This window comes from Mchenga conophoros, linkage group LG3 (assembly GCF_057382185.1).
Source record: "Mchenga conophoros isolate Kocher_MC1m ecotype Shallow Benthic linkage group LG3, M_conophoros_male_GT1.1, whole genome shotgun sequence".
NCBI classification, from domain to species: Eukaryota; Metazoa; Chordata; class Actinopteri; order Cichliformes; family Cichlidae; genus Mchenga; species Mchenga conophoros.
The window spans coordinates 30143757-30253891 of record NC_140528.1 but is presented as its reverse complement, the minus strand read 5'-3'; the positions used below and the strand labels follow the sequence as shown (position 1 = coordinate 30253891).

At 42.4% G+C, this 110135-nt stretch overlaps 3 protein-coding genes and 1 pseudogene across 8 annotated transcripts; 2 read left to right on the top strand and 2 right to left on the bottom strand.

The window, feature by feature from the left end:
• Nucleotides 1-15994: 15994 nt before the first annotated feature.
• Nucleotides 15995-18644, top strand: LOC146578097 (histone H1 pseudogene; annotated as a pseudogene).
• Nucleotides 18645-23406: 4762 nt separating this feature from the next.
• On the bottom strand, nt 23407-63468 carry LOC146578096 (protein NLRC3-like). 6 transcript variants are annotated; one of them, XM_085257187.1, is made up of 13 exons: nt 63276-63461; nt 56913-57061; nt 54887-55215; nt 54765-54806; nt 46767-48567; nt 46305-46478; nt 45928-46101; nt 45504-45677; nt 45076-45249; nt 32491-32664; nt 29198-29371; nt 24722-24768; nt 23407-24546 (listed from the first exon to the last, which is right to left on the bottom strand). In XM_085257187.1, exons 3-13 carry the CDS (start codon nt 55206-55208, stop codon nt 23987-23989), a joined length of 3816 nt encoding a protein of 1271 aa, XP_085113313.1. In that variant the 5' UTR covers nt 55209-55215; nt 56913-57061; nt 63276-63461; the 3' UTR covers nt 23407-23986. The 6 variants fall into 6 exon arrangements, with proteins under 6 accessions (XP_085113313.1, XP_085113353.1, XP_085113339.1 ...); XM_085257227.1 differs by having other exon boundaries at nt 46767-46917; nt 63276-63458; XM_085257213.1 differs by lacking the exon at nt 32491-32664 and having other exon boundaries at nt 63276-63463.
• Nucleotides 63469-66266: 2798 nt separating this feature from the next.
• Nucleotides 66267-90455, top strand: LOC146578095 (uncharacterized). The gene is made up of 10 exons (XM_085267755.1): nt 66267-66303; nt 74492-74848; nt 76618-76731; nt 77162-77506; nt 78075-78413; nt 86514-86855; nt 86928-87263; nt 87827-87911; nt 88273-88339; nt 88457-90455. The coding sequence occupies exons 1-9, from the start codon at nt 66267-66269 to the stop codon at nt 88313-88315; spliced, it is 1998 nt and encodes a 665-aa protein (XP_085123881.1). The 3' UTR covers nt 88316-88339; nt 88457-90455.
• LOC146578094 (uncharacterized) lies at nt 89444-96874 on the bottom strand. Its single transcript, XM_085257276.1, has 6 exons — nt 96761-96874; nt 94410-94451; nt 94063-94329; nt 92047-92286; nt 91497-91733; nt 89444-90764 (listed from the first exon to the last, which is right to left on the bottom strand). The coding sequence occupies exons 1-6, from the start codon at nt 96789-96791 to the stop codon at nt 90667-90669; spliced, it is 915 nt and encodes a 304-aa protein (XP_085113402.1). The 5' UTR covers nt 96792-96874; the 3' UTR covers nt 89444-90666.
• Nucleotides 96875-110135: the final 13261 nt, after the last annotated feature.

The window sequence follows — 110135 nt, the reverse complement described above, 5'->3', positions numbered from 1 at the left end:
ATTGTCATGACCATTGATCAAAGACCATTGATCAATGTGATGAAATGTTGCTCCCACTGAAAATGCTACCTCCAGATGAACAGAATCAACTTTTGGGTACATGGAGAAACCTTTTGAATACAAGCGCGCTCACGCACTTAAGCAATGCGGTTGAAAAATGTGGGTGCGCCTAACTTTTGTGCTGGTTTTCTTAGGCGCACCAGTGCAATCATGACAAAAAGTTAGTGTAGAGCCCTGTAGATGAGACCTAAACTAAACACAACTGTAGCGACTTCCACAGTCGCTAGAGGTCGGGGATGGAGTCTGCCTATTTGCCTGACGTGCTGTCAACTTTACGCAATAATGCGAGAGGTGGAATTGCTTGCTTGTTTATTAAAGTGCTTTGAGAGTTTACAGAGTAATGTGATCGGCTCCCGATTCAGACTCTTAAACATCACAGGCTCTGATGCAACAAGGGGAAACTCGTGGTGCAGCGGTCAACAAAAACTACAGCTCCAGCCCTCCTCTCAGAGAATGACAGACTGACAACGCCCTCTTAATTTCACCACTAGCACCCACGTGACTCCCGTTACACATCACCATAGCAACCAAACAAATGAAAACCCAGTGATCATCAAAATTCAACACATTTAGTTATGGCTGCTACAACAACAAAACCCTGACTAAATAACGGCACAAGAACTTAATATATTTCCAATATAACATAAGAAATCAGAAAATACAAAATAAACTCAAACAGCTGGGTCACACACCCAGCCCCTGACAAATTGTCTGATTAGAAACATCTGGAAAAACACAAGAAGACCCTCACTGTTGTTTAACTTCCACAGCTGAAAAGACTCTCAGCTGATCTGCATGTTTCATCATTTCCTCTTATTGTTTTTTACTAAATGTTTATTGCTTAGTGTTCAGTCCATCGTGTGAGTGAGGGGCACAGACCAGAGGGAGGAGAGCAGGTAATCATCATATCTGTGAGCTTTAGAGCAGACTGAAAATTACTACTTTAAATATTCATAGATTATTTTGAATAGGAAGAAGAAATCATCTGTGGTTCTCATGTCATGTTAAGAAAAAATAATATTACAATTGTGTATTAAACAAGTAGATTTTAATGTTTATTACAGTCACTAACTCATCATGTAAAATAAGCCACAGAAATTAGCACTGGTTACACCGCACAGTGCAAAAGTCTTGAGCCACCCATGACATCATTATATTTCCCTTCTAAGGATCCAGATGTTCTTCTAATTTCTTAATGCAACAAGTTTCCAGGTTTCTTTGAATATGGTGTAAATGTTTGTTTGTTTCTCTGCCTGCTACAAATCTATTGTAGGATTTGCCCAGCTCGCCTCTCCCGGACAACCTTCCGCTCTAAGCTTCACCTCCACCCGCGTCAAGTAAGACTGCTGCAATCTGCTGCATTGATGACCCCCCCCCCCCCCCTTCCCTTTGTGACTCTTAGCCCTCACCCTAGCACATGTGGGGACTCCTGGCACTATGGTGGCTCACTGAAATGTTTACTCATAGTACTGTTTCATAGTTTATAGCGTTTTTCTCACAGTACTGTTCATACCGGTTCCTTTAGTGCTTCGACAGCATCTCATAGCTTGTAGATCATTTCTAGTGATTCATTTTGTTTCATGCAAAGTGATGTGACTCCTTGTAAATTAAGAACATCCCTCAGAACTGGTTTTTAGGCTCTCGTCTTTAGTTTGTCTTTCACTAAAAGTCTTGTTTTCATTACTCTCTTTTGTCACACCTGACTTCCTGTAATAAACTTTGAGATCTGAGAGTTATTTATTTCACACTTGGTTCAACAGTTTCCCTTCATACACACACAAACTGTGATTTCCCTTAATATCACACTGCACCCCTGAGTGAACAGGAGCAGGAAGAAGAAAATATTCTTAGTAAACCGTGTCCCCTATCTGCACTCCAAATGATATTACAAGTGGGCACCATCAACCAAGGAACACATTAACGTTTGTCTACAGTTCGTAGCACAAAGCACACATCAAGAATATAACCAGCAATATACCCCACCGCATAATAGCAAGGAGACGAGAATGACCCCCAGTTAACTCACATTTCTTTCAAATTCATCATATTGATTTATCATTTTAAACATAGCACATTTTAAAACAGCGCATGTTTGTACAACTCTTACAATTATAATGAGCAGTTCCACAATCTTATAACCGTTGGACTCATTTGTGTAGTCCTGCTAACTGATGCTAAAAATGATATTTCCTTCTGTCCTCACCTCCTAAACAAATTGAAAATGATATTTGTAACTTGAGGGCTAATATATTATTTTTAGCCTTATTTTGTCTGTGTTACATCCCCCAGGAGGATGTCTCTTCTCCCTATTAACCCTTTGTTTTGTCCAGGCTCCACCTCCTCTGTCCTGATTGGATGTTGCGCAGAGTCCGGCTAATTGGTAATCAGCAGAGCACTATTTAAGGCCTGTGGAGCTGTGCTTCTGGGCCCTCTGGCCATTTTGGTTGCCATACTTGTGCAGGCTTGCATGCCTTTGTGTCTTGTGTGAGCATTGTTGTTTCTTTTTTTTTTTTTTTTTTTTTTTTTTAAATGACATCAGAAACAGCAGTATGCGACATTACGTGATGGCAGAGCTTCAGTTCATCCTTTGTCATTTTTTTTTTTTTTTTTTTTTTTTTTTTTTTTTTAATAAATAGGACAGGGGGAATGAATGAGAGAGAGAGGGGGAGAGAAAGAAAGAAAACCCAAGGGGAGAAGAGACGGTGAGAAGGGGGGGGAAGAGAGACAAAAAAAAAAAAAAAAAAAAAACTCCTGGGTCACCTGTATGGAGAGAAAAAACAAACAAACAAACAAACAAACAGAGGAGACAGCAAACAACAAAGAGCAACATAATAATAGAGAAAACAAAGCACCATCACAATAAACTAGCTAGTCATAGATATCAGTATTTACTAAGTAATAAACGATATTGTGCAGCACGCAAGATAGACAGCGCACAGTGTGCTTTGAGGCAGCAGCCAAGAAAGCTTTAGTCCGCGTCTGTGAATACCCATGTGTGCATACCTGTGTGGGTCAGCATGCTTGCATTCCAAAGGTTTCTCCATGTAATGATCTGCTAGGGAGTGTGGGGGGGCCACAGCCCCGTCCTCCAGGGTGTGAAGCGGGTATGGAGGAGATCAAAACTCCAGACATCCAGAGGCCCCCAGAACACAAGAGACCATGGAAGACCAACAGAGGGGCAGCCGCGCCAGCATTGTTGTTTCATGTTCGGACTGCTTGTAGGGGAGAGCTGCCTTTTGTTTTGACACCCTGTTTTCTCCTGTTTATGTGTTGTTAGGTAGGTTATGGTTATAGGTTGTATATTTTGTTTTCTTTGGAGTAAGGTAAGTTTCTTTTATTTCAACATCAGGGATGTTTTGTTTGTTATGTTGGCCTTGGCTCTCCCTGACGTTATACTAGGGGTGCAACGATATTCGTATCGATATTGAACCGTTCGATACAGTGCTTTCGGTTCGGTACGCATATGTATCGAACAATATAATTTTTTCAAATTTTTTTTTTTTTTTTTTTTTTTTTTGTGTCCCGTGTGGATCTATAGCCATCAGAATTGTTGTCTTGAGGCCAAGAAAGATGCCAAGAGGATTTATTTTAAGTGGATCATCATATTGGTCCATTTGATTGACCTTTATTATAATTATGAATTTATTTTATTTTCAGTTGCAAACGGGACAGACATGACTGTGGGATAGGACAGGGGGAAAGAATGAAAGAAAGAGGGGGAGAGAAAGAAAGAAAACCAAAGGGGAGAAGAAAAAAAGAACAATACAAAATTTGTAATTTATTTTATCAACTTTCCTTCTGACGATGCTGTCTGTGTTGAGCGCTCAGTGAATCTGCATTTGACTACTCCGCCTAGGCTCGAGAGTGCAGCCTAGGCGGAGTAGTCGAACGCAGATTCACTGAGCACTCAACACAGACAGCATGGTCAGAAGGAAGAGCGCAGGGCAAGCTAGCGAGACAGAAGTGGACCTCCCCACCCTCATTCAGATCTGGCGTTTGGAATTATTTTGGTTTTCATGTGACGTATGACCCTGAAGGTAAGCGAGTCATGGACTAAAGTAAAACAGTATGTTGGATGTGCCATGCAATGCTCAATTACATGGGTGGGAGCTAGTGTGTTAGCGCAGTTAGCTCGTTAATGTGTTGGCTGTCTAGCCCCTCTGTATAGGGTAGCTCGTTAACGGAGATTTGCCGTGTTGTGGCGTTAAGGTCATTTCAACGAGATTAACCTGAAAGCACTAGTGGGAACACAACGAATATGACTGCACATTTAGATATGACCTATATATTTTACAAAAAAACCCAAAAAACGTTTGCCGTACATACAAGTTAGAGTCGTAACACTTGTGTCTCTCTTTAAACGTTTACAGCTCAGTTTATGGTTCCCGTGTCTGCAGGAACACCTTATTTAACGTCAGCGTATCCTATCATATCCTGAACACATGCGGAGAGTTTACCACGTGGATCAAGTTTAAAGCGAAAATAACTGAATGTGACGATGTTATGAAACACACACTCGAAGTAACGGCGGGAGTCTGACCGCAAAACATCTTTAAAACTAAAGCGAAAACATACCTGAGCAGCGAAGCAGAGCCTCCGAGCTGAAGCTACTTTCATTCATAAAGAAACACTTCCTGTAGTTCCTCCTCAGCTGTGTAGGTCCTGCTGGTGTCCACACGATGGCGCCATTGTAGTAGCAGACAGATGACACAAACCACTTCTGTGGACTTTGAAAATGTTTTCAGTGAGAAACGGAAAACATTAAATGACTGAAATAGAAAGATCATTCTATAAATACACTAACAACAATAAATAGTGTGATATACACAAGGGCACAAATATAAAGAGTGAAAATGTGTAGTCAAAAGCTTCACACTGTCAGCTTTCACCAATACAAAGATCGAGCAGATGCAAAACGAGTACCAGCAAAATATCATTGCTCACTCACATCACTCAGTCGTTACACTGCACCGACAGTTTGCAGCTGCATGCCTGAATGTCTTCACATCACGAAGGATTTAATGTATAGATTTATTTTGACATGTTATTAATATACTGTACTACTTGTTGTAGTTAAAACAAGTCAAACTTGCATCAACACAACTAAATTTCTCTCCACCAGTCTAAACCAGTCCTACAAATATCTCCCAGTGTGGCAGCACAGATAACCACTGGTGTATAAGGTGCTTCTGAATTCACAATACTTTGATGAAGAACCTGCTGAGTAAACAATCAGCCTGTTATTATTGCTTCCTACATCTGCTTTTTGAAAACCTCCCAAAGGCCCGTTTAAGAGCCACGTCAGTGTATTTGTATCTGTTCTTGCTGCATCTTCATTGGTCTGTCTCTCTGTTGCTATCTGTCGTTTTGTCTCTTTAGCTCTTCATCTTTTTGTTTTTGTCAGTTTTTGTCAGTGAGCTGGTTAACTTTTGTGTGTCTGCTGCCTTTGTTTGTGTGTTCTCAACATGATGCGCCCCAAATTCAAGCCCTGCACATCTTGCCAGACTCCCAATCAGGAAGCAGAAAAACCTGCTGTCTCCGCTCTGGAAGTCTGTCCACCAAGAAAAGCTCTGACTTCTGCTAAATGGGCCAAACTGGGCAGAAAGTATACAAACACATCCTTATAGAATATGATGTAACACTATAATTCTGAAATATAGTGGGCCATGAAAGATACACCCAACTCATCCTGCAGCCTTCAATTGGAGCCTCCAAAGGATGCAGACCCTGGCTGTGTCCCAATTCAGGGTCTGCAGCCTTAAAGGCCACATTTTGAGGCCAATTGCATCACAGTGACGAAATGAAGGCTGTCCCAACTCAAAGGCTGCTCGAGATGCGGCCTTCATTTCCCTGACAACAACAGCAGACACGTGGTGTGTGTGCGGGTGTCTGCCTCTTATAACCACAGTGATTCTCCTGTGGTTTGAAATCTCACATGATCTTGTGACGTGATCACGAGTCCAAACACTAACAGGTCACCTCAACAAGAACAGATTCAATCCTAATGATTTAGTTACCATAGAAACATGAAATGGTTTGGTTGACAGCACATGTTAGACTGTTGTAAACGTCGCAGCCACACAGTCACACTTCCTGAGTGTTTCTAACATGATGGATGTGAAACACTGAGTGATGCTTCATCACATTCACACTCACAGCTCCTCTGTCAGTGTCTCAGCTATGCTGGCAGCCTGGAGTCACCTGTAACATGACTGTGGGCTGATGCTGAACTCTGACTCTTATATGTGTCTTATTAACCTCAGAGCTGCTCAAACTGAGGGAGGCGGGACTTACAGCACAGGAAGTGATGTCAGAATATAAAGGCTTTTAGTCCTGAGTGAGTGACAGGTTTGACGGTGACGTGGATCTCCTTCAGACCTGGATCACAGTCTTCACACTAAACCCTTTAAACATCTTTACTCTGTTGGTTTGATCAGTAAGAACAATAATGTCATAAAACCATGATGCTTCCTCTCCTGATGAATATAGATCCGTGTAGATGAACCACTCAAAGGCTCCACTCAAACAATACCTAACATTAAATATATGATTATAGTCAGAGGGGACTCCAAAATAAAAGCACCTTTAAACCAAGTTATTTCAGACTAAAAGGAGACAGGAAAGACAAACTGATCAGAACTTCCTGGTGAATCATGTCAAATAAAAGAAACACAAAACCTGTTTCGTAGTATAAGAGTTCATCCAACCTGCAGCAGTGATACTGAAGTCTGAACAACACAAAAACCAAATGAATCTGTCCATCAGTGATAATAAAGATCAGCCTGACATCAATCTGTAACATCAGCAGGACCAAGATCACTTCCGCCGTGTCCATTACTGGTAGGTTAAACTGGGAGAAAGTCTCTAACATGATGAAACCATAGTCTATGATCTAGAGCATCATAGTGGTGCATAGGTTCATCCAGGTCACAGTGCTCTACACTGAACAAGTCAAACACCTGGACTTCACCCAGTTGGTGTCTTTGTGTCTTCTTTCTTCAGCTCTACAGACTTACACAGAGAACTGTTTCTAATACATGGCTTATCAGTGCGTTTGAGTCCATCCACACAGCTCAATATGTTTCTACTAACACGTTCTACCAACATAGAGGTCAGAGTGAAATAGTGAGGTGTTAGACTGATGTTCTGCCTGACACCAAAGAGACACAGGAAGTGTTTGATTCAGTCAGAGGAGTTTGGACTTATTGAACCACCTTTGGTGTCTATGATGGTGTCGTCTGTGGAAGGATGTGTGGAGCAGAAACAAAACCAGCCAAGAACAACACCATGAAGCTCATTTAAGAGAAATGGAAAGCTCTGGTAAAATAAACACAGTTAATGATTTTGATCCCACCAGGTCCTGGACCCCTGCTCTCTGTCCAATCACAGACTGAACACATCAGCAGGACCACCAAAGTCCTCAGATTAGTCCAGGGTCTGTCCTCAGCCTTTGAGAGCTTCAGTTACTCACAGTTAGACACACTAACAAATATGTCATCATCCATCTTCTTCTACACTCTATCACTGATCACTAAAACTAGCTGATGTCTGTCCTGATGTCCAGACTGCAGTGAGTTTAATAAGCTGTGTTAGATTACACTTAGAGGGACAGCTTCATCTGTCAAACAGGATCTATGATGGTTTGATTACTGCACTTAACAGAGTTCATGGTTGAGCTGAAACAACAAGAAGACTCTGCAGGTGCACCTGGAGGTCTGTCATTAGATTTACTGCAGAAACTGGATCAAACTGGATCCAGGATGCAGCAGGTCTGTGCTGAGCAGAATGAATAAAGCCAATAAGATGTCTCTGTATGAGGAGGCGGGGTCACAGGAGGTTCACAGAAACTCTGCAGCAGCATCATCAGCTCACATGGAAACTTTGATGATTCACTTCTGTGGTGTTTTTACAGAAACACGTCACAAAATTAGCTCCACCTGTTTTGTGAGCTTTGAGTTTCTTGTCTTCATCCTGGATGCTTGTGTTGGTGTTTTGACACACAGCAGATATTTCCTGGTTTCTTCCTTGATGACCACATGAAGCTTTCTGAAGCTTGGATTGAAAGCGCTTCATTACTCAAAGCTTTCCAACACAGGCCTCTGTGCTGCCATCTGGTGGACAAACATATGAAGTGCAGCATGAAGCTACAAATTAAACTGCTTCAGCTACGTTTATATATAACATACTATAACCTATATAACTATATGTATAGTGTATTATGTAGGTTTTAGAGCTGGGGGTAGAATTGTTGATGGCCTGTTTTTTTATTTATGTTCCCCATGGTTCACCAGCTCTCACACAACATCAGCACCGATGATCCACGTCCTTATAAACCTCTGAATCAGGTCCTGAAGCAGTGACGTCTTGAGTGAAGACCTTACTGATCACATGACTCTGGTCACCTGGACTCAGTGTTTCTGAAGCAGTGTGCTGGGTTTTTACAAATCCGTGGCTGCTGCCTGATGTTGGGCCCACAGAGGAAGACGACTCACTCACTCGTCTTCACTTCCTCCTTAAACATGTGGAAGGAGAGCAAAGTGCTGCCAGACTCTTTTTTCTGACAGGAACAGAAGAAACCACAGCAAACTGTTCCAGTTCTTCATCTTCATCACAATCTGTTTATTTCTGATGATGTCTTCAGTCTGAGGGTTTGAAGTTTCCATGTCTGTGTGATGTGTGGTGTGAAGGCTGCTGGTTAAACTGGGACTCACTGTTGAAAGCACTGAGTGCTCATAGAGATGCTCCATGAGTCCCAGTACAGACTACAAACATGGTGGAAACTTAGCTTTGATATCCACACACTCTGCTCGTCTGTGAGTAACTGTGATGAAGATGTGCAGAGATCTGTGTCCAAACAGGAGAAAGACTGTAAAGACTCTGTGCTTCTAATAGCCTCTGTTAACATATGTGAGGCTGTTTGTTGTTGTTGCCATGGAGATTTTCACTGTTTGGGTCAGCAGGTCATGTGATCAGGTTTGTTCTGCTGGACGATGGTTCAGTGTCAGGGTTTGTTTGCATTCATCAATAAATATCTAAATAAATCAAAGACTCCATGTTTGTTCTTTCATCATGTGACCTCTGCTCATCCATCTCTGTGTGTATCAGGATACATTTAGTTCATAATACACGAGTCAGAGAAATCAAAGAAAAGACAGCGTGATGTCCTGTATGGACAGGTGGAAGGAACCAAGTCCTCAGCTGGAACACTCGTGTTTGTCCACAGACAGGAAACACAGCAGGAAACTTCCTCACAGAAGTGCAGCTCATGGATAACACACTTCCTGTCAGTCAGAATGAGGCTGCAGCCAAACACAGAAAGGTGTTTTTGTCCAGATGAGCCCAGAGAAGAAACACGAGTGTTCACAGACATCAGAAGCTCAGAGAGGTGAAACATGAGGTTGGAGTCCTCGTCAGCATCCAGAAGAGCTGCTGTGAAACCCTGAGTACTCATGACAGACTCTGATGGCACAAACACATCATGATTCAAACAGAAAGACAAACATGGAGCTCCTGATCCTCCTGCATGAGAACAAGCTGACATGAGCGCTGTGTCTGAGAGTGTCTCCCTGTCACAGTGACAATAACACAGCTGCTGCTCACAGTCATTAAACTGACCTGAGGTCAGCTGTGCTCCTTACATATGAACCATGTGACCTCACATCAGTGCTGTGGATGACTGTAGTCATAGAAGAGTAGAGCTGTAGCAGGTGGTGTGAGGAGGAGGAGGAGGTGGTGTATTCTAGTTAACGAAGTACTGAAACACTCCAGCAGAGGGCGCTGTTAAGTCCTTATTGTAACACAGTTAATGTGCATTCTGATGGATAAAGATCCAAACGGGACAAAAAAAAATAAAATAAAAAATAATAATAATAATAATAACAGGAAGCCAATGAAGGGAAGCCAAAACAGGAGAAATCTGCTCTCTCTTTCTAGTCCCTGTTAGGACTCTTGCTGCAGCATTTTGGATTAACTGAAGGCTAACCATTTCTAAGTCACTGTGGAAACACTGATCAAAGTTAAAGTCTTGATTTGAAACTCTGATTAACTACATGGGCTCACATGAAAAACTACAGGCTGACATTAACATTAAAGTACATGTAGAGCTTAATGCATTCCACTCAGTTTTCCTGAAGTGCACATCTTACAGTGCACTTTTTACAGCCTGGAACAAACATTTCAACAATATGACTTTAAATCTCACATTTCAAATACACTTGATTGATTTGAAATATTCTAATATTATAAGATGATGAGCGGAAAAAGGTTCATGTCCTAAAAATCAAAGTTCATATACATTGCAGTCAGATCAAATGCTTTAATACTTTATCTACATGTTGATATTTGTGTGCTCCCAATTGTTCATTTTTCCCTCTTTCACAATGAAAAACAGAGAGACTGAAAACATCTGGATCATTTGACTCAAATCAGATCTATTTTGTACAGTCACAAGTCCCAGCAGTGTTGTAGCTGGATAGTGTAGTGGTAAGACTATGCAACTTGGGAGTGAGAGGCGCAATTCCAGATTCCCACTTGGTAAGTCTTAGAATGGTGTGGCTATGTCTGCAGCTTTCACTACATCTTGTACCCTGTATGATTGTGTGCAAGCTTTGATTTAGCATTACTCCAGCTGCCTCCCTCTTCCCGCTCCACCACAACCACCCACACATGCAGGGCCTTGGAGTAGGGGTATGTCACCAGGGTGCAGAGGAGGCTACCCCCCCCCCCCCCCCCCCCCCCCGTCCCCTTCTGGCTGCCTCTGCCTCAATTTTATCCCACAACTTAGACATTCACATTACTCACACTCTCATTACACATACATATAGGATCTTGGGGGTGGGCACGATACACGGAATCCAAATTACCATCAGGGTGTACACCTCACCCCTGGCGTCGTTGCCCACCTCTCAATTTTAAATACACGTAGACATTGAGGGCTAGCAGGAGGGACTATGCGCTTACCTGCTGCTCTCTGGCAGGTAGCTCCATGCCCTCCTGGGTTTTAAATGCACCTTAGAACACACATGCATCAACACTACAATGAGCGGGTGGAGGGAGGTTTGGAGTCTTCTCTCACCCCCGTTCTCTGCGGCCTGCTGGAGCGGGGGGGGCTAGGAGGAGGAGTTGGCCGTCCGACTGGGGTCTGGAGTGTGGGGCCTCCCTGCTGCTGCGGAGTCGGGGTGGTCTGCCTCTCCCCACCGCAGGGAAAAGGGTAACACCACCTGGGTCTGGGTGCAGTTCCCCCCTCCAGGGGCAAGGGTACCTAGACCCGGTTCGTAGAGTACGCTTGGAGAGTGTGATCGTGTGTACAGCGTCTCTTTATGTCTGTCTCCACGTTGGTTGAGTGTGGAGTAAGTGCATATGAGAGCATGAGGGTGGGAATGGATGTTTGTATCTGTGTGTGCCTGTATGTCTGTGTCTATATGTCAGGTTGGGTATCAGACACCACCTCTCTGGGGACATCTCAGGCCCTCCAAGGTTTGGAGGCCTATCTCCACCCACCACCACTTCCCCTGCCAGTGGCGGACTCCCTCAGGTGTCGGTGCGTTGGTGGTTCTTTGTGTCTGGGGGTGGGCGTCCAGGTACACACCGGCTCACTCCTTGGCGGCCGCTTATCGGGGCCTGGAGCCTGGGGCTCGCTCGGGCCACTTCGGAGGTGGGGTGCCCCCGGCCTCTCGGCCTGGGGCTCGGTCACTCAGGCGCAGCTGGCTGCCGGCGGAGCTCACGGGCGCGTCACTGCAACCCCCCCCCCCCCCCGGCTTCTGCTCCACGGCTGCTGGGTGAGCCCTCATCTGGGACTCTCCTCAGCTCTTACTGGGACAGTGGCGCGGCTGCCCCTCTGTTGGTCTTCCTTGGTCTCTTGTGTTCTGGGGGCCTCTGGATGTCTGGAGTTTTGATCTCCTCCATACCTGCTTCATGCCCTGGAGGACGGGGCTGTGGCCCCCCCACACCCTCTAGCAGATCATTACATGAAGGAACCTTTTAAAAACAAGCGCGTCCATGCTCACAGGTGTACACACGGGTGATCACACCCACAAACTACACCCTTTTTGGCTCCTACCTCAAAGCACACTGTGTTCTGTTGATCTTATGTGCTGCACAATAATGTTTAATATTTAGTATTTACTGTCATATTCCCATATATCATTGTGATGTTGTTTATTCTATTACTCTTGTTTTCTTTTTTCTTTCTCAACAGGTGATCCAGGTGATCGATAGATGCATTTTCTTTTTCTGCCCATTCTGTTGGTTTTTGTTTTTTGCCCTTCTCCCCCGTCCCTCTTCTCAGCTGTTTCTCTTTCCCTCTTTCTTTCTCCCCTTCTTTCCCCCAGTCAAGTCTGTCCCGTATTCAGCAAGTGAAAATAAAATAAACAATAAAAGGTGAATCAAATGGACCATTATGGCAAGGCTGGGAAGGTCAATTTGGTAAAGTAAATCCGTTGGGCATCTTTCTTTGCCTTTAGACAATAATTCTGATGCAAAAGAGCCAAACGGGACAGGCCAAAAAAAAAAGAAAATAGAATGACCTCGCTAACTTTAGACCCATTTCCAAAAAAAAAAGCATTACTATATGATAAATGACTGTACAAACCAATGATTATATTTATATTTATTTATGTTATTATTTAAAGTGATATTTTAACATACTATTGTGCTGGAGCCGAGCTCACAGTTTGAGATGGACATGAATATATCATGTTAAAGCTACCACGGAGTATTAGGGCCACATTAAGATACAGAAATATTGCTGAACATTTGGAGAATACTGTGGAAATATGGAGATGAAAGTGAAAAATCTATCTGGAGATAAAAGTGGAATTGTGCAGATTGCAGTTGTTGTTTCAAGACTCTATAAAATGCCTTGTGTAGATGAGTTAGTGAAACAAACTGATCAGTCATCGAGTGATACAACATCCATCTTCTTTATTGCATGAGGGTGGAACCATCAATAACCTTGCATCTGTCCATGACCAGCCGTTTCATTTTCTACAAATCCACCCAACTTTTACAAGCCTGTGTCTTTTCTCCTGATTTTTCCTCTTCCTGAACCATCTTTTCAACGTGCTTATACTGATCACCGCATTGTGTTTATGAGCTCAAAGACAAATCATTGGACACTTTGGAGGCTTTCCTCCACATTTGGGCGATCAGCTGTTGCTCATAACTTCCTATGCTTGCTTGTGTCAGGCAGAAACCGGAGCTGCCGTTTCCCGACAAAAAATCGTCTGAGGAAGCGAGGAAGACGTGTGGGCAACCAAGTGAGAATACGGAAATACAGGAATATCCTTGATTTTGCGTCCTGCTCGGGGCTGCCGACGTTGGATGTTTTAGCTAAAACGGGCTTCGAGTTGAGTGCATGCCTTCCCCGCATGGTTTTCATCAGGACGCCGAGCTTTCCTAGAACATGTGAGTGACCATCTCATAGTCCCATGGCTTATGATAAAAGGTAAGAAGTCTCGGGGAGTGTGCAGGGCGAATGTGTGCCAAGTCCCTCAGGATTTAACCAGAGATGCTTCAGCCTCGCCGATTAAGATGACCCTATTAAGCTGCCATTTGATCTCAAATAAAGCATTTGCCCTCAATGAGCTTTTGATTAGGAATAACTTGGATTTTAAGTTCCTAACCAAAACTAAGTGGAATATGGTTTTTTTTTTTTTTTTTTTTTTCATTTTAATGAACTGTGCCAGGCAGACCGTCATTGTCTAACCACACTGCATCTTTCAGGAGATGGAGTTGGGTTGGCTGTTAATCCCCATGGATTAACATGGACATTACATGGCTCACTAAGTGATTCTCTGCATTTAACCCATTCACTCAGTAAAGCAGTGGGCAACCATTTTGCAATGTCTAAAATTTCTAGATAAAGTGGCTCGTCTTAAAATCAGGAAAGCCAAAACTGTCTAAAGAGCTTGGAAAAAAAAGCGTCTGGACTTCTTTAAGTTGTTTGAAGGTGTTTCACCTCTCATCTGAGAAGCTTCTTCAGTTTTAGGGTCAAATAGTGCAGAGTCCCAGATTAAAGCCCTGTGGGGGTGTCCCACCGAGAGGGGCAAAAGGGCCCCCTAATGATACTCTACCTAATCACAGGAGCCCAGGTGTGAAAGCCAACACTGTTAAATCCTGCCCTGGTTTACAGAAGCTATCCACAGCTTTAGGCAAGTTTGCCGTAAAACCTGTCTGTCTAAGGCTTCCTCAAATCATCTTCAAGCAGTCCAAAATGCCGCATCAAGGCTTTAACCTGCAGTCATAAATTCTCCCAAATCTCTCCTGTGTTAAAATCCTTGCACTGGCTTCCGGTTGGGTACAGATATCAGTTTAAAATTTTTACTTTTACATTTAAGCCCTTACAAGGTGAGGCCCCTGTTAGATTTGTATTGTTGATTGTCATTTATGCTTAGAAATATTTACTTATATATGCTTAGAGTTTTGTAATTAGTTGTAGATTGGTAGAGGTTTTGATCCTTGATAGTCTGCAAACTTTGTGTGTATTAGACAGCACTTTGGGAGCATGAGAGGTCATACCGTGTCTTATTATTTTATGGTAGGATTAACGTAGTTGCGTCTGTTCTAGTCTAAGTGCTCTTTGTTTAGATGAACTGCAGGACTTCCTCACCGTGTTATCTAGGATGAACCATCTAGGGTGAGGGGGAGGCTACCCTCTTCCTGACCAAGGATGTTTGACCCTTTGATCAGCAGTCCACACACACACACACACACACACACACACACACACACACACACACACACACACACACACACACAGTATTCTTTGTTCACATGTATACCTATGTAAAATGTTATATGTTAATGACCCTATGCATATTCATGTAACCACAATAAAAGGAGTGCTGTGGGGAAACCTGGCTGAGAGTCTGACAGTGGTCAAGTGGTGGAACGACACTTGGCTCCAGCCAGGTCTCCCTCATGCATGAGTAACCAGAGAACTTTGGTGCCTTGAGTCTTGCTTTTGCTGCGTAGCAGATTGTCCTTAACGTTCCAGCGAATAGGTTTATGTTACAAACCTATCATTAATTGGTCCTTCGAGAGCCGGATCCCTGGAGTCGACGTTCACCGAGGGGAAAAGAGACACACCGAAAGACTGACGTCAGCCAGGACTTATAGAGGTCCTGCAACAAAGTCCTGAGGCGTGAGAATTCGTCATCGGGCCGGTGGATTAGCCGTCTGTTTTTTTTCTCCTCGATGGATGGCGATTGATGGGATTCGGGACTGACGCTACACGCAATAAGCAACTCCAAGTAAGAAAAAAAAAAAAAAAAAAAAAAAAAGAGTTTATAGCTATAATTACGTCTTCACCGCTCAGTGGGGTGTTGTCCGTGGCCGCTCAGTGGGGCTAAAATTCGCCGTCTAAGTGGGGCGATGTACAAGGCCGCTCAGTGGGGTTTTTTGTACAGAAGCATTAAGTCGCAGAGTTGCGCAGTTCGAACTTTTTTTGGTTCGCCGTCTTAGTGGGGCGAAATACAGACCGCTGTGTGGGGTACTGTAGTGAGTTCTCCACCGCTCAGTGGGGTGTTGAGAAGTTCCGCGGGGTCCAGATTGTGCTGGACAGTAGGCCTATTTTGTGTTGTTGTCATTGTCATCGTCGTCGTTGTTGTTGTTGTTGTGTGTGCGGAGCAGAACATGTGGTCTGTGACACCGACTGTTGTTGTTATCACGGGTTTCTAAGCAACCAAGAGTGAGTCGGAGGGAGACAGACGTTTGTGCTGGACTTTGCTCCTGGCAGCACAAAGTATTTATGTAAAAAAAGAGAGAGAGCGACGGCTCCACAGCTGCGCGGGTTCACGCGAGCGCGGTCACGCGGACCTGAGCCGTGCGGTTAATCGCAGGCTTATAAATGGAAGAGATTCAAATGTTAGAAGTTTTCAGAAAACACACCAGCCTTGAAGAGCGTGTGGAGAAGGCCAGTCCACAGCACTTAAGATATGCTCTGGTGAATGGCTTTCCCCCCACCCCTTGCTGACACAATGTTTATTCTTTAGCTTGCCCTGATCGACAGCAGCCTGTGTGCCAGACCATAGATTTAATTGAGGTGGATAGTTGTTAAAAGTAATCTACATTAAGCTTGTGGTTGCTTAAATTCAGTACAATGACATGTGAGGTGAAGTGATATAGGTAAATATTTAAACTCATGAAGTGCATAGAGGCACTTGACCTGTGTGAAAGACTGTCGTCTTGTTATGAGCCATTGTTGAGATATAGAGCACATCTGTGAAAACAACTAATATGCTCAACCCTGTATGAAACATCTAAAAATACATGATGGAGAAGCTGTGTTGAATATGTAAGTGTAAGACTTTGCCACTGTGGGCAGAGCATGCAACTACTGTGTGATGTCGCGTTGCAGTTTTGTTTTTGTTTTTTGAGCTGATGAGCAAGCTACACATTATCAGATCAAGAGCTGTCTGAGAACTACTCAAAGAGAGGGAAACAGAGAGTGTGCAGCGTTTCCATGAGCAGTTTTTCTGCACCTTGACTCGTGTGTGTGTGTAGCATCAGCATCATGTTTTTGTTTATTTGTTTTGTTGGATTAAAAATAATTAAATAAACTGGTGATCATGCTTATGGATCACCATGGCACATATCTCCAGCCATATGATTTATTTATGCAGATGAAAAAGTGAGTGTGAATGTGTCTGACATCACAGTGTTTTTGTGCACTGTGCAAAAGTGATTGCCTCTGATTGTGAGTGAGAGCGGTGATTTTGCAGACCACCAGCTATTGTGAAGAAAAAAAAAAAGAGTGAAAAAGAGACAAATTACTACATTGTAGACGAAGAGAAATAATCATAGGAAAAAGGTTTTGTGTTGATCAGCCGAAAAACAACTACAATGTCATTTTCTGCTTTTAAGAAAGGATTGTTCACACAAACACAGACAGAGAGAGAGAGAGAGAGAGAGATGTGTGTTGATTAAGCAGTGATGATAATAATGAACATGTTTTAGTTTGTCACTTTCAGGTGAAAAGCAGACCTGAATCAATTTTCCACATGCAGCAGTCGGAAGAAAGTTATAGTTTAACATCATTGGAAACATGCAGGCCAAGTTTCTGGCTGACTTATTTACAGTGCCATGTGTTTCTCAACCTCACAAGCGAGCTCACTCCTCCCTGAAGATAAGGAATGCAGCTCCAAAGCAATAACATGATAAAGAGACAGCAGCAAGTCCTGAGCACAAAAAGTCCCAGCAAAGCAGCAGCAATGTGGATAAACAGCAGCAGAAGAAGAAAGCAAACCCATCTTCCTGTCTGATTGGTTGAATTTCACGGAGGGGCGAGCAAGATGGCAGCGTGAAGAGGAGTTTTTGTTTGAGTTCTCAGCACGAGACACTTATTTGATGTCTTTCTGGCCTTCGGGACTTTTTTGGAGATCAGCGCGCTAAACTTGCTGGATCTGAGGCCAGGGTCTGCGGCGGCAGCATGTTGAAATGCTCAAAGGACTGAGTGACTCGGGCAAGCCACATGCGGCTAGCGACATGAAAGAAATGGACCCTTCATGATGCGTTCAACGTGCCAGCGCTGTGGTGGGAAAGGCTCCATCATAAACACGCCCTGCGCCGAGGTTCAGGCCAAGAAGAAGAAGACGATGACTTCCAAGCCCAAGAAGGTCGGCCTCAGCGTGGGCGAGCTGATTGTGAAAGCCGTGGCCGCTTCCACGGAGCGCAACGGCCTGTCTGTGGCCGCTCTCAAGAAGGCTCTGGCTGCCGGAGGCTACGATGTGGACAAGAACAAGGCCCGTGTCAAGACCGCCATCAAGAGTCTGGTGGCGAAGGGCACTCTGGTGCAGACCAAGGGCACCAGGACCTCCGGATCCTTCAAGATGAACAAGGCTACTGAGAGCAAAGCCAAGAAGCCCGCCGCGGCCAAAGCCAAGAAACCGGCAGCAGCTGCTAAGAAGTCGCCCAAGAAGGCAGCAGCAGCACTTCAGCTACTAGACAGGACAAAGCTGAAGGAGAACTGCCGGGACTGTTGAAGTGGGAGAGGACAAAAGAGTGAGAGGACAACAGAGTGAGAAGACTAGGTGAGAACACATAGGAATTATTTAATGTGGGAAATCAAAATTTGGGTTAGCAAACCTGGGGAAAAGAAAACTGACTGCTTAAGTTGGAAAATTGAGACGGAGTCTGAAACATTGCGAAAATAGAAACATATACAAAATCACACACACACAAGCAGAACATGCATTAACCCTACTAACAATTCCAAACACAAAATGACTCATGAAGACTCATAGCACATTAGTTAAGAAATGATCAAATAGCAGAGAAGTGTGTAGGAAAGGCAGAGAACATGCTCTGCTGGAGATGCAGCTCCACAGACCTGCATTAAACCTGCCTAATAACACAAACACACATGCAATGAAAATTAGCTTGTTATCTTTCATCAGTGTTAAAATAGTGTCAATTTAGCAGACACTTGTTATTAAATACTGAATGTATCCAATGCAAAAAATTGACTCTCCAGGTTGCAGGACAACAGTTTAACTTTTGTGGGAAAAAAGATCCTGGTTTGACCAACCAGTGATCAGACAATAAATTTAGTTGTTAAAATGGTAAATTGGGAGAATCTTCCTGCTTGATTGAGGCAGCACATGTAATTTACTGTATGAGGGAAATTGTCTTTTGTGATACTATTTTGAACATGCTTTTCTGTCGTCCTGTCAACTTAGTGGGCTAATAGCTGATATGCAAATTAGTTGATCGGTTTTAGATTAATGAAAGGTGACTGAATTCTAGTATGAGTGAATGAGATGTGTTGGAGTTGTTGTGTGTTGAGTGGAGACTCTAAAACACTGAGTTTCCTGTTTTGATGTGCGAGTGAATCCTGTATTTAGATACACAACTCTGAATACATCAGAACAAACGTCTTTTGTGAAGTGCATGACAGCATGTCACATGTTTTATGATGAAGGGAAAAAGGAAAAATTGAATAAAATAGATCTGTGGCTTAAATGAGTGAAGAGCACAGACCGGGTGATTAAACTCATAGCTAATATGACATTAGGGTTATGTTGTGTGTTGTGCAGTTGATGGTTGGTTTGGAGTGAATCTAGCTGATGATTCTTCTCCTGTTGTGAAGATGATGAGGAGTTTGTGTCATGACTTAATAAGGCCTTTTTATTTTGATACTTTCACAGTGCACTGAGAGTTTGGTTTGATAATCTCTGTTATTTTTTATTTTTCATTTTTGAACAAGCACTGATTTTTGCTTGTGAATTTCTTTTCTTTGAGCAGATCTGCAAGTCGGGAATTAAAAGCGTTACACGTCGTCAAGAAAATTGTTGCAAGTGAGTTTCTCCACATTTAAAATGGGTTCAGGAGGAAGCCACTTATTTGGGACAATTAGGAAATGAGAGTCCCCCCCAAAAAGGATTCAACGAGGAAATCCAGTCTAAATTATTTTTCTTTTTGAAATAACGTCGTTTTGCTGAGCGTGGAAACGAATGCGATGATAATTTCCACAATTAGCAAAAGAAGGAACCACTGAGTGAATGAGTAAGAATTTTAAAATAACTGACTGACTGACTGAACATGATTGTGTGAAGCTAACCCCCACCTGACAAAGGTGCAGATGAACCCATGTGTTTCCTTTTACAGGAGCAGAAAGATGACAGCAACACTCGAGGTTGCGTGGTGATTTAACCTTTTAAATGCCATTTTCTGTGTCTGTGCATTTATCAGGTGTGTTATTCATAGGCTTGAGTTGCTCACAGAGATAACTGTGACAAAGTATGCATACGCCTGCGCAAGCGCTAATATTTGCATTTTCTTTTCTTACAGCATGCCAGTTCTTCATGTGAATTGATGATGCGATTTATACCAGGACAACTGGTTGATGTTTTTTCCTACTACAGGATTTCTGGGTTTATGTGTGAGGAAAACTGTGTTTACAGGTTGTGAGTGGTGATGCTGTTGCATTGTGTTGATGGGAAAATGTGAAGGTTACTTTGATAATGTGAATAACATGTGTGAAATTTCCTGTGTTGAGAACTGGTGTTACTTCTTTCCACAGCTAGGGTTGACTTTATGGTGTTTTTATGGCACCTCTGGAACCTGTTGACCTGTGTCTGACCTCTGTCTGACTGCAGTCAATGTGTTTTGCTAATGTTAATTTCTTTGAGAATGCTGTGGAAGATTCAGCTGAAACGGACAAGTGACATGAGTAAAACAAATAAGAGATACAGTGTTTCTGGGATAGTTTGATATGGGCTCATTAGCTGGCCACTTTTGAGCCCATAGTAATATATAAGTGGAGTGACTTTGCTTAAGAGCAGTCACCGATTACATTAATGTTGCCTGAGTACATGGGATGATCCATGTCTGAGGCGACTTATGGAAATAATTGTAGTTTACTGATTTGAGAAAACCTGCACATGACACTTGTCTTGCTGATGTTGAATGCTTCTTGTCCTTATGATATAATTGTTTACAGGTATGGAGTTTGATTTTACTTCCAGATTTTGTTTTCCAGGCCATGATGGTGTGTATGCAGGCTCCTGGGAGAGCCAGGTGTTAAGCAAACTTAATATGCAAAGCACACTAACATTTTCATTGCAGGATTATAGGTCCAGGGTGGTGCTGCTCCAGGGGAGGAGATGCCCTGATGTTGCCTGGGATATGATCTAGCTAATCTTTTTCTTTAAGACTGGAATCCAGGTTTGGTGAGTTGACGCATGGGTGTGTCCATGCGTCAAGAGGTGGAGTGCAAGGATTAACATTAAACAATGTTTACTATTATTGTTGCAGTGATTTGTGTGATTAGCCGTTTATTTACAAATATTAAACCTATGCAAGTGGTGCATCCATGTTCAGATGAGGCTTTGATGGCCTATAAGTGAAGTTCACTGAACTAAAGAATGTGGTTTGATGATTGTTGACATGCTCTCCAAATAGAAGTTTTTCTTCTTAGCAAGGAAATACAGGTGCAGCAGTAATCTCCTGAGAAATCTTCAGAGACCCAGTGAGAAGCGTGAACCATTCCAGGCATAGCTGACAGCCAGGCAGTGGTTGAGGTCAAAGGTCAAGCTGGTTGGGGCCCAGCATGAAATCAGACCTTGGAGCCACAGCAAGGACCATGAAACTGCCTGCAAAATAGAGGAGAGGATCGTCCACAAGATGGGAGAGAGGCTTCAGGAGGATCAGAGATCATCTTCAGCACAGCAGACATCACACAGAGAGCTGTGCTACTGAGCTTCCAGGAAATCAAGAGGAGACTTCCCACAGCAAGATTTTAAATAAAATGAAAGATTCAATATTGACGCTGAGGAAGACGACTAAGGTGTACGACGTGCTCTGCCTTAAACCTTCAGCAGCGTTGGAACATAAACACTCAGGGGATGAGGAGCGTGCCAAGCTCCATCGACAGCGTAGAAGGAGTTCGAGGATGACATCATGATTCTGTGAAAAGCACAGGAACCAGAAGCTATGGTGGTGATAACAGCAGTTTCCTATGAACATCACCTAACGCTGTGCCACTGTACTGTGCATACGATGACACTCTGAAGGCTGCTGGGATCATAATAGCAGTAAGACAACCCTGCACCCTTTCCACAGAGGTGTTTTCTGCAGAGTATGGACAATGAAGGACAATGAAGGAGTCATAAATATCCCCCTCAAAGGACGAAGGCCTGAAGTGAGGTAATGGGAGGCCATAAAACTAGAGTGCTGAGAGGTCTGCAGCTTTGGAAATAGCTGAGAACCATGTTGACAAACAACAAAACCAACTGGTATGTTTGAATGTCTATTCTACATACATTTGGACTCTGGTCCTATGGACAACGATGGAAACAACTGGAAGAGACATTCATGACGCCCTGCAGAACTTAAACCACTCTGCAGAGAGACATGTGATGTGCACACCTGGAGGAAGCATTACCAAGCTGAGATGTTTTTGAAAATGTTACTTTTTTATTTTCACTATTAAATTAACAATTTCTTTGTTTGCTCGTAAGATGCAGTTTGCCATGAGATGAGCTCAATGAATGGGATAACTGCTAATACATTTGTTGTACTGTGTACCTTTTCAGTAATTTAGGGTGATTTGACATATGCTGAGTATAAAAATGTTTGCATTGAAACTGTCAGACATGAGGTGATCATAACTGGGAACTTTTCAAGCATAAAGGTCAAAAAGGGGGGAAATGTTAGATTTGTATTGTTGATTGTCATTTATGCTTAGAAATATTTACTTATATATGCTTAGAGTTTTGTAATTAGTTGTAGATTGGTAGAGGTTTTGATCCTTGATAGTCTGCAAACTTTGTGTGTATTAGACAGCACTTTGGGAGCATGAGAGGTCATACCGTGTCTTATTATTTTATGGTAGGATTAACGTAGTTGCGTCTGTTCTAGTCTAAGTGCTCTTTGTTTAGATGAACTGCAGGACTTCCTCACCGTGTTATCTAGGATGAACCATCTAGGGTGAGGGGGAGGCTACCCTCTTCCTGACCAAGGATGTTTGACCCTTTGATCAGCAGTCCACACACACACACACACACACACACACACACACACACACACACACACACACACACACACAGTATTCTTTGTTCACATGTATACCTATGTAAAATGTTATATGTTAATGACCCTATGCATATTCATGTAACCACAATAAAAGGAGTGCTGTGGGGAAACCTGGCTGAGAGTCTGACAGTGGTCAAGTGGTGGAACGACACTTGGCTCCAGCCAGGTCTCCCTCATGCATGAGTAACCAGAGAACTTTGGTGCCTTGAGTCTTGCTTTTGCTGCGTAGCAGATTGTCCTTAACGTTCCAGCGAATAGGTTTATGTTACAAACCTATCAGCCCCCACTTATATCATTGTGATTCTTCAACCTTACTCTCTATACCGGATCCTTAAATCCATTAATAGTGGTCTTCTAACTATTCCAAAGACCCGTTTGAAAACAAAGGGGGATCGTGGTTTTCAAACCCAAGCTCCTACACTGTGGAACAGTTTATTCCCTGCCCCCTTCCCCCCACTATGCACCATTGACTCTGTGACTTAGACAGGCATTTGGTTAACTTGGGTTACTTACTACTTACTTGCCTCTGTGCTTCATGTTCTCTCTGTCTCCCCTGTCAGCCATGTCCCCTTATGAACTTTGCGTCTCTATGCCTGTCTCCCGCTTCCTGTTATCCTTTGAAAGTCTCGTGTCCTGTGTTCAGTGTTTTGAGTTTTGCTTTTCCTCTGTGTCATTACATCTGATTAGTCTGAACTGTGTTTCCACCTGTTCCCAATCCTCTTGTTATCCTGTGTTTAGTACCAAGACTTCACCGAGTTCTTTTGATTCCTCAGATGCATCCGATGGAAGACAAAACACTGCTCAGTAGACCATTTATCATTTTATTTATCTTTCATATTACTTTATGAAGGGAGATGCATCCTCCATGACACGTTGCAGCGGATCTCAAAATGGTGGTGTGCCCCTAACAGTTTTATTACAGAAGCTCTCTCATTCTAGTCTAAACAGTGTCTCAGTAACTTTCCACTAAAAAATGCTCCCCTGTTATCTACTTTTCCCCGGCAGGCATGAGCGAGAGTCTACAGCATTCCACTTCCCAAGGACACGTAGTCTAATGCCTTTATTTTTCAGGGCTGTGTCTACTTAATACTACACTATATGGTTATATGGCATTTTAGTTAATATAAAGCATAGAATTGAGGCACTTCAAATAATTTAATCCCAAAACCTGCCTGTGTATTTCAGTCCTTAGTCTTCCCCATTTGTTGTCATGTTGTGCACCCTTACTGCTGTGTGTTTCCCTCGTGCTCCTGTCTAAATCTGTAGTTTCCACCAATAAAGCTGATGTTCTCAGTTAACTTCGCCTGTTCCGGCGTTTGGGTCCTACATCCTACCTGCCACACAGCCAAACCTTGACAGTTCCTTTAACAGGAGGACACTCTTTACATTCAAGTCAGCACAGAGACACTGAGGAACCACTACGATGAGGCCAGAACCCAAACCCAGGATAAAGAGTTTGAGTGAATGTGGTGTTGAAGGTGTGGAGGTGGATCAGAGTGTCAGAGGAGACTCTGTAGAAGGACAGAGTGCCAGCAGGACAGTCCACATACACTGCTACTCTGTTAGAGACAGAGGAGGAGGAGGAGGCGGAGGAGGAGGAGGAGGAGTAGATGGATGTTTCTCTGTTATTGTGACAAACAGATTCAGGACCATCATGAGAGCAGATCAGGGACCAAGACTGATCATTCCCTCCAAACAAACAGTCCTTACAGCGTCCCTTTCTTCTGATTCTTTGGTAACTCACTGATATATCAACATTTCCTCTCCACTCAACCTCCCAGTAACAGCGACCAGTCAGACCATTTCTACACAGCAGCTGATAACAGTTTTCAAATCTGTCTGGATGATCAGGATATGACTGAATCTCCTCCACACATGTCACTTTCCTGTTGTTGTCAGAAATTCTGAGGTATTCGTTGGCTGTGTTTGTGTCGATTGTGAGTTGACAGGAATCTGATGGAGAGAACAAACACAATCCAGCTGCAGTTATTGATCCATCATCTGTTCATTGATTGACACTTTGATGATGACTCCTGACATCAGAGATGTGAATGAGTGATGTGACAGTTTGAAGATGGTTGAATGTGTGCTGCTTTGTTTTCATGAATCACATTAAAAACACACTTACACTTCCTCAGACCTGGTGTCAACCATCGTTCTCCAGCAGGCTCCACCCTGAAAGGAGGAGGGGGGTCAGACCAGCACAGTGTCGTTCAGCATGCACACATGGACATTACATGGCTCTCGTACACATACTGTTAGACACTGATAAAGGAACAGTCCAACATTTTCACAAATACACTTCAATCCATACGCGGATCAACCTGCTGATGATTTGGACTGATCCTGGATCTGTAAGTTCTTTGAAGTAATGGTTCGATCAATTGTCAATTGCTGCTGCTAACAAACTCAGTAAAAGGCCAGTAATGTCGTGGGGATGGAGCTGGACTATCTTAGGGTTCTTATGGAGAGGCAAATGTTATTCAGGATAAAGACAATGCTGGATAATTTCTCCAACCCACTCCATGACGTGCTGGCTAGCCACAGCAGCACGTTCAATGAGAGACTGAGACTACTAAAAAGCACCATTGAACAACAGGAAATCATTCCTACCTGTGGCCATCTCCCTGTACAACTCGTTCACCTAACACACTGTATACTGCTATAACTACACTCTTTTTGCACATGCTCAGATATTTATTAGAAAGTGACATAAATATATATATATATATATATATATATATATATATATATATATATATATATAGTGGCAAGGGAACAATAAGAGAACAGCACCACCAAGGCTGGAGACGGAGCAATACTGGAAGAGCATATGGGAGAAGGATGCAACCCATAACGGCAATGCTCAGTGGCTAGAGGATCTGAGGGCAGACCACAGCGACCTCCCTGAACAGGGTCCAGTAACCATCACAGTGGCAGATATCCAAGAAAGGGTTTCCAGTATGAAGAGTTGGACAGCACCAGGGCCCGACATGGTTCACGCCTACTGGCTGAAGAAGCTGACTGCACTCCATGAGCGTCTGGCAGCACAAATGAACCAGCTGCTAGTTAACGAGAGACACCCGGAATGGCTAACTGAAGGGCGGACGGTCCTGATCCCCAAGGACCCCAAGAAGGGACCGGTCCCCTCCAACTACCGACCAATAACCTGCCTCAGTACTACATGGAAGCTCCTGTCAGGCATCATATCGGCTAAGATGAACAGGCACATGGGTCAATACATGAGCGGGACACAGAAAGGAATTGGCAAGAATGCCAGAGGTGCAAAACACCAGCTACTGGTAGACAGAACAATCAGCCGAGACTGCAAGACCAGACTGACCAACCTGTGCACTGCCTGGATTGATTACAAGAAGGCCTATGACTCAATGCCCCACAGCTGGATACTGGAATGCCTAGAATTGTACAAGATCAATGGGACCCTAAGAGCCTTCATCAGGAACTCAATGGGGATGTGGCGTACAACACTAGAGGCCAACTCCAAGCCCATAGCACAAGTTACCATCAAGTGCGGGATCTACCAAGGAGATGCTCTGTCCCCACTGCTGTTCTGCATAGGCCTGAACCCCCTCAGTGAGATCATTAACAAGACTGGCTACGGATACCGACTACGGAACGGAGCAGTTGTCAGCCACCTCCTGTACATGGATGACATCAAGCTGTATGCCAAGAGTGAACGAGACATCGATTCACTGATCCACACTACCAGGCTATACAGCAATGACATTGGAATGTCGTTCGGACTGGAGAAGTGTAGTCGGATGGTAACAAAGAGAGGGAAGGTAGTCAGAACTGAGGGGATTGAACTACCAGAAGGCAACATTGCAGACATAGAGGACAGTTACAAGTACCTGGGGATCCCGCAGGCAAATGGGAACCATGAAGAGGCCGCTAGAAAGGCTGCAACCACCAAGTACCTGCAGAGGGTCAGGCAAGTCCTGAGGAGTCAGCTGAATGGTAAGAACAAGATCCGGGCCATCAACACATACGCCCTGCCCGTGATCAGGTACCCTGCTGGGGTAATAAGCTGGCCAAAGGAGGAGATAGAAACCACTGACATAAAGACAAGAAAGCTCCTGACCATGCATGGAGGGTTTCACCCCAAGTCCAGCACCCTGAGGCTGTACGCTAAGCGGAAGGAAGGGGGCCGGGGACTGGTGAGTGTCAGCACCACAGTCCAGAATGAGACAAGGAACATCCAAGAATACATTGGGAAGATGGCCCCAACTGACCGAGTGCTCAGTGAATACCTCAGGCAGCAGAAACCCAAGAAAGAGGAGGGAGACGAGGAACCATCATGGAAGGACAGGCCCCTGCACGGTATGTACCACCGGCAGATAGAGGAGGTGGCTGATATCCAGAAATCCTACCAGTGGCTGGACAAAGCTGGACTGAAAGACAGCACAGAGGCACTAATCATGGCAGCACAAGAACAAGCTCTGAGTACAAGATCCATAGAGGCTGGGGTCTATCACACCAGGCAAGACCCCAGGTGCAGGCTGTGTAAAGATGCCCCAGAGACAATCCAGCACATAACAGCAGGGTGCAAGATGCTAGCAGGCAAGGCATACATGGAACGCCATAACCAAGTGGCCGGCATAGTGTACAGGAACATCTGTGCCGAGTATAACCTAGAAGTCCCGAGGTCAAAATGGGAGATGCCCCCAAGGGTGGTGGAGAATGACCGAGCTAAGATCCTGTGGGACTTCCAGATACAGACGGACAAAATGGTGGTGGCTAACCAACCGGACATAGTGGTGGTAGACAAACAGAAGAAGACAGCCGTAGTGATCGATGTAGCGGTTCCAAATGACAGCAATATCAGGAAGAAGGAACACGAGAAGCTGGAGAAATACCAAGGGCTCAGAGAAGAGCTCGAGAGGATGTGGAGGGTGAAGGTAACGGTGGTCCCCGTGGTAATCGGAGCACTAGGTGCGGTGACTCCCAAGCTAGGCGAGTGGCTCCAGCAGATCCCGGGAATAACATCGGAGATCTCTGTCCAGAAGAGCGCAGTCCTGGGAACAGCTAAGATACTGCGCAGGACCCTCAAGCTCCCAGGCCTCTGGTAGAGGACCCGAGCTTGAAGGATAAACCGCCCGCAGGGGCGTGCTGGGTGTTTTTTATATATATATATATATATATATATATATATATTGCATATATTGTTCTATTTCTTACTTCTTGTAGTGTCTGTTTTTGTTACTGTTTTTACTGGAGCACTGTAACCAACACAATTCCCTCTAGTGATAAATAAAGTATTCTGATTCTGACGATTCTGAATTGTCACAGCAAGAAATCCAAGTCAGTTATGACTGAGGATGCTACTATTATCTCCAAACACATACTGAGAGGATGTAGTGTTTGATGGAGACCTCAATCTATAGTCCCTTTTCAATCAGTACCTTCTTGGATCGTCTCACTATAGTTCATCAAGGTTTTCAGGGTTTTCCATTAGGTACCTGGTACCAGGTGCTTTTTTAGTACCCATTCCACCAGGGTTCTGAGCGATCCAAGCAGGTACTAAAATGTAACATTATGAGACTGCATACAATTAGCTTTTCAATAGTGATACTCGATGAGCCACTTGTGAAACCCTGCAATGAGGGAAATGGCTACAAAAACATTGCCGTATTCCCCGGGTCTCTCTACTGGTTTAGGCAGAATTTAATCAGTCATAGTTTAGTCTGTCACCTATATTCAGTGTTCAACACTGTAGCTATCTGATAACTAATACATTCCAATTAGAAGCAGAGAGCATGTCCAGCCTGCCATGCTTTTTCAGTGGTACCGTGTATCTGTGCTTAATAGGAATCAACTGTAACTCTTATCATCATTTGTAATCTGGTTTCTCTTTGATGGATTTTCTGATCATCAAAAACCTGCATCAAACTTACTTGTAGATTCTGTTATACTTGGGTTTCTTATATTTCTGTTTTTCTCAGTTTCTCGTGTTTCACAGCATTAAAATAAATCATGATACATCAATGTAATGTTGCTTCCCCTATTAAACATAACTGTGTTCAGCATTCCACACATTCAGATAATGTAATGATTGCGTAGAAGTAACAAAAGAAAAATTCAATATTGATAAATGGTAGATGAGGCAAACAGTTTCTGATTAGCTCATAAGTGAAAAAGGTAAGAAACATATCTACAAGAATAATTTCTTCTAAATAGAACGCAACATAACAGTGTGTATGTGTTAGTCCCCGCAGGGAAATCTCTGCTCTGCATTTAACCCATTCACCCAATGAAGCAGTGGGCAGCCACCAATGCAGCGCTCAGTGTTCAGTGGAGTCGAAACTCCAAGCTTCTGATCATGGGGCCACCACTCTACCTACAGAGCTATCCCGCCCCTGAACTGAGCTACCCCCCACACCCACACCCCTGCCTAATTTGGCAGTTTCAAGACAGATTTCCCTCTATCATTTATGAATTTATCATCCAAGTAGACTAGTATTTCTTTTCTGAGTAAAGAAAAACCTACTGTGTGTGGTTGCTCAGATCATGTCTGTGGGACCTGAGTGAAGGACACATAAAATGTTTCCTCTTCTTCCTCCTCTATCAGACATTCTCTCCATACCTGAGGGTGTCCAGTCTCCAGCCTGGATCCTTCAGTCCAGCTGACAGCAGCTTCATTCCTGAGGCTCCTGGATGATTGTAGCTCAGGTCCAGCTCTCTCAGACGGGAGGGGTTGGAGCTCAGAGCTGAGGCCAGAGAGGTACAGCCTTCCTCTGTGATTAGACAGCCTGAGAGACTGCAGACACACAAAACAATACATCTGTGAATAATTAACCAGAACTTTAATACTTAATGTTCAGGAGCATTTCTAAACTCAAAAATATCCTGTCATCTAAAGGCCAGGAAACTGTTATCCATGCTTTCATATAATCACGTCTTGACTATTGTAACTCTCTCTATCTAGGCATCTGTCACTCAAGCCTGTCCCGCCTGCACTCGAACTCTGCGCTCCTCCAGTCAGATGCTTTTATTAGTTCCACGCTCCCAGTTCAAATCTGAAGGTGACAGGCTTTCTCCATTGCCGCCTCGAAACTCTGGAACAGTCTTCCCCCTTTCATAAAATCCTCTTCGTCCCTGGAAGTCTTCAGATCAAATCTGAAGACCTACCTATTTTCCAAGGCTTTCGGATCTCTCTGACACCCCTTTTATTCTGTTTCAGCTACCCTGGTCTTTTATCTCATTGGATGATGTTTGCATGTGTAGACACGTATACATGTATTTTATGTTCACGTATGTGCTTGTGTGTGAATGTGTACATTTTTGCATACGTATGTGCATATTTGCATGTACACTTTTTTTTTTACAAAAATATATGGATGTCTCACAATGTTTCTATGTTTTCATCTTATCTATTTTAATTATTATTATATTTCTCTGTTCAGCACTTTGGCTGACACCTGATGTCTTTTAAATGTACTATATAAATAAAGATGACTTGACTTGACTTGACTTGACTTATTGGGGAAAACAGGATCATCACACTGTCTTGGAACTCTGGCATGCAGTCCATTTTGCTCAGTCTCTTTCTTATGGTGGACTAACACCATCCTCAACTGAGGCAAATGAGGTTTGCATTTCTTTCAATGCTGTTGTGGGGTCTTTTGTGACCTCTTGGATTAGTCATTGCTTCATTTTTGGGGTATTTGCAGTCAACCAGTTGCTACTCTTCTATGTTTTCACCATTAGTGGACAATGGCTCTCTCTGTGGTTTGCTGGAATTTCACAGCTTTAGAACTGGCCTTATAACCTTACTTGATATTTAAATTTCTTTGAAGATCTGAAAAGTTTATGTGTGCCCAATGTAAAAATAATAAGAAATCACAAAGGTGGCAAACACCTTTTCACAGACGATAAAAAGAAAATAAAGAAACCCCAACAATCCACCCAGCAATAACACACTTCCCCAGCAAAATTTCAGACATTTCTTTTAACATGTTCTACCATGGCATAGTTAGGAAGAGAAATGGAGCATGAGTAACTTTGACGGAAGACTATGTGAATAGTGTTGTGGAGGTGAGGAAAGTTTCAGACAGGATTATGCAGCTGAATTTAGAAATGAAGGGGGGATGATGAATGTTACGGAGGCAGAGCCTTCAATTTTCAGGCCACTCTTCTCTGGAATGGCTGTAATTGGAAAAATCACCATCATCGTCCAATGGCCAGTCCAGCTTTTGTGCTATATATCGGTTGTTAAATTTAGCGTGGAAATACTTTACAAATATTCAGAGATGAACTTACAGACTTGCTTTACTTCTCTGGGATAGCTTTCTCTGATATGAAATACCAGTTTGGAAGCAAGTAGCGAGGCTCCAAATGCTTTCAGTGTAAAGTAACTCCAGACGGCCGACAGGTCTCGCACGCCACAGGCGCTCAATCACGTGACGCATACTGGTCTGACATGCTAAGGTCATGAGCTGGGTTACGCCATGTCGCATGTTATCTAAGTTGCTTTTGTGCTTAATGGATCGGATTACATTTTTTATTCCTTTCCGATATCCGATCAAGTAATTTAGGTCAGCATCGGACTGATACCGATACATAATATCGGATTGGTCCATCCCGAGTTGTAATCATTTTCTAGATATTTAAATTTTCAGAGACAGTCAGGCTTTCATTAATTACTTGTATGCCCAGACAAAGGCAGCTCTAAATTTGTATTTATGAATCCCAGTTAGTGCACATGTACTGTTTGTGAATGCTGCATAATATCACATAGAAAAAAAATCCTCTTATTACCTTGCACAACTAATGTGATCATTTAGACAAAAATATCCAAGAATTTCTTTCATGTCAAGCATTCTAAAAGACTGTGAAATGGAGATCCCATAGAAGCAATATACAGATATATTAATATACCTGTATATTGCTTGTATATACAGATATATTAACCCTTTAAGACCTACCATAGAACCAAGTCTGCCAGAGCTTACTATATATTTTTACATGCTGTAGTGCCATTTTTGGGAGCATTTCAAGTTGCTATACATCAATACAACTGTTATAGCCCAAAATTTAATAATATGTCTGTATTAAGTCCATAGTAACTACATAAATTGCAAAAAAGTGCAATGAACTACAAAGAAATTAAAAGTTGTTTTTTTTTTTTTTACATAGATTTCTACTTAGAGAAATTTAAGAGGTTTATCCTTCAAAACTGTAAATACAAAAAAGTTGCAAAAAATAGTTTACAACAACAGGAAATTTATTTTGAGTGTCTTCATAGTTTTATTTTTGAAATACACCAATTTTTATATACTCTAGAAAAAACGAAAATAAATCGTATAATGTAAATTTGCAAAGAAAACAGCATGTGCATAAAACTAAACTATTTAAAGCAGTGTAATTTGAGTTCTAAGCATCCCAGAAACTATTCAGAAAAGGATGAAGTAAAACATGACTTTTAAAAACACCAGTATAGGCTTACAATGCATATATGTAAAAAAAACGACATTTTCCGCGAAATGATGTCACTTCCAATTTTGGGCAGGTAATGGCGGACATGCGATAGTTCTCGCTGACGTCTATGTCAATGTAGGACGTGTTATGACCAGCTGATCGGATCGGCAAAGCGGCAAACTGTGACCTAGGACAAGCTGATGGCATAAGATGTAAGTACAACTACTCCAGTTTCATATGCAAAAAAAAAAATTATTGCGCTAGCTTACGTGGTTTCGGTTCTACAGGGATTTAAAAATAGTTACACAAAACGCAGTGTGCCCGCTCCGACCGGCTTTAAAGGGTTAATATAAATACAATCTCTGTCTTGTTTTGGAAATGGCGATAAAGTTCTACATGAGTTAGATTTTTGACTAATGGTGTGAGTCAGATTTTAAAGTAGCATGAGTGAAGCCTGACCTGAGAATTTCCAATACACATTGTTGACTTCTCACTCCATCACACAGAAGCTTCACTCCTGAATCCTGCAGGTTGTTGTTACTCAGGCCCAGTTCTCTCAGACCAGATGACTGAAAGCTGAGAACTGAGGACAGAGTTTCACAGATCCTTTCTGAGAGGTTACAGCCACACATTCTGAAAATATATTAACAAGACGACAAAAGACACTGGCGTTAAAGTGTGTTCAAGCTGCAGCGAATACTTACTGTAATATTTGGCAATATTAAGTTTTCTTTGATAAATGGCTATATGAATTGTATTTTTTTTATACCATATGCACTTATACAACCTCATAACATCTGACTTGTTTGTATGGACAGCTTGCATGTTTTGGAAGGAACTATGAAAGCTGAAATGTATATAAAGACTTTAGAGCAACATATGCTTACATCCGGATGACATCTATTTCAGGGAAGTATTCACCAGGGCAATGCAAAACCACATACTGCAACTATTACAACAGAATGGCTTCGTCTTGCATTGACATTGTGAGGAACCTTGGAGTCATTTTTGACCAGGATTTCTCCTAAATTGGCTTCCCTTCATAGGCTCGCTCTCAGAAGACACCTCCCCCTTTTGCGAGTGTGGACGCTTCATCTCTTTGCTCCTTCATCTCTTTGCTCCTTAAATGCTTTTCTTCTTTTATTTATTTTTATGCTGATTTTTTCCCTTTTTTCCGTATGAGCTTACCTGCGATAGCTTCTGGACACTTATAGATCATTAGGACTAAAGTGTCCTTAACAGAAACAGCAACATTTTTATAGTTACCTTATCCTCAGCGCTCCGTGTGTCTGTGGCCTAGACACAGCTGAAGCCTGATTACAGCATCTGGGCACCGAACAGCCTCAATAGCCTGGAAAGGTGCTAACCGCTAGGCTAACTAGCAACAAGATGCCTTCCCTCTCCACAGATGACTACCACAGCCTCCTGCAGAAGATTGCAGTACTGGAGACAAAAATTCATCGCTTAGAAGTAAACGTGGAGGTAAATGGACTGTGTGGAAATGAAACAACCTTGCCTTTGATTCAAAACAATGGCGATGAGCAAGCTAGTACACAGCTAAGGAGCACAGATAACATGACCAAGAAAGTAGACTCTGTGCATTATTATAAATCCTCAAGTGATAATCCCCCCTTGGACTGTCGTGGTGCTAAACCAAGACATAAATCATGTCTCCTGGAAGGGGGAGGACACATCACGGGCAGAGCACAGCGAGCTGAAATCTCTGAAACCGACTGGCCTTCACTTCCTACGAGACAGAGAAGCTCTTCTACCCCTGTATACGAGAGGAAACAGGACTGGACAACCGTGAATAGGAAGATTAACAACAAACCTCCAAAACAACTGAATGTGAAACTGCACAACAGATTTGCTCCACTATCAAAGGACCCTGGATCTATATCGGACAACCATCCATCTAAAAGCAGCGAAGTAAGGTCTGAAAATCTGTTGATAAGTAAAAGACCACAGGGAAAGCTAAAGGCTAGGCCTGAAACTCTGATTGTGGGTGACTCTGCCGTAAAGGATGTACAAAGGATGTGCGGTAAGAACACTAAAGTCCTCTGCTTTCCTAATGATATGGTCAACAACCTGAAGGAGAGAATTCTTCAAATTGCAGATGAATATCCGACTGTGACAAACATTGTTCTGCATACAGGGTCAAACGATGTGTCCAAACAACAGTCGGAGGTTCTGAAACGGGACTATACTGGATTACTAAATACTGTAAACTCTCTGAATGCAGCTGTATTCATCAGTGGACCTGTACCGCCGGTTAGAGGAGGAGACGAGAGATTCAGCAGGTTGTTTACATTGAATAAATGGCTTATATCAGCATGTACTGACCACTCGGTGCATTTTATCAACAACTTTATTATTTTTTGGGAACGCAGGCATCTGTTCAAAGCAAATGGATTTAATTTTAACAAGTCAGGGATGAAACTGTTCACCTCCAACTTGTTTTATTCCATACGTCATCCATCTGTGCTTGGTGCCAAGGCTGAGATAAACGAGGAGTTATCTCATAAAGAGGAACAAACAGTACTCCAAGAACAGACAAAGCCCAGCAGAAACCTTGAGGAGGAGCTCCATTTGCCCCCACCTGGGAAGAGCCTCAGAAAGGAGAGACATCTGAGGCAAGAAGAGGGGTCCCTATTTGCCTCCAACTCTCTCAACAACACCAACGACCAGGACCAGGGACCACGATCTTCCCCAGTCCCCCAAACCCCTGACAGGCCATCACCCTCCTCCCCCTCCCTTTCTCCCTCCTCCCCACACCTGAAATTCACTGAGGAGATGATGGAGCGGGTCAATGCTGGGCTCAGATCTACCCCCCGGCCCAATCCCTTTTTGTCCCCCATAAACCCCCCACCAGAGCGGCCAAAGGTTCGCCATCGAGCCCCACCCTCAACAGAGCAATCGAAGTCACATTGCCCAGCCTCGCCCCCCTTAGTTCCTCCTTACCACCTTCATGCTCTGTCTCCGCAGTCTGATGTGTGATGTGTGAAGGGTCCGGGCAGCAAGGATTATGGCAGTGGTGACTTTTCCCAGGAGAAGCTGGGACCCTGTTCACTAGAAGGTTTTAAAATCTCTGTACTTTTAGGTGACAGAAGAAGACATGTGGCCTGGTCAAAATACAGAGAGGTGCACTGTAAAAGATCTTTAAACATAGTAAACATACCTTGTGTGCCACAGACTGCTCCCAAACACGAGGGGACAAGTAATGCCTCTAAAACACTTAAGTTGGCTTTATTAAACGTTAGATCTTTAGCTGGGAAAACATTTTTAATTAATGATTTAATCACTGAGCACAATCTTGATTTTATGTTTTTAACTGAAACTTGGTTGGACCAAAGTAACAGTGGAGCTGTTCTCATCGAGACGACCCCTCCTAACTACAGTTTTATCAGTGAGGCCAGGGTGAGCAGGAGAGGAGGAGGGGTTGCTGTCTTATTTAATGAATCATTTCAATGTAAGCAGCTATCTCCTGGAAGTTTTCAGTCTTTTGAATATGTGGCTTTACAGCTGAAGGCCCCATCCAAAGTTGTGTTTCTTAATGTTTACAGGCCTCCCAAATACTGCACAGACTTTTTTAATGACCTTAGTGAACTGCTGTCTGTGAACTGTGTTGATTTTGACTGTGTAATTATTGTTGGGGATTTTAACATCCATGTGGACAACCCTCAGGACAAAGGGACCAAAGACCTGAGTAACACTCTGGGCAACTTTGGGCTGACTCAGCATGTAACAGAGGCCACACATAATAGAGGACACACTCTTGACCTACTGATCTCCAAGGGCCTGAGCATTTCAAAGGTTACTGTGTCTGATGTGGGCGTGTCTGATCATTACTGTGTTTTCTTTGAAAGTAAAATCTCAGCCCACATAAATATATCAACAACAGTGATTACAAAACGGTGTATAACTGAAGACAGTAGTGCAATTTTTAACCAGGTCTTCCCATTAACACCTGACCTGTCCAGAGGGTCAGTCAATGAGCTCGTCAATAGCTTCAATGCTAACATTTTAAACGTAATGGACACTATTGCTCCCATTAAGGTGAAGGTTATCTCTGGAAGGAAAAAGTCTCCATGGAGAAACTCCACACTGGTGAAAAATGAAAAAAGAGAGTGTAGGAAAGCTGAGCGCAGATGGAGAAAAACAAACCACCAGGTTCACTATGACATCTATAAAGAGAAACTTCACAATTATAATTTACAACTGAGGAGTGCAAGGAGGTCCTACTTCTCTGACATCATCACTAAAAACAGCCATAATGCTCGGGTCTTATTTTCTACAGTTGACAGGCTAACAAACCCTCCTGTGTCAGTGGCAGCTGAACTTCATTCGACCATGGCCTGCAATGACTTTGCCAAATTCTTCACTGAAAAAATCCAAAAAATTAGACAAACAATTAGTACATCAACAGCAGATCCAGGATATGTACTGTGTCCACCAAAAAACTGTTTAAACACCATGAAACAGTTTCAACCTATTAACAGCAAAGACCTGGAGGACATCTTAGGTCAACTGAACTCCTCCTCCTGCTGTTTAGATGTCCTGCCAACAAGTTTTTTCAAAAAGGTCTCAAAGACTTTAGAGTCAGACCTGTTACAGATCGTCAACTTTTCTTTATTATCAGGTGTGTTTCCAGAATCACTAAAAACTGCTGTAATAAAACCTATACTGAAAAAGGACAATCTTGACAAGACACAAATGAACAACTACAGGCCGATCTCAAATCTCCCATTTTTAAGTAAGATCATTGAAAAAGCAGTTTCTCAACAGCTCAGTTACTTCTTAAAACAGAATAACTGCTACGATGCCGTCCAGTCAGGTTTTAGACAGAACCACAGCACTGAAACCGGTCTGACCAAAGTGTTTAATGACATATGTCTGAATACAGACAGTGGAAAAATGTCAGTCTTAGTTTTACTGGATCTCAGTGCAGCATTTGATACAGTTGACCACAACATATTACTCAAACGACTGGAGAACTGGACAGGTCTGTCAGGAAATGCACTAAACTGGTTCAAGACATACTTAGAAAACAGGAAATACTTTGTATCAATAGATAACTTCACATCTGAGCAGACAAGTATCACATGTGGAGTTCCCCAAGGTTCCATCTTGGGACCCCTTCTGTTTAACATTTACGTGCTCCCACTGGCACAGGTTATAAAGAACAACAAAAATAAACTATCATAGCTATGCAGATGACACACAAATATATATCACAATGTCACCAGGAGACCAAGGTCCTGTACAGGCTCTTGGTAAATGCATTGAGGAAATTAATGACTGGTTATGCCACAATTTTCTCCAGCTAAACAAAAACAAAACTGAGGTAATAGTCTTTGGCGCTAAAGAAAAACGATTACAGGTCACCAGAGAACTTCAATCTATACATCTAAAAACCACAAACCAGGCGAGAAATTTGGGTGTAGTGATGGATGCAGACCTAAACTTAGAAAAACACATTAAGACAATAACCAAGTCAGCTTACTATCACCTCAAGAATATTTAAAGGATAAAAGATCTGATGTCTCAACAGGACCTGGAAAAACTAGTCCATGCATTCATCTTTAGTAGGCTTGATTACTGTAACAGCATCTTTACAGGTCTACCTAAAAAATCAGTCAGACAACTACAGCTCATTCAGAACTCTGCTGCTCGAGTCCTCACTAAGACCAAAAAAGTGGACCACATCAGTCCAGCTCTGAGGTCTTTACACTGGCTGCCTGTCCGTCAGAGGATAGACTTTAAAGTTCTAATGCTGGTCTATAAAGCTCTGAATGGTTTAGGACCAAAATACATCAGTGACCTCCTGACCCAGTATGAACCTTCCAGATCCCTCAGGTCATCTGGATCAGGTCTTTTATCAGTTCCCAGAGTCAGAACCAGACACGGAGAAGCTGCATTCAGCTTTTATGCTCCTTATATCTGGAACAAACTCCCAGAAAACCTCAGATCAGCTGAAACACTCAGTTTATTTAAATCCAGGTTGAAGACTCACCTATTCTCAGCTGCATTTGAATAAAGCACCAAATCCACACTTTTAAGCTTAAATTTCAAAACTTACATTAACTACTGATTTTATCTACTGTTCTGATTTTATCTGTTTTGATTTTATATACTGTTTTGTTTGTTTGTTTGTTTGTTTGTTTGTTAATTAGTTAGTTTGTTTGTTTGCTTGTTTTAATCAATTTTAAATCATGCTTTTTATTTGTTTTTGTTTCTGTCTCTGTAAAGCACTTTGACTGTTCTGATTTTATCTGTTTTGATTTTATATACTGTTTTGTTTGTTTGTTTGTTTGTAGAGCTCTGGGTAGCTCCCCAGCTGGGTCTAGACTGGGTCTAGAGAGTATTTTAAATTCAGGGAATTTAAAATAGAAAGTAGCTCGTCCGCAGAAGGACTGGTAGCTCCCCTTTTGTGGGTTTAGAGCTCTGGGTAGCTCCCCAGCTGGGTCTAGACTGGGTCTAGAGAGTATTTTAAATTCAGGGAATTTAAAATAGAAAATAGCTCGTCTGCAGAGGGACTGGTAGCTCCCCTTACGATAAAGGTTCGGATCGCGCGAACAGGTGTGAATAACACAACCTAGACTGGGTCTAGAGAGTATTTTAAATTCAGGGAATTTAAAATAGAAAGTAGCTCGTCCGCAGAGGGACTGGTAGCTCCCCTTACGATAAGGGTTCGGATCGCACGAACAGGTGTGAATAACACAACCTGTGCCAGAAACACGACGCTGATGAGCCTCAACTGTCGCTCCAACAACAGTATGCGACACAGGAGCATGCAAAACAGTTTTGAGGCAGCCACCTAAGAATTTCTGGTGGCAGTTTGTCTGTTAATTAGTTAGTTTGTTTGCTTGCTTGTTTTAATCAATTTTAAATCATGCCTTTTATCTGTTTTTGTTTCTAATGTCTCTGTAAAGCACTTTGAATCACCTTGTTGTTGAATTGTGCTATACAAATAAATTTGCCTTGCCTTGCCTTAAATCCAGAATTGAATTCAATATCCTGCTCCTCACATTCAAAGTCTTAAGGAATCAGGCCCTTTCTTATCTTGATGACTTTATAATACCATATCACCCCATTAGAGCAATTCGCTCTCACTCTGCAGGCTTATTTTCTTGAGCCACGGGGCGATCGTGGCTCAAGAGTTGGGCATTCGCCTTGTAATCGGAAGGTTGCCGGTTCGAGCCCCGGCTTGGACAGTCTCGGTCGTTGTGTCCTTGGGCAAGACACTTCACCCGTTGCCTACTGGTGGTGGTCAGAGGGCCCGGTGGCGCCAGTGTCCGGCAGCCTCGCCTCTGTCAGTGCGCCCCAGGGTGGCTGTGGCTACAATGTAGCTTGCCATCACCAGTGTGTGAATGTGTGTGTGAATGGGTGGATGACTGGATATGTAAAGCGCTTTGAGGTCCTTAGGGACTAGTAAAGCGCTATATAAATACAGGCCATTTACCATTTATTTGTTGTTACTAGAGTATTGAAAGTAGAATGTGAGGCAGACCCTTCAGTTTTCAGGCTCTTCGGTGAAACCAGCTTCCAGTTTGGATTCAGGAGACAGACACTACCTCTACTTTTAAGATTACAGTAGGTTTCAAACTTTCCTTTTTGCTAAAGCATATAGTAAGGACTGGATCAGGTGACCCTGAATCCTCCCTTAGTTATGCTGCAATAGTTGTAGGCTGCTGGGGGAGTCCCAAGGACTCAACATGAAACCCAACATGAAACCCAAGGCACAAAACATGCAATCTTGAGTTTGTTCAAAGTCATAACTGCATTTACTTTCAGAACAGAAATTGTGCTGTGTGTTCAAAGAGCACATGCTTTTGCTCATGACACATAAGTACACCAAAGTGCTTGCTCATATGAGGTCATATAAGTGTTGGATTTTTTCTTTCTGTATGTATTATTGTAGGGTCTACCTTACAATGTAAAATGCCTCAAGGTGACTGATGTTGTGATTCGGTGCTGTATACATTGATAAACAGAACTGAATCAAATTGAACATATATTATTATGCAATGGGAGTGTGTTTAAATTTAACATTAAAATTAACAACTGCATTGATTTAGTAATAGAAAGGTTGGACACTTGCGGGACAGTCACTGAATCTGTTGTTGCATTTGGAGTATCCATCTCACAGTGCAATATTATAAAAGCAGTCAGACAAATATACAAATATTAGCTGCAAGTCCGGCCAAAAGTAACCGTGTTTGACTGTGATCATTGCTGCTATGACTGTTACTGACAGTAATTGGCATGCACCGGACAGTAGTGTTTCACTGATATTTCTCGCACATTACATTATGGCAGAAGGCATAAGCACATAAATTGTTGTTGCATTACATGAAAAACATCGCAAAAATGACCACAACTTATCACCCAAAGATAGTTTTCATTCAAGAAACACACTTACTCGTGAATGAAACTGACCGGATAAGGAGGAGATGGCCAGGTCAGGCTTTCTTTAGCCACTTCTCAACACATGCTAGAGGAGTGGCAACACTTATTCATAAATCAGTACCCATGTGCATTAAAAAAACCATATTGGACCCCGCAGGGAGATTCATTATATTACAATGCTCCGTGCTGAATCAAGATTTAATATTAGTTAATGTATATGGCCCTAATATTGACGACTCCAGTTTCTATAATAATCTATTTCTCTCTATTACAGACCTCCACGGTGAGATAATTATTGGGGGGACTTTAACTGTACCCTAGAGCCCAGGCTTGATAGATCATTAGGTTTAGACTCTTCCCATCCAAAATCTAGACAAGCTATACAACACTTTATGTCTGAATTGAATCTTAAAGATATTTGGAGATTAAAAAACCCAACAGGGAGAGAATATTCTTGTCACTCAGCCAGTCATAACAGCCGCAGTCGCATAGATTATTATCTTATTTCAAACTTTCTCATCTCCAGAATTAACAGCTGTTCATATAAAAGTGTGCTTATATCTGACCACTCAATGACCACGCTTAACTTCTCAGTGACAACAGCTTTTAGACGTAACCCTATTTGGCGTTTAAGACCACACTGGCTACACAATCAAAAAATTTTGGAATATGTAGGCAAAAATATTGATGACTATTTCTACTTTAACAAATCTGAAACTACAGCCTCAATAAGATGGGAAGCTTTTAAGGTTTTTATTCGTGGACAGATGATGAGCTACACTAAAAACAAAGCAAATAAAAATTATACTGAGATGCTGGACCTTGAAGGCCAAATAAAAGAAGTGGAACTTGAGATAAACCTGAATGACTCTAAAGAAAACCAACAAAAACTTTTAAGATTAAGAGCAAAATACGATAAATTAACTACCGAGAAAGCCTCAGCAGGATTATTTAGACTGAAACAGACCTACTACGACCAAGGGGAAAAGGCAGAAAACTTTTGGCATGGCGCATAAAAACGCTATTGAACGAACAAACAATAAATGAAATTAGAACTGCAGACGAAAATACCACAGATCCTCATAGAATAAATTAACTCTTTGAACACTATTATTCACAACTATATACTTCAACAGGAGACACGACTCGAGAATCACTAGAATCCTTCTTTGAATCAATAAGTACTCCTTCACTTTCTGAAGAAGCTCGATGCGAATTAGACTCTCGGTTATCGATGAATGAACTCTCCACTGCAATTGATAAATTAAAAATGGGAAAAACTCCCAGCCCAGATGGAATTCCACTAGACCTTTTCAAAATATTTAAAGACAAATTAATATTTCCTCTATATGATATGCTGGTGGAAAGCTATGATTCAAAAGAACTTCCCCCCTCCTTGCGTAATGCACTTATATCGGTATTCCCTAAACCTGGGAAACCGCCTACAAAATGTGAATCTTATAGACCAATCTCACTAATAAACTCGGACACCAAGATAATAAGCAAAGTATTGGCAAACAGACTTGAACGGTACCTCCATCTTCTTGTTGATAATGACCAAAATGGGTTTGTAAAAGGCCGACAAACACAGCATGGGATTCGCAGAGTACTAAATGTACTTTACACAAACTCAGAACAACTAGATATGGCTCTGCTTTCCTTAGACGCAGAAAAAGCTTTCGATAGGGTCGAACATAACTATCTCTATGAGGTACTATCTCAATTCGGCTTTGGCAATTACTTTATGACCTGGGTTAAAATATTATATAATAAACCTATAGCCTCAGTTAGAACCAACAATATTATATCTAGACCATTCTATCTAGGTAGAGGTACACGTCAAGGCTGTCCCCTTTCGCCTCTTCTTTTCGTCCTAGCAATAGAACCATTGGCTATTGCGATAAGGAACAATCAAAACATCTCTGGCATTAGAACAAATAATATTGAGTCCAAAATTGGATTATTCGCGGATGATATTATTTTAATGCTGTCTAAATTAAAGAGTTCAATTCCTCAGCTACTTAAAACAATTAACTTTTTTGGCAATATCTCCGGTTATAAAATTAATGAATCCAAATCGGCCATCCTCTTTTTTAATCACTCTGAAAGAATTAAACCACCTATTCAAACAACGTTTCAAATCGCCAGAGACAGTCTTTCCTACCTAGGTATAAAAATTACTCCAAAAATTAACGATTTGATAAACGCAAATTACTCTCCTATTATCAAATCTGTTACTGGCTTAATCAACAGATGGTCTACACTACCAATCTCGATGATTAGACGCGTAAATATTCTCAAAATGAACATTCTTCCAAAATTTCTATACCTCTTTCGAGTCATTCCTCTCAGCCCTCCAGATGACTTTTTCACAAAGGCAAAAACAATATTCAGTAAATTCATTTGGAATAACAGACGAGCTAGACTGCGTCTCTCGCTACTATATCTCCCGTATGATAGAGGAGGTCTCTGTGTTCCAAACCTCAAATGGTACTACTGGGCTGCCCAACTCTCTGCCGCCTCATGCTGGTTTTCAACAACTACCTTACCCTGGGTAAATTTAGAAAGGTCAAGTACTACCCCCTTACCACTCAGCACTTATTTGTACTCTGCAAAATATAAAGATCTGATGAAAGATACATCAAACCTCTTTGTTAAAAATACCATTCGTGTGTGGTTTGAAACACTCAAGTTTAAAAATGAAATACCAGTACTATCCCAATTTTCACCTATCTGGGGCAATAAGGCCTTTAAACCCGGTTGGAAAGATTTGGGTTTTAAACTATGGGCAGACAGAGGCCTGTACAAAGTCGCAGATCTATTTGACAAGGACACCTTAATATGTTTCAAGGGCTTGACACAGAAATTTGACATTCCAACCAAACATTTCTTTAAATTTCTTCAAATCAGAAGCTTCATTTCAAAAACTCAAAAATCTCTAACATTGCCCACGCTAAACTCATTAGAAGATATAGCAATAAACCATCGGCTGAAGAAGGGTTTAATTTCTCGCTTCTACAATAACCTTAGAGACGGCTCCCAAATATCCTCAGAAAAAGAAAGACGTGCATGGTGTCAAGACTTAGAGTGTAGTATAACTATAGAGGAATGGCAAAAAGCTTGTTTGAAAGCCCAAACACAATCTATAAACACTCAATTTAAACTAATCCAATACAAATGGTTAATGAGAACATATATTACCCCAACATTACTAAATAAATTTGATCCCAAAACTCCGGACATATGTGTTAAATGTGGGGAAAAAGGCACACTGATACACTGCCTGTGGAACTGCTCAGAAATTCAAAAGTTTTGGAAAGAAGTTTTAGAAATAATTGCACATATTACAAGTGTCAAATTGGATCCATGTCCTAAAATATGCATCCTAGGAATTTTCCCTGCTGAAATTCAGCTGAGCAAAACTAACCAAAAAACCACAACCTTCTGCCTATTACAGGCGAAATACAGTATAGCCAAATCATGGAGATCCACTAGCAGACCACACTTGAGAACTTGGTTATCGACACTGTCAAAATCCCTTGCTCTGGAGAAACTTACATCTATGATAAAGGGTAAACATGCTTCCTTTAAAAAAATGTGGGGAAATTATTTGTTATTTTTGGAAGGTGAGGAAATGATTGACAATGTATAGAACTGATGATTCTATCCATTTAACCTGTATGGAGAAGCAGCGCCGTAGCTGCTAAAGAAAACCTGGGGAACCTGCGAATGCTGATCTACTAAATAGAAGGACAGGAGAAGGGATGTGAAATTAAATGGATTGGAAACTGAAGAGGATGCAGTTTACCATTACAACGACTAATCTGGACGCCTCTCTAACTAACATGATATTCTTGGATTAAACTCCAGCCCGAAACCCTGGAACAAAGCACTTAAACCTAATGTCTCAATATGTTGTACCTGCTTGATTTTCTTCTCTCTGGAGCACCATCTGTAAACCCTTTTTTTTTATTTTATTTATTTATTTATTTCTTGTCGTTGTTGGGGTTATCTTGGGTTGTATACATTTTTCTGAATTATTATATGTATGATTTTCATGGGAGAGTATATATAATATATCCTTATGTCCTCCTAACATTAATTATTTACGATGTATAGAAATTATTATTACATATTCAGTTTTGGTTTTTTTTGTTTGTTTTTTTTTTCTTTTTATGGTTGATGGAAAAGCAATAAAGAATAATTTTTTAAAATAAAAAAAAATGACCACAACCTCTTTGCATCAGAGTCAGGCAAATAATTGGACAGAACTTGAACACCAAAACACCACAACCTTGATGCCCAGTCGTCTTCAAACTGTTTTGGAAAGAAGAGGAGCTGCAACACCATGGTAAACATGGTGTTTGTCCCAGCAATTTGAGACCTGCAGCAAGCATCACAATTGAAAATTAGCTCATTTTGTGCAGAAAATTGTAAATATCTTACTTTAAACATCTGTTCTGTTATTTAAGTTCTGTCATGAGTGAAATATTTTCTTATGTGAGTTGAAAGTCTTGATTTTGCTAATTTTATTTATATTTTAAAGAACTCACACACAGATGAAGCACTAAATTAGCCTTCTTATTTGGTATTTTTATCAGCTATCAGAAGAAAAAAAATATCACTTGACCTCACCTGACAGTTTGCAGTGCACAGTCTGGCCTCTCTAGTCCAGCCAACAAAGGCTTTGCTCCTAAATCCTTCAAGTCATTGTTACTCAGGTCCAATTCCATCAGAGTGGAGTTCTGGAAGCCGAGAACTGAGGACAGAGCATCACAGCTTCTCTCTAAGATGTTACAGCCACTCAGCCTGAATAATTATGAACAAAAATACAAAGTCTATCAAAGTGCTCAAATACATTTTTGTACAGTGAGGAGTTGCTAGTGTGCATGTTATTTTATGTTGTTCCAAGATGGGTATTAGTCATGATTACTCTGTGTGGAAAAGGGTACAAATATTGCAAATTACTGTGACTTGGACTGAAGTGGTCAGAATATAAAACATAACAACATATGATTGATGTTTGTCTAGTTGGCTAAAATTAAACTTGATTGTTAGCTGACCAGAGTTTTTCTAGTTTGCAGTGTTCGCTCTTCATTCCAGTAGAAAGAAGTTTCACGCCAGAATCCCGCAGGTTGTTGTTACTCAGGTCCAGCTCACTCAGATTAGACAACTGTTTTCTGAGAACTGAGGACAGAGCTTCACAGCTTTTCTCTGAGAGGTTACAGCCACTTATACTGAAATAATTATGAAAAAGGAGACAAGGCTGGTGTTAATGTTTTTTTTCTAGATGCAGTGAGGAGTTACTCATTATTTAGTTAGTCCATCCAGGTTGACTGGATGGAATTATTACATCTTTATAGTCATTTGGAATAAGTAAATAACAAACAAAAAAATAAGTTGCTTTGATGTCAATTGAAATCCCCAAAATACGGATATCCAAAATATGGAAAATATAATTTAACACAGAGTATCCCTTAATCTCACCTGAGTTTTACCAGTGTACAATGTTGACTCTTCAATCTAGCAAACATAATTTTCACTCCTGAATCCTGCAAGTCATTGTTGCTCAGGTCTAGCTCTTTCAGACTAGGCGGCTGGCAGTCGATAACTGTGTACAAAGTTTCACAGCTTTTCTCAGAGAGGTCACAACCACTCAGTCTGAAAATGGTGAGTAAGAAAGACAGATACATTGGTTTTAAAGTAAGTCCATGGACAAACACAATATTTGTTTTGAATATTTCATCACTTGATTAAAATCCCATTGCTTAATGTTAAACAAGTCACCTAATTAGCTTCAATTCTTTTTGGTTTGTACTGTCATTTGAAAAGAAAAGAAAAAACATTTTATCACTTGATCTGACCGGAGGCTTTCCAGCTTAACGTGAGGACTCTTCATTCCACCACACAGAAGCTTAACTCCTGAATCCTGCAAGTTGTTGTTGCTCAGGTCCACCTCTCTCAGATTACAAGACTGGGAGCTGAGAACTGAGGACAGAGCTTCGCAGCTTCTCTCTGAGAGGTTACAGCTACTTAGTCTGAAAATTTATGAAAAAGAACAAAAACACACAGTCTTCCCTTTTAGTCTTCATTTGATTTGTATTGTTTTTCCCTGCTCCTGTTTGCAGAAACCACACCATGTGCTACCTTCTTCTACCATCAAACTAAATGTGAAAAAAAAGGTATTTTACAACACTGGAGTACAATCCAGCCTTAACCTGACATACACCTTTGTCTGAAGGGCATCTTGTATGACATGACCATGCTTTAGAGATTCACAGAATTATATTTTTAAAAAGTAAACATATGAGCAGATATTTACTTACAGAGCTTTGTTCGAGGCTTTGACCACTGGCAGCAGCCTCAGAAGAGTCTCCTCTGAAGCAGAGTATTTCTTCAGGTCAAACACATCCAAATCTTTTTCTGATGACAGTAAGATGAAGACCAGAGCTGACCACTGAGAAGGAGACAGTTTATCTGTGGAGAGATTTCCTGATCTCAGGGACTGTTGGATCTCCTCAATTAGAGAACAATCATTCAGTTCATTCAGGCAGTGGAACAGATTGATGCTTTTTTCTAAGGACAGATTATTTTTGATCTTCTTCTTGATATACTTGACTGTTTTCTGATTGTTCCGTGAGCAACATCCCGTCCATGTCATAAGGTCTCGTAGGAGAGATTTATTGGCCTGCACGGAAAGACCCAGGAGGAAGCGAAGGAAGAGGTCCAGGTGCCCATTTGGACTCTCTAAGGCCTTATCCACAGCACTCCTGTGGAGATATTTTGAATTATTTTTCTCCCTAAATAATTTAGACCACTTGGATGCTGTTTGTTTGTCTTCTACCAGGTTGATGCCAGAGTTAATGAAGGTTAGGTTGACATAAAGAGCAGCCAGAAACTCCTGAACACTCAGATGGATGAAACAGAACACTTTGTTCTGATACAGTCCTCTCTCCTCTTTCAAGATCTGTGTGAACACTCCTGAGTACATTGAGGCTTCTCTGTTAGCGATACCACACTCTGTCAGGTCTGATTCATAGAAGATCAGGTTTCCTTTCTGCAGCTGATCAAAAGCCAGTTTTCCCAGAGATTCAATCATCTTCCTGCTCTCTGGACTCCAGTGTGGATCTGTCTCAGCTCCCCCATCATACTTGACATTCTTCACTTTGGCCTGCACCACCAGGAAGTGGGTATACATCTCAGTCAGGGTCCTGGGCAGCTGGCCTCCCTCTCTGATTTGCAGCGCATCCTCCAGAACTGTAGCAGTGATCCAGCAGAAGACTGGGATGTGGCACATGATGTGGAGGCTTCGTGATGTCTTGATGTGGGAGATGATCCTGTTGGCCTGCTCCTCATCTCTGAATCTCTTCCTGAAGTACTCCTCCTTCTGTGAGTCAGTGAACCCTCTGATCTCTGTCACTCTGCCAACACACCCAGGAGGGATTTGATTAGCTGCTGCAGGTCGTGTGGTTATCCAGAGGCGAGCAGAGGGAAGCAGTTTCCCCCTGATGAGGTTTATCAGCAGCACATCCACTGAAGTGGATTTTCTAGGGTCAGTTAGGATTGTAGTTTTGTGGAAGTCCAGAGGAAGTCGACACTCATCCAGACCATCAAAGATGAACACAACCTGGAAGTCTTCAAAGCTGAAGATTCCTGCTTCTTTGGTTTCAGTAAAGAAGTGATGAACAAGTTCCACCAAGCTGAACTTTTCCTCTTTCAGCACATTCAGCTCTCTGAAACTGAATGGAAATATTAACTGGATTTCCTGGTTGGCTTTGTCTTCAGCCCAGTCCAGGGTGTATTTTTGTGTTAAGAATGTTTTCCCAATGCCAGCCACACCTTTTGTCAGGACTCTTCTGATTGTTCTTTTTCTTCCAGGTGAGGCTTTAAAGATGTCTTCTTGTCTGATTGTTGTTTCTGGTCTGTCTGGTTTCCTGTACGCACTTTCAATCTGTCTGACCTCATGTTCATTATTGACCTCTGTAGTCCTTCCCTCTGTGATGTAGAGCTCTGTGTAGATCTGATTCAGAAGAGTTGGGTCTCCTGCTTTAGCAATCCCCTCAAACACACACTGGTACACATTCCGTAGATTAGCCTTGAGTTGGGGTTGACATTTTTGAAGAGTCTCTGAAAAAATCGACAGGCTAACATGGTATTGTCTATTTGTTATAAACGGACTATATATACATACACATATATACATACATATACATACACACATATACATATATATAGGCTAGAATGTATATACATATATATATATATATGTATATATATATATACATATATATATATATATACACACATATATATATATATATATATATATATATATATATATATATATATACACTCAACAAAAATATAAACGCAACACCTTTGTTACTGCTCCCATTCCCTATGGGATGGACGTAGAGACCTAAAATTCATTCCAGATACACAATATAACCATCCCTCCCAAACAGTGGTCACAAATCAGTCCAAATGTGTGGTAGTGGGCACATCTGCCATATTGAGATAATCCATCCCACCTCACAGGTGTGCCACATCAGGATGCTGATCTGACATCATGAGTAGTGCACAGGTGTACCTCAGACTGCCCACAACAAAAGGCCACCCTGGAATGTGCAGTTTTTTGCGCTATTGGGGGTCTGGGGACCCAGAACCGGTCAGTATCTGGTGTGACCACCATTTGCCTCATGCAGTGCAACACATCGTCGCATGGAGTCTATCAGATTGTCAATTGTGGCCTGTGGAATGTTGGTCCACTCCACTTCAATGGCTGTGCGAGGTTGTTGGATATTCGTGGGAACTGGTACACACTGTCGTATACGTCGGTCAAGCACATCCCAAACATGCTCAATGGGTGACATGTCCGGTGAGTATGCTGGCCATGCAAGAACTGGGACATTCTAAGCTGCCATCTGCCCTGAACAATGTGAACCATGATTCATCCGTGAAGCGCACACCTCTCCAACGTGCCAGACGCCATCGAATGTGAGCATTTGCCCACACAAGTCTGTTACGGCGACGAGCTGGAGTCAGGTCAAGACCCCGATGAGGACGACGGGCATGCAGTTGAGCGTCCCTGAGACGGTTTCTGACAGTTTTTGCAGAAATTGTTTGGTTGTGCAAACCAATTGTTCCAGCAGCTGTCTGGGTGGCTGGTCTCAGACGATCTTGGAGGTGAACCTGCTGGATGTGGAGGTCCTGGGCTGGTGTGGTTACACGAGGTCTGCGGTTGTGAGGCCGGTTGGATGTGCTGCCATATTCTCTGAAACGCCTGTGGAGACGGCTTATGGTTGAGAAATGAACATTCAATGCACGGGCGACAGATCTGGTTGACATTCCTGCTGTCAGCATGCCAGTTGCACGCTCCCTCATTGCTTGTGGCATCTGTGGCATTTTGCTGTGAGACAAAACTGCACATTCCAGGGTGGCCTTTTGTTGTGGGCAGTCTGAGGTACACCTGTGCACTACTCATGATGTCAGATCAGCATCCTGATGTGGCACACCTGTGAGGTGGGATGGATTATCTCAATATGGCAGATGTGCCCACTACCACACATTTGGACTGATTTGTGACCACTGTTTGGGAGGGATGGTTATATTGTGTATCTGGAATGAATTTTAGGTCTCTACGTCCATCCCATGGGGAATGGGAGCAGTAACAAAGGTGTTGCGTTTATATTTTTGTTGAGTGTATATATATATATACATTCTAGCCTCCTTCTCCATGGAGGGTACTGCCCCTTGTGGCTGTTCAACTTGTAGCCAAGCATCTCACTGATCACTGCTGCCGTATTGTAGATCAGCTTGTTAGTGTCGGTAATCGTGGTTGTAGGTATTGTCCGTAGTGCTGCATTAACATCATCTAGCAGACCTTCTGAGGGTACTTCACGTAATCTTGGTAACCGGCTACGGGGGATCCAGGTTTCAAGCTTGGCCATGATCCTATTTTTCAGGTCAGTTCCTCTCGCACTCAACGATCCTTCTCCTATCGCACTTGGGGCTATGTACCCAATCTCGGGTGGGGGTGATGATATCTCCCCCCTGACCTGGCGTCCTGACTCCTCCTTGCCGTAGCATTTGTGTTGTACCTCGTCAATCTCTAGCTGTGAGAGCAGTCCCTTCTTTCGAATGTTGGAACACTGAGCTACTAGTTGTTTCGCCGTCATTGTGGATGTTGGGTATCGAAGAATCCATAGGTCCGTCATCCTATTCATCATATATATATATATATATATATATATATATATATATATATATATATATATATATATATATATATATATACATATATATGATGAATAGGATGACGGATATATATATATATAAAAACACCCAGCACGCCCATGCGGGCGGTTTATCCTTCAAGCTCGGGTCCTCTACCAGAGGCCTGGGAGCTTGAGGGTCCTGCGCAGTATCTTAGCTGTTCCCAGGACTGCGCTCTTCTGGACAGAGATCTCCGATGTTGTTCCCGGGATCTGCTGGAGCCACTCGCCTAGCTTGGGAGTCACCGCACCTAGTGCTCCGATTACCACGGGGACCACCGTTACCTTCACCCTCCACATCCTCTCGAGCTCTTCTCTGAGCCCTTGGTATTTCTCCAGCTTCTCGTGTTCCTTCTTCCTGATATTGCTGTCATTCGGAACAGCTACATCGATCACTACGGCCGTCTTCTTCTGTTTGTCTACCACCACTATGTCCGGTTGGTTAGCCACCACCATTTTGTCCGTCTGTATCTGGAAGTCCCACAGGATCTTAGCTCGGTCATTCTCCACCACCCTTGGGGGCATCTCCCATTTTGACCTCGGGACTTCCAGGTTATACTCGGCACAGATGTTCCTGTACACTATGCCGGCCACTTGGTTATGGCGTTCCATGTATGCCTTGCCTGCTAGCATCTTGCACCCTGCTGTTATGTGCTGGATTGTCTCAGGGGCATCTTTACACAGCCTGCACCTGGGGTCTTGCCTGGTGTGATAGACCCCAGCCTCTATGGATCTTGTACTCAGAGCTTGTTCTTGTGCTGCCATGATTAGTGCCTCTGTGCTGTCTTTCAGTCCAGCTTTGTCCAGCCACTGGTAGGATTTCTGGATATCAGCCACCTCCTCTATCTGCCGGTGGTACATACCGTGCAAGGGCCTGTCCTTCCATGATGGTTCCTCGTCTCCCTCCTCTTTCTTGGGTTTCTGTTGCCTGAGGTATTCACTGAGCACTCGGTCAGTTGGGGCCATCTTCCCAATGTATTCTTGGATGTTCGTTGTCTCATCCTGGACTGTGGTGCTGACACTCACCAGTCCCCGGCCCCCTTCCTTCCGCTTAGAGTACAGCCTCAGGGTGCTGGACTTGGGGTGAAACCCTCCATGCATGGTAAGGAGCTTTCTTGTCTTTATGTCAGTGGCTTCTATCTCCTCCTTTGGCCAGCCTATTACCCCAGCAGGGTACCTGATCACGGGCAGGGCGTACGTGTTGATGGCCCGGATCTTGTTCTTACCATTCAGCTGACTCCTCAGGACTTGCCTGACCCTCTGCAGGTACTTGGTGGTTGCAGCTTTTCTAGCGGCCTCTTCATGGTTCCCATTCGCCTGTGGGATCCCCAGGTACTTGTAACTGTCCTCTATGTCTGCAATGTTGCCTTCTGGTAGTTCAATCCCCTCAGTTCTGACTACCTTCCCTCTCTTTGATACCATCCGACTACACTTCTCCAGTCCGAACGACATTCCAATGTCATTGCTGTATAGCCTGGTAGTGTGGATCAGTGAATCGATGTCTCGTTCACTCTTGGCATACAGCTTGATGTCATCCATGTACAGGAGGTGGCTGACAACTGCTCCGTTCCGTAGTCGGTATCCGTAGCCAGTCTTGTTAATGATCTCACTGAGGGGGTTCAGGCCTATGCAGAACAGCAGTGGGGACAGAGCATCTCCCTGGTAGATCCCGCACTTGATGGTGACTTGTGCTATGGGCTTGGAGTTGGCCTCTAGTGTTGTACGCCACATCCCCATTGAGTTCCTGATGAAGGTTCTTAGGGTCCCATTGATCTTGTACAATTCTAGGCATTCCAGTATCCAGCTGTGGGGCATTGAGTCATAGGCCTTCTTGTAATCAATCCAGGCAGTGCACAGGTTGGTCAGTCTGGTCTTGCAGTCTCGGCTGATTGTTCTGTCTACCAGTAGCTGGTGTTTTGCGCCTCTGGTATTCTTGCCAATTCCTTTCTGTGTCCCGCTCATGTATTGACCCATGTGCCTGTTCATCTTAGCCGATATATATATATATATATATATATATATATATATATATATATATATATATATATATATATATATATATATATATATACATACACATACATATAGCCACTGGATATCCTACCAGTGGCTGGACAAAGCTGGACTGAAAGACAGCACAGAGGCACTAATCATGGCAGCACAAGAACAAGCTCTGAGTACAAGATCCATAGAGGCTGGGGTCTATCACACCAGGCAAGACCCCAGGTGCAGGCTGCGTAAAGATGCCCCAGAGACAATCCAGCACATAACAGCAGGGTGCAAGATGCTAGCAGGCAAGGCATACATGGAACGCCATAACCAGGTGGCCGGCATAGTGTACAGGAACATCTGTGTATAACCTGGAAGTCACGAGGTCAAAATGGGAGATGCCCCCAAGGGTGGTGGAGAATGACCGAGCTAAGATCCTGTGGGACTTCCAGATACAGACGGACAAAATGGTGGTGGCTAACCAACCGGACATAGTGGTGGTAGACAAACAGAAGAAGACGGCCGTAGTGATCGATGTAGCGGTTCCGAATGACAGCAATATCAGGAAGAAGGAACACGAGAAGCTGGAGAAATACCAAGGGCTCAGAGAAGAGCTCGAGAGGATGTGGAGGGTGAAGGTAACGGTGGTCCCCGTGGTAATCGGAGCACTAGGTGCGGTGACTCCCAAGCTAGGCGAGTGGCTCCAGCAGATCCCGGGAATAACATCGGAGATCTCTGTCCAGAAGAGCGCAGTCCTGGGAACAGCTAAGATACTGCGCAGGACCCTCAAGCTCCCAGGCCTCTGGCAGAGGACCCAAGCTTGAAGGATAAGCCACCCGCAGGGGCGTGCTGGGTGTTTATATATATATATATATATATATATATATATATATATATATATATATATATATATTTACTGTATCTACAGGAATTTGCTAGCTTAACATGGTATTAGCTTAGTTCTTAATTGAAAGACTGGCAGTATGACAGCAGCAAGTGACACCAACACTTTTCTGCTCAGTTAGTCACACCTCAGTTAGTCAGTTGTATTCCCGAGGCCAGAGGAGGTGACATTTAAGTAAATCTGAAAATGTTGGCTCAGGATAACCATAAATTAGGTAAAAAATTTACATTGACAGTAATGGGCGATCGTGGCTCAAGAGTTGGGAGTTCGCCTTGTAATCGGAAGGTTGCTGGTTCGAGCCCTGGCTTGGACAGTCTCGGTCGTTGTGTCTTTGGGCAAGACACTTCACCCGTTGCCTACTGGTGGTGGTCAGAGGGCCCGGTGGCGCCAGTGTCCGGCAGCCTCACCTCTGTCAGTGCGCCCCAGGGTGGCTATGGCTACAATGTAGCTTGCCATCACCAGTGTGTGAATGGGTGGATGACTGGTTGTGTAAAGCGCTTTGGGGTCCTTAGGGACTAGAAAAGCGCTATACAAATACAGGCCATTTACCATTTAATGACACCCGGATTAAATCAACACCAGCAAGTAATACTGTCAGAATTAACAAAGCGCTGGTTGATCAAGAGTGGCAGCAATCTGATCTTGTGGAGGGAAATGTTGTTTGGTAGTGGAGTGAGTAACCAAATGCAGGTCTCAGCAGGCATAAGTCAAACTTAAAACACAGCTTACCCAGCTAACACAGCTAACAAGTAACCAAACATGGCAAAGAAAAACCAGACACCGGTGACTCAAGTTAGCAACTTGGGAAACAAAACTGAACACAATACATACAGGACAAGAGACAGAATAACCAGTATAAAACACAAAACTGACACACCAAAGTAAAATTATAATGTAAAAACTGGTTGAGAAAGGCAATTCTTATTGGTTGTGCTTGTATCTCATGCTCAGTGGTGCAGTGAAACTACACCAACACCCTTTGTGCAGGTTTTTGCACTAAGGGTGTTGGTGTAGCTTAATTTTAGCTGATGCTGACTCTCAGAGAGAAGCTGACCTTGCAAAATAAAAAATACATACTGGGACGACGGAGACACCACACGAAAACAAGCAAAACGTTTTTGCATTAAAAACATTTCCTAAGAGTATTTAACTCTTACCTTCTGATGAAAGTAATGAAGGTGCCTGAACTGAGGGATTTCCTGTTGGATGAAAGAACATTTTGAATCATGGCCTCTTAAAAGTGATTTATTAATTCGATTAGATAGTAATTTATTAATACCTTGAGTGGGTTCCTCCGAGAAACTCAGTATAATGTTGTGCCTGCATATTGCATTACTGTGTTGAGTGTCTCTTTTCTCAGACTGACCTTGACTCATCATCTCTAAAATGGATGTCGCCAATTCTATCACATGGTCAGTAGTATATGTCTGCACCATCAAATCTATAGTTTCCAGTCTGTTTGCTTTCTCCAGATGGCACTTCCGAATGGTAGTGAAATCACCTACAGGTACATTCTGTAGGTACCAGTGGAAATGTTTCAGCTCCTCTTCTCCCAGATTCTGCAGCATATACAACAGCTGCTCATGTACAGACCGTTCCATATTGCATCTATAGACACATTAAAAACATCAATGCAGAGACAATGTAATCTTTTACTAATGTACATTTACAAAGAAATATGTAATATTTCTTACTTTTTTGAGAAGGTTATGTATGTGTGGTTGTTTAGGACTACAGTGAATAGGGGGGTGCTTGTTCCACAAACTGCGGTTACAGTACTTTTGCATATAAAAGAAAATCTGTTACATTTCAGGTCTTGTCAATGATTTCACAAAACACTGAAAAACCCTATCAACATGAGATCCTTGGGCAAGATACTAACCCCAAATTGCTTTCCGATGCATCCATCGGAGTGTGAATGTTAGTCAGAAAGCACTAAGAAAAATGTGCTTGTGTCAATGGGCACAAGTTATATAACACGCTTTGAGTGCTCAGAAAAGCGCTATATAAGAACTAGTGCATTTACCATTGGAATCTGGTGACTTCTGGTTAGGCCAGATGGAACAGACCCATCATAACTTTACATATGAAAACAGATTTTTTGGTTATCGTAACATTAGATAAAATAAAGACTTAATAGATTTAGTGAGTGAAAAAGAAACAGTCAGCAGCCTACACCTATTGCAGCATAACTAAAGGGAGGATTCAGGGTCACCTGGTCCAGCCCTAACTATATGCTTTAGCAAAAAGGAAAGTTTGAAGCCTAATCTTAAAAGTAGAGATAGTGTCTGTCTCCTGAATCCAAACTGGAAGCTGGTTCCACAGAAGAGGGGCCTGAAAACTGAAGGCTCTGCCTCCCATTCTACTTTTAAATACTCTAGGAACAACAAGTAGGCCTGCAGTGTAAAAGCGAAGTGCTCTAATAGGCTGATATGGTGGTGACTGTGCTGAAGAGGAAGCGTGTGTGTGGATTACGCCCTCTCTCTGGAGCCCCTTCCAACTCACTGCACATATATGTAGCACTGAGTTGTTCCCTGTTGTAAATAAACTGTCTTCTTTTGATTGCAAAGAACTCTGTCTGCACGTGAGTCCATCCAGTAGCCATGACACTAAAATTAAGTTATTGACTTGTTGAATGCTTTGACATAACTTGTTTTGGTTAATTATTCAGTTTTGTTTACCAAGCGTTATTTTGCGATCTTATTAGACAAACATGATGCTCGTTCGGTTAGCTTGCTAGATCTGGAGACTTGGAGCTGTTTCTTTGGTGAGAAAAGTAACAGTTGCAGTTGCTAAACATGCTGAAATGCTTGGTCACCATTGTTGTTATAATTTTGTACCAAGTCAGCTGCCTTAAACGAACAGTATGGATTAAATCCTTTAGTTTCATGAGTGGTGGGGACGAGATTACGATTTATTACAATTATTACAAGTAAAGAAAAGTGGAAGCAATTAAAAAAAATCCCTAAAAGTCTGCTGTGGTGGAAGATTCTAAAATAAAATTGCTTCTGTCAGATTCAGAAGTGTTTTCATTAAAATGTAAACATTAGGGACAACGTCTGATTTAACAGCATGTTCAGGACATAAATATAGAAGTTGTATTTTAATTTTATAACAAGTTCAGCTATTAAAGTGCAGAGCAGAAAATGGGGAAATGTTCAAATGGAGCAGACAAACTTAAAGAGAACAGAGAAGAAAATTCAAGGATCTCAAACCTTTAAAGAACGAAGTGCCTCTAATGTCTGAGTGTAAAGATTAATTCAAAAAGAGCCCTGCTGCTGCTCTTATTCCAGATTTATACTCACATGTGCTAAAAGACGGAAGACAGCAGCCTCGTTGGTCCAGCTGTGAGTCCGTCGCCGTGAACTATGGAATGGCAAATTTGTGCTTTTTGTGCTGGAACTAAGCTGCATACAGCTGATGTTAGCCAGGAAAGCATTACCTTGACATGGAGCTTCAGACAAACACGATAATTTCAGGTCAGGAAAGAGAATTGAAATTTTAATGAGGAACCAAACACTGAAGAGGCATTTATAGGGAAATTAGAATTGAGCAAAAGCAGAAATGGATCTGTGTGGATCAGCTGCACTTTGACAGAAACTTTTATACCGAGAATATTTCCTACATATTTTAGACATGAAGCAAAAATGTATTTGATTTCTTACATGTTCATGGACGGATGGACGTGTTTAAACTGCTTCAATGTCCCATGTCTTCTATTTAAGTATGTCTGTCTGTGCTGATTTGTCGCCATCTCGAGGTCAAAACACAAAGTGCATGATGTCAGAGGTCAAAGGTCAGAGCTCCTGTCGGTCTGAGGGCGGCCTCATGCTGGAGAAGGATGAAGGAGTCTGACCTGAGCCAGTGTTTGACATGAACACATCAGCACTGCTGTCAGTGAGCCTAACGACAGCCGTTAGCATCATTTTAGTGTTTCAGTCATTTAAAAACACTTCCTGTCACTGTGGAGGTTAATAACCATAACCATTTTAGTCTCTTTGCATCTTTAAATGCAAATCCATCCAGACTGTAGCAGAGCAAAAGAAGGTGGAAGCTGTTCTATGATGTTCCTGTTTCCAGCTCAGACGTGTTAAACGCTGCTGCTGTGCTACATTTGTCACTTCCTGCTTTCACTACCATCCATGTCAAAGTGCTGATGTCATCTTAACACTTTAACACTAAGTCTGACATTTATTCACTGTCATCACAAACACACACAGCTGGACTAGCACCCAGACAAAGGTCTGAAAAGCTGAAAATCAGCATTTGATTATTATTATTACATATCCTGTTTTTGTGGATGCACTTTTCTATCTGTCAGTGCTGAAGCAGACGTCACTGATCACATGACTCTGAGGGATGTTTCCAGCACCTTGCTGAGTCTGAGCCATGAAGATTTAAGGCTCAGCTCTGAAGGCAAAGCAGGTCTGAGCCTATGTTAGCAAGCTGTACCTAATAAAGTGGCAGCAAGGACTCAGTCAGTAATGATCAAAGCCAGCAGGGGGCAGCACAGAGAGGTGATGTCATAGAAGCAGGCTGACATCAGACTGGTCATATTCCACAATCTATACCTGAAATAATCACCAAACACACGGCAGAGCAGAAACATGTGGAAACATCTGGACCTCAGTCTCAGCCTCAGACCTGCTCCTCTGCTTCCTGTTTACAGCGCACACATCATGCTGTGTACTGAGAGTCATGTGGTCAAAGCGAGGACCTGGTACTCTGACAGAGAGCTAGCACAGTTATCCTAATGTGTGACATCACTTCTAACCAGAGAGCATTCAGCTTTCACAGCAGCCAACATCCTGTCACACTGAGCATGTGCAAACACAGCAGCCAACATCCTGTCACACTGAGCATGTGCAAACACAGCTCTCAGCTTCCATCACTCACAAGCTCCAGCCTCCACTTAAAAGCCCAGAACAAAGCTTGTGACCAACACAGCGCAGACAGAGGTGATGTTCACGCTCTGTTTCTGGGTGGGAAACTCAGCTGTGGGTGTGGCTGTTCCTCCCCTACAATCTCTGATGTCACAGCTGCTAAATTAGACTGAAGCCAGACTCAAACAGAAAACAGCCTCAAAGACTCAGAGAGAGCGCTGCTCCATCTCTAGACCCAAATATATGTTCCAACACCACGCTGCAATGCATCTTGGGATAGGGTGGGCCCACCTGTCCTTCAAATCCAGGGAGAAGGAGGACATGTTTGTGGGAGCCTGGGAGCCTGGGAGTCTGGACGGCCTTTGTGGCCTCGCTGTTATGTCATCAACCTTCAGAGGAAGCAGAGGCTGAATTCAAACACAGCCGCTGACTTCCTGTGTTCTGCTCTGACAGCTGCCATGTGTCACAGCCTGGATAATAAAGCCATCAAACTTCACCCAGCTCCAATAACACCATCAGTGTTTGATGTCCAGAGGATTAATCAGCTTTAACCATGATAGAAGCAGGAAGTTAAGATGAACCATGTTGTGCCTGAAGGACAAAGCTGAAACATACAGATGTGTACAGATGTGTCAAGCTTTGGACGTAAACACAGGTGGAAAACGAAGCAGCAGTCATGTTTGGAGGCTCACTGAAATCATCCCAGCTGACAGTAGAAAAGTTTGACTTTTAAAAGCAGCAAATGTATTTAATGAATCATTTTTAGAACTTCAAAGCTTCAAGTCTATATACAAGCTTTACATGAAATGAAGCAAATGCAAACTCAGCTATCATCTATACAAATACTTTAAAGTGTTTCCACTACAATCAGCTTCAGTTTTATGCAAGTTAGCATATGACAAATAAAACTGTCACAAAGTCAATATTGCAATTATATGTATTTTCACAGGACTGTAAAACTTGATTATTGGGCTTCATTTATGTACTGAACAGTTATTTAAGATTAGTTAGTAAATAACAATTAGCTTATGTTGTTCATGAGACCAAAATCATCTCACTTTGGTAATGTAAATATAATATGGCCAATATGAAAGTTATTATTACATTAATCGTTATTAGTTATTACAGCAGTGAACTTGAACTCTGTGTCGAATACTGAGCTTCAGTAAAGATTCAAGTTTTAGTTATTTATATTTCCTATCACCTTAAATCTTCACAGTCTCTGTTACGCCTTTTCCATTAGTACTTAGCTCGGCTCATCACAGCTCCACTTGGTTCTTATGGTTTAAGTGGAGGAGAGGAAGACAAGAGCGAGTGAGGGAACATGAGGTAGAGCACAGACATGATAGGCTGGGGAAACATGATGGAATAAAACACAAGGAGAGGAAACCAGGCACAAGGACTCACACAACTAAATAAATACAGAGGGCAAAGACACAAGGGAAAATATAATAAACCATACTGGACAGAATAACCTAGGAACCATAGAATACAAGTGAACTCAAAAATAATAGAGAATTATCAAAATTGCATGAAAATTCAAAACACTGCATCAAAATGGGGGACCATGATAGATATAGTGGGATTCATATTAGATTCTTTATGAGTGTGGGTTGTTGTTATTCAGCCTGGTTCTATGCACCTGTTTTTAGCTTTAACATGTCTGCACAGCACTGTGTAGGAGTGTTTATTACAAGCACACGAAGAAGCTCTTGTTTCACTGTTTACAGAGAGGAAATCTGCTTCTGTGAATCAGCCTGCAGTACAGAAAGGAGTTCCAGCAGAACAGCTCATTCCTGTGGTCACAGTCAAAGGAATGTGTTGCTAAGCAGCAGTTATTATTCCATGTGTGGAGTTGTTGACTTTTCTTTCTGTGACTCCGCCCAGATTAAAGAGTGGACTTTGGATTTTCCTCTTTTTCTGTGACTGTTACTGTCAGGGGTGCAGACATTTGTTCACAAGTAAGAGAAATAAGACACTGCAGACCGACTCAGAGAGTTTTAAGACATGCGCATGGGTGTGTGCCTCTCAGCAAAATCACACACACTCAAGCGCAGGCTGGTTGCTTTATTTATAAGGCAAAATGGGTTACATAGTACTTCCTCTTTTAACAGAAAGGGGAAAGTTCAGACATTATCTCAGCTTATCTGACCTCTACACACAAACTAAAAATAAAAACATAGAAGTATATCATGCTTATCTGACATCACACACGCTGGGTTAAAGAATACATCTTATATCATGACTTGTCAAACATCTCAGACACTGAAGTAAGGAATGCATTATGTTCTCCTTAACAATAAGCTTGGTTATGTGAAAATATATGAACACTCGATTATAAGGCACACTTGATTATACTTGATTTCATAAAAATCCTCTCACAGTTACACAAATGTGATCCTTCACCATCACTGACGGTTTTCAGATGTTCAGGAGTTTGTCTCATAGCAAAAAATATTACCTTTATCAGGTTCTGGGAAGATATTTTAAATATTCACTAAACTAACTTTTTTATTTTTGTCACAGTTTGAAGTTTAGGATTTATTCTGTTTGTAGTAATATTGACTCCTAATATTCACAGCTCTGCTCCACAAACACAACATATCATTCTTTGATTTCTGCGGTCAAATATTTTCTTCCAGGAGTGTCACTGCAGGGAATCAAACCTGGTCCTGCAGTTTGTTCCTCCTGACATGTATCTGAGTATAAATGCAGTCTGTGCTCATTAACTGAGGCTGTCCTGCTTCTAAGTTCGCCTGCTTTAATTTAAAGATGACATGAATCCATGTAAAGCTTTCAGTGAGAGTAAACACAGAGAATCAAAGCATCAACATGAAGAGTCTGAGAAACTGAATCAAGCACATGAACAAAGACTTCCTGACTCTGACTGAACACCTGAAGTCCAGTCTACAAGATGAGCTGTGAAGGTGACTGTGAGCCAGTAAAGATCCACTAAACTCTGCTGTGTTTGAAACAGCTGCAGGGTTTTCAGCCTGAGCTGAATCGAATGAATGAAGCTGTGCGTGAGCTTTAAAAGAAGAAGCCCTGTTAGAGATGCTGCTCACTGACAGGAGAATTCACGTCAAATCAAAGGTTACTGAAGAGACAACTCATTATAATGAAGCTTTCATCAAGCTGGGTATTATAGTATCTGGGGTCTTGCCAGTTTGATACAAAGATCCATTAATTCTTAAATCAACAGATTTAATGCAGACTAAACGTATTCTCTGTGTTTTTCTACTTTTAATAGAAAATCTTATGTGCTGCGTTCAATGAGTCCCTCCTCTCTGACTGTTACTGACACTCAGCACAGCCACCAACTGACTGTACTTAACTGCTGTGAGAAAAATAACAGAAAAAAATAGAAACGCAACAAACAAAGTGAATTTTGGGGAGCTGTGATTGTTCCTTAAAAAAAAAAGAAGAAAATTCAGTCCCTGGTGAGGGAGGCGGGCTCTAGCCCCTAGTGATGGGATTTCTGGCTCTTTTTAGAGAACCGGCTCTTTCGGCTCGGCTCACTAAAAAGAACCGGCTCTTCAGGTTTTGGTTGCTTTAATTAATTTATTATTAACAACAATATAAAATTATGCACAGAATGAATTACTAATGTAAAAAAAACTATTGTTTTATTTATATATGCTTATATATAAATATATGCAGTGGCCCCTAGAGACAAAGCACGTAAAAACTCAAAAACACATTTCTAGCATGAACTGAACTTCAAAGCAGAGCTACTAGATCACTTAAATTACACAATTGAAAGCATGTGTGTATTGTTTGTGTATTTATACACAGGCACTCATATATATTCAAATAATTTAAAAAATGTTCATTTTCCTGTTACTACCACACACCAAATCTGGTCGTTGGTACTTCCTGGCTTGTGTAGCCACCAGGTAACAAAAGCTCAACACTGCCCCCTAGCATCCTGGAGCACTTCTGTTGTGTTTTGTACATGTTTTGTCCTAGTGGCCACCGTAAATATACTTTTATTTATTTACTCCACATAAAATGTAATAAATAAATCATATAATACAAAAACCAACTCTTCACATTTCAACTTTTAACTATTTAAATTTTCAGCTTTTTCCTTTTAAACAAATTTAAAGTGAAACAACACAAAACACTGCAAACCACAACACAATTAAATATAAATATGAAAAAATATGAAAACAAAAAGAAGATGCATATTCTCTGTCATATGGACCTGCATGAATAAACTTTCTGAATCCTTTATCATCTGCAGCGGAAAATAGTTGTGGATGATTACTGTACCTTTATATATTACTATACTATACTATACTATACTATATTATACCTTTCTAATGTGACGTTGTTGTCCCTGGCTCTCTTTCTCTCCCTCTGTCTCTGTTCCTGTGCTACTGCGAGTGTAACTACCGCCCCTCCTCCCCTTCCCAGCGTAAAGCACAAGGCTCACGTGCGGAGTGAAGCGGAAAAAACGTGCGAGAGAGAGAGAGAGGGTGAGAGAAAAAAAAAAAAAAACACGTCTCCCAATAAGGAGCCGGCTCACGTCGTTCACTTCAAAGAGTCAGATCTAAGAGCCGTTTCGTTCGTGACCGACACATCACTACTGGCCCCTCAGGCCCACCCACAAACAACTCTGGGTTTTTCCTTCTTTCCCAAACTTTTTCTCTCCTGATGTTTGTGTCTTTCCTGACGCTGATCGTCTCCATGTGAAAGTAAGTGAGGCAGTGTCTAAAGTTTTCCTGACTTACATCAGCTTTATTCAGCATTAGTTCTTCTGTGAAACAGCAGCAGAGTTACCTGATGGTCAGCAGCTGACACATTGAATGCGGAATGAAGTCGTCCAGAGAGCCGCTCCAGAGACTCTGAGCTCTGGTCTTTATACTCAGAGAAAGAGGTCACAGTTGGTTTCATAAGCTGTGTCCCAATCCAGCGACCGCACGCTCCGGAGTACGCGCAGTTCGCGTACTAGGTACAGCACGTACTAGGAAGTACGAGAAGTGCGGATGTGACAGCAGAGTGAAGCTGACCCCCCACCCACTTGAAACGTAAAGGCAAATAGGCGGAGCGGTTAGTGCTACTTTATTTTATAGGTCATTCAAATGTCACCATCCCCCCAGACTGCTCCAAAACAGACCAAAATGGTCTCCTTTTTTAGTGCTACGTTTGTGCAGATTTGTGCAGGTAAAATTAGTAGGGCAGGGACAGTTAGCAGGGCAGGGATAGCTCAGTAGGTAGCGTGGTCGCCCCATGATCGGAAGGTCGGGGGTTCGAATCCACTAAATGGCTATCCTGAGGTACCCTCACTGCTCCCCGAGAGGTTCACTGAGTGAGTGAGTCAAATGAAGAGAAAAACAAGTAGTTTCCCCACAGGGATCAATAAATATTAGCGTTTGTGCTGCTACGGTTTCTGAGATATTCTGTTATGGTATTACTGCTGAAAAATGTCTTTTTAAAATGACTTTGCGCTTTGTGTGTTCACTTGTTCAATAAAGTTTTGTTAAAAAAAACTTGTGTTATTCTATTTAATCAGCTAAATTTGTAATGAGTGTAATTTTTTTTTAATTTCAATTTCTTTACTTCAATCACTTTTCGTTCATAAACCTACGATGCAAATCTTGAGGATTTTTTTTAGAGTGGATTAAAAAAACTATTGAAAACTACATTTGAACATTTTACACTCCCATGAACACTTTTTGAGAAACGAACAAGCTAGCAGTCTTTTGCATCAAATGCACATTTTTTGGTAGAAATTAGTATTTATTGGCATTACTGTGTCTGAAGGATTCCTAGAACAGCGTGTTAAATCTGATTTCTGAACAAGGTAAGCTTACATTTAAAATACTGCAGTTTCAGTTACTGAGTTAATACATGATATAGCTAACTCTCTGGATCAAAGGGATTTTTTTTCAATGCTAAACATTTTACAGCAATTGCAAATTTGCAAATCGAAGAATACAACACGTGTTAATGGGTTAAACACTCAGACTCAAGTCAATAAAACTCACAAATTAAATAGCTCCATCGTAAAAACAAGAATTCAACAAAATATGAAAGTGTAGATTGGGGGAGGGGTATGGGCTCAAAATGTGGTCATAAATATTTTGTACTTGTAAAAAAGATTTGTATGTGTAAAAAAGATTTGTGAGTAGCCAGCAGTTCAGCGCAGGTTTTGAGGCAGGAGGGTGAAACACCATCTGGTCCGGGGGCTTTCCTGGGCTTCTGTTTCTGAAATAGAATCCAGGAATTTCCTTTCCAGGGTGGTGATCTGGTCAGCCAGCTCGCACAGTGCGTTGTTTGGCCTGAGGAGGGATGTAAACTCCGACCAGCATGAAGGAAGAAAACTCCCACGGTGAATAAAACGGTTTACATCCATCCATTCGCTTCCTCTTATCCTTTTCAGGGTCACGGGGGGCGCTGGAGCCTATCCCAGCTGTCATAGGGCGAGAGGCGGGGTACACCCTGGACAGGTCGCCAGTCTGTCGCAGGGCCAACACACAGGGACAGACAACCATTCACACTCACATTCACTCGCACATTCACACCTAGTGACAATTTGGATTATCCAATTAACCTATCCCCACAAGTTGCATGTCTTTGGACGGCGGGAGGAAGCCGGAGTACCCGGAGGGAACCCACGCAAACACGGGGAGAACATGCAAACTCCACACAGAAAGACCCCGGCCTGATGGTGGAATTGAACTCAGGACCTTCTTGCTGTGCGGCAACAGTGCTAACCACCGTGCCTAAAACGGTTTACAATTGATGAAAAAAGTTTCCAAGTTTGGGCTGCAGTGTTTCTGTAACACTGTGACATCAGTACACCAACCTCCATTAATGTAGAAGCAGACTCCACCACCCTTTGTTTTCCCTGAGAGCTTCGTTTCGCAGTCCACCCGGTGAAGTTGGAAGCCCGGCAGATTTAAGACAGCGTCTGGGACTCACTCACTGAACCAGGTTTCAGTGAAGCAGAGTTCAGCAGAGCCTGCAAAGTCCTTGTCAGTCCGGTTTAAGAGCAGTAATTCGTGGACTTTGTTTGGAAGAGAGCGGAGACGCCAACATAGTTTCATTAGCGCACCAGGGCGACTCCCCCGTCTACGTCTCCTCCAGGAGCCACAGAGAGCTGCTGCGCATCCAACTAAAATCTCCCAAAAACTTTCTGGGTTTGTGAAAAATGGATAAGAACTATTGTGACACGACTGCCTGATGTTTAGCAGTTGATCTCTGGAGAAAGTGATGTGTTCTGAGTAACCAAAAGCGTAGAAAATAAACAAAAACAAGAAAAGTGCAAGAGAGCGCAGTACCGAGGCTGCCATCCGTGGCACCATCTAGAAAGTTTCTTTCGTGGAGATACGGTGGCTTTCAAAAGTATTCGGCCCCCTTGAACTTTTCCACATTTTATCACATTACAGCCACAAACATGAATCAATTTTATTGGAATTCCACGTGAAAGACCAACACAAAGTGGTGCACACGTGAGAAGTGGAACGAAAATCAGACATGATTCCAAACATTTTTTACAAATAAATAACTTAAAATTGGGGTGTGCGTAAAAAAAGAATGATAGAGAGAATAAAAATAGAGCTTTAACAGAGTTCCTGCTGCCACTGCAGCACTTTTCTCTCAAATGGGAGAATGAAGTCTCTGAATACGTCTCTACGAGCTTTTACTTTGAAGGTTGAAACTGAAAGTAAAACTTTCTCATTACAGCTGGAAAGTTAGAGCCGTGTGAGTATTTGGGTGTTGGGTGGAGCAGAGGTGGGACCAGGTTATAGTCTTTGTCACAGGGGGATGGAGAGCCTCATGCCCTTCCTGCTGCTCGTGCACGGTAAGAACTTTGAACCCGTGTGTAGTTGGGCTGCCGTCAGCCACAGGGGGATGTTTTCAGTATTTACCGTTCCCTGCTGCAGTCAGTGAATAACAGAGTGCTGGGTGAGCCACTCTCAATCCGTTACTCTCCAGGGTTATCTGCTTTCAATCCATCCAGTCTTCATCAAAAGACGCAGGTGGCTCCTGGCCTACATGTGAAGTAGTTTTATATTTTATAAATAAAGTTTTTTCTCCAACTGAACACACAATTTGTTTTAACTCTTATATGTAGTTAGTTTAAAACGTGTGATCAGGATGTTTCACAACCTTTTCACAATAAAGCAAGGAGTTGGCTGACCTTGGGTGACCAGTAGAAACTTTTATTAATATTTTTAAAACAGAAGCAGCACAAACATTTGACATCAGTTTGGTCTGATTTGAAGAAGGGAGGGGGGCAACTTCACTCACTTTGTTTCAGCACTAGCACAGGGACAGACAACCCTTCTTTTCCTTCGTCTCTGCATTACCTCATAAATACGTCATAATGCTTGAACTCTAATCTTGAATGCTTCCACACCCTCTGCCGTGATCAAACGTTTGCATTTCACTGCTGCTTGTGTGCCAGGAAGAAATTTCCGTGCGTGTTTTTTTTAGCTGGATAAAAAGGAATTTTTTACCCTGTGGCAGGAATGTTCAGGCTCAAAATGTCTCCATATCATTCACGACAAATTATAGGCCAACAAGTCATTTCCAGCAGTTTGGATGCAGGCAATACATTTTTTGCTAAATAACATCAAATGTGTGTGTGAGGATTTGTCTGACAGAGAAGTGCATGTGCTGAAGGAGCTACTTTTACGGAACAGCTACTAAAAAAAAAGGAAATAAGCATGACTCGTGTCATGTGAGAGGACTTTACACTGAGTTTCAGGTCAGATTAATAAGGGGAGGTTTGCATTGACGTGAAACAACAAGCTTGCTGGAAAGGAAAAAGTGGAGTTTTAAAAAGATAGAGGGTAAAAATATGAGCTTCCCGAGAAATGCTCAAAGTACAGAAAACCGAAAATGAAACATCTGAAACTCAGAGAAGCGCTGGAGTTTGAAAATGGGAAGTTTACTCATTTCATTTTATATAAACTCAGTTCCACAAAAGTCCTGACTGTAAAATCTGAATAAAAACAGAGTGCAATGATTTGTAAATGTCATGAAACAACAATTTACAGTTGTTTACAGTAGAAAACAAAACATTTTTCAGCTGTCTCTGAAGTATTACAGTTCCATGTGTCCTCTCCAGTGATGCGAATAACGGCGTTACAAGTAATGGCGTTATTACTTTACTTTTTTCAGTAACGTAAGTTATAGTTACTAACAAGAAAATGCGGTCCGTTACTATTTTTCAACAAACAGACGGTTGAAGCTGTGTTCAGCTTACTGCACCTTATATTAGCTGCAGGAAGTAGCTGACTACGTAAGTAATCTGGGCGCTACAGCTTTAAGCAGCTGCGCGCTCCCGCGGACGGTTTTCACGATCTAGCACAACACCTGGAGCTAAGGGGGCAAAACAATCACATGAGTGCTGCTGTTTGACTGAGGAAGAATAAAGTAATCGTGGTAAGCTAATTACATGACCACTTAAAGGCAAAACAACAAGGTGATATATACCAGTTTTAAATTGTGTTGAAAAACCAGAGTCATCATAAACAATACACGTGTTTTTTTCCTCAATAATTCCATCACGTTTACTGTCTAATGTTAGCGCAGCAAGAACTCTCTGCTTATGAGCAAAAACAAACAAACAAACCAAAAAAATAAGTTTTAGGAGTGACTGAGAGAGAGAGAGAGAGAGAGAGAGCAGAAAAAGAGAGAGAGCAGGTTTTGAAATGTGAGAGATTTGTGACGTTTAGCGTGTCTGGAGTGTGTAGTTAATGTGTTGTCTTGTGTAGTTAGTGTGTAGTGTTGTGGATAGTTTTGTGTTGTGTATCAGAACAATGAGGCGACTGCTGTCTCCAGGTAGAAACAGGAGTGATACACCTGCTGCTGTCAGACCTGCAGGTATCAGGCTGTGATGTTCTCGTTTATAGTGGACAGAAATTATGTTTTTGGAGTGGCACAAATAAATTGTGGCATCTTATTGAAGAACAGCTGATTGTTCTGTAAATAGTTTGAAATGGTTATTTAAAAAAAGGGTAAAAGATAAATGGATGCAAATAACTTTGTTGTTTACAAAACTTGTGCATAGGATTTTAAAACTGACAATTTATATTTGCATTTAAAGTTATGAAATATGATTCATTAAACATGTTTGTGGTTGTTACAGTAAAAAATATAACTTTTTCTACTCTGATTTTGTGTTTTTTGTCTGATTTTAGATCAATTGTGTTAATACAGTATGTCAAAATGAAAAATAACTGTAAATTCAGACACATTAGGTTGTGCTGAAAAGAATGATACCAAACAAGGCAAAGTAAATAGTCTTTAAAGGTAAAGATCAAAAGTAGTTAAAAATGGCCAATTATACCCTGGACCCCAGAGGGTTAAATGTTTTTTCTTTTTTTAAGTAACGCGATAGTTACTTTTCAAGTAATTAACTTTTTAATTTAACTAGTAATTAACTTACTTTTAGAATATTGTAACTCAGTTACTTTTTTGTGTTATTTTATTATGTATGTTGTATTCTTGTACAGCACTTTGGTCAACGCTCCTGTTGTAATTAAATGTGCTATATAAATAATTAAACAATTAAAGAATTTTTAAAAGAAGTAGTAACTAGTAACTATAATTAATTACTTTTTCAAAGTAACTTGCCCAACACTGGTCCTCTCTAACATCAGTCTGTGACCTCGGGACAGCAGCGGTTCTGGTCTGATGGAGGGTTCCAGCTGTTCCAGCAGTCCTGGCTCTGCTTCGTCCTGTCGTTGAGCTCATGATGCTCCAGATGTTGTCGCTGGTGACAGGTCTGAACTGCAGGCAGGAGTAGATGCAATCTGCAGATTAGCATTCTTCTGCTCAAATATTAAGGCCATCAATCCATCCATCCATCCATCCATCCATCTTCATCCGCTTTATCCGAGGCCGGGTCGCGGGGGCAGCAGCCTAAGCAAAGAGGCCCAGACCTCCCTCTCCCCAGCCACCTCCTCCAGCTTATCCGGGGGAACACCAAGGCGTTCCCAGGCCAGCCGAGAGATATAATCTCTCCAGCATGTCCTGGGTCTGCCCCGGGGCCTCCTCCCGGTGGGACATGCCTGGAACACCTCACCCAGGAGGCACCCAGGGGGCATCCTTGTCTGATGCCCGAACCACCTCAGCTGGCTCCTTTCGATGTGGAGCAGCAGCTGCTCTACTCTGAGCCCCTCCCGGATGGCCGAACTTCTCACCCTATCTCTAAGGGAGAGGCCAGCCACCCTTCGGAGGAAGCTCATTTCTGCCGCTTGTATCCGTGATCTCGTTCTTTCGGTGACTACCGACAGCTCGTGGCCATAGGTGAGGGTAGGGACGTAGATCGACCGGTAAATTGAGAGCTTCGCTTTAACACTCAGCTCCCTCTTCACCACGACGGACCGGTGCAGCGTCTGCATTACTGCAGCTGCAGCCCCAATCCGTCTGTCGATCTCCGGCTTCCTTCTCCCATCACTCGCGAACAAGACCCCGAGATACTTGAACTCCTCCACTTGGGGCAGGAACTCATCCCCGACCCGGAGTGGGCACTCCACCCTTTTCCAGCTGAGAACCATGGCCTCAGATTTGGAGGTGCTGATCCTCATTCCCGCTGCTTCACACTCGGCTGCGAACCGTTCCAGTGCGAGCTGGAGGCCCTCACCCGATGAAGCCAACAGAACCACATCATCCGCAAAAATCAGAGATGAGATTCTGAGGCCACCAAAGCGAAAGCCCTCCGCCACTTGGCTGCGCCTAGAAATCCTGTCCATAAAAATTATGAACAGAACCGGAGACAAAGGGCAGCCCTGGCGGAGCCCATCACCCACCGGGAACGAGTCCGACTTATTGCCAGCAATGCGAACCAAGCTCTTGCAACGGTTGTATGTATAGGGATCGAATGGACCGTAGCAATGGGCCAGACACCCCATACTCCCGCAACACCTCCCACAGGACACCCCGAGGGACACGGTCGAATGCCTTCTCCAAGTCCACAAAACACATGTAGACTGGTTGGGCAAACTCCCATGCACCCTCAAGTATCCTGGAGAGGATAAAGAGCTGGTCCAGTGTTCCGCGACCAGGACGAAAACCGCATTGTTCCTCCTGTATCTGAGGTTCGACTAGCGGATGAACTCTCCTTTCCAGCACCCTGGCATAGACTTTCCCAGGGAGGCTGAGGAATGTGATCCCCCTGTAGTTGGAACACACCCTCCGGTCCCCCTTCTTAAAGATGGGGACCACCACCCCGGTCTGCCAGTCCACAGGTACTGCCCCTGATCTCCACGCAACATTGCAGAGGCGTGTCAACCAGGACAGCCCTACAACGTCCAGAGCCTTCAGGAACTCGGGGCGGACCTCATCAACACCAGGGGCTCTGCCACCAAGGAGTTGTTTAACTGCCTCAGTGACCTCGCCCCTGGAAAATGGCGGGTCATTCCCCTCATCCCCAGACTCTGCTTCCTCCTCGGAAGACGTGACAGTGGGATTAAGGAGGTCCTCGAAGTATTCCTTCCACCGCCTGACAATTTTCTCAGTCGACGTCAGCAGCGCTCCGCCAGCACTATACACAGTGCAGGTAGAGCACCGCTTTCCCCCCCTGAGACGCCTGACGGTTTGCCAGAATCTCTTCGAGGCAGTCCGAAAGTCTTTTTCCACAGCCTCTCCAAACTCCTCCCACACCCGAGTTTTTGCTTCAGCCACTGCCTGAGCCGCATTCCGCTTGGCCTGTCGATACCTGTCGGCTGCCTCCGGAGTCCCACCGGCTAACCATGCCCGATAGGACTCCTTCTTCAGCCTGGTGGCTCCCTTCACCTCTGGTGTCCACCATTTGGTTCGGGGATTACCACCACGGCAGGCACCAACCACCTTGCGGCCGCAGCTCAATGCAGCAGCTTCGGCAATGGAGACGCTGAACATGGTCCATTCAGACTCAATGTCCCCAGTCTCCCTCCTCCTTGAATCGCTACCTTATCATGGTGGAGGGGTTTGTGTGTCCCAGGGATCCCAGGGGCTATGTTGTCTGGGGGCTTTTGCCCCCTGGTAGGGTCTCCCATGGCAAATTGGTCCTGGGTGAGGGACCAGACAAAGAGCGATTCAGAAGACCCTTATGAAAAGAATATCGAGGGAACAGTTTACCCTGCCCGGGATAGGGTTACCGGGGCCCCGCCCTGGAGCCAGGCCCGGGGAGGGTGCCCGAGGGCGAGCGTCTGGTGGCCGGGCCTTAGTCCATGGGGCCCGGCCGGGCACAGCCCGAAGAGGAGACATGGGCCCATCCTCCCGCAGGCCCACCACCCGCAGGAGGCGCCATAGGGGTCGGGTGCATTGTGTGCCGGGTGGCGGCCAGGAGCGGAGGCCCTGGCGGACTGACCCCCGGCTGCCAAGACTGGCAATAGGGACAAACATTAAGGCCTTCCATGAAAACACATCTGCATCTTTTTAATTTATTTATTTTATTTACTTTACACCATTTCCCCAGCTTTGGAAAACTCACAGGCATAGATGAAGCTGGGGTACACAAACTGTAAAGCCAGGTGGAAAAGGTTCTGATAAGATGTATTCCTCATTCCCCAGTACGTTAAAGGATCCTCTGATCTTGGAATGTTTCTCTTCGACACAATACTAAGGGGTTGGCAGTCCAGGGGTTGGCAATTATTTCAAAATAATGAAACCAATATCATTAAAAAAACTGATGATAAAGCTGTTCAGTGTCAATATAGGCGGACCTGTGTTCATTCTCAGTGTGTTTGTCTCCTCATTTTCATGTTTGGCTCTGTAATACCTAAACACTGAGGAGGTGCTTGTGTTTGTGTAAAAAGCTCCACAGAACAGATGCGACATTCAACTTGCATAAAATGAAATAAATAATTTACACTGCAAGTCACATTGTTGTTTTTCTTATTCTGATAGATTACACTGAAACAGAGACAGACAAACAGTCTGGTCAAACTATTCCCTTATTTGCAGATAAAAGATAGATGATCCCACACAGCAGTAACATTTCTTTTTCTTTCGGGCTCCATTTTGTTATGGAGAGATGTGTATTGTCATTTGTTGTAGAGAGATATGTATTTTTTTATATATCTTTGCGAGAGTAATTTTGTGTTTTTTCTTTGGTGGCAACTCATTCCGTTGGCAGATGCGGTACCTTTTAAACATAGTTTGGCGCGTTGCCAATGAGCGATACAGCAGCTGTATCGATCACCTGACTTTTTCTTAAAGCGACGCACGCATTGATACAGGTTTCGCTCAATGAGCTTGATACATGCGTCGGCGCGTCAGTGTTGCTGGACCCATCACTAGCGTAACTCAGCTCATAACCTTAGCACCTCGGAGCAGTGTGCTCATGTGATAGAGCGGCTGTGCGAGACCTCTTGGCGGTCTGGTTTAGTATTAGGAGCCTCGCTATAAACTGGCATTTCATTTCCGAGGAAGTGATCCCAGAGAGAAGTAAAGCAAGTTCATCTCTGAATGTTTGTAAAGCATTCCCACGTTAAGATTAACAACAGATATATGGAGCGACTGCCTCTCTCTCTCCTGCTGCTACTTCAATCATGAAACTGATCAATGATCATCTGATCTGCTTTTCTGTCGGACTCCCATCTCTATTGTTTGTTTTTGCACCAGAAAGAGGAAACCAGCGACTGAACAACAGCAGCACGTTCAAGCTTGAGAAGCTGTTGTTAGAATTTATTTTATTTAATATTACTTTCTACACCAGGATCTTTTTCTACGTAGCTGACAGCTGGTAACTGTGCAGGGGCAGATCTAGCAAAGTTTAGCCAGGGGGGCCCAGGTAGGGCATCAACAGGGAAAAGGGGGCACAAAGACATACTTTTCTTTCTTATTCTCATTTAAAATGTCGAGCTTTTAATAAATAATTATCTGAATCTTACACCCAAAGTTTTAATCTGATGTAAAATGTATAGAAGTCCTTTGCTGTATATAATTAAATCTAATTGGCTGTAGCTCAGGTGGCACAGCAGGTCAGCCACTAATCAGAAGGTCGGTGGTTCGATCCCAGGCTGCCTCCTGGCTGCATGCCAAATATCCATGTTTGCCTACTAGTGATGGTCAGAGAGTGACTGGCAGCCTCGCCTCTGTCTGAGTAAAAACCGCTATAAAAATGCAGGCCATTTACCATTTCATATATATCCCAGCAAGCTGTAGTACTTTTTCCTTTGGGAAGGTACCATCTGTGCAGTCTGCAGTCCTGTTGAAGAAAGATGTTGAATCTTTTTAAATATTGTAGAAAAATAATTGATTTCTGTGCTTTTTTTATTTTTATTTTTTAAACACACATGCATTAAATTAATGTTGATTGCGTTGATTAAGCATCACGAGGCAGAGGGTGGAGGGTGGTTCCCTATTTTTTTTTTTTTGTTGGGAGTTGGAACCCTATTAGTTAGGTTGCTTAATATTTCTGCTAAGCACTCTTTAAAATACCAGAATAGGGAGGATGGTGCAGGTTTAAGTTCATTAGATTGATCAGTATCGCTGAACTATGAAATATTTTGGGTGCAGTGTATTTTTTTATTTATTTATTTATTTTTTTACATACAGGTATAACAGAATAGCTTTAGTGTTTTGTTTTTAAACTTGAGTATGAACTTATACAAAATGAAGCAAGATATAAAAAAAAGTTTTATTGATTATTAAATACACTATAATGGATTCATATCGATATCAGCAGATATCTAAGTTTATGATATCGGTATCGGACATAAAAAAGTGGTATCGTGCCATCTCTAGTTAAAACCAGTCAGAGCGGGCACGCTCCGTTTTGCCTAACTATTTTTAAACCCCTGTAGCACTGCAACCACGTAAGCTAGCACAATAAAGGTTTTTGCATATGAAACCCAAGGAGTTGTACTTAGGCCTATATCTTATGCCATCGGGTTGTCCTAGGTCATGGTTTCCTTCCACTTATAGCTTTGCAAATATTGCACACTGTCGTCATTACTGGTACTAATTTAAAACCTGTTGTTAGAACTCATCCCTACATGTGACCCACACTGTGGACAGACTGAATGATGGGACACTGTTTCTCTCCTCAGTTTCCCATCATGCCTCAGGGGTGGAGGTGTATCAGGTGTATGAGGGGGAGGAGTCTGTCCTGCTGCCCTGTCAGGTACCTGTTAATGCTTCCAGTAGCTCCACAGCAGTGGTCTGGGACCGTGATGAGTTCAAGATCCCAACAGTCCACATGCGTGTGCAGAGCAGAGATGATATTCTGAATGATCAGAACCATCGTTACACCAACCGAACATCGATGAAAGCCGACGCCCTGCAGACTGGAGACCTCAGCCTCACCCTGAGGAACCCTACAGTCTCTGATGGTGGGACCTACATCTGCATCGTCCGCAAATATGGACAAGATCAGAGCAAGACCCATGTGCAACTGAAGGTCAAAGGTCAGTGTGTGAAATCAGTCAGTACTCAGTATGATGCCTTTAAAATATTGTCTGTCTGAGATGTTGTTGCTCTGAGCTCACAAATCATGACTGACTAATAATACACATTCCAAAACACTGACTAAAGGTTCCTGGGCACTTCATTAGGTACACTTGTAAGCTGCTCATTGATCTAAATATCTAATCAGCCAATGTCATGACACCAACTTACTGCACTTAAAACAACCTGCAGAAGTTCAAACTAACCAACATAATGGAGAAGAAACGATGATTTCAGTGACTTTAAATGTGGCAATGATTGCTGGTTTGTGTATTTCACAAACTGGTGATTTGCAGGGATTTTCCCTCCAGTCAGTTTACAGAGGTCTGAAACACAGAAACACAGCACACCACACTTATCCACACCAATCAGGTTAGACCAGAGCACAGACTCACTGGACAACAGAAGGTTGACACATGTTTACTGGTTTCTGCTGCAACATTCAGATGGTAGAGTCACAGTTTGGTGAAAACATCATGAAAGCATGGATCCATACTGACTTGTACCAAAGGCTCAGCTTGCTGGTGGTATAATGGTGTAGTGGAGATTTTCCTGAGACACCTTTGGCCTCTTAAATACCAACAGAGCATTGTTTAAACCCCACAGCCATGAGTACTGTTGCTGACTGTGTCCATCCCAGAATGACCTCAGTGTACCGTCCTCTGATGCTTCCTGCAGGATAACAAATGAGTAACAATGAGTTTGCTGCACTCAGAGGGCTTACAGATCCCAGTCCAACAGAGCATCTTTTGTCATGTGAAGGCTGTGTGCAGGCAGGAATAGGACCCAAAGTGCAGACTCACGGCAGGCAAAAGTGTACTTCAAAACTCAACTTTTATTGCTGGATGGCAAAACGTAACTAAAATCCAAATAAACTTAGATAAGCAGGCAGCCGGCGCGCGCGCACACACACACACACAACATAAATGAGGGTCGGTCGGTCGGAAGCAAATCCAGATACATTAACATCAGACAAGGACCTTCAAAATAAAACAGGAAACATAACACAAATTGAACTAAAGACACAGACTCACATGCAGGCACTGCAACAGAGGGAACAAAGACATGGGACCAGGGCAGACAGACACTGACTGGACACGAGGATATAGCAACTAAGGATTACACAGAGACATAAACCATAAGACATAACTCTGAAACCAAAGACTAGAAATGATAAATAATATAATAAACTCAAAAACCCTGGGTCAACGACCCAGGCATCCTAACATCTTTGGTATGTGCTGGAACAAAAGAGTCACATGATAAATGTGCAGCATGTCTGTGATGATGTCACATCTGAGCCATTAACAAGCAAAGGAACAGGATACCAGCAAGGTGTACCTAATAAAGTGTCCAGTAAGGCTCTGTGACAGTGGCTCTGTAATGGTGTGAAAGAAAAACAGATGTCCGAGTGACTCCAGCAGGGGGAGCAATCTGACTTCAACACACATATACACTCAGTGCCACTTTATTAGGCACACCTGTTCAGCTGTTCTTTAACAAAAATATCTAATCAACCAATCACATGGCAGCAGTTTAGTGGATGCTAATAAAGTATCTGGTTAGTAAAAACCTATCATCTTTTCACTTATAGGTTGCTGACATCTTGCTAGTTTATCAGGAATGGCACATCTCTGAGCCGTAGATTGTACAGTCCGCCAGCCCACACTTTTGTCATCTGCTGTGAATTTATCATGTTTCATGTTCAGGTTTCTTCTGTTCACCACAGAGCGACCTCCGACTTGGCTCTGGGCTCTCTTTGTTGTCCTGGCTATCTTGGCTCTCCTGGCTGTCAGTGGGATCATCATGTGTTATAGATATAAATGGATCAAACGCCCAGCAGGTATGGTAGTTTGGTTTGTTGTTGGTTCTTTAAAGCAGCAATAAAAAAACAAACAAAAAAAACAAACAAACAAAACTCACTTTTGCAGGGATCTAATGAAGAATTCCCAATACTTATGAAAATAATCATGATTATCATTTTGATCGGGGTTGTGCATTATACACATTATATACATTGTACGATAAAGCAGCACTGGACAGGCAGTAATAAAAGAATGATTATTTCCTCATCGGGGCTTTGTGGGCACTCATTTCCCTGCAGAGGAAGCTGGAACCAGATCAGGAGAAGCTAGCTAATGTGAAGGTGACTAAATGATACATTGTTAGTAGCTCCACTTCAATCTGAAAAATCACCTGCTCTTTGAGGTCCTGGTAGACTGATGTGTTGGTGTTGTGTGCACATGTCATGATCTGCTCTGTTGTCCTCACAGACAGCCAGGTATTGATGGTGGAGATCTTGGAGGGAGAGAAAAAGTCTGTCCTGCTGCCCTTTAAGACCACAGAGGATCTTCCCCAGGACGCAACAGTGGAGTGGAGACTCACTGACCCCAAACACATGCAGGTTCACGTGTATGACAGTGGAAAAAATCAGCCGGACAAACAGGACGAGGTGTACCAAGGCCGCACAGAGATGAAGGAAGAGCCACTGAGAGATAAAGACCTCAGTCTGAAACTAAAGGAGCCCCGCGTTACTGACACCGGAGTCTACACCTGCAACGTCAGCAGCAAGGATGGAAGCCTCCTACTTCAGAAAGTGGTGTCTCTCACTGTCAGAGGTGAGTGGAACAGCTTTGATTGTCTTCTGGATCCATATCTGTACAAGATCAAACTGCTGCTGACACATTTTCGATTGATTGAGTTTAATGTATCGTCTCGTTAACTCAGGAATTAGACTTCCACACTGCTGTTTTGTTCTACGGAGCTTAACATATGGCCATACTATGTCAGGTCTCCATGGCAACCTATTCTACCTATATGACAACAAATTTACCACCGTCAATACAAAAACACAAAAATGACACTGAACCCAAACAAAGGTTTGATCCATGCAGTTCAGCAGAGACTGTGATTCCTGCTGCCTCTCTGCTCTGATAAAACAAAAACGCTCTCAGTTTCATGCTGAAGGGTAGACACTGTATGTGTCTGCAGGTGTCACAGAATAAATCCAGAAAACTAAAGAAAGCAGCTGTTTGTGCAGCCTCACACATCAACACACAAGCTGTTCAGCTCCAAGTCAGAGAAACACTGAAAACAGGAGCTGCTGGTTACACAGCAGAGGACATGATGGAGGATCCACCTCACTGATGTCTGTCTGTCTCATGTTCTGCTGTGTTCTCCTCTCAGAGAGCCAGATGGAGACGGTGGAGGTGACAGAATGGAACAAGTCTGTCCTGCTGCCCTTTAAAACCAAAGATGACCTTTCTCAGGATGCCACAGTGGAGTGGAGACGCTCAGACTCCAAACACAAAAAAGTTCACATGTTTCAGAGCAGCCAGCACCTTTCAGGTGAACAGGACGAGATTTACAGAGGTCGCACAGAGATGAACAAAGAGGCACTGAGAATCGGAGACCTCAGTCTGACCCTGAAAGACCTCCGACTAACTGACAGCGGAGTCTACACCTGTACTGTCTGCACGCATGGAAAAGTCCTAAAACAGAAAGTGGTGGTGCTCAGTGTCAGAGGTCAGTAAGCACATCAGAGAGGCTGTGGTATGTTGTCATTTCCTTTTGTCAACTCTCTAGACTCCATTGACTGTATGAAAAACATGAATCTGTGGTCTTTACAAGAAATCTAGAGGTGTCCTATCTAGAGTTGGCTGAGATGCAATATGAAAAAGATCCATCTTTGGCAGGTTTTTTTCATATTGAATCTCAGCCAGTATTAAAAATATATGGTCTTTAGAGCTGCCTACCAATGGGTTGAGGATTGAAGCCAGAAACATTGATCTTTCACCATCTTACAGTGCTGTGATTGCAGGCATTCCCCAGCTCTCTGTAAATGGCATTTTTTTTTAAAAGAAGGCAACATTTTGAACTGTTTTTCATGTTTTATCATATGTCATTAATTACAAAGAAAAAGCTTAAAATAATTTTAACCTCCTTTTGGGCCTGGTATGAAAAATCAATGGGAATAAAGGATGAAAGGTGGGAAGAGATAAGAGTCTAAGGAGCTTGGAAAGAAAACCATCTGGACTTCTTTAAGTTGCTTGAAGACATTTCACCTCTTATACGAGAAGGTCCAACATTTGCTCTTAGAACTGAAGAAGCTTTTCAGATGAAACATCTTCATGCAATTTAACAAAGTCTAAGGAGATTTTCATTCCAAGCTCCTTAGACCTCAATGACCTACATGACTGAGAACCTTCACAGACAGAGATCATCAGTTTCAGTACTGAGTAAAGAATGGATGGTTTCCTTTGATCAACAGGTTAGAAAAGCAATGGCTGAAATTTCTCTGAGTTTCTCTGTAAGCACAACACTCATTTAAATCCTGCTGTTTACAGGTATTTTTCTATACAGTGGTCCAACGTTTATCGTGGGAGTTATATCCTAAAAATTACCCGCGATAGCTGTAATCTGCGTAGTAGTCAACGTTATTGTTTTAAAAATTATTATAGATGTTTTAATGCTGTAAATACCCCTCACTACACACTTTATACACTTTTCTCAGACAGGCATGAACAGTTTCATGTTTCTCTCTTAAAAACTCTCAAAGTTCAAACCTTCATAGAAAAATAAGTCCATTATTACAGAAGGAAACCAAAGATCAAACCCTGTTTTCAGGTCCAGAACATGGAAATAGAGCAGCTGCCAGAGAATTCAACATTAATGAATCAATGGTGCAGAATTGGAGAAAGCAAGAGTAAAAAGTTGAGTAAAGTTTCACTTATCTGACTGTTTTGTTTCACTTATTGCGCCTTATAATCTGAAAAATACGGTAACTTCTACCTTCCTTTAGCATGTCCAGAAGCCCAACTTCTTGTGCGATATTTAGCATCAGCCTCTGCCTTCTGGGTGCTACTGCAGGTGCCTTTGACAGTGCAAAATGTTTCGTCAACATTATTGTTTTTGTTGGCGAGAAAACTTACAAGCATACAGTACAGCACTTCAGAGTCACACTGCTAGCGATCGAAGATTTCTATAAGTTTGACAAGCTGAACACATTCTGTACTGTACAGGAGACAAAGAACAGGAGATGGACAGGAGATTGTTTGACAATGGTCTAGAGCCAATCAAGACACAGTACACAATGCACTGTTAAAAAAATGCATGCAAAATTGCACTCAAAAAAAATCTGTGAAACAGCAAGGCCGCGAAAGGTGAACCACGTTATAGCAAGGGACCACTGTACATCCATCCATTCATGCTGAGTGCTTTCTTTAACTCCACAAAACACATCTAGACTGGTTAATTTAATGAGAGATGATGAGATAGCCTTTATTTGTCAGTTGCAGGTCTTTTGCCCACAACCGAGATGACAGACCTTGCCGACCATACATACAATACACAAACATCACATTGGGGAGACAGGTCAGGTTAGGTAGCGAGGAAAGAAAACGTCGAAATGTGTAACACAGAAGGATAATACAGGAATGCACAGGTATCAACACACCATAGCACAATAAACACAGACAGTAACATGGGAAAGTGTTCCAGTGTGTACATCTGATCTGGGACCGCTGCAATCTTTTGACTGCGCCTCCAACTGACCCAATGTCCACATCAGAGGGGAGGTAAGCGTTGGAGGTGGCGTTGGATCCGGGGTAGAGAGGGTGATGCATCAGTGAGTGCTTATCAGTATCAGTATATGTATGTGTATTCGTGTCCATAGTTCAGCTGTGACAGTGTCCTTCGCCCTGCCAGGCTAAGTAAACAGTCTTCCAGCCAACCCAGGTGGCCTTGCATGGAATGGGAAGGAACAGACTCAACACAGTCGTTATCAGGGAGTTTTTGTTCAGCTCCAGCCTTGAGCTCTGGCCTTGAGCCCACAGCTGGCGCCGAAGGGGTAGCCGGATTATGATGGTAATTTTTCTTTCTTTGCGACAAGTCATGAGAATTTCAAAGCTGTTCTTTAACACTCCGACACTGGTCTCTCAATCTCCCGTTGGAGAACGGCGAGCCTCCCGATGATGGTATCAAACTTGCTGGTGTTTTCATTCTTTTGCCCAAACAGGCGATTCTGAGAACTCACAACTGCAGTGAGCCGTTCTGCGATGCAATCCATCTTTCGCTCAAGGGTGTTATTTTGAGCAGGCCTCTCCTTGATGTATCCCATTATATGTTCAGAGGTGTTATTCTGAGTATTTACGGCACCTGTAAGCGCCTCCAAGGTCTTAACCATTCTGCTTTTGAGCCCGTTCTGAGAAGTCGCGGCTCGTCCCATCGTTTCAATCCCAGCGGGCAGCCTTGAGGGGGTTTGAACAGCCGGATCCGCTGTCTTAATTCTCCGATAAGCCAGGGCCAAGCCAGCTCCAATCAGCAAGAACCCTGTTATCATGGTTCCGAATAGGTAGATATCTTCAGCGTCCTCGATCGACAGTCCCGCCAGGCACACGACCCTCCATTTCTGCCACCTGTCCATCGTGTATCCGGCAGGGAAAGTCCCTCCAGGGCACTCGGGCTCTCCCAAGCCCAGACTTCTTGTTGAGAAAAGGGTGTCAATAGCATTCAGAGACCAGTTGATCAAATCCATAATTCTCTTTAGGTTTTTAAACCATTAAACCTCAAGTATCCTTGAGAGGATGAAGAGCTGGTCCAGTGTTGGTCAGTGACCTAGAAGGAAACTACATTGTTCTTCCAGTATCTGAGGTTCACCCTATCATAAACTTTGCAGAGGAGGCTATGGAGTGTGATCCCCCTTTAAGAATGGAAACTCCACCCCAGTCAGACTCTGCTTCCTCTACATAAAAAACAGTTTCTGGCGGACAGGATAAGGTCCTCAAAGTATTCCTTCCATTGCCCGACAATATCGTCATTAGAAGTCAGCAGCACTCACCCGGACTATAGACTGTGAGAGTAGCACACTGCTTTCCCCTCCTGAGTCGCTCGACAATTTGCCAGAATCCCTCTAGACAGACTGAAAGTCTTTTTCCAGACTCCTACCACAAACTGATTTTGCTTCAGCTACCGCCCAGGCCATGTTGTGCTTAGCCTGTTTGTACTCATCAGCTGTCTCCTAAGTATCACAGGGAAACAAAGCCTGATAAGACTCCTTCTTCAGCCTGATGCCTCCCTCAGAAAACTGTCAAAGCTCAGCTGGATGTGGGAGTTGAAGATACTATGGACAAATTCAAATTCAAATTTTATTTGTCACATACACAGTCATACACAGTACAATATGCAGTGAAATGCTCTGACAACTGCTCGTGACCTAAAATAAAAGACTATGAATAGGATAGGAAATAAATATAAAAATTAAAACGAAGGGTAAATTTAACTGGGAAAGAATAAAATAAAATATAAAAATTAAAGTTAAAAATAAAATAACTGTACAACAAAATACACAATACACAAAATACACAATATAGAAAATATATAAGAATATATGAAGAAATATAGAACAATGGGAGCAGCTGTACAAGTAATAAATGGTAATGAAAGAAATGTAATGTCCAGGGTTGTGCAATCCACATATTTAAGTGCCTTGTGCAGTGCAAATATGCTTAAAAGTGATTTATTTAAGTGACTTTAAGTGACTAAGCAAGTGATTTGATTAGATGTCCACGCAGTGTAGTTGTGCAGCGGCCACTAGTGTAAACAAATGTCCAGAATGTCCAGTGTGTGTAAGAACTATATGTGTGAGTCAGTACTATGTGGTGGTGTGATTGAGAGACCGTACCGCCTGCGGGAAGAAGCTCCTCCTCAGTCTCTCTGTGTTGGTCTTCAGGGAGCGGAATCACTTTCCTGACCTCAACAGAGAGAACAGTCTGTTGTTGGGATGGCTGAGGTCCTTCACGATCTTCCTGGCCTTGGTCCAGCACCGCCTGCTGTAGATTGAGTGCAGGTCAGGGAGCTCGGAGCGGATGGTGCGCTCAGCTGATCGCACAACCCTCTGTAGAGCTCGTCTGTCCTGCATGGTGCTGTTCCCGAACCAGGTTGAGATGTTTCCCGTCAGGATGCTCTCTATGGTGCACGAGTAAAAGTTCCTGAGCACCTTGGAGGGCAGTTGGAAGTCTCTCAAGCGTCTGAGGTGGTAGAGACGCTGTCGGCCTTTTTCACCACGGTGTTGATGTGACAGGACCATGACAGGTCCTGCGTGATGTGAACTCCGAGGTATTTGAAGCTGTCCACTCTCTCCACTGGGCACTCGTTGATGACGGGGGTCTGGTAGTTCCTCTCCTGCTTAGTGCTGAAGTCCACTATCAGCTCCTTTGTCTTACTGACGTTTAGAAGGAGGTTGTTCCTCTGGCACCAGTTCTCCAGATTCCTAATCTCCTTCAGGTAGGCCGCCTCGTTGTTGTCAGAGATCAGGCCCACCACGACGGTGTCGTCGGTAAACTTAATGATGGTGGTGGAGCTGGTAGTGGCCACACAGTCATATGTGTAAAAAGAGTACAGCAGGGGGCTCAGAACACACCCCTGGGGGGCTCCAGTGCTGAGAGTGGTGGAGGCTGAGACATGTCCGCCCATCCTTACTGCCTGTGGTCTGCCAATTAGGAAGTTGGTGATCCACTGACACATAGATGAGCTGAGTCCCAGATGCTCCAGCTTGGTGGTGAGTGTGGAGGGAATTGTGGTATTAAATGCAGAGCTGTAGTCTATGAAGAGCATTTTAACATAATTCCCCTTCTAGAATCCAAGTGAGTGAGTGATGTGTGGAGGAGATGAGAGATGGCATCGTCTGTGGAACGATTTGGACGGTAAGCGAACTGTAGTGGGTCCAGTGTGTCTGGTAGTGAAGAAATGATGAAGTCTCTGACCAGGCGTTCAAAGCACTTCATCACTACTGAGGTGAGGGCTACAGCGCGATAGTCATTGAGAGAAGCAGGGTGGGGTTTCTTCGGGACAGGAACCATGATGGACTCCTTGAAGCATGTGGGGATCACCGACCGAGATAAAGAGATGTTGAATATCTCAGTGAACACAGGTGCTAGCTGGTTAGCACAGACTCTGAGGATACAACCTATTTACATTGCAGATTCTTACTGAAAGCATCAAAACTATGAATGAACACATATGGAATTATTTAGTAAACAAAAACTGTGAAATAACTCAAAACATGTTTTAAATTTTTGATTTTTTGCAACAGCCACCCATTGCTTTGATTATTGCTTTGCACACTCTCAACATTTTTTCGATGAGCTTCATGAGGTCATAAATGTCTTCCTGAAATGGTTTTCCAACACCCTTGAAGGAGTTCCCAGAGATGTTGAGCACTTGTTGGCCCTTTTGTCTTCACTCTGCGGCCTCCACTCTTGTCCCAAACCATCTCCATTGTGTTTAGGTCAGGTGACTGTGTAGGCCAGGCCATCCTTCTTGGTCAAATAGCCCTTACACAGCCTGGAGGTGTGTCGAAAAATAAATAGAATAGAATAGAATTCAACTTTATTGTCATTGCACATGCACAGGTACAGGGCAACGAAATGCAGTTTGCATCCATCCAGAAGTGCTTTAGTGATATAGATATATTACAATATATATTAGCAATAATATAGATATGTGAGTATATTACAGAAATGGGTCTATTATGGTATGTTATAATGTACACGGTATGAAATATGTTGTGAATATTCTATAACTATAAGTATGTACAGGCTGTAGTGAGTACAAGCTATGTACAGGATATGAACAGGATATAAATATGAAAAACTATACAGAATATGAAATAAATAACTTTACAGAATCTGGGATATACAGCTATACAGAAATGGGAACTATGCAAGTTGTAAACAGTTGTAGGATTAAAGATTATCGAATGTACAGAATGATTATTTACACAGAGCTATACATTAGTGCAGTTAAGATAAGTGAGGGTGTAGATAGTTTCTACAGAGGCTATATAAAGTGCTAGTGGTTGTGAGTGGTGGTTCAGTCCATGTTATTATTGTGTTTGAGGGTACAGTTGTCCATTGTGGGTGTGTGTATGTTCAGTCCATGAGTTTAACGTGGGTCAGATGTCAGGAGGCAGAGTTCAGGAGTCTGACAGCTGTGGGGAAGAAGCTGTTCCGGTACCTGGTGGTCTTAGTCCGGAGGCTCCTGTGGCGCCTCCCAGAGGGCAGGAGGGTGAAGAGTCCATGTGATGGGTGACTGGGGTCTTTGATGATTTTCCCAGCCCTTTTCAGACACCGCTTCCTGTAGATGTCTTTTATGGCAGGAAGTGGTGCTCCGGCGATGCGCTGGGCAGTTTTCACGACCCTCTGCAACGCCTTCCGGTCCGAGGCAGAGCAGTTCCCGTACCAGACTGTTATACAGTTGGTCAGGATGCTCTCGATGGTGCAGCAATAGAAGTTCACCAGGATGTCTGAGGACAGGTGGTTCTTCCTCAGAGTCCTCAAGAAGAAGAGGCGCTGGTGAGCCTTCTTGACCAGCTTGGAGCAGTTGGTCGTCCAGGTGAGATCCTCGGAGATGTGGACTCCCAGGAACTTGAAGCTGCTCACACGCTCCACAGCCGTCCCCAAATGGTGGTCCAACTAAATGCAAACCGCATAAGATGGCATGTGGTAGGATGTTGTGGTAGCCATGCTGGTTCAGTGTGCCTTTAGTTGTGAATACATCCCCCACAATGTCACCAACGTAAAACAGCAGGAGAATCCAAAAAACCAAAGATCTCAAATTTGGACTCATCAGACCAAAGCACAGATTTCCACTGGTCTAATGTCCATTCCTTGTGTTTCTTGACCCAAACAAATCTCTTCTGTTTGTTGTTTTTCCTTATTGTCTAGTCATTGTTTCTTAGCAGCTATTTGGCCTGATTCACACAGTCTCCTCTGAACAGCTGATGAAGAGATGTGTCTGCTACTGGAAATCTGTGTGGCATTTATCTGAGCTCTAATCTGAGGTGATGCTAAATTGTGATTTCTGAGGCTGGTGACTCAGATGAATTTATCCTCAGCAGCAGACGTGACTCTTGGTCTTCCCTTACTGGGGCGATTCTCATGTGAGCCAGTTTCATCGTAGCACTTGGTGGTTTTTGTGACTGCACTTGGAGACACATTCAAAGTTTTAGCATTTTTCCTGACTGACTGACCTTCATTTCTCTTTACTTAGCTGTAAAGAATTCTAACTGTTGTCAAATAGGGCCGTCAGCTGTGTACCAGCCTGACTTGTGCACACACACCTGATGGTGCCAACCCAATTAAGAAGGCAAGAAATTCAACCCTGACAGGCACACCTGTGACGTTAAAATCATTTCAGGTGACTACATCATGAAACTCATTGAGGGGAGGCCACAGTCAACAAAACAAAGAGTGCCGAAAAAGTTGATTCTGTTTAGCTGGACGTAGCGTTTTGTGGGAGAAATGTTTTGTCACTCATCCAAGTGACTTCTTCAGTGTCAGCTGACTGCAGTTTTCCCCAATCTTATAAACAGTACATTTGCATAATGACTGAAACCAGCCCACTAAAGGATCAATGGGTTTGAGGTCAGACAATTTGCACATTAATGATCAAGGAACTGACCTCACATGTGTTGCTCAGAGGAGATTTTTTGATCAGTGTGGTTCTCTCTTTGATTTTGTAGAGTTATTTTCCTCAGATATACTTTTGTTAGGATCTGACACTGTACAAATGAAATGCAGGACATAGCTTATGTGTGTCTGTACAACTTGTTTCTCTTTTCTTCAGTCTACGAGCTTCAGACAGTGGAGGTGACACCGGGGGTGAAGCGTGTTCTGCTTCCCTTCAAAACCAAAGCTGACCTGCCTGAGGACGTCAGAGTGGAGTGGAGACGTTCAGACCTTGAAGATGTGAAGGTCCTTGTTTATGAGAACAGCCAAAAAAAGCATGAAGAGCAACACCAGGACTATCAAGGCCGCCCTGAGATGAATGAAGAGCTACTGAGAACCGGAGACCTCAGTCTGACCCTTTACTACCCTCGACTTACTGACAGTGGAGTCTACACCTGCACCGTCTACAGAAAAGATGGAGCCATCCTGAAACAGAAAGTAGTGATACTCACTATCAGAGGTCAGTAAACTCATCTGAGGCCAGTAAATTTATAATCTGTCTGTATTTACAGCTCATGTTGTATTTTATCAGGCTACAAGGTGGAAATAGTCGAAGTAACAAAGGGGAAGAAGTCTGTGCTGCTGCCCTTTAAAACCACTCTTGATTTACCCGATGATGTCACAATCGAGTGGAGACGTGGTGATTCCAGAGACACAGTCCACACCTATCAGGATGGCCAAAACCTGCTAGAAGAACAGGGACAGGATTATAGAGGTCGCACAGAGATGAATGAAGAGCCACTGAGGACTGGAGACCTCAGTCTGACCCTGAAAGATCTCCAAAAAAACCACAGTGGTTTCTACATGTGCACAGTCTCCCAGGGTGAAGACATCCTGACACAGAAAGGAGTGACGCTTACTTTCAGAGGTAAATGCATCACAGAGGTCAGTAAATGCAGCTTCCTCCAGCTTCTGCTACTTTAGTGGAGGAACTGCTGTGAAAACAGTAAGTAATCCATTTCTGTTGAGTGTTAGATGGGTCAGAAAGAGATTCACATAATAGACTTATTCTGAAACTATATATATATATATATATATATATATATATATATATATATATATATAAAACAATATTCAAACATTATCTATTAGTGTTATTTTTGGTTCTGCTTCGTGTTTAAATGAGGAAAGGTTCTCATAGATTTCTTCGATTTCTCTGGTTGCAGTCTTGATTCCAGTGATTCAAATATTCTTAATGAATCACACCTGAGGTTAAAGACACATTAAGAGCCACGTGATGTGTGTAACCACTCTGCTATTTTAAATTTGTTTTATGTCTCATGCTTTTATGATTGTGTAAACTAATTTTTTTTATCTTGCTTTTTATTATTCTGCTGTGTACAGTGTCCTTGAGTGTTCTGTGCTTTCAAATAAAATGTATTATTATTATTAACTGAGACTTTGAATCACAGTTGTCTGTTTCCTCTGCAGGAAAACATGGTGCAAGCTTTACAGAGCTGTTTCAAGGTTTCCGAAAGAAGAGAAAATCCATAATTGATGGACCTTCTTCCTCTGTGTAAAGTTATCTTCCTCCCTCTTTCTCTTTGTCATGTGTTGCAAAGTTGACGTGAAATGGACAGACTAAAACTGTATCATTTAAAATGTATTCTTAACGCATCAGCGCACATCCTGCAGGTTTAAATCCAATATTTGGTAAAGCCTCAACTTACATCAGAACCTGAATACTGAAAGCATTGCTCATCTATCTTTCAATCCCCTTTTATTGATCAAGTTTGTCTTATTTCTATTATATATCGAAATTGAATCAAGTGAATCATTATTTGATTGTCATGTTAAACTGGAAACTGGAAATAGCAATGTTACAAATGTCGATCATTTGGTTGCCCTGACCGTCTGTTTTGTATTCCCTGGACCAGGATTTATGAATCTATTCCTCTCACGGCTAATGAAACAACTTGATGTTAAATTGAGGAGAGCTGGCAGGTAAGTCATCGTCCACAGCCGTTCCTCTCAGAAATGTTTGATTCAAATTACATGCATATCTGGGTTTGGTTCGTTGTTGTATGTCTGACTGACTGTTCTCTCTCACATTTGGAACAGGATGATCCTCATCTGATCATCTCATCTGTTCATCTTCTGTCTTCCGGAGTACCACAAGATCTACATCAGGGCAACTTAGTTTTCCCTGAATATTCTTCTTTGGTTCCACTTTTGTGTGGAGTTTGCATGTTCTCCCCGTGTTTGCGTGGGTTCTCTCCGGGTACTCCGGCTTCCTCCCACCGTCCAAAGACATGCAGCTTGTGGGGATAGGTTAATTGGATAATCCAAATTGCCACTAGGTGTGAATGTGCGAGTGAATGGGAGTGTGAATGGTTGTCTGTCCCTATGTGTTAGCCCTGCGACAGACTGGCGACCTGTCCAGGGTGTACCCCGCCTTTCGCCCTATGACAGCTGGGATAGGCTCCAGCGCCCCCCGCGACCCTGAAAAGGATAAGCGGAAGCGAATGGATGGATGGATGGTTCCACTTTTAGAAAACATAATTTCCTCCTGCGACATCATGGATATTGTTTTTGTCTCAAGCGGTTCCAATGACCCACTTGAGACCACTTGAGGTACCCTTCATGTCCCTTTGGAGCTAAATAGATGTTAGGCTAGTTTTCCAGCTTGTAAAAACAAATGAACATGTGTCGACCGTCAGTGTGTTGCTCACAGACTGCAACATGTTCCAGTGTAAGGTGAGTTCATTGATCAAGTCTGCACCTGGAGGAAAGGTGTCTCCTGTTTCTTTACACTATGACATGAAAGAGCCATGTTTTTATTAGTTTTATATCTGTGGTACTGTGTGTGATTGTAATCATACAAACCGGTTTGTGAAGCAGTTTAAAGTAACTGTTGACTTTGTTGTATATATCAGAGGAGCTCTGTCAATATTTAATCTTTTCATTTACTTTCATGAATTTATTTTATGAAAAAGCAAGCTTTTGTACTGCAGGTTATCAGACATGACCATTAATGCTGAAGCAAAGGAGAAGTAACATTGACCGATAGTGAAACTGAGACACTGACCAGAGAAGTGGATAAGAGGAAACAAGCTTTATTTACTGATCTCAGTTCAGGATTCTGCTCAGACGAGACACATAAAAACACAAATCAACTGTTAAAAATAAACACCAAAGATCAGGTGACATTTGTTTGCAAAGCACTTTATAAATAGTATTCTGTGTATAATAGTTTAAATGTATGTTTTAAGTTGAAAATATAGTGTATGAATGAAATATGAAATAAGAAAACTTACATGTGGTTTATCTGTGACCCCTGAGTTGGGTTTCTAGACACTGGAAACCAAACCAGTACTGTGCCATAATGACTCGTGAACCAGCCAAACCTCTGCCAAGTGGTGATTTCTACTGTCAGGCGACTTTTCGTCTGCATCACATCTACTGTCTTTTCACAAACTACTTTGTACTTTGTTTGATTTATACATGAGGTTTTGATGTTAATGTTTTTCTAAGAACTAGCTGGTGGGTTGCTAACAGATCCATGTCATAAAACACAATTACCAAATAATCACCAGCAAACTGTCTTATAGACAGGACGTTGACTCAAACAGTTTATCAGTTCATCATTTCATATTAATGACAAATGTTCAGAATATTTTTATTTTTGATATACATGTATGATTTATGTTTCAGCCATAAATGGTTTTATATTCATATAAACATGACCGATGAATGTGTAGCTCAGTAAAGTTCCATTAAATCTGTCCACACTGTTGTGGGTTGTTTTGATTATTTAATTCTGCTTATCAGGATTTTTAAAAATGTGTTTTTATTTGATTGAATTTATCAGTCATATGAAACTATAATTTCATGTCTCTGTAAAGTTTCTCTGTCGTTGCTTTTTTAAAGAAGACATGGGCAGTGTTGCTCTTGTTCTTATGTTATACTCCTAAAAGAATGCTGTATAAAGCAGAAAGGCCCACTCTATTTTTTCTATTGTTTCATACATATTTATTTTATTAATATTGTGAATGTAGGAAATATATCTTTATTTATAGTTTTTAATGACAGACATAAAGTATATATAACAAGTTATTAACAGCCTCAGTGAGGCTCTGATGAAACAGCTTCAGGGGCTTCACAGGAAGTGAACAAGAGAAAACCAGAATTACGTTTTCCTTCTAATAAACAAGAAGCTGAAGCTTCCGATGAGATGGTCGCTCTCTTTGATCATGTATCATAAAGTTTCATCAGAATTTAAGAAGATTGACATGTTTCAGGTCCCTGCTGCACTGAAACATTAATTTGGATCACTCAGAGAAGTCATGCTCAGTGGTGACATCAACAGCAACCTCCTCATTCTGCCCACCCTGGTGGGTCATCTCCATGGAAACAACAACTCTGTTTCCTGTGGACAGAGTAAAAACATCAGTGACCAGTACAATGAAACACGTCTAACATAACTATTGTGTCTTTAGGTTTCCTGGATTCGCTTCATTTAGCACTCACACAAAGATGTTTATTTAATCTAGATATAAGTATGAAGAAAGTGTGAAGACGTTTTACTTCCTTTGCCTACTGATTGATCATCAGTGGACCCAGATGCAGACACACTAATTAAAAAACAGCTTTTATTAGACACATGAATGACGGGTAAACAGGAGAGTATCTTAACAGAGACTCAAACAGAAGACAAGTGAAAACTGTTGCTACACACAGTCACAATGAGGATGAATCAGGAAACACCAGAAAACAACAACAGCTGAAACTAATCAGGGACACTGAGATAAGGGAAGCAAAACTAAATCAAGAACCGAAAAGATTAAAAAAAGCAACAACAAAAGTACAGTGACATAGACACACCAAACATGAAGTAAAAGCTGAAAAACAAGAAAGTGAGAATGAACTACAACTCTAACCACGATAATTTTACTTCTAAAAGGTTCCAAACGTAAGAAACATGAAGACTAAACTGAGAAAATAATCCAGGAACAATCTACTCCTACACCAGTAATAATAATTATGATAACGTAAACTCAAAACACCATGAACACAGATATCTAAACTCAATGAAGCAAAACTAAAAACAATGAAACACATCACCTAGCTCACAGTGATGCACCTGTGTGCAGATATCTACCTGAGCGTGTGGCGGAGATCCGGTCGAGGTAAATAGACAGCAGCAGACCGGTTGTGATGAAATATGGACAGAAGACCAGCAGGTGGAAGAGAAGTCTGAACACAGACAGAGAGGAAGGAGGAGGTTGAGGAGCAGGTGAGGAAGAGCTGGTTGGATGAGAAGAAGAGGGAAGAGAGGAGCTGGAGCGCATGGTTTCAAGATGAGGAGCCACAGAAGATCTGAAAGCAGTTACAGGATCTGTAGGAGGAGAGGTGAGGGAGTGATTTCAGTTCATTAAATCGTATTGTCACTCAAAGTAAAATGACTTGGTCCAAACTTGGCACCGCACGCTCAGAAACACTGCTAATGATTTCATTCCTCACTAATGGTTGTTGATAGGGAATTGTCTTAAATATATGATTCTACTCTTCCTCAGTTCTTCGTGACAACACCTTTCCTCCACCTCATGATGCTTTCCATCAAGGTCAAGGAAAGTGTTTAGGAAAATGTTAAACAGGTGACTTTTGTACTATGTAACCACAATGACATGAACTGATGTCAGTGTACTGACCTCTGATCTTCAGGAAGCTTTTAGGAGATGGTCCAGCCAGATCAGTAGCACACCAGTACAGACCCTCATTAGACTGCTGCACATTGGAGATGGTGTGCTCTTTATATCCAGATCCAAGAAGACGTCCACTGAAGAAGAAGTAAGCTGCCACCATGTCACCATTGATCTGTCTGCAACGCAGAGTAACATCACTTCCTGTTATCACAGGAAGTGCAGGGATCTCCAAGATCACTCCTTTTTCTGTATAAGAGACAAAACGATTCATAAAGAGAGACAGAGTTACACTAACAGAGCAGTCAGAAGCTAAAGCTTCAGCAGGGGTCATCAGTCACCTGTGACTTTGGAGTCAGTCAGACAGTACAGCCACTTTGGTTTTTGGCGTTATTTTTGTGCTACTATTCTGAGTGCATGTAAAAAAAAAAATTGCAGGTGCAAGTGTTGCATTTTGAGGAGAAATTTATTTTGAGCGAAGAAAAGATAAATTTGAGTGAACAAAAGTCATTGCTGCGTGCAAAAACTGTATTTCAGTGTTTGCTATTGTCCATACACACACACACAACAGCAGCCCCTGTCACTCAGTTTTTGCATTTGCTCTTGCTCACATTGTGTTACTCGCGCTCTCAACATTTCTGCCCGTGGGCGCTCAACTCTTTCTGTACACTGTTGTATTTGTGCTACAAAACCAGCCAATCACAGACTTGGATGCAAAAAAAATCTGATTGGCTGTTTTGTTTTCCAATCAGCTTGAAATGACGGAATTCAATATCCCAGAATCCATTTTGTCCAAAACTCAAACAAGGCAGTGGCGGAGGAGCACAGAGTGGTTGAGTTTGAAATATTTGAAATGCAAAATCTATTTAGTTTTGGACACTGAGTCTCTTTAGTAAATCCAGCAGTGTTAAATGTCAAATAGAGGTTTTGTGCCACTACAGTGAATATGGACCTCTTTGTTCCTTCTTTAATATTCCAACATTTGTAACAATGGGATAGATTTCACTGGCTCTTCTAGTTTATGTGACTTGAATACATTAACAGGGGAAGAACATGTATCGTTAAAGTAAGATGTAAACTACAACCTTTCATTGATCTCTATGACATTTCTATTATAGTCAAGGAAAAGAGTTTGAATAAGGAAAAAGATCACTTCCTTCAGAATCAGATCTGATTCTATACATTACTATACATTAGAAAGGTATAGTAATCATCCACAACTATTTTCAGTTGCAGATGATAAAGGATTCAGAAAGTTTATTCATGCAGGTCCATATGACAGAGAATATGCATCTTCTTTTTGTTTTCATATTTTAATTTATATTTTATTGTGTTGTGGTTTGCAGTGTTTTGTGTTGTTTCATTTTAAATTTGTAAAAGGAAAAAGCTGAAAATTTAAATAGTTAAAAGTTGAAATGTGAAGAGTTGGTTTTTGTATTATATGATTTATTTATTACATTTTATGTGGAGTGAATAAATAAAATTATATTTACGGTGGCCACTAGAACAAAACACGTACAAACACAACAGAAGTGCTCCAGGATGCTAGGGGGCAGTGTTGAGCTTTTGTTACGTAGTGGCTACACAAGCCAGCAAGTACCAACGACCAGATTTGGTGTGTGGTAGTAACAGGTAAATGAACATTTTTTTTAATTATTTGAATATATATGAGTGCTTGTGTATAAATACACAAACAATACACACATGCTTTCAATTGTGTAATTTAAGTGATCTAGTAGCTCTGTTTTGAAGTCCAGTTAACGCTAGAAATGTGTTTTGGAGTTTGTACGTGCTTTGTCTCTAGGGGCAACTGCATATATTTATATATAAATAATACCACTTTTTTTTTACATTAGTAATTATTTTTGTGCATAATTTTATTTTGTTGTTAATACTAAATTAATTAAAGCAACAAAACAACCTGAAGAGCCGGTTTGGAGCCGAAGAAGCGGGCTCTTTTTAGTGAGCCGAACCGAAAGAGCCGGTTCTCTAAAAAGAGCCAGAAATCCCATCACTAATCTGTACCTGAAACAGTGATGTTAACTTCATCGCTACGCTGTCCAGATGAGCTTTCACAGAAGTAAGCTCCATCAGAGGGGCTGCACAAATTGAGATTACATTGAGAATCATCAAGATCAAAGCCTGCAGCTGCTCCACAGTCCTCAGTGAGTCCTCCTCTGGTCCTCTTCACTGTCCATCCATCAGCTGTCTGTTTATCGTCAACACAATGCAGAGACACTTGACCACAATTACTGAAGAACTGCTTTGAGTCTGGTTTAGCATGCAAAGAGACTGGAGGACAGACAGACAGAGCAAATTTATTTGTGTTCTTGTTGGAGTTTCACTGATTGTTTTCACTTCCATCGACTCACCTGCAGAAACAGTCGGTGCAGACAGCAGCAGCACACACACACCTGTAACAGGTGAAAAGTCCACAGAGTTAAAAGTCTTTAAACTCCTTCTTATTGTCCTCAGAGAAAAAAAAACTGCTGTTGCTCTTTTTCTAGGAGATATTCAACTCATAACAACTGTCGCCCCAAGGCGCTTTATATTGTATGGTAGACCCTACAATAATACATACAGAGATTGTTGGGTTTCAACAATCATATGACCCGCTATGAGCAAGCACTTTGGTGACAGTGGGAAGAAAAAACTCACTTGAAACAGGAAGAAACCTCCGGCAGAGCCAGGCTCAGGTAGGGGTGGCCATCTGCTGTGATATCCACGCTTGATGTCTTAGATGGCTATATTTAAAAGCATGACCTAATCTGGGCATGCCTGGATAAAGTTAGCCCAACCAAGTCATCAGCCTGTAAACTGTTAGAAGCACTTTACAAAAATCTGCTGGGTTACCAAAGCTCAACCATCTGTGCAGCACTTCATGTATCAGGCCTTTTGGGATAATGTCATCAGAGGAAGTCATTCCTCACTAAAGGCACCTGAACAGCTTTTAAATCATGACAAGCTAAATCCTAAATCTCAAGTTTGATTGACTTCACGAAGAATAATGAGTTTGTTTACAGCTTACAGGGCCAGAGCTCCTCCTTTACTGATTTTTAATCCCTCAGCACTTCTCATCAGTGATTGGGAGATACAAACCTTTTCACATTGAAGATTTCTTCAGTCACGTACCTGAGCACAATCACACAGTGGCTTACAGGTGCTAATTCTGCTGTCTAATTAGCTTTCACAGCTAAAAAGATGCTGTCTGCAATATTTCCCCTATAATTGAGCAATTCATTTTGAGTAGTTTTGGAGGTTTTCTTGGCAGCCTGAGTCCTTAAAAGAATAGCAGCCAACTGGCTGCCCAAAACAGAGAGCTGGTTCTGGGTTTTTAAAAATTAGCCCATTTAGCTCATTCATATCCTTTCCTTTAAACTGACAAATGCCGTTGCTGAACTCGGTAGGACCAAATTTTAAACAATCTGTTTTAAGATGATTATCCATCTTCCTGAAACCCAGAAGAAAAAAAAATATGGTCTCGGGTCAGTTTAAGCAGTGTTTTTGAGTTTGGGACTTCAGCTTCCAAGTCATCTTGTGTTTCATTCTGTAATCACAGATATTCTGAAGATAATTTAGTTTTAATGCTCCTGCCAGAGAGGAGTTTCCTCCCTCTATTTTGTGTATTTAAATTATTATTTTTTCCATTCTTTCTAAACGTTGCTACTACTTGTTACTGACTCAGAGAACTATGTGTTTAGTGTTTGATGTTAAAAACAGCATGACATATTTAACATGAACCATCGGTATGGTCGAAACTGAACTGATAAAGACAGGAGACGTTGTAGGAGTGTTTAGCTTATTTTAGAGTTTAGAAATGTGTTAACATAGAATGTAGGATTATTGTAGAGACACTGTCTGTAAAGTAATAAAGGCCTCATTGGGTTGTGAAGTTAGGAGTAGATTTTAGAAGGCTTCTCCCCCACTGAGTGGAAATTCCCCAGAGGATGTTTTAAGGTGGGGGTGTTAACATTTGTAACTGTGGGGGGAGTTTTATGACCTCTAGGAAGATATCTTCACCCACAGTGTTTTAACTGTCACGCACACACATCCACACGCACACTCACTCATGTGCATTCACACATACACACAGGTATGCGCACGCACTCACTCACGAGCACTCACATAGACACGTGGGAACGTGCACATGTAGGCATTCACGTGCTCGTGCACATAGACACAGACAGAGTTTGCAGCACACCGTAGGGGGTTTTATGATGGGGTCACTTCTATAAAGCTGGCTGTAACTAACAAAGGGGTGAAGATTTTGGAGAGGGACACCGGCCTCGTCTTCCCTTCTAGAAGTGCATGCTTAAATGAAGATAAATGAAGATGAATAAAGATGAATAAAAGATTTTGTGAAAATGACTACTGAGTCCGGTGCCATCTCTGGATGCTCGAGGAATAGAAAGAACCGGGGTAAAACTGATTTCGCAACAACGTACAGTTTAATACACTTTTATCATGTATATTAATTGTACAAAACGGGATAAAAGATGAAGCATGTGTCCCTTTCTAGTTTCTTAATTTAATTTATTTTTCTCATTTCTGCTGCAGCTGTCTCTACTTCACACCTGTCTACAAAAACAAGCTGACTTCCTGTTTTTACCTCCTGTAGCACCAAGGAAACTCAGCATTCACAGAGTGTCTGTTCTTTAGCTGGACTCGCTCTGATCTCTGTGGGAGCTGAAATTATTAAGTGTAGGAGCTCTGTGTGACTCACCAAAGAGCAGTGTGACGGCTGCAGTCTTCATGGTGTCTTGATGATGACTGAAGATGAAAGTGAGCAACAGAGTCTCACTTCAGCTCTTTACGGCAGCATGTTACCACATTAAAGACAGAAGCCTCAGAGTGAAAGCTCTTTGCTTACCCTCCCTTCCCTGTTAATGCCCTTCATGGCCCCCTGGCAAAACTTTGATAGACCCGCCCCTGCACAGTTACCAGCTGTCAGCTGCTTAGAAAAGGATCCTGATGTTATTTGTCTCTCAGAAACAGTTCATAACTTCAACTCATTCATGTCTCCTAAAAGGTAAACCTGTTTCTCCATCACAGCTCTGATGGTTCAGTAAGGACATCTCCTGGTTTCATCTTCATGTTTCCCTCTCACCAAATAACCAAACCGACATCATGACAAGTAGACAATTAGAAAGTAATATTAAATAAACTCTAACAACAGCTGATCAAGCTTAAACATGCTGCTGTTGTTCATCTGCTGGTTTCCCTTTTTAGCGCAAAGTGACCGGTAAACAAACTAGAGAAAAGCCGATCAGCTGATCAGTGATCATTTTCATGATTGAAGTAGCAACAAGAGAGAGAGGGGGGGAGAATGAGAGAAGAAGAGGCAGCTGTGCAGCATAAAGACGCAGAATAACTCCAGCTTTGTGTTTTTGTTTCATTCTAGCTGAAGTACGGGACAAACTGTGCTCCTTCTCAGCTCAATATGAAAGGTGTAGCATTTTCTCTGAATACTGGGCGATTCCGTTTTTTAGAGGACAGTTGGCAACTCTACTAACTATTCCAACTATCTAAGCATTCTTTGCTAAACTTCTCTTTTGACAGAATTCTCTTAAGAGACTATCCAAACTCTGCAGCTTGCTTAGAGAAACAGTAGCTATGCTTTTTAGACGAACATCCTACACCAGACCACATCCTACCATTTCTTGCCATCATGCAGGTTTCCAGCCAACCACAGCCTCGGATGTTATGCAATACTGGTTGTTCACAAAAACAATACATGAAGCTGGACCTTATACAGAACAGACACTGCTTTGTTCCTGTTTACAAGCTGGTAAAGCAAACACTTTGAATCAGTACTCAATACCACACTGTTCTTGATGCTTTTACATGTATATGGAAAGGTTCAGTTTCCTCAAATGTCACATCAGGCTTGTTTTAGGATTTTGTGTCACAGATGACATACTGATTAAATTTAAGTGTCCATCCATTCGCTTCCGCTTATCCTTTTCAGGGTCGCGGGGGGTGCTGGAGCCTATCCCAGCTGTCATAGGGCAAGAGGCGGGGTACACCCTGGACAGGTCGCCAGTCTGTCGCAGGGCCAACACACAGGGACAGACAACCATTCGCACTCACATTTTTTCGCACATTCACACCTAGTGACAATTTGGATTATCCAATTAACCTATCCCCACAAGCTGCATGTCTTTGGACGATGGGAGGAAGCCGGAGTACCCGGAGGGAACCCACGCAAACACGGGGAGAACATGCAAACTCCACACAGGGAGACCCCGGCCTGATGGTGGAATTGAACTCAGGACCTTCTTGCTGTGCGACAACAGTGCTAACCACCGTGCCACCATGCTAAATTTAAGTGTAATTATCAATTTATGTGAAGCATTGTTGACAACTGTATGGTTTAAGCATACTGAAAGGGAATTGTGAGAACAGAGTTTGGCTGTAAGCCTGCTGATTGTCAGCTTTAAACACTCACACAAACTATGATAAATAAACTAGTGTAGGAAATTATGAGTACCTGTAAATGATGTGAAGCTCTGTGTTGGATGATTGTCGTACAGTTCTCAGTGTCATTACTATGTTTTTGTCATTTCTGTGAAGATGAAATACTTCAGGGGTATACATCCAGCTGTGTCAGCTGACAGGATGTCAGAGCAGTGTTTGCTCTGCTTCAGAACGTCAGCAGTCTTCACAGGAAGCTGATTCTAGTCAGGTGTAAAGTTTCCATTACTGTCTTAACAGCTACATGATGATCATCTTTGGTCTTGCAGCAGAGGAGGAATGATCAGAATAACCTGCCCCAGTCACACTGCAACTTTGAGGGTGGATGCTGATGAGTGAGAGGAACACTGGTGGAGTCTGAGATCCACAACTTTATCGTTATTATTATATTATTATCAGTGTTGGGCAAGTTACTTTGAAAACGTAATTAAAATATAGTTACTTCTTCAAAAAAGTAACTGAGTTAGTAACTGAGTTATAATATTCTAAAAGTAATTAATTAACTATTGCATTACTTAAAAAAAAATGTTTTACCATCTGGGGCCCAGGGTATAATCGGCCATTTTTAACTACTTTTGATGTTTCCTCTACATTTCACCTTTAAAAACTATTTACTTTGCCTTTTTTTGTTATCATTCTTTTCAGCACAACCCCATGTGTCTGAATTTACAGTTATGTTTCCATTTTGACATACTGTATTAACTCAATTGATCTAAAATTAGACAAAAAACATAAAATCCGAGTTGAAAAAGTGATATTTTTTACTGTAACAAACCACAAAGATGCTTAATGAATCATATTTCGTAACTTTAAATGCAAATATAAATTGAAAATGTTTAAAATCATATGCACAAGTTTTACAAACAACATCACAGCCTGACACCTGCAGGTCTGACAGCAGCAGGTGTATCACTCCTGTTTCTACCTGGAGACACTTCATTGTTCTGACACACAACACAAAACTATCCACAGCACTACACACTAACTACACAAGACAACACGTCACTCCTAAAACTTTCCTCTCTTCCTAAACAACCAGATGTCATGTTGCCATATCATTTTTTGATTGGTCGACATGGTGCATTTTCCCACCAACACGAAAGGGCAGGTTTGGGGTTTTTTTTGCTCATAAGCAGTGCTTATGAGTGCTTGTTAGCGCTGTCCTTAGACAGTAAACATGATGAAACTATTGAGGAAAAACGCCGGGTATAAATTGTTTATCATGACTCTGGTTTTACATGGCCTATCAACACAATTTAGAAACTGGTATATATCACCTTGTTGCTTTGTCATCTTGAAGTGGTCATGTGATTGGCTTACCACGACTTTATTCTTCCTCAGTCAAACAGCAGCACTCATGAGATTGTTTTGCCCCCTTAGCTCCAGGCAGAAAATGATTGCCGTCCGCGGGACGGCAATCAAAACACAAACCAAGCACACCATTGTTTTTCTTGTGACATTACCAATAAGTTTGATGTGTCACATGGCCCTCTTCCTATTGAAAAAACAAAAGTTGTATCCAAGATGGCCGACTTCTAAATGGCCACCATGGTCACCACCCATCTTAAGGAGTTTGCCCCCTCACATATACTAATGTGCCACAAACAGGACTTTAATATCACCAACCATTACCATGTTGTTACAGTGTATCCATATAAATGGTCCATCCTGTATATACCAGTTTTTGAATTGTGTCGATGGGCCACGTAAAACCAGAGTTATGATAAAAAATACACACGATGTCTTTTTCTGAACAAAACAGCGGTGTTTACAGCGGGAAGAACAGTAAAAACGACGTTTTTTCAATTTTAAATACACGTAGACATTGAGGGCTATCAGGAGGGACTATGCACTTACCTGCTGCTCTCTGGCAGGTAGCTCCATGCCCTCCTGGGTTTTAATTGCACCTTAGAACACACATGCATCAACACTACAATGAGCGGGTGGAGGGAGGTTTGGAGTCTTCTCTCACCCCCGTTCTCTGCGGCCTGCTGGAGCGGGGGGGCTAGGAGGAGTTGGCCGTCTGACTGCGGTCTGGAGTGTGGGGCCTCCCTGCTGCTGCGGAGTCGGGGCGGTCTGCCTCTCCCCACCGCAGGGAAAAGGGTAACACCACCTGGGTCTGGGTGCAGTTCCCCCCTCCAGGGGCAAAGGTACCTAGACCCGGCTCGTAGAGTACGCTTGGGGAGTGTGATCGTATGTACAGCGTCTCTTTATGTCTGTCTCCACGTCGGTTGAGTGTGGAGTAAGTGCATATGAGAGCATGAGGGTGGGAATGGATGTTTGTGTCTGTGTGTGCCTGTATGTCTGTGTCTATATGTCAGGTTGGGTATCAGACGCCACCTCTCTGGGGACATCTCAGGCCCTCCAAGGTTTGGAGGCCTATCTCCCCCCACCACCACTTCCCCTGCCGGTGGCGGACTCCCTCAGACATCGGTGCGTTGGTGGTTCTTTGTGTCTGGGGGTGGGCGTCCGGGTACACACCGGCTCACTCCTTGGCGGCCGCTTATTGGGGCTCGCTCGGGCCACTTCGGAGGTGGGGTGCCCCCGGCCTCTCGGCCTGGGGCTCGGTCACTCAGGCACAGCTGGCTGCCGGCGGAGCTCACGGGCGCGTCACTGCAACTCCCCCTGGCTTCTGCTCCGCGCCTGCTGAATGAGCCCTCATCTGGGACTCTCCTTAGTAGGGATGGGTACCGGTGTCCGGTGCCATGATGGCACCGGTTCTGACATAAACGGTAGTAACCAGACCGAAAGCAGTGCACATTTCGGTGCTTTATTTCGGTGCTTTTTTTCCCTGAGCTGTGATACACTTCTAGCCAATCATTTTACGTTTCCGAGGATAGTAGGCGGGTCCAGGTACGTACGGTCTTTTGGAGCAGAGCTACAGATTAAAAATGCCCAAGGCGAAGCGGTCAAAAGTCTGGCTGTATTTCACAGCAAAATATGCAAACTCAGCAGCCTGCAACAAGCGCTTTAAGCTGATACTGTGATACTGTCAAAGGAGGTAACACCTCGAATCCGATGAAACACCTGGCGACGCATAGCGGGTTTTTTTTAAAAGCCGAGAAATGCACCGTATTTGACGGCAGCAGCAGCCGTTCTTCTCTGCATGAGTAGCTTAATGTTGTTCGTGTGTAATTTACGTTGAGTAGGCTAACCACGTTATTACATTAATGCATGTAAGGTGAACTAGCAAACATCATCATAGCTACATGCGGCTGTCTTCTTGTTTGATGGCAGATACTCCCGTCACCCTGGCCAAAAAGGCTAAAATGACCAAAGAAAAAGAGGGAAACAGCTAAACATGAGAGGTTTTTGGACAAAGTTTGTATTTTTTCCATTGTTTAAGCTTCCAGCCAAGAGTGATACCATATATGCCCCATTTGTGCAGAAAAGGCTAACATTGTTATCTTTTTACAAAAAACAGCTGAACATGAGAGGTTTTTGGACCAATTTTGTGTTCTCCATTCTTTAAACACCGGTTTGAGCACAGTTTAAGCACCGGCACCGTTTCAAAAGTACCGATTTGGCACCGGTATCGGATAAAACCTAAACGATACCCATCCCTACTCCTTAGCTCTTACTAGAACAGTGGCGCGGCTGCCCCTCTGTGGGTCTTCCTTGGTCGCTTGTGTTCTGGGGGCCTCTGGATGTCTGGAGTTTTGATCTCCTCCATACCTGCTTCATACCATAGAGGACAGGGCTGTGGCTCCCCCCACGCCCTAGCAGATCATTACATGGAGAAACCTTTGGAATGCAAGCATGCTGATCCACACAGGTATGCACACAGGTGTACACATGGGTATTCACAGACGCGGACTACAGCTTTCTTGGCTGCTGCCTCAAAGCACATTGTGCGCTGTCTATCTTGCATGCTGCACAATATCGTTTATTATTTAGTAACTATTGATATCTATTGCTAGCTAGTTTATTGTGATGGTGCTTTTTTTTCTTATTATGTTGCTCTTTGTTGTTTGCTTTCTCTTCTGTTTTTTTTTCTCCATACAGGTGACCCAGGAGTTTTGTTTTTTTTGTTTGTTTGTTTGTTTGTTTTTTCTCTCTTCCCCCCCCTTCTCACCGTCTCTTCTCCCCTTTAGGTTTTCTTTCTCTCCCTCTCTTTCATTCTTTCTCCCTGTCCTATCCCACAGTCATGTCTGTCCCGTTTGTAGCAACTGAAAATAAAATAAACTCATAATTATAATAAAGGTCAATCAAATGGATCAATATGGCAAGGCCACGATGATCCACTTGATAAAATAAATCCGCTTGGAATCTTTCTTGGCCTTAAGACAACAATTCTGATGGCTATAGATCCAAACGGGACAAAAAACCCCAAAAAAACCCCCCCCAAAAAAACGACGTTTTCTATGGACATCACTAGCAAACACTCTCCGCTTGTGAGTGAAAAAAGAAAAAGAAAAAACACCCCTTCCCTATAGGTGTTAAAGTTTACCATGTCAGCCAATCAAAAAGATAATATGGCAACATGTGGCATTTGGTTGTTTAGGTAGAAGGGGAAGTTTTAGGAGCAACACCCGCGACGGAAAGTGGGCAAGCGAAAGAAAGAGAGAGAGCGAGTTTTCATATGTAAGACATTAGTGACGTTTAGTGATGGGTCTTTCTAGCACAAACCCGCCGCTGGAACGAGACATTTCAGCTACACAGCAAAGCAAGACACGAGCAGGCAAAGTTCTTTGTGTTACTCATATATGATGGAGAGAACCATATATGGTTCCAGTCGCTCTTGTCCGCTCCCTCGTAACACTGCTCTTTTATTAGAAAAAAGAGTACTGTGTGTGTATGTAGCTGTGTGTGTGTGTGGGTGGGGGGGGGGGGGGGGGGGGGGGGTCAAGATGTGACCCCATTAACGACTTCCCTAAACCTGCTGGTCTGGAAATCCAGCAGTCCACCTAAACAAAAGGCACTTAGACTAAAACAGATATAGATGTGTTTGCTATACCATATATCAGTAAGGGAAGATAACCTCTCTCATGACCCTAGGATCTGAGTGTGAATGCCAGAACACTCTGGAATGCACACAAAGTCTTTGCAGACGACTAAGGATCAGACCCCTATCAATATGACATCGATTATAAACCTTAAGCATATATGAGTAAATATTTCTAAGGATAAATGACAATCAACAATATAAACCTGACATTTAGCATGTTTGGAGGCTATTGTTAGCGTGTTGTGTTGTTATTGTTTTGTTTTGTGTGTCAGTTAAACTGCTGAATGTCACACAAAACAAAAAAAGCCATCATAGGCAGATTGCAGTGTAAACGCTGTCTCCACATGGAAAACAGGACTGATGCGCCTCCTGCTGTCAGACCTGCAGGGTTTAGGCCTGTGCTGTTCTCCTCTGTCTTATGCTGAACTTTTTTGGACTGGCACAAATAATTTGTGTGCCTTCTTATTTGATGCAGCCCAGCTGATTGTTCTGTAAATAGATTTAAATGGTTATATAAAAAACGCCTGAGGCCTTTGCTGCATTTTTTGATAAATAGTACAATATAACTTTGTTGTTTGCAAAACTTGTGCATAATTTTTAGAAATGTACAATTTCTATTTGCATTTCAAGTTATGAAATTGATTTGTTAAACATGTTTGTGGGTTTTACAGTAAAAAATATAACTTTTTTCTACTCTGATTTTGAATTTTTTGACTGAATTTAGATCAATTGTGCTAATATAGTATTCCAAAATGAAAAAAAAACCCTAAAATTTCAGATATTGAGGTTGTGATGAAAATAATGATACCAAACAAGGCAAGATAAACAGCTTTTAAAGGTTAAATATAGAGGTAAAATCAAAAGTAGTCAAAAGTGGCCAATTATGCCCTGGACCCCAGAGGGTTAATATTGTTGTAATTGTTTATAAGTCTATAGAACAATTAGGGGCTGGGAATGTATAAGATAAAGGTCTAAATTTATCTTACTTTGCTCACATTTCACTGAGTGTATATTTGTTAATAACTTGAATTGCATTATTTTTATGGATGAGGATAAAGTGTAAGATAATTGGGAATTTCAGGGTTTACTTTATTCTGTTTAGTGTAATGTTTCTTTCCTTATTTAAATTTTTACATACTGTTCCCTTAATACATGGTAATTGTGCACAGAGGGAGCAGTCGCAATCAGCACTATGGAGTAACAGAGGCTTTAACTAGCTTTGGAGGCAAACTGTTTTCTTGCCGTGCTTGGAAGTGTACAGGAACATTCAGACGGATTACTATAATTCAAGACTGTGAAAATAAATGTTTGCATGTTTGTTTTCAACTACAAGGGAACTTTGTGGATTATTTTCAACTGTACAAGGACACGCGTGCGGCCTGAGTACCAATAAGTACTTCCTTGGTAATACTGCGACTTCCGTCTTTAATGTGGTAACAGGCTAAAGTGAGACTCTGTTGCTCACTTTCATCTTCAGTCATCATCAAGACAACATGAAGACTGCAGTTGTCACACTGCTCTTTGGTGAGTCACACAGAGCTTCTACACTTATTTATTTCAGCTCCCACAAAGATCAGAGCGAGTCCAGCTAAAGGACAGACACTCTGTGAATGCTTAGTTTTCTTGGTGCTACACGAGGTAAAAAACAGGAAGTCAGCTTGTTTTTGTAGACAGGTGTGAAGTAGAGGAAGCTGCACCAGAAAAAGAAAACATTTTTTTTTTAAGTTAAGAAACTGGAAAGGGACACATGCTTCATCTTTTATCCCATTTTGTATAATTAATATACATGATAAAATTGTATTAAACTGTACGTCTCCTGTCTTTATCAGTTCAGTTTCGATCATACTGATAGTTCATGTTAAATATGTCATGCTGTTTTTAACATCAAATCACAATAACCAAACACATGGTCCTCTATTTAGGTCAATCGTATCAATAGTAGTAGTCAATAGTAGTAGTAGCAACATTTAGAAAGAATGAAAAAGTAAAAATCTGAGTACACAAACCAGAAGGAGGCACTCATCTCTGAAGGAAGCATTAAAACTTAAAATGTTCGTCAGAAAACCTGAATCTACTAGTTCCAGGTTATAGCCAGTTCAGGAAGTTGAGACAGATTCTTCAAGATTAGGAATCCATCAATTTTACCATTTTTTTTATTTTAAATTTTTTTTTTATCATTTTACCATTTTACCATTAATGAAACAAATGATCCTGATGTCACTGACATCCAGTGTTGGTCAAGTTACTTGAAAAAGTAATCAGTAACTAATTACTGATTACTTCCCCAAAAAGTAATCCTGTTACTTTACTGATTACTTATTTTCAAAAGTAATTAATTACTTAGTTACTTAGTTACTTTTTAAAAACACGATTTACAACTTGAATAGGTGATAAAGCGATAGATCTTTCAGCCCAATTCTACTTTTTCTACTTAAGACTACTTCTCACCGTCACCCAGCCGCCCTCTTTCCCCAGCTGCTTGGGGTCTCCCGGGGAACAGCTAGCGGGGCCTACGCTATCTTCAGCTGCACCAGCTACAGGGGCCTGGCTAGCTACTGGTGAATGAAAGGTGGGAAGCTGACTCCCCAATTCTGTAATCCTGGCCTCCAGAGCTGCAAATATGCTAGATTTGTTACAAGTATCACTACTGATAAAGGAGGCAGAGGAGTAAGCATCTCACACAATGAGTAGGAAAGTGCAGGGGGGACAGGTGAAGAGGCCATGCTGCTAGCAAGTTGGCTATGAGCTAAGCTCAGCTAGCGAAACATAAAAAAAACACAGTGAGTGAATACTTCTTCTAAATTAGGTAGTGAGTACACAGAAAGTGTGCTTCGGATGAAGCAGGTGAAGATTATACTATGAAATTTTTTTAAATTGAATTGCTAAGAGGAGAAGCTACTCAAAAACACCACTGTGTTTGAGCAGGAACAGGAAGTGATACTTGTTGGGTCTGTGTTTCCACAAGCCCAGCTGGTTTAGAGACTTATTCATCATGAAGAAAACAAGACAGTCAGCGATCGATCGATTTATTTGCAAGGGAGGCCTCGTTGGTGTCTACCACAAAATGACCCCAAATCCAGCCTCCTCTCGCTGCCTTTTATTGGGAAAACAGTTCACACAATACACATCACAGTAACGCCCACATGGTTCTAAGACAAGGCACTGTATGTATATGTGTGAACATCTGTATGCATGTGAGGCTGTGTGTGTGTTATGTGAGAATGTGTGTGTGTGACCTCCTGCTGACCAAAAGGGTCATAAAAGCAGGAAGCAACATCACAATAAACAGATCTTCCAGAAAGGATGTACCTGCAATAAAACACTACATCCCCCCCAGAACCTCGAGAGGCTGGAGAGGGGGACAAAGGACTTCCTTTCATTACAGAGTTAAAACAATGTAGAGATGGAAAGCATAAAAATTACAACATTTAACAATTCACTCTAACAATACTCTACCGCAATGAGAGCGAACACCAAGTGACAGCGCCACCAAGAGTCAGAAGAAGGATTCACCCTCTCCTTCTCGCGCCCCTACAATCTGGCATTGTTTGACAGGACATCTGCAGGCAGATACGTGGCGTTTTTGTTTTGGTTGTTTTGGATCATGTTGTTTTGTATGGTTTATTTGTGTGAAGTGACAAGACAGCGGGAAGGACTTCTGGTTTTATAAAGAGATTTTAATACTCTTCTGTTTTATTATGAAGGAAGAACTCGTACAGCTAAAGGACTTGGTAGAAAATCTGCGGATGCGGCAAGAGCGAAAATCGGAGCAGCCTGAGACCAGTGCTGCTTCTACAGGTTCATTGATCCATGGGTATTCTGCTGTCTCAGCTCCCGTGACTGATAGACTGATTTATCTTCCTCAGAAGAGGACGTTCCCATGGTTAAACAATAAGACTGGTATAGGTATTGCCAAGTGGTGGAAGAGATGCAAGCCTGTTTGAGGGCACGACATCATTCACCAGCCAACCAAACCCTTTTCATCTATGTTCATCCAGAAGGCGAGCCCAGAGAAGAGATTAAATATCAGCTTCCAGAGGAGAAAAACAATCCCAAAAAAGATTTTGACTATTTTACAGGAACTGTATGGGTGTACTAAGTCATATGTTTCTCTGTAGGAGTTGGGGTTTTTTTGGGGGTTTTTTTTCAAGAAAACGGCAGGAGGGAGAGATATTACAGGAATTATCACATGCTCTTATGTGTCTCATGAATAGGGTTGTAAAAACAGTCCCCTCCTGATCTGCTGAACACAGATGTCTTACTTAGAGATCAATTTTTGGAAAATGTGCCTGATTGTTTCTTACCCAGACAATTCAAGCATTATGTCCGTGCCCACCCTACTGCCAACTTGATGGATGTTCGTCGTGAGGGTATATTATGGGAGCGTGGAGGTATGTGCAGGTTGGGCATTTTGCCAGAGAGTGCCCTGGTGAGCCCACAGTCATGCCTGCGCAGTCAGCTGGTATAGCAACGCAAGTCAGTTCAAATAATGTTGTTTGTTCTTCCATTAAGGGAAATTTCCACCCCCTGAACCACTGAGGCAAGGTTCAGGAGGGGACTGTTTTTACAACCCTATTCATGAGACACATAAGAGCATGTGATAATTCCTGTAATATCTCTCTAGGCTCAGAGTCTGTAGTACCTGACCCTTTGCCCCAGGTTATTGGTAGGAAACCAGTAACCCCCGCCGTTCAAGCCACTACCTCAGTCTTTCCTGGGTGTGCATTGTTTGACCTTCATGTTTTGCAGAAGACTGGCCCCATGATCCGGGAGTTTCTGCAGTTCTGGAGATGGAGATGGGGGCCTGAGTCCAAGGAGCGTGGTCTTCTTTTGGTAACATCCGATACATGAGCTGTCTCATGTTGCTTCCAGGTGGGGAAAGAATGAAAAGATAAACCATTTTCAACCTTATTCCCTTGCCGGTTGTGCGATCTAACTTTACAACCGACCGCACAGCAAGTACGAACCATAGCTGGTGTTATCCGTGTACATTCGCTCCTCTTTCGCTAGCACTTTGTTTGGCCCAGAAACATGGCGCCTCAACCAAAAATCCTGGCCACGCCCCTCTCGTGACATCACGCTCCAAAAGCCCTATTAGGCTAATCGTTGTGTCACGTTGTGTCAGACAATCCCTTTCCGTCAAGGATTTTTAATTTGTTGTGGGGTTTTTTAATTTGTTGTGGGTTTTTGTAATTTGTTGTGGTTTTTTTTAATTTGTTGCGGGTTTTTAATTTGTTGCGGTTTTTTAATTTGTTGCGATTTGCACTTCCCAGCCACCGTACTTCTCCCTCCTAATCACAGATCTGTAAGCAGGGAGGAGGTGAATAACATTGTGATCCGAAGAACCTAGCGCAGGTCCAGCCACAGACTTATATGCCCCCTTAATTGGTCCATAACACAAATCCAGCGTTTTGTTATGCCTTGTAGGACAAGTGACATATTGAAAGAAATTGTTCAGTGATTTCTTAAGATTACAATTGTTAAAATCACCAAGAATAAAATTAGGAGCATCCGGTGAGAGAGTCTGCAGATTGTGTACCACTTTAAAAATGGCATCGGCAGCAACTTTAACGTCAGCTTTAGGATGAATGTAAACAACAGTGACAAAGATTTGAGGGAACTCCCTCGGTAAGTAACAAGGCCTAACAGATACTGAAAGGAGCTCGATGTCAGGAAGATACAACCGCTCCCGCACAGTAAAGTTATTACACCAGCCCTGGTTGATATACAAACATATCCCTCCTCCGTGAGATTTGCGTGTTACTCCACAGTTTCGATCCAATCTGACAGGGGTCCCAAAGCTGCTGATTCACAGTGAAGTGTCACTGTCCATATCGGTCAGCCATGTCTCGGTAAGCGCCATTAGACAAGCCTCCCTGTTTTCCCGTAGATGAAGCACATTTCCTTGTAATTCATCCGTTTTGTTCCTAAGAGATTGGACATTGGCCAGAAAGATAGAAGGCAGAGGAACACGATTCTTCCTCCGAAGTTTTCTTACACGCTGACGCACGCTGCCTTTTTTCCCGCGTTTTCTCAAGCATCGGGGCTTTCCAAAATTAGTCTTCGACTGGGCAAATAAATCCTCACCAAGAATCTCATCTGTCCAAGCATTAGAAGAGTCGTACATAGACAAACAGGACCACTGTAATCCAAGTAGTTCCTCGCATGTATAAGTGATTATCAGTGAGAGTGAATGACTCCAGGTGAATATCGCCAACAACAATAAAACTAAGGTGTAGAAGATCTCCATCTCGGCAAAAAAACCCCAACTTAATAAAAAGTTAAAACCACGGTTAAAAACAGAGTTAAAAAGAAAAAGAAAAAGAAAACGCCAGTAAACACCTGCTGCAGGTCGCCACAAGAGCAGCGCCCCTCCTGTCACCTTTGCTTTCTTGTTTTATATGCAAAAAAAAAATGATTGCGCTAGCTTACGTGGTTCCGGTTCTACAGGGATTTAAAAATAGTTACCCAAAATGGAGCGTGCCCGCTCCGACCGGCTTTAAAGGGTTAAAAAATTGCCTTCCAACAACTGCTCACATGGCACAGCAAATACACCGGACAATTACATCCACGCTCTTTGGTTCTGTCCACCAGTTCAGAAGTTTTGGCGTGAGACATGTGAAGACTTATCAAAGTGTCTGAAATGTAACATTCCTCTGGGTTTTTCAACATTATG

Bases quoted from the DNA above. Each gene is read 5' to 3' on its own strand.
- LOC146578096 (XM_085257187.1), bottom strand. From the start codon at position 55,208: ATGGAACGGTCTGTACATGAGCAGCTGTTGTATATGCTGCAGAATCTG. The intron at 32,665-45,075 runs GTGAGGTCAAGT...ATATATTTTCAG, and splicing joins TGTGCACTGCAAACTGTCAG to AATGTGTGGCTGTAACCTCT. The intron at 29,372-32,490 runs GTCAGGCTTCAC...GTGTGTCTGCAG, and splicing joins TGTGTATTGGAAATTCTCAG to TCTCTCAGGCTGTCTAATCA.
- LOC146578095 (XM_085267755.1), top strand. From the start codon at position 66,267: ATGGAGAGCCTCATGCCCTTCCTGCTGCTCGTGCACG. The intron at 66,304-74,491 runs GTAAGAACTTTG...TTCTCTCCTCAG, and splicing joins CTTCCTGCTGCTCGTGCACG to TTTCCCATCATGCCTCAGGG. The intron at 87,912-88,272 runs GTAAAGTTATCT...TCCCTGGACCAG, and splicing joins GATGGACCTTCTTCCTCTGT to GATTTATGAATCTATTCCTC.
- LOC146578094 (XM_085257276.1), bottom strand. From the start codon at position 96,791: ATGAAGACTGCAGCCGTCACACTGCTCTTTG. The intron at 91,734-92,046 runs GTCAGTACACTG...CTCCTCCTACAG, and splicing joins AAGCTTCCTGAAGATCAGAG to ATCCTGTAACTGCTTTCAGA. The intron at 90,765-91,496 runs GTAGATATCTGC...CTCTGTCCACAG, and splicing joins GATCTCCGCCACACGCTCAG to GAAACAGAGTTGTTGTTTCC.